This window comes from Gallinula chloropus (genome assembly GCF_964237585.1).
Source record: "Gallinula chloropus genome assembly, contig: HAP1_SCAFFOLD_94, whole genome shotgun sequence".
NCBI lineage: Eukaryota > Metazoa > Chordata > Aves > Gruiformes > Rallidae > Gallinula > Gallinula chloropus.
In genome coordinates, this window is record NW_028168154.1 from 362,428 (window position 1) to 506,606 (window position 144,179).

Sequence of the window (144,179 nt, forward strand, 5' to 3'; positions counted from 1 at the left end):
CAATAAAAATAAGTGATTTCTAAACTGACTGGAGAAAGATGCTCTACAAATTCCATTTATAACACGACTGTAGTTTGTAGCAGGTGGAGGCTGCCCTTTCAGCTTCATCACTGTTGTAGGCATCCTAATCCAAACACTGTCGTGCTTCCCAGTGGTTCCTTATTTACTGAATATACATCAAACTAGCCAGTCCCCTGATTTGCTCTAGGATGGTAATTTCAAGCAGCATATGAGTCAGAGGTCTCCAGAACTGTGAAGTGAAGTAGTTGTGTTTGCAGGGATGGCATCAGCTGAGCATACAAAATACCTCTATAAAAACTGTGGGAAAGAGGATTGCTGTGCAGGAGCGATTCATAATGTAACAATGTACTTGTCGCTTATTGATATAGTGACTTTGGCTTATTAAACATTTATCTGTAGCCCCGGTAACATCACATCTGAGGCTTCTAATTGGAATTTAGAAAGCCTAATAAATGTTGATTTCATCCTGAGTGCTCTCAATTCAGGGTGTTTACATTAGCAAGGAGAAGTGATGCTTGAGCTGCCCGGTGTGTGGTGGCTGTAGGCTCTGTGCTCTCCCGTTGACAGCGGGTTTTTGGGCAGATCAAATGGCCAAGCCCAAGTCAGCGCTGGTGTAAATGGTCGTGGCTCCAGAATTAATAGTGATGCACCAAGGCTTGGATACACCCTGCAGCAAATACGTGGTGTGGGAATGCTGCTAAATGAGTCCTGTCAAGGCAAGGTATGTCATGGTGACTTGATTCAGCAGGGCTTAGTTGTGCCCTTAGCAGGTACCTCGCCTTGTTAATGTGTGTTGTTCAGCCGGAGCAGCAGGCTGTCACTTGCATGCTATAGAAATGCCATCGCTTGCCTCATTAAGTGGCCATTATGCTTCGTTATAGGTCTGCCATAGCATCCTCTGCAGCTGCTGTGAAAGGTCAGCACTTCCCTCAGCTGCCATGGAAATGGTGCCAGGCCTGGAGATGCCTTTGGTATTTTCAATGTGAGCAGTAATGACACGATCTGCTTGTCCGGTTCCCCCCAAAAGTTGGGATGAAGTATGGAGCTTGCCAGGCTGAGCTGCCAGGGCATCAGTGCGGGGCCATGCGTGTGTGCAACGCGTGGTAGCTCAGCCTGACTGGTGTCCAAGTAACTGCACTCTGTTTTCTTCCACATTAATTAAAAAACCCCATGTGAGACAAGAACTTCTGCTCCAGGTGGTTGCTCTTGTGGTAGCAGGTCCTCACTGGCATCTTGCTGGTCTCCTGCAGCATTGTCCTCTGAACCTGAGGAGAATGATGATATTTCTGCCACGCTGCAGAAACTGGGCTGGCCTGAAGGTCTGAGGGTATGGGTGTGTGTCCTGGACCGTGAGTGACGTGGTGCTGGTGGGTTGTCCAGAGATGGGACCAAGTCACTTGCTGGGTTCTGCAGTACCATCGTGTTGTGCTTGATGTGGTTTGGTTTTGCCTGTGGTAGTGTGACTGGAAGAGTTGGTCAAGAACCTATCTGAGTTTTGGAGTTTTAGAAAGCAGGCATTTGTTATCGCAGCACTGGGTGTGCAGGGTATCACTCTAACCTAATGTGTGTACCTTCACTTGGGAGAGAAAAAGCTTGTATCATCCCAGTACATGCATTTTAATTTCATTTCCTGGAACTAATAATATTTACATATTCATTACATGAGTGCCTTCGGGTCTCTGAGGGCCTCCTGTGAGGGTCTGTGGTGGTCTCTGTTCTTTGACTGTCCTTTTCCATAAACCTTGCTTTCCTTTAAGCATGCATGGGGTGGGTTAATCCCAGTGGCTTTTTTTCTTCATTACCTAGTTTGGCCTCATTTCTTGCTAGTGTATCTGCATCCTTCTGCCCGGGCTGTGAAATCCTGTCCATGGTTGTGTTCTCACTGAAGGCTCCTTGCATTCTTCCTTAGTTCCCAATTCATGATGTTTCTCCTCCAGTGTCTGGTCACCACACGAGCTGTTTCACAGCAATAGCTCATAAATACACAGATGGGTGTGAAAAGGGAACATAGGGGTTTTGCTGGGTGTTTGTGGGGGCTGCAGTGTCCCATCAGCACTGACCTGGTGTGGAGAGGCACCGTCAGCCGAAGCTTCTGCCATGCTGTTGTATCTGAGCTGGGTTTTGGTGTGAGATGATTGCTTTACGACTGTTCTCTTGTTTTCAACAGGTGTGAAATGATGAAATCAAGAAGCTTTTGGTTGTCTTTAGTATTGCTTGGGGTTTTCCCGTCGGTCACCAGGGGATGGATGGACGCAGACAGGAGCAGGAGGCTGTATTCGGATGCGGGGAGGCTGCATCAAGAGGTACTGTACACCGGCTGCTGCAGCAGCTGCGACTCCTGTGTGTGTGTGTGCGTGCTCTGTTGGGGTCTCCACACCACAGAAAACAAGTGAGGGCTTATCCATGTGTGCTTGTTTTAAACACTTGGTGGGGTGGTCAGTGAAGAAACAGTGAGGCAGAAGCTCTCGCGCTTTGTGTGCTGACATCCTTCTGGGAGTGAGGTGGGGGAGCTGGCTGCTGGGGAGATGCTGTCTCTGCCCTGAAGGACCTAGTGGTATGCTCTGTCCTGGGGCTGCTGGGGCCAGTGAAACTGTTTAATGAGCAAACTTTGCCCTGGCTTTTAGTTTGGGTTGCTGGACTTTGCTGGACTTCTGGTTGGAATGGGGGGGGGGGCGGGGTGGGGGGGGTGGGGAAGAAAAAAGTATTCCTTAAAGGAAGAGTGAGTTCTGAGGGAACCATCAAAGTTACTGCTCAGAGTGTTTCCCTCCTGATATTCTGACATCAAATCCCTGTGAAGGACAAAGCAATTGGAAAGGGACCAAGGGAGAAGGGTGGCTGCAGTAAGGGATGAAGATCTTGAGGTGCCCTCTCCAGTGGGATCATGCCAGGTTCAACAGGAAGGTGGGACTCCTGTGTTTGTGTGGGGCAGCGATGGGCTCTGCAGTGCTTGGTCCCTGGGCTTGTAGGAGTGGAGAAGCAGCTCAGGTTGTTGGTGCTGGAGGTGACAGTGTTGGCTTTTGTTGTGGTGATGAGGATGGCACAGGTCCCAGCATGGTGGGTGCCTTCCTGCCCCAGCGCTGGCAGCACAGTGTGGGTAAGCTCAGACCTTCACGTGTCCAAGCCATGCGGATAAGGCCATAAAGATCTAGAAAAGTGATTCTTCATGGGAAGAAAATGATGAATGCTGAAACAATTTTAGTTATTTAATTAGCTCCTGATTAGTATGGGCTTGCTAAACAATTGCTTCAATGCCTGGAAGTGGGAGGTGGTGGGGGAGGCAAGGAGACTTCGGTTATTGTTTTAACTGCCACTGCTTGGAACACTTGGTTACCAGCAGAGACATCAGTCAGTGCCAGGCTAACGATGAGCCTTGATGGATTCATGCTGCAATTGGATCTGTTTAAGCCTCAGGACTTCTGTTCTGGTTAGAGAATCCCGTTTCTCCCAGTCACATCCCATCTACAAATACTGCTGTTGTGTGTGTCATTTCAATAAAGCCATTTAAGCCAATTAAAAAGCTGCTTTTTCCTGCTTAGCAGGACTTGAAACATCATTTTGGTGGAATTGGAGATTCTGAGGTCTGTCTTGGGTGTATTTTTTCCTTGAGGTATCCATCTTCTGTTCTGTCAAAGTGAAGAGAACCAGTTCCCTTCCACACTGCCACTGCTTTGTTGCTGTCTGTACTTGGGTAGCACGTGGCTGTTAAACATGCTTTGGGATTGTCTCAGCTCACTTTTGCTTTTCTATTAAAAATACTCAAATATTTTGCAGACTTCTGCAGTGAAAATTTCTTTCATTCTTCATTAAAATGTGTTAGTTTTGATTTTTCTGGAAAGTTACTCTGAGGAATTAAATTCATTACTCAGATGATTTACTTTAACATAAACTGTAGAGCTATTACGCTGCTTGAAAGATGTTAATTCCCTTGATTTTCCTCTAAAAACCCATGAAGTTCTTGTACCAATTACTTGATCTTGCTTGAGGTGAAAGGATCTGAGCAAGGAATATATTTGTTCTGATTTGCCCAGAATTTAACATTTTTAATGTGCAGAGAGCACAGTTGAAGTCACTTGAAGGGATGTAAGTTATAATGCAGGGCTTTTCTTGAAAAAAAAAAAAAACCTGTACAGAAAGCTTTTTCCACAAGGTGTTTGTACAGTGTGGGACTGAGCACTAAGATGAATCGGGGAGCCCTGAACTTAGCTCTCGGGTAGGTCAGTGACATTGAGAGAAAGGTGGTTTTCTCTCAAAAGGTGTTTATTTTCTCTTTCAGACCATAATTTAACCCTGATACCTTCTGAATAATAAAAATTGCCTGAAATCCTTTTCTAGTGATCACAGAATCACAGAACTGTAGGGGTTGGAAGGTTCCTCCAGAGCCCGTGGGGTCCAACCCCCTGCCAAAGCAGGGTCCCTAGGACAGGGCACACAGGTCGGTGTCCAGACAGGGCTAGAATCTCTCCAGAGAAGGAGATTCCACACCCCCTGGGCAGCCTGTCCCAGGGCTCCCTCGCCCTCACTGGGAAGAAGTTCTTCCCCAGATTGGGGTGGAACTCCCTGTGCTGCAACTTGAGGCCATTGCCCCTTGTCCTGTCCCCACAGACACTGAGAAGGGGCTGCCCATGTCCCCCTGTGTCCCACCCTTCAGCTATTGATACCCATTGATCAGATCCCCTCTCAGGCTTCTTTTCTCCAGGCTGAACAGCCTCAGCTCACTCAGCCTTTCCTCACAGGGGAGATGCTCCAGGCCCTTCATCTCTGTAGCCTCCTCTGGACTCTCTCCAGGAGATCCCTGTCTTTTTTTATCCCAGGGAGCTCAGAACTGGACACAACACTCCAGGTGGGGCCTGACCAGGGCAGAGTAGAGGGGGAGGATCCCCTCCTTTGACCTACTGGCCACACTCCTTTTGATGCCCCCCAGGATCCCATTGGCCCTGTTAGCCACCAGGACACACTGTTGGCTCATGGGCAGCTTGTCATCCACCAGGACCCCCAGTGATGTTGGACTTTGCTCAGTTTGGAGATCCTTATTCAGGAGAAGTATTTGTAAGTTACTGAATTGGTGCTTTGATTAATAAGTAATTTCATTAATATGCTGTTAAACCATTGAATCACAAACAGAAAAGCTCCTAGCAATTTGTTAAAATCACTTAAAAATATGTAAAGGGTTAATTTCCAGGTCAAATAATTTGAAGTGTGCTCTGATCTAAAATTCCTATGAGTTTCATCAAAGCAAATCTTGGGGATGGGTCACTGACCTTCACTAATACTTGCTCTGATCTACGGAGGAACAAGTTTACTGAATCAAAAACATTGCTTAATTTATGTTTGGATTGCTAAATTGATTTCTTCATGGTCTGTGGTAGAATGATTGCAGTTGTGCTCTGCATTTGTAAAGGAAAAGTAAGTCTTGGGGCCAAAGACTGGGATATAGAGCCCTGCTGCATGAGGAATTGACTCTAACACAGCAGGGATGTGTGTTTTTGGATACTCAGCCTTCTGTGTCTCAAACTGTTTGGGGGGGGGGGGGGCTGTTCCTGGGAAGAGGTAATAAGCAGTCTGAGACTCCATAGGAGTAGAATGGGCTAAACCAGGACACCTAGTTTAAAAAAGGGCTGATGTTAGTATTTATTGGAAAAGCCTTAATTTACCTGATCTGTATTAATTTTGGAGAACACTGCTGTCACCTGTGTTGTGAAATTTCTCTTCCCCTCTTCGGAGGTGCTGGAAAGCTCTTGAAGCCCTTGGTTGCTGCATGTGGACCTCTGTGGAGTGAAGTGGTGCAGCTTCCCAGGGTTGATCCATCATGGGACTAAATCTGGTGGAGTTGGAGGAGTATGGGCCAAAATATCTAAGAGGGAGCTCACTGCTGTAGGGAGGTATTTTTGGAGGGGCTTTGCATCTGCTTTCAAGGCTGCTTCCATGCTCAGGGTGGATGCTGTAGGGGTGACCACTTCTCGTGGACAGCTCTGTGCTGGCTTGGAAGGGCTCTGAGTTACCTGTGCAGCACCAGGTGATGTAACCTGGAGTCACAGCTCCTTTCATGAAAGGAGCTTTCAAATGTGGCTCTGTGAGCTGCTGCCATTGTTGGTGGCTGATAGGACCTTCTGGTGCGAGCATGGCAGCAGAGATATGGATAGCCTGGGTCTGAAGTAACCCTGGAGCTACACCTCCAGGAGAACTTGGCCAGGCAATCCTGATGGAAAGCCAGAGGTACTGCTCCCCTCAGTCCCTGTGAGGTAGCTCAGACTGATTCTTCAACCCGTTGGGGCATTTTACAAAGAGCATCTTCTTAAATCCTGAAATTGGACAGCAAGCCTTTCTGCTCTTCCCTGCTTTCTGCAAGTGCAGGAGCCAAGCTGGTTTTGCTGTGATGCTTGGGGCAAGTCCCTCATCTCTTCCCAACCCTTGGTGCAGCAGAGCAGTGCTGTAAGTCTTTGTCAGCCCTTCCAGCAGCAGGGCTCCCATCTGCTGCAGGGAGCTCCACCAGCACGTCAGCACAGCTCTGTGTCTCAGAAATGAAGTTCTGTAGTCTTTTTTCCAGGGCACTGCTGGCAGGTAGCCTGGATATCCTAGCTGGATAGTGTGAGAGCAGAGAATCACCCTGTGTTGGTATGTGTATAGTTGGTTTGTGCTGAATTGCTAATGGAGATGTTGGGATGTCACTGATGGCTCCTGAGCAGTGGTGGTACAGGCTGGCAGGCTGCACAACCAGAACTGCTCTGTGCTTCTGCAGAAATCCTTAATTGCTCTCATTTGGCTTTCAGGCCACACCCAGGGCTTGCTACCCACATTCCTGATGAAGTCTTAGGAGACCCAGGTGCACAGCACCCCACGCTCCTGGGGGCTCCTCAGTGCAGAGCTCAGAGGGGTGCTCTGGGTGCTCTCACAATACCGGTGGCTCTTGCACCTCCAAGTGCTGCCAAGCTTCCTTCTTCCCCTTTGCTTTCTCCCCTCTCTGTGCTGTGAGATGTTCAAACTTCACTAATGCACCTTAAATGGCCCCTGTAAGGAGTCAGGCACAGTTGGTGTGCTGTGGGATGCCAAATTTGGACACTGACAGCACAGTCCAAGGGCAGACTAGACCAGCTGTGCCAGTATTTCAGTTCCTTGGCCATTTTTACCCATTATGTTTGTTACCTTATCTGGCTTATGTCTTAAATTATATCTGCAACCCCAGAGCATCACGTGTAGTTACACCCACGCTTGGGTTTGTGCTCATGAATGCAGCAAATGTGCATTTAAGTACTGTAACGCTCTTACTGGCATTTGGAAGGTACTGGCTGTGTAGGGTATCTGTTGTTTTTGGTTTAGTCACTGCTTGTGTGGCACCTGATGGCTTAAAACCTCCCAAGTAATAAATGTCACCTTAACCTTTGCTGTGACCGTGCTCACTGGGTCCTACCAGCCTGTCTGTGCCATCCTGCACAGGCCAAAGCAGCCTTCTGGAGTCCACTCAGCCTCAGCTCTGCTTGTCCAAGAGTCTCAATTACTGATGAAATTTCTAATTACCTTCAGATTGGCAAATGGTGCTTCACTTAATGGTGATCTTCAGCTGCAGTGGTGGTTATTCCAGGTGGCTGGGGAGTGACGGGGATGATTTTGGGCTCCTTCTCCCACTGATGTTGTATTTCCCAGTCTGACACACTACAAAGTTGTGCAAAACTGCAGAGGGTTTTGATAAAAGCTTTCCCTTATAATTCAGATCAGTGTAATTTCAAAGCATGAGCTTGGAATAAGGCAGACACAGTGTATCACTTTTATATGCAGTTGAAGATCTAATATCCTGGCATTATTTTAAGAGTTGTTAGTAATATATTCTCTGCCATGTGTGTGCTCCTCCAGCTTGTGAGGCAGCTTGGAGAAAGGAAGGGAAGAATGAAATTTGAATTAAAATCAACTGGACTACAGCCTGCTCCTGTTTTAAACATTGAGGGTAAAGGGACAGAACACCTAGATTTATTCTGTATCACTTTGTGTACTGATAAATTCACTCCTTGTTATACCCCCATTTATGCGGTATATCTAACAGGCTGTAATTGCTGTCTGTAGACTGTTTGAAATCTTAACTAATGTATTATTTGTGTGGAGATGAGAAGCTTTTCATAGTCTTTGGATGCACGTGTTGGGGTCCTTCCTCTGCATCCCCAAACCCCTTCCCCCTGTACCTAGAGGGTTTAGTAAATGCTGTATCTTGTGGGACAGTCCCCCAGGGGTGGGGTGGTCAGTAAATGCTGCATCTTAGGAGATGCTCTTGCCTGAAGTACTAGGATATCTGGAGGTTGGGTACTTGGAAGCTGGCAGGTACCATGTGCTTGATTATCAGGGTAAAATTGGAACAGTTCTAGTTTGTATAGATGGTTCTGGTTTGATAGTGAGTGGCAGGGACTGTCGGGAGGCCTCTAGAGCACGGCTTCAAGATGAAGTTGATTCAGAGGAATCAACTATTTAAAGGGGCAGATGCTGGCAGGACAAGGGGATGGAGTGGAGCTGGAGGAGGGAAGGGTGAGATGAGATATTGGGGGAAGCTCTTTACAGAGAGCGTGGTGAGGGGCTGGACAAGCTGCCCAGAGAAGGGGTCGGTGCCCCATCCCTGGGGGTGTTCAAGGCCAGGTTGGATGGGGCCCTGGGCAATCTTGTGTAGCTCCAGGCCTGGAGGTTGGTGTCCCTGCCTGTGGCAGGGGGTTGGAGCTCTGTGACCCTTGGGGTCCCTTCCAAGCCAGACCAGTCTGGGATTCTATGAAACCCTCCTGTATGTGGTCTCTTAAAGGAGGTCAGACTGGTATTTTTTAAACCTCTGGTAAGATGCAGTGTGTTACCTCTTGGTGTCCTGCACTGCCCAGCCTGCTGTGGGTTATCCCCTCCTAGCTGAGCAGGACCACCAGCTGCTGCAGGGATGTCCTCCTCCAAAGCAGTGCCCTGGGTACTGATGACCCTGAATTTTTGTGCCAGAGCTGGTGTTGGATGCTGTCCCTAGGGAGCTGAGGGACTGTGGGTTTGGGATGCTCAGCTCTGCCTTGACCAATCTGACCCCAGGAATCCAATTTCTGTAAGTTTTTCTCCTGTCACAGTTGAGCAACTGTGAGTAAATGCTGGTGTGTTCCTGGAGGAGAGAATGAGACCAGAGTGAAACATCTTGCAAGTAAAGAAACTAAGGGAATTTTAACTTGGCTGTGAATGGCAGAGGATTATGCTGTCTGATATTCTGTACAGATGCTACTTAATGTTAGAAGACTAAATATTGACTTTTTTCACCAATATAGCATATTTTCCCTTCCAGAAAGGCTCAGGCAGTAGCTTATAAAGGAAGACAAGTCTACTTAAAGTCCTTTCTACCATCATGCAGAAGGATTCTCAGCTTCTTAGATCAGAAAGGGTACATCGGTAAATCTGGGGTTTCTGAAATGGGCATCCCCTGAGCTTCCCTGTGACAGCGCGGAAATTTATGGAGCTATACCTGGGTTTCTCATCTAAAGTCCAGAAATAGTAATGAGTAAAATCAGAGATGCAGCAATTATCTCAATTAGCTACCGTATGGGTGAGCAGATGATGCTGTGTGATGTGAGACATCAGAGCTGCTCTCAATGTTTATACCAGACAGGACAAATCTAAACTGCTTTCCTCTAAACAGTAGCACATGATTTGTATTTTTTCCTTGTGCCTGGCTCAAACAAAAAATAAAGTGGATGTTCTCTGCCTCATTAGCATCTTTTTTGAAAATAAACTGTGTTTGTGGTTGTAAACAGAAAATCCTGATTCCCCAACTAAGCTGCATATTAGTCATAGCCACTGCAGTGCTACTGCCTGTGTGTGGAGGCTCTCCTAGCCCTGCATGGGGTGTCAGTGAGATTTTCTTGACCCCTCACTTGAGATAAGGAAGAACACCCTTTGAAGGGGGGAAGGGAAATCCCTGTGATGCTAATCTATTAATAGGAACAGCCATTTCTTTATTAATTTGCTAAATGAGCCCAGGCTGTCTATTTGGAAGGTACAGAAGTTAGGCTGGTCCTGAGAGCAGGTCCCTGGGGACTTGGTGTGTGCAGAGGTAACATCTAATTTAAGTGATAGAGCTGGTGTGAGCCCAGCCACATGTTCTGAGTTTGATTTATCCCCTTGCAGTCTCCTCCCCAAAGTGCTGGCGAATGGCTGTGCTGTACTCTGGCAATACAGGGAACTTGTGGGTCTGGAATCTGTCACCAGTTCACCTGCATCTCTCCCATCTGCCACTTTGGTTGGGTTTTGGTGAAGCTCCCTGTGTTGGCCTTTGCTTCTGGGCATAGAGAAGGGCTCCTTTGGATTTAAACACCTTGGTGTTAAAGGGCTGGATACAGAACTGGATGTGATGTTATCTTACTGCTCGCTGTACGTGAGGCTGGTACCTGGTTGGTACCTGACTTGGTGGCATGTGTTAAGCATCATCCTCGTGGGCTCAGACTAAGAGGAGGATGAGTGTACAGCTGCAAATCCTTGTAAACATTGGGCTGCAAGTGGAGGAAGTTGGGGAGAGAAAGAGGGGCTACAAGGAGATGCTGTGAAGATTTGCTCCTTAAAATAGTACATTGAGCTGTTGCTCAGCGATTCCTGCTTGGGATGTGCCTCTGTCTGGAGTCCAAAACCTCATCCTCTGGCTGTAGTCAAAGGAGAACTAGGTAAAAACAGCAGGCAGGTTCTTGGCTTTCCAGATTTCAAGCCTAATTGTGACTGTTTAATTATTAACAATGCTCTTCTGGTTATAGTGCAGGAAATCACATGTGGGGACAAAAGGATAAGCAGCCCTTACAGAAAACCCAGGAAAGGGACCTTTTCCCCTCCCTATTGGTACATTGTCCATGTGCATTACAGAGTCACAGAATCATAGGGGTTGAAAGGGACCTCCAGAGCTCATGGGGTCCAACCCCCTGCCAAAGCAGGGTCCCTAGGACAGGTCACACAGGTTGGTGTCCAGATGGGGCTGGAATCTCTCCAGAGAAGGAGACTCCACACCCCCTGGGCAGCCTATATTGTGTGCCCATTGCAAGCCAAGTATAAAGTACCATGTAGTTACTGCATTGCCCAATCATGCTTGTCTCTGTGTGCCTTTCAGAGCAGTCTTTGAGGGCAGGGAGCCTTCCCCCACTCTCCACCCAATCTTGCTCTGCCTGGTCTGCAGCCCCCTGGGTCAGTGTGGGGCTGAGTGGGCACATATCTCCAACCAAGTGCCTGACAAACCATGTGTGGCTGTGACTGTCAAGTGACTGGGGTATTAGCACTAGGTTGGCATGTTTGTATACAAAAGGCTGTGTACTATGCTCTGCACCTTAGTGTCTGGTCCACAGTTGTAGGATCCAAGTTAACAGATTGCTCTTAATCATGCGTAACAGCTCCTGTTGAACGATGATGAACATCTACTGATGTAGTGTGTGCACCAAGCAATCATCAATTCTGGGCACCTAGGGATTGTTGTGAACAGGCTGTAGATGGTTAATGTTGCCTACCTAAAGGCTGGATTTTTTTTTCTGGAGTTGAGAGTTTCAAAAGCAGCTTGTTTGTGTATCTGCATCTCATTCCCAGTCGCATGGTTGTTTCAGAGAAACTCTGCCTTGTCCTGTGTTTTCCACAGACAGTCCTAGATTTGCTTTGTTCCTGAATGACCTCCCCTTGCTCATGCTGCAGTAATAATTTGGTGTAGCTGGAGCATCTGCGTGATGTTTTGCTCTGCTCATTCCTTGGCAGGAGAGGATGTGTGGATGCTATTAATAGAGATTGCCCTTGAGGTGTGGGAATAGGATTTCTACGTGACAAACAAGTCACCACAGCTTGGCACAGCAGTGTCTTGAGCTTCATAGGTTGTTATTTTCCAAATCAGAAATTAGGCCTTCAGTGCATTGCTCTTGCTGTAGTTACAAATCTAAGAGGAACAAGCATGGAGACATTCCTTGCCCACTCTATTGACTCGAGTGCAGCTTGAAAAGATCAACTGCTGACTAGCATTGGTGGGGTAAAGCTCATCTGAAGTGATGACACCAGAGAATTTAGTGTTCTTAGTGTAGTGGTGGCTCTTCTGAGTTCCCTTGGGCTTCACTTGCTAAAGGTATTAAAGAGCAGCACCCCAAAGGCTGTGCACAATGGTGCTGAATGTGACTGTCTGGTGAACTTGAGTTTACTCAGCCACAGGAGGGTTAAAGCCAAATCTTCCCTTAGCCAAGAGCGTAGAAACACCCAGGAATTTGGTGGAAACTGAAGTAAAACAAAATGTGGGAGGAAGAAAATCTCTGACTGTAAGGTATCTTGGTGGAAATGGGAACCTGAGCTTGGAAGTTCCCTTCCAGCCAGGTCAGGAGACAAGGAGTCTCTTCCAGAAGCAGATGTGCCCATGCTGTCTCTTTTCCCTGCCCTGTACAGCACACAGTCTCTTTGTGGGTGTAGAGGGCACATGTAGATGTGTGTTTATATGGATGTGTTTAAAGGCTTTATTTACACTGATGACAGACAACCTGAAAGCAGTTTTGCTGCTTGTATCCATCACCAGTGACTCTCAGAAACTCCATTTGCAGCACCATGGCTCCCAAGCACTGCACTGTATGTACTGTATAGCTCATTCCCTCCATGTAGCTGTGTTAGCTCTGCACAATGGGGTGTCCCCCCACACCCCACCGTTGGTCCTGAACAAGATCTCACTCCAGAAGTGCTCTGCTCATCAATGGGGCCGTGGTTTGGCAGGAGTCAGGAGCCTGGAACACAGAGAGGCTGTTAGGGATGTGTAGGTGCTGTCTTCTGGAAGGCTGGCGTTCCCTCTTTGTAGGAGCAGAGAAGGGTTTTGATCAGAAGTGATGTTAAATGGCACAAGGTTCAGTTAGACATGCCACACGTGGCAGTGATGGGGGAGTGGGCTTTTATTTTTGGCCCTCCTAATCCAGGTAGGGTTGTTATAAATTTGAGACATACTCCAGTTGATAAAGCCAAACAACAATTTATTAATTAAGCAAGCCCGCAAGATATAGGCAAATATCAGCGCTGGGCGTCCGGAGGAGACCCTTGCTCCTGCAAACGGCACGCACCTCACCCTTCTGGAGTCCCCTTTTTATAGTCCTGTAGTTCCAGGTACATGTGGCATATTCCAGTGTTTTTCTGTAGCTGTGTAAGCTGGTAGTGGGGGTCGTCCTGGTCCCCCGTAGTCCTCCTCTACGTTGTGTTCAGTATCTTATTTGGTTAACTCATTTAATCCTATCAGGATGTTGCTAGTGATAAAACAATGGTTCCCCTTTTGACCTGGTTACCTATTCACAGCCATAGTCTACCACAGGCACCAACTCAGCAAGATCTGAAGTTCTTTCAGGGTGTTACTAGTGATGGAACAATGGTTCCCCTTTGCCCTAGTTGCTTATTTACAGTCATAGAAGGTTTGAGAACAATTACTTATTACAATCCCCCCTTTCAATTTTGACCAATTTGTTTCTCAAACCGGCTAACAGCTTTTTGAGATAATAGCATCGATGCCTCTTCTTTTTCTAAATCGGTTTTAGGTCATCATTCAAGAAACATTAACGTGATCACCTTCGTTACATGGGTACTTGGCAGCATCTATGTATATACAATAGCTGGTATTCAAAGAATCCATTAATTCCAGTTCCTGTGGTTCTGGACCAATGGGGACTCTATCATCCCAAGAATCATACCTTGTCATGCCCTCACTGGCATTATAAATACAAGGACATCTTGCTATTTTACTCATTGCAACCTCAAAAACTTTCCAGGTGGAACTATTCAGTGGCACTCCTACCAAACACGTGATAAATGGAGTACTTGGTGTGGCAAGACTAGCACAAAAAGTAGTAGCATTCAAAGCTTGAGATAATGTAACCCAATACGTTTTGCCTTGGATCTAATGCGGTCCCAGTCCCCAAATAACAAAATACAAAATTTAAATAAATCTATAAAAATACAATTATTAGCCCCCCTTTATTTAAGGCAATTGGTGGGTTCATAATAACTATTCCAGAGTGGTGACGCTTGGACTCAATCGTTTTTGTTTGGTATTTTCTGGTTCTTGGGTATCTGGTGCCTTTTTCAGCCTTGGTGTATGGAGCCACCTTGTGATAGGACTGGAGGGCTTAATACCCCACGATTTCCTTATGCCTCTGCCTCCTTTGCCTACTCCGTTGCTTGGAGCAGCAAGGTGTTCCATCTTCTCGGCAGCAGTCATAGTCTTCAGGGGTTCTTCCTGTCCTCAGCTTACAAGTGTTATAGGCTTCCCAATTTTTATGTTTCACTTCCAGGGCTGAACAATCCAAATGTTTCACCTGGGACCGGCACACTACCCGAATTATTTTTGGGCTACCTTGTTTATATTCATTAAGATATGTACAACCTAATTTGGGATTTATCCCTTTTGTATATATTCTCCACCACTCTTCAGACCCTTGGATAATCTCTCCGATTTTTACTGCTAATTTAAGGGTTAATTCGGTTAGTTTTCTTTCTGCCCAATAACATTTTTCACAAATGTCTGGGGTATATTCTCCTTCTCTATAATGTACCCACCAATTGTCTTTACACACTCGACACTCAAAACAAAAGAAAGTATAACATACATCCAACATTTGAACAAAATAAATTGTCATTCATAGACAGTTTTACTCGCTGGTTCTTCGAAAGGTGGCGTTTAAGTTGTCAGGATTGTTTGTAGTTTCCCACGGAGATTCTGGAACCGGTCTTCATTCTGCTCGTGTGTGTCCAACCTCTTTCAGCCGTTCAAACCGCAGTATCTGTGGTAAGCAACGCAAGAAAGGGTCCCTCCCCCCCGGTATCTTTTTTTCTGAGTTGTTGTTTATTGACCTTCTGGCATGTCAGGCACTTTCCCACCATCCTTTTGGCGATTTTATGAATTCCAATACACATATACTTGGTTCCAAAGTGGTCCACTAGTGCCTGTACTACCCAGTGGATAAATAAACAGCGACCTGTTGGCAAGGGTATGTCCCTCAAGTCAGGTCACACTTTAGTATGATATTCTATTATGTCTAAGCAGTTATGCTCAAGTTTTTGGTTATTAGTCTCCCCTTTTGATAAAAAGGTGGCAGGATTGAGGCATGATTCAGCAGTTATAACTAAATAATCTTTTTCCATTAAAATTGCATCATACTTCAAAATCCTAGAATCAGTGAGACCTCTTCCTGCCTTCTGAGTCAGAATTGTCCTTACTTGATGTGGAGTGCTTACTATAAGTGCTCTTCCAAAAGTTAGCCTTCTGCTTTCTACCACCAAGAGGGCTGTGGCTGCTACTGCCTGTACACATTCAGGCCACCCTCGGGATATTGGGTCCAGCAGTTTAGATAAATAGGCAATTAGCTGTTGTTTGCCTCCCCACTTTTGAGTAACTCCCCCCCCAGGGCTGTTTCCTTATCTATGGTAGCAAACAAGTGGAGTGGTTTGTTAAGGGAGGGCAGTGCCAACACAGGAGTAGTGATCAAGTTTTGTTTTAATCCTTGTATTAATTCTTTTTCTTCATTACTCCATACCAAGTCATTAGGCTCTTCTAACAATTTAAAATATAATCCCTTTGGTTTTAGTACAAATGATTCAATCCATAGGCGACAATAGTCTGTCAATCCCAAAAATTTTCACAGCTCTTTCTTAGTTTTCGGGAGAAGTAACTCAACTACTCATCTTCTCAGGGTTTATTTTCTGTCTCCCTTCACTGATTAGATGTCCTAAATATTTAACTTTCTTTTCCATGTACTGCAGTTTGGTTTTTTTGATACTTTTAGTCCCTGTTTCCCTAGGAAATTTAGCAAAGCATTTGTTGTTTCCTTTACGATTCTCTTATTTTTCCCTGAGATTAAAAGATCATCTACATATTGTAGAAGGGTGACTTCAGTTGGGACTTTAAACTTTTCTAATACTTGTTTCAATGCTTGTCCAAATAAATTTGGTGATTCAGTGAATCCCTGAGGTAAAACTGTCCATCTAAATAAATTGTTGCTTTTGTCCTGTGAAAGGATCTTCCCATTCAAAAGCAAACATGTCTCTACTATCAGGGTCCAGTGGACAGGTCCAGAAAGCATCCTTTAAATCATACTAAACCATCTGTGGTCATCTGGTGTTTTACTCAATAGAGTGTAAGGTTTAGGAACTACTGGGTGACGCACTTGAACTATTTGGTTTAACTGTCTTAAATCCTGTACCAAAGGATATGACCCATCGGGGTTTTTGTTTGTTTGTTTGGTTTTGGGTGGGTTTTTTTTTTTTACTGATAAGATTGGGGTATTAAAAGGAGACATACATGGTTTCAGAAGCTTATCCTTAATTAAACTCTCTATAAATGGTTGGAGACTTTTACAGCCTTCCAATGAAATAGCATACTGTTTTTGGCAAATAATGTCATTGTCCCTTTTAAGTTTAATCTTTAAAGTGGTAATGTTTAATCCACCTCGATTACCCTCTCGCACCCACGCTATTGGATCAATTTGGTTTTCATCTTCCTCTGTTAGTAAAGCCATGGATACCACAATTTGGTCATCCTGGGTTTTCAATTCCAATCCTAATTGTATTATCGAATCTCTTCCCAATAAATTAGTTCCGGAATCAGGGATATATAAATTGCCCACAAATTTTCTCATCACCTAATCTTAAAGTGGTATTTTCAAACATGGGGACTGGGAATCCTTTCCCTTTTACCCCGATACAGTTATACTTTGGTCTGTATAAAATTTAAGGAAGTCCTAGAAGCTCAACCAGGGAGACAACGTCCTCCTCCTGGGGTCCCACCTTCAATTTTATCAAGGGTTCTTGGTAGGACCTTAAATTAATAAACCCCTGACTTCCCTATTCATGTTCAAAGGACATGAAGGGAATGACCCTTTCTTCTTTTCTTAGCTCAGGACATTCTCACTTAAGATGTCCCTGTTTGCTACACCCCTAACATCCTGCTGAGAGAAAACCAGCCCATAGGGATTGCCAAAGTTTTCCCCTACCTCGGCCAATTCCTCCTTCATTCATGTTTCTCACACCCCTCCCACTTCCTTTTGTCCAGCTTTTCCCTCTATCTCTAGGTGAGACTGGCTCTGTTCTTTTCTTTACTACCTCATCAACAGCAGATACCATCATTTTTGCTTTCTGCTTCCTCTTTTCTTACTCTTTCACAAACACTTTCTGAGCCTCTCTTAGTAAATCTTCCAAAGATCTTTCACTCCAACCATCTATCTTCTGTACCTTTCGCCTAATATCAGGTCATGCTTTAGTCACAAAATAAACTTTCAGAAGACCTTGTGCTACAGGATCTTCAGGATTCATACCCGAATATTTTCTCATTTGATCTCTCAGTCGCTGTAAAAACACTGAGGGTATCTCATCTTTTTCCTGCTCAATCTCAAAGGCTTTAGTAAAGTTTTGAGACTTAGGAGCAGCCTCCTTTATACCTTCTATGATTAGGTTTCTTAAATCTCCCATGTTAAAACAGGCTGTTTCTGCTAGTTGGGGTAGCAAGTATTGTGATCAATTGCTCGCAGAATCTTTTCCTTTAGGCTTTGCACATAGATTTTCAAGCTATCAGGAAGACCCCTAATCAGTGGTTTAAGGTGTGGCAAGGGGAATGCCTTGCCTCCATGGCTCATACATGCTTGAATACACACAGCCTTTTTGCACTGATTCTGCCAGCCCAGATAATTTAATGGAGCCAGCAGTTTTTCACCCAATCCTGTCCCTGGGGTAAGGGACAAGATCAGTGCATCTCAAGATTGCAAAACTTATCTATCCCCCAGGCCAGGGAAGAAGCATCATTAGAGATACTGACTGCCTTAGAGGCGGCCATCCTATAATTACCTACAAACTTCACAGGGGCAATACATCCTGAGAGGGCCACACTGTAGTATCCAAATTTCCCCTGTTCACTCTCAGGAGGTCACACTGTAGTTACACAGTTTACGTTACCCATATCATACACTCTTTATTCTTTCATCGCCTAGACAGCTAGTCCCCTCAGTGGGCAATCATTAACCCCAAAGGACTGTCTGGCGGCTTACCGTGTAGCGCTACCCATGGGATCAGACAGCTTGCTCTTCTTCTGTCCCATCGTCTGGAGCGCACTCAGTCAACAATATATTCACTCGCTTCCCCTGGTTCGTGGCTCACGCCCTCGCGGGCAATGAGAACCGCACTACTGAGGGTCCGCACTCGCTTGGGGAATGCGAGCTGCCGGTCCCCCTCTCATGCACACACACACTCGCCGCGCTTCCAGGATCCCCGACCCAGACCGAACGGATTTCCCCCCCAGATACTCACGCGTCCTGCGTCTTCGTCCGGACCTTTGTGCACAAAGTTTATAGGGTCTGCCGGCCTCCTTTGCCTAATATCTTGGAATTTGGGTTCGTCGGTGCAATCGAGATGGGAAATGGGCTACCAAGGCCGCCAAACAACAGGCGGGGCGCCTCCCTGATAAGACCAAGAGTCCCATCTCGTGAGTTGCATCCGAGTCACGGCACCAAATTGTTATAAATTTGAGACATAGTCCAGTTGATAAAGCCAAACAACAATTTATTAATTAAGCAAGCCCGCAAGATATAGGCAAATATCAGCGCTGGGCGTCCGGAGGAGACCCTTGCTCCTGCAAACGGCACGCACCTCACCCTTCTGGAGTCCCCTTTTTATAGTCCTGTAGTTCCGGGTACACGTGGCATATCCTGGTGTTTTTCTGTAGCTGTGTAAGCTGGTAGTGGGGGTCGTCCTGGTCCCCCGTAGTCCTCCTCTACGTTGTGTTCAGTATCTTATTTGGTTAACTCATTTAATCCTATCAGGATGTTGCTAGTGATAAAACAATGGTTCCCCTTTTGACCTGGTTACCTATTCACAGCCATAGTCTACCACAGGCACCAACTCAGCAAGATCTGAAGTTCTTTCAGGGTGTTACTAGTGATGGAACAATGGTTCCCCTTTGCCCTAGTTGCTTATTTACGGTCATAGAAGGTTTGAGAACAATTACTTATTACAATGTGATGTCCATGTTTAGCTTGTGAGCCTTATCAGAAGTTATAAACTTAAATGGTTTTAAAGGGTGAGACTGTTACATATGATATCCTATATAGTAAATGTATGCATATAAATATATTGAAAGTTACATATATTTATGTATATCTCATGTGCCACATATATTCTATACATGTTATATTCGGTATAGCTATATGTACACTGTGGATTATATAGTATAATTGCACACTTGATATTCTATATTATTTATTATACATTCTAAATTTTATACATTATATCATAAAGTACATCTGTGAAGTTTTCTAGATTCCTCAGTCTATGCAATAAAGCACAAAATTGTTGGAAAAGGTGAACAGTGGCCTTAGTCAGGACATGATGTGAGGCAGAGCTGATTTATTGGAGCATTCAGGGTCCAGGATTTTAATTCTGGACTAGGTGTTTCCTTTGGAAGCATAGCTTCTTTCCTCTACTGTTTTTTTCTGTAGCAGGTAACACAAAGCAGTCTTCTAATTGTCATGAACATTGATAATGAGTGGTATTTACATTCATATATCAAAGGATGAGTTACTGGAAATCCCAAATACTAGTTTAATGACAATTCTGATTTCAGTCAATATGTTACTAGAAAACTGAATGGACATTTTATTTTTAAATATCTGAAAATGTTTTTCCTAAATTGCTAATAAATGCAGTATTTAAATATTTTGGTTAAACTCAATTAATACTGCAGAAGAGAGAATGGTAAAATACACAAAACTTTTATAGGACTTTGGAGTTGAAGTTCTGGTTTTAAAAGTGTTTTTAAAATGTAGAAGCTTGAATTCTGTTTACTTTCAACATTTAGACTCATAAACTTCATGTCTACTCTTGAAATGTCTAAGAATTGAATAATAAAAAAGACAAACAATAAAAAAAACCCTACTTTGCCAGATGAAATATACTTCTTGGTTTTACCCCTGTTCTCCCACAGTTAAAAAAAAAAATCCCAAAGTTAAAAAGTAATCCCAGAATTACTGACTATGAAAACAAATAAATTGTCATCATATTTGTCTTGTTATATGAATAGAAAAGGCAAGACATAAGAGAAAGGCAAGATAAAAAGCCACTATGGAAATAAAATAGTTTATGTTGCTTATGTTATGCATCTGTTCTTTTTTCCTTGTAATCCTGTCTTCTTTTCTTAAAAAAAAAAAAGAGTATATACTATTTTTCATGCAAATTATGGTGAAGTGAGACCTTGTGATTTGAAGAAACATAGGTCATTGCACTTATTTTGAGCTGGGTAGTTATATTATGGTGCCAAAAAAAGCTAAAAATAAGTGACATACAGATTGACCTCAAACACTGTTTCTGCTGGTTTGTAGTTAATGATGTATAACTTACAGACATGGGATCAAACAGCTGGAACAGAGTCAGAAGGAAGAAGAAACAGCTTTCAAGTACTTCACTTCCATCGGAATCATAGAATGTGTGAGGTTGGAAGGGTCATTTAAAGGTCATCTAGTCCAATCCCCCTGCAGTAGGCAGGGACACCTTTAACTGGATTGGATTGCTCAGAGCTTCATCAAGCCTGACCTTGAAGTCTCCAGGGATGAGGCCTCCACTAACTCTCTGGGAAACCTGTTTTAGTGTCTCATCACCCTCCTAATAAAGAACTTATAATGAACAACCTAAACCTACCCTGCTCTAGTTTAAAACCATTGCCCCTGTTGCTACATGCCCTTATAAACAGTTCATCCCCAGCTTTCCTGCAGGTCCCCTTCAGGTACTGGACGGCTGCTATAAGGTCTTCCCAGAGCTTTCTTTTCTCCATTGTAGAAACCCACTAGGTTGGTCAAGCAGGGCTTGTCCTTGGTGAAGCCACCCTGGCTGTCTTGAATTGCCTCCCTGTCCTCCATGTGCCTTAGCATAGCTTCTAGAAGAACCTATTCCATAATCTTCCCAGGCACAGAGGTGAGGCTGACAGGGCAATAGTTCCCAGGATTGTCCTTTGTACCCTTTTAAAAAAACTGGCTGTAATTATTCCCTTCTTCCAGTCATGAGGGACTTCAGCTGACTGCCATGACTTTTCAAGTATCATAGAGAGTGGCTTGGCAACTACATCAGCCAATTCCTTTGGGATTCTTGGGTGCATCTCATCATGTCCTATGCACTTGGGGATACTCAAGTTTCAAGGTCACGAACCTTGTCTTCACTTACAGTGTGACGGACTTTGTCCCCCAAGTTCCCATCTTGCATTCAAGAAAAGGCACTATACTTTTTTTTTTTTTTCTGAAAATACAGTGTGTGTGAGCCTTGGCAGAGGAAATCTTAATGACAGAAATATTCAGTGGTGACTCCTGCTTACAGTCTGTGCCAAAGTTAGAGGGCTGGTCTCTAAGAGATTATCAACAATTACAGGAGAATTACAGATAAGGTAATCATAGATACAGAGACACAGTAATGAAGAAAGGCCATATTCAGAAAGCTGTCTCTAGTGTCTGTAGCAATGAATATTCTTGGTTATTAGTCATAAGCACTCTATTTAGAATCTCAGAATCACAGAATGGTTTGCGTTTGAAGGGACCTCAAAGATCATCTAGTTCCAGCCCCCACTGCCATGGACAGGGACACCCTCCACTAGATCAGGTTGTCCAAAGGCCTATCCACCCTGGCCTTGAACACTGCCATGGACATCCACAACATCCATTTGAAGAGGAACATTTATCTCATTCTGAAATAATGTCCTGGCTTTCATTAATTTTGCAAGCTATCTTAGGCCAAAATTAATCTCTAAGAGTTGCAAATTTATTCCTCAGAAGTCCAGAAGTTAATTCAGGGTCCAGTCGTAAGGACTAAGCTCAACCTCTATCTGGCTAAAACAGCGCTTCAGCTATTCCAAAGACCTCTGAGTTAACCTTTGAGTATGAGAAAGCAAACGAAGAAGATTTGAGCACTGTGTATATCATGGGAGGGATGGGGAGAAGCATATTTTTCTGATAAAAACATACTTGCCATGAAGAGGTTCCACAGAATGACAAGAATCCTTTTGTATTAAAACCATCACAAAAATAATGGTTATACTAAAGGCATCATTGACTTTTTATTCCTTGACATGTTAAAAAAAGCTCTGTAAAGAAAAACCTAGCAATATTTGACTGGTAGAGTTTGATGTTCTCTGCTCAGTTCTGTTGGTTCCTGGTTTTCTGGGACCAAAACTAATGTATGCAGTGAAACACAGATGTTTGGCTCTGCTCCACTAGTAAATCCATCTTCTAATGTACCAACACTACACCTCCTTCATGAAAGCACAGATCCTAATATTACTAATGGATTCTCTGTCCCTTGTAAATTACAAACAATGATTTTATGTGTATGTAATGTATCTAAAGTACTTTTTAACATGGTGAAACCTGAGATTTAGGCTTAACAAAGTCATTCTGCTTTGTGAGGACTGGGTGCAACTTGTTCAGAATATTTGAAATTAAAAAGAAATAATTAAAATTATGTGTCAGACTCAAGCCATGTTAAAAAAAAAAAACAAACTAATTCTTTACTTAATTTGATTTGCTCACTATTTTGACAAGGTTTCTGCTTCGAAATTTTTCAGAGTATCAAACTTTCCCAGAGTTCTCCAAAGTCTGATGAGCTTGCCTCTCTCATAGGAAGAGCTCAGTGATCAGGCTTAAATTTGAAAGAAAGTTATTCCACATACTGCTTCTATCTTCTGGAGATATGGTCTTGTGCCACAGATGTACATTTTTCATTAGCTTTAATAGAATTTCTTTCTGCCCACCCAGAGAACAATTTGCTGCAACACATCAGTTAATTTCAGAGAGGATATTTTAAGCTACATGATGACATAGTTATATAGGACTAACATGAAAATGGTTTCAGACTTTTTCCTTTAAGTATAACATTTTAACTTTACATTTACACTATATAGATAAAGCCCAGAATGGGGAATTTCAGAAGGAGAGAGCTAATGTAAGATGCTGCAATACAGATCTCAAAAGATGTGTGTAAATTATTATGAATCCACAATTCAAAACAAAAAGGAGAAAAACCATTAGGTTAACCGAGATAACACAGTGGTAAGCATTTATGTATGAGTTAACTACTTGACTCATCTATAGGAATCCTACAATATTCAGTAGGTCTAATTTCACAAAGTGATTTTTCCATCTGACTCAAGCCTTGCTGCAAATTCCTTCTTTCTCATGCCCATGAATATGAAACTGGCTACCTTCACAGGGATTGGGATACTGAATCAGGCCAAAGATGAAAAGATTTTTGTGTTCCACCATGCTTGTCTTTTCCAAAACTCTGGTGAATGCTTTCCTGAACTGCAACATCAAGTCTCTGAACAAATCAGAAATCAAAAGCTAATAATTATTTCTGAAAGAAATATTAGGCTTATTCTGACTCCTTGCATCATCACATTGGCCATTCTTGTCCCCAGCAGACAGAATCTCCTATTTGAAGTAGTGTTACTGTTGAAAGTGGTGTGGCTAGTGTAGTCAGAACATGGAATTAGATTTGGCTTTTGTTTTTTTAAATCCCATACTGTATTTCTATGATATTTTTGTAAAACTGTCATTTGTTGACCCCACGTTCCCTTGTAAGTTTCTAACATATTATTCCATTCAAAGATGGATAGAGTGGTAAAAGAACTGAAACCTTATTTTGGAAGACATACTAACATATAATCTCTGGAAAGCAGGTACTATATGACTTCTATAGCAATCTCCAGCAGTTTAATATTGCTTCAATATTGTTAGGCAATATAGGATTGGTCACGGACAGAATTGAACTTTAACATATTTAGAAACAAAAATATTTTAACTCTTCTTTCAGTGAGTCCTTCCATATTATCTTGATGAATAAACTAATTTTGTATATCGTTTCAGGATTTTACCTGTGAAAGCCTGGACAAATCTTGTGTACTTCTTTCCTACAATACAGGAAATAATACACAGATTGTCCCTAAAACTACATAAACTTCACAGAATCACAGAATCACAGGGGTTGGAAGGGATCTCGAGAGATCATCGAGTCCAACCCCCCATACCAAAGCAGGTTCTTTAGGACAGGTTGCACAGGGAGGCATCCAGATGGGTCTTGAATATCACCAGACATGGAGATTCCACAACCCCTCTGGGCAGCCTGTCCCAGGGCTCTGTCACCCTCAACGGGAAGAAGTTCTTCTGCATATTGGTGCAGAACTTCCCATGTTCCTACTTGAGGCCATTGCCCTTGGTTCTGTCTCCACAGACAACTGAAAAGGGGCTGTCCATTTCCCCCTGTGTCCCATATTTCAGATACTTACTTAGAATTTCTAATTGACCTAATGGAAACACTCTAAAAAGAAAAAAAAAAAAAGAAAAAATCTTTTCTGAGAATATTACTGATTTCTTTTGGTTTTCATATAAGAAACAAAAAAATGCTGTCTTTTGGAATTATAATGCAGTAGGGATAATAAAAGAAAACTGTAGCTTAGTCTACTAATACTCAAAGTGTTACCCTCCTTATTTTATTTGGTTTGTTAGTTCAATGTGACATTAATTTAGAAGATTATGCAACTTTAATATTTTTACACATCTCTTTTTTTCAGTCACTGTTAAAGACATTGAGTCAGCATTTCTGTTTTCAGTTCTGTTATTCAAGGATCAAAATGGCAAAAAAAGTGAAATAAAATACCCCAAAGTCCACAATTTTAAACAATAAATAGTGGGAAAAAAACCCAAACCCAACAGTACCAATATCTCAATAATGGATTGAGGAAGATATTGGTACAGTAGACATTTTTCCTGTCTGACAGACAAAAAATTTCATCATGATCATTTGGTGGTGGGAGGACGTATGTTCTCAAAAGTCCTAAATTAGTTAATTGCCAAATGTTTCTGACTTCCCAAGATCATAATTTTCCCATGTTTTCCCATTTCAATTCTTATTCAGCTGTTAATATTTGTCAATGGGAAGTGATGTTATGTGGTTTGAAAGAGACTTGCAGGTGCCATGAATAAAATTTGGATCATCCAGATGATTGACATTTCCCCTTTCAATGGTTTTGATCTCTGGTAAAAGCATCCTGAGTTTAGCAACACAAGTCAGCTTTTATCCTGGAAACTAACAGCCACTGCAGTTCTTAGTAAGACATCTTGAGTACAGGGCATTACTATATGCACGTGGCTTCCAAAAGGGATCTTGCATACATCTGGCTGAGTAGAGGCTTGGTGTTTGTGACTAGGCATTCTAGACTCCAGTAGAGTTAGATCATGGTACCTTGGTACAACAAGGTGCTTTGAGTAAAAGGATAAGATCACTTTATCTGACAAATAGGAAAATATTTTCATTAGGCTTTGAAATTGCTGATGTTGAATCTTATCATGGTTCTCTTTCAATTCTCTCTTTCTGAAGTTACTCTGCTCTTACACAAGTTCTTCATGTTTCCGAATGGTTTATCAAGATGAGAACCATCCCCCAGAACCATATTATGACCTTTAACATATACAGAAATTTACCATTTATCACAGGTTTTGTTTTCCCTCCCTTAGTCAATTTTTTCATGAGATTGTGTCGTGAAATTCTCACAAAGGTCTCAATTAGTTTAAATGGAAAAAAAAAGAAATTGTTTCCATGAAATAGATTTTGAGCACAGAAACAGTCACAGTCCTCCTGTTAGAGATCCTCCTACTATATTGTCAGATGTTTACAGGCAGAGGGAAGCTTCAGAAATAACCCCCCTGAAAAACAAGTTGCACAGGTATGACTAAGGAGCACCCAGTAATTGTATAAAGAAGGCTTTTGTTTTTTAAAATACAGTAATTGCCCATTCACGGGTGATGATTAGTCAGGAGAGACAGGTGCTGGGGAATTAGAGGAGATGCATGACTTTTGAGGCATGACAACTGTATGGAGGGACTAAGATCTCTAATATCTTAAAAAACCACTAAGTACTAGTCAGTGTTGTTGACTTATAGAAAATACATTTTAGGACCTTTACCAAAAAAACCCCATATATCTTTTCTTTACAATCCTGCAAAAACAAAAAATCTGTAACTGTGGGTGCATGGTGATTTTATCTTGAAGTCTTTCAACTGATGAAGAAAGAATTACAAGTACAATTAAAATAAACATTACTATCCGAAAAACTATGATATTTTAGGAAAAACTAAAATTTCCTAGAACCTCTTACAATTACAATATGGTTAGCTGATACAATCCACAAAACATTTAATTTTCATCTACACTCAAATATTTTCGATAATGCCCTGTGATTAAAATGATAAAAAACACCCCCAGACAGTCTGAAGACTGTCTGAGTGACAGCAGGTCAAGTCGGTGGCCACAGTCAGAAGCAACATGGCAAAGACAGATTATGAAACAGTAAAGAAATCTTGACTCCAATATAATTTAAGTTAACTTTTTGGAGGTCTCATGGTTGTTTGTATATTTTATCTTATAAATTTGAGGCATGAAGTTCAAAGTCATTTATATAATATTGAGGCCTGAGTTGAATATTGGATATTAGCGGAATTATATGGTTAATAAAACCCTAAATACTATGTGGTCTTCTAACCAAAACATCAAATAAGGTCTTGCTCATTATTTTATTTTCAAATTAGTGAAAACATTTCCTTCATTGCTGCCTACTGCAAGCAACACTGGGGTTTGTGTAATTTTTGTCCTTGCCATTGCTAGATTCAGGGACAAAGAAATACATTTTTTTATCTGGGGATAAAAAAATGGATAAAACCCAAAAAATATTTCAAAGTAATTACTCTGAGCTAATCAGATTTGATCTGTAATCTGGAATACTGTCTACTTGTTACAGATATTCTCCTCTCATTGAGCTAACTCTACCACAGTGAAAAAATTATGAAAACTAGGTTAACACTAAGGACAAAATGGCTTCAACCCTGAATAGCAGCTAAACTTTCAGCCATACATCAGATTGGATACTATCAGCAAAATAATTATTTAATTAAAAGAATTTGTGTAGCTTTTAACAGCAACTCAAAACCCCAAGTTTCACACTGCCTGAAATAAAGGCAACAAAATAAAGTGCCTAGTTTCTAGTAACGAGAGTATTCTCTCACTGACACAATGCATTTCAGTAACTTTTAGGGCTTAACCTTCACCCTATACTGTACCACAGCGTAGTGAAACACAGAGATATACAGAAATGTGGCTAGCTGAGAAAAGACAAACCCTTTTCCAGAAAAGTAAGCTTTAAATAGCTTCTTACCCTAGAAGCTACAGAAATGCATGAATCAGACTAATATATGCATAATGGACTAAAATTCATGTGAATTCATTCTGCAGAGTTACATTGTGTGTACCTAAACAGTCTTTGAGACAGAAGTATCAATGTAATTTAAGGAAGTTTTCCATTTACTGTTTTGTTTTGCATTGTGAAGACTTCCTAGAAAGTTTAAACTGGATTTTTGTAACAGGGGTTTTTTATATTAAACTGAAGTAGAAGATGGAATCACGTAATGCACTCCAGCTGCAAACAGGCATTGGGTCTTTGGAACCAGGCTACAGGGAGTCTGAATTTAAACAAAATAAAATTTTATGTGTATTGTGTGAAGACCATACGTATAAGTATGAATTTTAGGAACATCTTGAGAAACCTAAAAAAAGTTAGCGATACTGTCATATTAAGGTCTAATATTTGAACTAGTCTGAAGCCAAGTGTAACTACTGCATTCCCAATGTCATAAAACAATTTTTGAAGTTGATAGTTCACAAAATGTCAGATCTTGAGGTTTTTTATTAACCTATGAGTAAATGTTCTCTCTTGTATCCCTGCCCTATGTCATTGAGAGCAGAGGATTCCAGTTAGGGAAGGAATATGCCAAGGTGATGGCTTAATCAAATTATAATTATTTAAAAACTGCTCAGAAGCTTGAAATTGTAGGAAACATTTCTATGGAATTACTGAACATAATTCATATAAGACAAAATGAGTGATAAATACTTCTCAATTAACTAAAAGAACAAGTCCTTATCATTTGTGCAACAAATATATATGTAAATATATTTACATTTAAAGATACCAAACTGGATACATTAAAATGGTTAAAAGATTTGATTCCGTCTCAGTTCTTACCTATGTGGGTATTTGTTTTTCTTAATGGCTATGAAAGAAAATATTGGAACAGAGTTCATATATGATAAATTAGATTCTAAATAAACAAGAACTGGGTTTAAACTTCTATCTGATTTCCTGAATTCTTGAGGAACATGAAACATTAATTGTGCATTATTGATTCAACAAGGAAGTGCAATCATTCAAAATCTATAGACCTGCATATATCCAGTGAAGTATCTTGCTCACTACCTTCAAAAGGAAATGAATGAATATCAGCACTCAGGAGAGTAGTTTCTAAACCTCAGACTAATTCTATGAATGAATGTCCAGAAGTTAAGCCAGTCTTCACCAGAGAGTCTAAACATCTTCCTACAAACACACAAGAGGGCATGAATGTTCATGAAGCAAACACTCAAATAAGAAAGGGATATTTAACAGTGCTTGAGATTCTTCTGAGATTCATGCATTCACTTCCAGATCTCCCTGTGTTTTCTCTGGAAGTCTCTTTATGTTGGAGAAACATGTAGTTGATAGCTAAGGGAAGGTCTTACTGCAGGCATGTCTTTCATGTCTGAGAATGAAATGAGTACAGAGACTGGAAAATATGTAATCTCTCTAGATAGTGCAAAAGAAGGGGGGGAAAAAAAGTCCTTGACTTCAAGAGCCTTAGTAAATGATCACTTGCAAAGCAAGATATGCGTACAAGATAGCTCAAAAGAAATTGGTTATTGGTAAGTAACTTTCCCTTTCTTTGTTATCAGTGCACTTTTCAACTGGGAATAACCACGACGAGATGCTGACTCTAGCTATATTGCTTTAGCATTCTTTTAGTACTGATGTAGTGTCACTTTTTAAATCATTCCAGGCTAAAATAAGCACCCAACTTCTCTGGCTTGGAAAAACTGGCTCCACCATCTTCATCTTGTACCTGAGCTGGGATTTATGTAGCTTTTGGCAAGCACAAACGAGGCTTCTCACCCAAATACCTGAACATATATTTAAGCCAATCACATGCACACATACACACATATTTGCCAAATACCATTGATTTTACTGGCTCATTGTACAACAAGATATATAAAATCTGGTTTCATACCATTTTACTTCTTTTCATGCTGTGTGTATAAAAATCCACTATTTAAAAATATTTCTCACTTCAGAATATATTCTTCATGACATTTATGCTTGTCCACCTCTCCTCAGATATAATATAAACATGATAAATTTCCCATATCCATTATTTGCAAACCTGTATAACTTGTACTAATCTTATACACTTAGCTAAAAAGTTCTGATTTAGAAAGTTGAGGTTTCTTGGGAATTGTTTTACTGCTGACCTATTGCCTAGTGAGAATCTATGCTAAGGGGTACCAGAGTGACCATCCATTTTTTGTTCATGCTGATTCAAACACTTTAATGTGCATTATTTTACTTCTGGAGCTCACTGGGGTTCAACTACCACTGTTGAACATCTAATCTGCACACTTGATGATTTCATTATCACTAATTTGTACACAACTATGACCTTCAGTTTTACATCAGTATTCTCTAATGATTTATTTTTAAAATACATTTTGTAGTTTCTAGGAGATTCTGGGAAGCAGTGATCAAAAAGGGAGTGTAAATGCTCCCATAGGAAGGCTCATCTGCTACAGCCTTTCAAAACAGTATCTCCTCCAAGTCCACAGTGTACCTACAACAGGTGCTACACTTTGAAACTGGGAAAACATAGGTAAAATTCAGTGTATAATACATGATATTTTAAAATATGAAGCAAATCTATACTTCTTTAAGATTAAGATTTGAACATAAATGATGTCTGCAATACATTACGCATATTTGTGAGTTCTAAATGACATGTTAACAAGGCCTGAAGAACATATATATACTTATATGTGTTGGTGTAAACTACTGTGAGCAAGCAGAAATCTCTACATTGTTGACGATAACCAATCAAAACTGATCAATTCAGAGCAGAAACTGTGGTTCTGATGAAGGGATTGTCGTGGTTTCACCCCGGCTGAGAGCTGAGATCCACGCAGCTGCCTGCTCTTTAAAGGAAAAGAGGAGGGGGAGAGGTGTGTGGCGGGGGTGAGGAAAGGGAAGGGAGAAGGAAGGGGCAAATAACAACCCAAAACCAAGAAACCAAAAGCCCGTGGGTTGGGATAAGGAGAGTTTACTAGAATAGCAGAAAGGTACAATATTAGAAAGCTAACAGGACTTTAGAGCAAAATTATATGAAGCTGTTGATACCCAATGCAGTGTCTCACTGAACCCACAGCTCAGGCCGTGCCACCCAGAGCCGTCCCGGAACCTGATCATCCCCCCAAAACCGCGCATCCTGGAGCCGCCCCGCTCCTCCTCCCATCAGCCCCCCTTTATACTGAGCAGGACGTAATTGTCATGGAATACTCTCTTTGGCCAATTTGGGGCACCTGTCCTGGCTTTGTCCCCTCCTTCCTCATTAATAGAGAAATATGAAGAGCTGAGAAAGTCCTTGACTGCTTGACCACAACTAAAAACATCAGGGTGTTATCAGCACTGTTTTCATTTTAACTCTCAAACACAGCATTCCATCCGCTGCTACAAATGAAGTGAACTCCATCCTGACTGAAACCAGGACAGGGATTTGAAAAATGGGAAATTTAACTACAGAACTGTAGAATTTTTATATCACAGATTGTACCAGGAAAATGAAGGTTATCAACTGCTGTTCCAATTAATACTGTACTCCCTATGGGATGAACATGTGCAGAGGACCCAAAAGTTCTCTGTGGTACAGCATTAATCTTCTACATGCAGTACAGCTAATGTTGACAGAGCTGTGGCTGTTGTCAGGCCTACTGATGACTTTTGAGTTTTTGACTTCATCTGCCTTCTAGTGATTTGCTCTCTGAAGATAAGTTTGATGAGGAAAAGATAAAAAGTCATCAGCACCTTTAGTTTACAGAGACAGAAACAATGCTGAGTAATTACAGATTATTTTTCTCTAAGAATGTTTTGAGAAATCATATTCCTAAATAATTTCAGAAAATTAGGTAGAAATTTAAAGTTTCTTCAATAATTAGGAATTAGGAGAAGAAAACACTACAAAAGCTGATAGAAAGAAATCCAAAGTAGGATCACAACTGATGAATCATAGAATAGTTCGGGTTGGAAGTGACCTCTGAATATCATCTGGTCTAATCCCTCTGCAATGAGCAGGGACATCTCAAGTCAATCAGGTTGATTAGAGCCCTGTTCAATTATTCAGCCGTGGTTTGTTTCAGATTTAAGGAGAGGAGAATAAACCAGAAGAGATTCACACTGTTAGGCCAAAAACATTGAATAGTGCAGGTCATGAGTTCATTCAAAATGTGTTTTTTAGGAAGACACATATCAGACCACAATAAATACAGAAAATCTTCTATGCCATAAAAAGAACTGCTCAATCATTTTGATATTCTGGACAACTTCTTTTTCCATGGTTCTAATGAACCATGGAATTCTGATTCTATTATTAGCAAGAAATTGGTAACAATCGTTTGTACCCTTACATCTGAAATTTTATTTTGTGGATAAAAGCTGAACTACTTTTTTCTACATAGCTAAAAAAGGAAGGAATGAATAAACAAGCAACTAAAACAAGAAAGAGCAAAGAGAGAGATAAAAGAAGGGAAGCATTGGGACAATCCAAAGGACCTGAATTTCCCTGCATGGAAATCATAAATGTCTTAAAGAATTGGATAAAACTTGGATAGAAAAAAGGTAAAGATAAATTAATGAAGTTTAGGTGATGTCCATGTGGACATTTAGGATGGGTGACAGGTTTCTCAGACCAAACACCTCGCTTAGTATACATGAAAGCATTCCCCAAAATCTATTCTGCATTTATTCTCATTATTCCTTTATTCAAATGCCTGAGTTGGAAACAGACACTCCACAGCTCTGTGCAGTAATCACTTGAAACCACCATCGTCAGAATTGCAAGAAAATGCATTTCTCCTCCAGTAACAGCTGTGGGAGAGATCAAGGATTATCCTCCTAGATTTAGACCACGTCCACACCAGCACTAGTGTGTTACTAGTTACACAGCCCCAGCTAGGCAAGCGTTTGTGCATCTGGAGATGGCAGACTAACGCAGAGCTCAGAGTGTCAATTTATCCTGTGTGAAATGACCGGGGGAGGGAGACATAATGAACAGCTGCATTGAGCTGAGAAGCGTAGGAGAAGGTGAATGAGAAATAGGAAGATAAGGAATAAAGTGAGAAATAAGAAAGGATAGAAAATGAAAGGACTGTATTCATATGTAGAAAATGTGTGCAAAGTCACTTTCCATTAAACACAGTAAAAATGAGAAGGGACGTCATTGTCCATCTGACTCCATTTATCTGATAATCAACACTTTTTATACTCGTAATCCTGAACTCTCGTTTTAAACCCACATTAATGAGATGATCAGGCATTTTTACAACTGCCTTATGAACCTTGCCAAAGAGAACTCATTTTCTCAGATCATTTGCTGCAGTATCAGTCCATCGTCTCATCCTGGCCAGACTGTCTCACCTGTTAGTATAAAATTATGCAGACAAATAAATTAAAGTGCTTTGACATTCCACTACTCTTTTTCTTTTTTTTTTTTTTTTTTTGGCTGAGGAATCTTTGGTCAGTAACCAAATCAGCAGTTTCAAAATATTAGCATTTACCCATTTTAACACACCTAAATTTTCTTTAACCAATCACATAGTTTCATATGTACCCAGGTGTGACTTGTTATGCTCTTCAACATCTTCTCATTCTGAAAATTTTTATTTGTATCTGCAAATCAATACATTTCCTGTTACCATCTACTTTTTAAACAAGCACAATGAGGTTCATTTTGACCTTTTAACTCAATGAGAGTTATGCCAGGAGCAGCAGTCTTGCATGACATTTTTGGGGAGGCTTGTGTTTCAGGCATACAGGGTTTGCTACTGTTAAGCCTCAGACTTCTGGTCTCCATCTCAAGTTTTAAAGCACATTACAGTAGGCTACGTGTGCCGACCCTAGCTAAAACTATGCCAGCATTTCCATAATAAAAGCTCTTATTTCCAGAGGTCCCAGCTGTACATTCAGCTGTAAAAATGTGCTAGGCTAAAATTGGATGTACAGGATTCAATGTGGAATTAATACAAATTAAAAGAAGATTCCACTTGACTATTTCTGAGCTATAGCTTCTGAAAAAGTAACGGTTTGTGAGATTCCTTTTTGCCCTCTCATCTTGTAAATCAAAAAGTAATTTAACTTTTTCAAAATATTGATGTTACTACGTGATGAGACCAGTTCTGCTTCCACAGGAAGGATTCCTCTATACCTTAGACACGGGGATTTATTTTCATGTATACAAGAGGGCAGCATCTGTAGTTGTTTACCAAGAATTCAAAAATGACACACTGTCATCCTGCCTACACAGTTCACTGCTACTGATGTTTTATGCTCATCAGAATCCTACTCCTGCAAAAGCAAGGATGTGTACATCAATATATAATTTTGGTTTCTTGGCAGGGGGCAGAACTCATAACGCACTCTGTCTTAAACTAGCTGTGGAAACCTTGTTGCTTTTACTTTATTCCTTGTGCTTTGTGCTGTTCTTTTACTTCATTTAGAATAAAGGTAGAAATAATACTAAATAATAGATTAAATTCTGACAGGTCTTCCTATTTCTCCCTAGTTTTATCTCTTTAATTCCATGAAGCTCTCCTAGGCCCATCCTTAACGATCCCATGTAACATGCCTTGCCTGTGTCTTCTACAACCTTGAAGCATACAGTTCTCTTCCACTCAAGCATATTGTAAGGGCTCAGAGGACGTGTCTGTGTGCTCTTTTGCAGACTGGCATGATTGATCTGTCTCAAACACAAGCTGTGTGACAGCACCCCAGTAGTACTGACCAGCTTGAGCCTACTGATTTGTGGCTGATTCAGGGAGCCTCTCACCTCTATCTACCAAGTATCTCATCATCATAACCGGATTGGCATGGAGATGGATGTTCCTTTTGCATCTTGAAAGCCTCCAGTTATGAGGACTCTGACACGTCCCTGGGAAGGTTGGTCAAGTAAATCACTGTAAAAAAACGTATTTCTTGCATTGAACTAAAACATCTCTTGGTGTAACTTCCACCCCCATGTGACTGCTTGTGAAGAGAGAGCCTGCATCCTATTTTCAGTCACCTGTTAAGTACTTTCCTGAGAATGAAAGGTCCATCAAGCTAAAGTATGATATCTAAGCTCTGGATCAGCGCAGCACTGACAGGAAGGAACCTCAACTTTCACCCATGGATGAGTGATTTTCACTAGCAGATTGTCAGAGTTTTCAAGTCTCAGAAATCTTAAAAACTTATTTACGTGAACATGCAAATCATGTTAAAGAAAAAGCAGTTTGGGGTGTTCTCATGTACTAATACCCTTATGTAAGATCTATACCAATATGATTGTAGAAGGAATCTGATGTGTAGCTTCTGAAATCACTTTTAGGGCAGGGCTGACACTGACATTAAAAAATTGCCTTTCAGCATAGTATTATGCATAAACAGTAGGCATGTCCTTGTGTGCACTTAGATAGAACTCTCTTTGTAATGCCAAAAAAATTAATTGCTGCATAGTACTGAGTTCAACTCTAATTTGCATTAATTAGGAACATGAATCCTGTGTGTGAGAAAGGAAGATCCTGTTAAATTAGAGTTCTGTCTTAATACTTTCTTGTTAAGCTCTTCTTCAACTTTAAAAGCTGCTCCTCTGCCACCGTGAGAATCAGCAAATTACAACCGGTCTTGCTCTGCATCCTTGGAGAAGGCTATGAAGACATCAGTCCTTTTGAATCTGTCGTCCTTTGTGATTCCTCCTCTTGTCTAATGTGTTATTCATCTTCACAATTATCTTTCATTCCCTTAAATTAGGTTTTTCCATATGATGTTTTCTTTAAATATGAACTATAATCATTGACTGGACATTGTGCTTTTGGGAGATTTCTTTTTTCCCAACTTGTTCCTTTCCACATTTTTTAATATAGAGAAAACATGGATTTGCCTCTCTCTGAAAAGAAATCAACAGGACCTTAGGAAACATTAAAGCCAAAACCAGAGTACTAATTGCCAAAAATGAACTGCTATAAAATTGCAGTGTTGCCACATTTAGGTAAAGGATATTTGTTGCTAAAACCAAGAACATTACTGTAGTGCAGGGGGCCAAATGCTTGGGATGATTTATCCAAGTCTACTTCATTATATTACATTTTAAGTTCATGTCTATGTGTAATCCTGGTTTTAGTTCTGGAAAAGCAAAGCGTCCCTGAAGCTTAATATAGAGGCTTCCTTCATAGCATATGCTAATGCCATTTGTGCATCTCTACTCTGAACAATGGTATAAGCTTGTGTATTAGGTAACTGTTACTATTTTAGTAAAGTGGCATTTATTATTATAGGTTAACCACATTAAAGAACAATGGTAAATTTATTTCATATATCCCAATTTTAATGTCATATACTCAATGAGTTCTATTATTTCTATTTTGAGGTGCAATGTGTTGCTTTTGCTTCCTTTCATCTTTGTTGTATTGATATCATTAAGTATAGTCTTACTTGTTTATAGAAAACTGATATAGCTCAATGTCAGAGAAGGTGGAGTATCTGTACTTTGGATCTTAAAATGTTGTGAAATTTAATACATGTATAGATGAACTTGATTGTGAATACATAAGAAGGCAACTGAACTTTGGTTCCCATCTGTAGCCTACAAGGAGGCATCATCACATAAAGGAGATGCATGACTTGGCAGAGTGATGCTGTACCAGATCTCACATAAACCTGGTACCACATGTCAAGGCATTATCATACCATCCTGCTTACCTTGGTAGAGTTCTCAATCCAGTGCAAAATAAAATCAGATGATTTGCATGTTCCATTACAAATTCAGTTCTCACACTTGCACTCGCTCCAGTCCTCCTATATACAATTTTACTGAAATGTTCAGGACAGTTGAGTTCAGACAAATCCATATCCATAGAGAGGCTTCCTTTGTCCTGAACTACCATAGTCCCATGAACCTCAACAGGCTTGAAATATTTAAAGCCACTACAGTTTCCATCAATGGAAAAAAAAAGTCAAAGAAGGTCTTAAGGTGTGCTGAACCAGTCCTGTAAAATAGTGTTCCAATAGACTGGATTAGAGTCCAGTTTGGACTGTACTCTTGGAGAGAGATGGAGACAAAGAATCCTTCATTTGCAGTTATTTCAAGAAGTGAACCAGAGAGTAGACCAGTTTCATTCCTCTTTAATTGCCCAGGTATTAGGATTGACTAGCCCATCAGATAAAGAGCATTTCAAAAATGTATATTGGGGTACATTACTGCTGCACTCCCAAATCCTCTGGAAGCTGCCTTGAGCTTTCAAGCAGAATAACTCAGACCACCAAAATCAGCTCTCTGTTACTCACAGTCTATAACAGACTTCACTTCCCTCATAAGCCACCTCTATTCATCTCATTGTAATACTCAAAAGCATATTAATCTATTGCCATTTTCCAAATTAATAGCATATTTTTAGTGTAAAACAATCCTAGATTGTTTCCTTTCTCTCTTTTGTGGAAAAACAAGCACAACAAAAATATCCCAGCAAACGAACAGCCCAAAACAAAACTGAACCCAAAACAAACAGACCCCTTCCCTGCTCACCTCCCCCCCAAAATAAACACTCCAAAACCTCCAGGGGTTTTCAAAATACTTTTTAAAATCTATTCTGACTCTTCAGACAGAAGTTCTTAGTTAAATTCTGAAGACCAAAACCAGCAAGAAATCTCCTAACATTATAAATCAGCCCTCTGACCTTTGTCAGCTTTGCTGTGACTTTAATTTCACTGCCTTATATCTGACTAAACTTTAGATCAGAGGGATATGCTACAGAGCCCTACACAGTATATACCTATAAAATAAAAATATGGTTTATTTCTATATCTAAAATATTTAATTACCTGGTAGCATCTGATTGTTGGAGAGTTGGGACCTGTCATTTTATAGCTATTGGATTGTTTCCTATAGGTTTTTCTCCTGGTTTTGGTATCTTCTTGTTAACATTTAAATGTTGAGGCCCTTTCAAGCACAAACTTTTCCTCCTCCCTTACATTTTAGTCATTCCTTCCTCTCTACAGTCAGCTCTTTTTAGAGACAGATTGAGTTTTATGTTTCTGATTTGACCAGGCACCAAATTAAGATCAGCACATGGCTTGGGGTTCAGGGAGAGGCATCACTTATTGAATCATCTGTATGACTGGCAGGTAAAGTCACTCACCCAAAAGGCAACCTGTCTTCCCCAGAGGGTGGGTCAAAGCTTTCATTACAAAATATTGGCCATTTTCTTCTGTTACTTAAATGATCATCTCCCCTCCCACATACACTCTGAAAGATAATTTCCAGAGGTCTAGTTATTTCAAATCTGTTTAAAATTCACAGGAGAAAACAATGCCTGCCATATTTAAAGCAAATACACATCCTGAAAAGCTGCTGCAACCAGTCCAGTGGGTTTTTTCATAATTTTATTTATTTGAAATATGTTGATACATACATAAATATGCATGAATTAATATTAATCCATATATTTTGAGTAGATATTTCATTACAGAATATTAAAAAAAAATCATATTCTTAGTACCACACTAGTCTCATTTCCCAGTTAAGAGAACAACAACAAACTTGCCAAAGCTAGGAAAAGTTTCTAAATGAGCTAGGAATCAAATTTTGCAGTTTTACTTCTGGTAGCTGAAGCATGTCACAATTTTCTCCAAAACCAGCACTTACCAGGGCTGTTCCACAGGTCAGATATGCTATATGGTACAGTTCAATCTGACCCCTATTAATATGGGAGTGATGGCAAAGGGGCAGGGGGGTGTTAGCCACCTCCTCCTGTCCATCACTTTAGGCAGTAGATACCTGTAGCTAATGAGAGATTGCCAAGGGCTAAGAATAGCTTTGTTGCCTTTACAGCCATAGGAATTCCCACTCTTCCCAGAAAGAGAATTATCATTACAGGAATCTGCTAATACACCAATCCCACGAGCATCCCTGAACCATGATGTTTCCCTCACAGATATTTCAGGGAAGTATAATTCAGCTTTTACCCCACTCAGGATGACTAATGGGCCGACTGCAGCTTCACTGTTACAAGGCAGGCATAGGGATTTCAAGAGGCTGCTCAGATTTATTGCAAAGATTTCAAACCATGGGGGAAAAAACCAAAGGAGCATCATCACACAAAACTATTGCTAGTGATTGGTTCATACTTAATTTTCAAGATTGTTCAAGCATTATTTTTTTAATGTATGAAAAAAAATACTATTAAAGACTTTTTAAAAATATCCATATCATTGGTATCACCATCTTCAAACTACCATGACCAGTCACATAAGCATGCTTCTGTTTCTTTAGGTGCAAAATTCTGCTGCAAAGTTGGGCTAAAAGGTTAATTTCTCCAATGCCTTAGTATTTGATTCTACATGGGATTAAGCAGGAGCAAAAAAAAAAGGAGAATAAAATTGTTTCCCTTTTTTTTTTTTCCACTATGTAAGCAGGTTTTGCAAGTAATTTAGAGAAATGTTATTATCAAGAGAACAGGGGATCCCTGAGATAGTTCTTTGAGAACTATTATGCTAAACTGGCTCACAGACATGGTTGTGAAAATTTTGAAAGGCATGTGCTGCATGAATGTGTCCACTCTCAGTCAATCCATGCCAGCATTCAGAAATTAATAGATCAAACACAAAAGATACAGGAAAATGGATTCTTTGGATTGGACAATTGGTTTCAGGAGTGGGGAATTTCAGGATGGATATTGTCAATGGTCAAATCTGGATTACATAGTCCCTGACAATATCCTTGATTTTCCTATGAAACAGCAAAGTTATTCACACTGAGAAGTATTTGGTGATCACATCTTCAAAACACTACGGCCTTGAAGGCAGAGGTAGGGACTGCCTTACACCAAGGAGGAGTTGTAGGAAGGTATTTGGAAGTAACTGAACATGTCGTTATTATCCATAATAAATGGTCAACACAGAAGGTGTGCAGATAACTTTTAGACATAAAAGATAAATTAACAATGCAAACAGTGTGTGTAGCCAATTAGTAGTTTTTAGCTTGCTCCATTTTACAGTGTGGTTTTCCGTTTATGGGATGTTTTTTAGATTTAGTTAAATAAGGACATAGGGGTTTTTTGTAGTTATTTTCGCCTTAGTGTTATTTTTGACAAGTCTTGCAAAAGAAAATATCACGCTCAGTGAAGGAGGTTCTTTTTGCTTCACAGGAAGGGGGAGATGTGTCCTGCAGCTTGAGAAACAAAGGCTCAAGCACTGCCAGGTGAACAGATAACGGGATGGAGCCTTCAGGCCATGAACCTCGGGGAAACTAAACAAGGTGGCAGCATCCTTGCCGGCCCCCTGCTGGGACAGGCTCCAGGAAAAAGTGTCCTCTATTGTTAAGGTGTAGCTGCTGTCTGAGGAGGGTTTAGAAGTTCTATTGGCATGATAAGATAGAGATGCTGCTGTGACAGCAAAACGTTGACCAATCAGATGTAGCCCAGGAACAGGGTGTGTTTGACAGAAAGCAGCCGTCTGCAGAGCATATAAACAGGAATGGTTCTTTGCAATAAATCGACTCTTGCTGGCATCAAGCTGTGTCCCATCGCAGCATTGCTTTAGATAACTGCAGTGATTCCTTGGGCATGATTGTAACCCTCAGGAAGCTGAGGAATAAAAACTTAACATCCAAGCAGCCAAAGGGCTTGTCCAGATTTCTGAAAGGTTCCATTTCTGCGTAGCTGTGACATGACAGCAGGATGCTCGCCAAGTTCCTCCACCTCTTGTGGAAATTGGGAGGCTGAAGAAAGGATGCTGCTGTTCCAGGCTTGTTGTGAGTAGCTATGCACACCAGCTTAACCTAGCAGAGATCTTTAGAAAACGTTGTGGCTTAGATGCTAACCTTTGGGTATCAAAAATAAAAGCAATTGCTTTATGTGCTTTGTGAATGAGATTAGGGATCCTACATCAGCAGAGTCACCTTAGAGTTCAGATTGGCTTTCAGGTAACTACAATACTTCCAGAAGGTAGAACCACAGAATTTCTCAGCTTCTCTTTAGGACATGCTTTGCTTGCATTGTCCCTTACTTTAATTTCTTCCTTTCAGGTGTACATTATTCAGGTCAGTGTTGGCAATCATCAGTGGACAGTCAAGCATCGTTACAGTGATTTCCATGACCTGCATGAGAAGGTAAGGTGGTTAAAGCTCTGGCCTCAGTCTCTTCCAAAATATTGTACAGTTTTTGTAGTGGTTATATGGGACAAACTTATTTTCCTCAAAGAGCAAGAATGCTCTGCCAGATGCCATCTGAAGTGCAGACTGAATCCTTTGTAGGAGCAGTGCTACTTGCCCCTCTTACACTCCCCTCTTGAACTAGGGGAAGTTGGCCTGAACAACTTTAGCCTTGGGCAGAAGCTTCCATCAGGGAGAGTGGAGTTTTACCTAGAGTTATTAAACTTTTTGCCAAGAGATGTTTAGGTGTTTATGATGAGCTGATCTGGTAATCTGAAGCTGGATTCACGCAAAGACTCTCTCTTAGGAAGGGTGGCTGATAAAACTGACCTTAGGCAGTAGCATGGGTTAGTTACCAACCAGTGCTGAATAAACTGGGCAGCTTTTTCAGAAATGTACTAGTAATTCTGTTGCTTTATCAACTTCATTACATTCTGCCTTGTGGTAACTGTGAGCAATTATCTCACAAAACACTATTATTCAGCTTCTCACAATTTTATAAAACGGTCTTTCTGAAAAATACCGAAGTCAGTAGGTAAAGTTACCAAAGTAACTGTATTGGTTTTGTTCTACCAGGATTGAGCAACATGCTCTTCATGTGTTCTGTCACATCTTATGTGTGAGTTCAGGTTGTGAGTTGGGTCATAACTCTGGTCTTTGTCTTTCAGCTTGTTTCAGAAAATAAAATAAAATAAAATAAAAATCTCCTACCTCCCAAGAAGATTATTGGGAAAAATTCCAAAAGCCTGGTGGAGAAAAGACAAAAGGAGTTGGAGGTCTACCTGCAAACTCTGCTAGTCAAGTTCCCTGTCACTGCTCTGAAAAGTTTTGTCACACTTCCTACACTTTCATTTCTATGTAAGTTATGTTTTTAGCATATAAAAACGGAGGCCTGAGGGTCTTGCTTGGAGAGACCTGTGTGGAATCTTCACAAAGTAGCTGGAGCTGCTCTTTTTCTGCCTTTTGCACGATGCAACAAAGCATATTTTTCAGATTTTTGACAGCACTTTTTGTTGCAGTAGGTGCTGTGCTGACAAGTAGTGTGGGTAGGGACTCAAAGAGGAGGAAATAAATGCTGGCAGGGTAGCTGGAAGCTGTGAATAAATCTGCAGCTGAATTGGTTGTTAGGCTGAAGTCAGTAGTGCTGGCTCTCTGAAGGAGCATTGCAGAAGCGATCCACATGCACCCCTACTTAGTGGTTACTGCTTAGATCTGTGGTTCATTCTTGGACCAGTTTCCAGTAGCCTGAATGAAGAAAAATGGTGCTTCTCCATGAGAAGCTCACTGATGGAGTGGCCTCTAGAGAAACAGCTCCAGCCAGCAGACAGAATGTTAGGGTAAAGGAAAATAAGCAGTGGCTTGCTTTTGTGTTCAGATTGTGATTTGTTCATTCATCTCTTGTGGATAATTGGGCTTTTTTACAGTATGGCATCGTGTTGTAAGGGGGAGATTGAACTTCATGAAGAGGAAAATGCACTGGAGAACTCTGTGGAAAGGAGGACCAGTAATTGCTTCAGGGTGGGATGTGCTGAGATGGCTCTTCATGGTTTCATATAAAGGCTTCAGAAGTAGTGGGTCATTAGATGCGTTGATACAGCTTTAGCAACAAAGAAGAACCTGCTTTTGTTGTATTCCATGAATGTAATTCCCCTGCTGAGGCCTGAGTTTGACTTGCATAAACTGTTCATGGTGCTGCTATTGCCCTGCAGATGTGAGCAAGGAGGACTAGTTTGTCATGAGGGAGCTTTTGTAAGTTGATTGGTGGTTTTAAATCTGTTAAATGTGTGTGATAACATAGGGAGAATTCTGTTAAGATGGAGCAAACTTCCGGATCACCAGGAAGTTTCTCTCTTAAATGGTGTCTGTTTCATTAATGTTTTGGTCCAGTAACTTCAACAAAGATTTTTATGCAGGCAGAAATTCTTCCAGTCATTCTCACTTTTCAGTTAGATGATTTCTTCCTTGCTGTAATGTTCATCCCTTTTCACTTCTTCAAAGCACTGCTGTTACTTGCATATGAATGCTTCCATGCTTGTGTATTGTGTTTGTGTATTATCATAGAATGATAGAATCCAAGACTGGTCTGGGTTGGGAGGGACCCCAAGGATCACAGACCTCCAACCCCCTGCCACAGGCAGGGACACCAACCTCCAGGCCTGGAGCTACACAAGGTTGCCCAGAGCCCCATTCAACCTGGCCTTGAACACCCCCAGGGATGGGGCACCCACCCCCTCTCTGGGCAGGCTGTTCCAGCCCCTCACCACTCTCTCTGTAAAAAGCTTCCCTCTAATATCTAATCTAAACCTTCCTTCCTTTAGTTTTAATCCATAAATGAGTGAAGCTGTTGTTTAATCTGCATTTCTTTGTTTAGGGGAGTCTGGCTTGAGGTAGAAATGCAATTGTTTGGGACTTGAGAGTACTTTTTAAATATTTACCAAAAGTAGTTAGCTATTCAGCAGAAAAGCTAAATATTTGCCACAGGAATTCAACTGGGGAATAATCTTCCTGCAGAACTTTGGTCTTCTAAAATATCTTTACAATATTAGCCCATGTGCATGCTTGAGGCTTTATAATGCCTGATACTGCCTCATTAGTTTATATAGGAAGGCTGGTGATGGCACCAAGCTGTGTGACACGCTGGAGGGAAGGGATGCTGTCCAGAGGGACCTTGACAGGCTTGAGAGTTGGGCCTGTCCTGAAGGTCAACAAGGCCAAGTGCAAGGTCCTACCCGTGGGTCATGGCAATGCCGAGCACAGCTCCAGGCTGGGTGGAGAACAGATGGAGAGCAGTCCTGAGGAGGAGGACTTGGGGATGTTGGGGGATGAGGAGCTCATAGTGAGCTGGCAGTGTGCACTTAGAGCCCAGAAAGCCAACTGTCCCCTGGGCTGCTTCACAAGAAGTGTGACCAGCAGGTCAAGGGAGGGGATTCTGCCCCTCTGATCTGGAGTGACGCCCCCTGCAATGCTGCATCCAGCTCAGTGGTCCCCAGCACAAGACAGGCGTGGAGCCCTTGGAGCAAGGCCAGAGAAGGCTGGAGCACCTCTGCTATGGAGGCAGGCTGAGAGAGTTGGGCTGGTTCAGCCTGCAGAAGAGAAGGCTCTGGGGAGACCTTATAGCGGCCTTCCAGTCCCTGAAGGGGCTACAGGGAAGCTGGAGAGGGACTGGTGACAAGGGCAGGGAGGGACAGGACAAGGGAGAATGTTCTTAAGCTGGAGGAGGGGAGAGTTAAATTGGGTATTAGGGAAAAAAAATCATCTTCCCAGGGACAGTGATGAGGCCCTGGCACAGGGTGCCCAGAGAAGCTGGGGCTGCCCCTGGATCCCTGGCAGGGTTCAAGGCCGGGTTGGATGGGGCTTTGGGCACCCTGGGCTGGTGGGGGGTGTCCCTGCCCATGGCAAGGGGTTAGAACCAGATGGGCTTTAAGGTCCTTTCCAGCCCAAAGCTGCCTGGGATTCTGTGATTATTTTTTTTCTTGTCTATTCTTATTTGTAGCATTTCCAGTAGGGATTATTTAATCTTATTCCCTAGGTTAATGGAACTAAACTGGTGTAGAAATAACCACAGTAAATACACTACAAGTGCTTTGCAGCCTTTGTGTTCCAGGGGAAAGCTGTGTCTGGCTTGGCAAAGAGCAGCAGTTGGATGTGACAGCAGTGTACAACCTTATTGTTGCTTTGGTGTTGAACAGGGGTGTGCAGTGATATGGGGGTGCTTACTTCCTTGCAGTGTCTTATACTTTGTCATCTTAGATTTGGTTTCTTAACTTCCAGATAGAAGCTTTTAAAAGAAAATAATTGAGTACCCAGAAGCTGCTGTTCAGAGACACCTGCAAACAATGGATTTCTGTGGGATTGGTGCATATAAGAGAGCGAAGACAGAGGCCTCTTGTAGGTCTGACAGAGGACTAGAGCTCCTTTTCTGTGGGCTACAATACTCCACGTCATGACCTTGTTTCGATTATAAATGTAGGAAAATTCTGCTGTGTCCCCCAGATGATGAAGGGAACACAGAGCCTGGGTTTCAGTCAGATCTCTGCATGCCAGGTGAGTGTAACTGGCTTTATCCAATAACAGAACTGTTGGATTTTGTTCGGAATGCAGCTTCGAGCTGCTTCTCCAAACTGTTCCTCCTCAGTGAGTGGGGTTTCAGTTATACTAAGAATGTGCTTGTCTGAAATGTTTGCCTCATCAGATGAGCTGAACTGTGCTGCAGATGGCCCATGGATTTATTTCCTTGTCATGAATCATGAGGGGTTTGTCAGTGAAGTAAACTCCTCAAATACTCATTTCATGATGATCTGTAATGCCTGTTTGTCCTTTGCAGCTACCTTAAAATGAGATGTGTGTGCCTAAACTATCACAGATAGTTTTTTGTTCTTCTTGTGAGCCTTAGAGAGAGCTCTTGGAAGAGCTCAGAACTATTTCTGGACTTCTACAGAGCATTTGCTTTTTGTGAAGTATGGGAAATACCTGTACCGACCTTTGTGCTCCTTTAGATTTTAAAAGAACAAATTCCCACAGGGAGAATTTTCCAGGCTTTTTCTTTTCCTCCTGGAGCTGTCAGTGTGTAGAAAGGGGGTTGAGCACTGTGTAGGTCCAGAAGGGCAGAGAAGATAGAGGATGGTGAACAGGGACTTTGAATTCTTCTTCAGCAAGGAGGTTAAGTCCAGAAGACTAATTTTTACAGATCTCTTCTTCCCTGTAGACTTGTTAATCTAAAGTTATCAGTGTATTAGTGATGCTCCAAGGAAATGTTGAGTGCTTAATTGTCCTGGTTTTGGCCAGGACATTCATGCATTAGGTTAGTCTAATGTTAAAATTTGAAGAAAACTGTACTGGTAATAGTTTCTTTAAAACCAGGCTTTGTTTGGCATTGGGCTGATGATGGTCAGTAGGAATTGCTCTAGTTGCTGTTGCCCTTTTTGAAAACATGCAGTGTGTGATTATTTAAATGTAGTTCAGTATTTTCCATCTTGGAAATGAAAAACCTATGAAATTAAATAATTTGATGAAGTATTTTCAAGTTACAAAGAGAATCTATAAGATGTGATGACAGTTGATTTCTATTTTTAAAAGTCCTGTACCACAGCAAAAAAGGGAGACTTATTTTGGCCAAGGATACACTTTGAACTGTAAGTGTGTAACACTTCATTGCAATGGTTTAATCTTTGCAGGAGATCAATGGGATCACTGCTGCACTGGCTGAAGAGCTCTTCCACAAAGGTAAAGAACCTGCAAGAATTTAACTGGGGATGGTTCCCTCCATGTGCATGGGTGTGTATACCTGTGAGATTTAATCTCCAGACCATGAGATCTGAGTCTTTCACATCAGACCGAGACTTGTTCTTCCTCTTCACCTGTTTCTTGCTGTTTGTGCTTTGATCCAAGCTGTATTTGAGGAGGAACTGTCACAGAAGCACAGCTGCTTTTGGAAATAAATCAGAAATTGATGAATTCCTTGGTATGTTTTAGTGCAACCAGTCAGGAAGTTTGTGTCATTTCAGTGAGCCTTGATAGAGTGTGTTGAATGCATCACTTCACCTGTCTTAATGTTGTTCTTCCAGAATTCAGGAAACATGAGACCTTCTGGTCAGTTAATGAAAGGATGTGCTTTTCTGAGGTTGACAGCTGACAATGAAATGCACTACTGCAACATCTCTAAGTGGCTCACCAGGAGCAGGAGGCGTGTGAAATGATTAACCCATGCTGGCTTTGTTTTGAGGGACAGGCTGAATGCTGTGCTGTGATTCTGGCTGGCTGAGGTGATAGGTGAAGCGTGGTCCAGATTGTTCTGGCACAAAATCTACTTTAGGTGAAGCCACTTCAGAGGGTGCACTCAGCAAATTGTGGAACACTTTAAGGAAGGTCCTGAAGAACTGTTCCCTGACTCTGTAGTGCCTGTAGCCTCACTAGTGCCAAAATCATTGATGTCTGAACTCTGTGTGTGAGTGGAACCTTGTGGTGATGTGCAGCTGGACTCTGGGACTTGCTCCCACTGAAGCCAAAGGGAGAGAACTCTGCTTATCAGGAAAGCCGATGCTCTCCTGTCTGTCAGGTCAAACTGGTGTCCTTAAAAGGAAGAGGAGGAAGATGTTAATTCCACGTGTGCATGTATTCTGACTGCTGTAATCCACATTTGCTCTTGGGATGCTGTCAGAGAAGCTTTTGGATGCTGTTTCCTAGTGTTCCTGGAAAGAAATGGGATTGTAAAAATGTTGCCAGATAATGCATTTCCTGCCCTGGGAGCTTGCTCTGGTGGTAGTGTGGTGAAAGTCCTCAGACTGTCCAAGAAAATGCTGCAGCTTTGCACATCAGCAGCTTAGCAAAGGATGTCAGGTTTGTCTGTTAGATGGTAGGTGCTGCTTTTTCTGGTTAGAGTAAGTCTGAGCTGCTATTGAACTTAGGGATATCTCAAAGTTTAGCAATTTCTATGTTGTATAAATGAACTTTGGTTCCAGCCCTGTTAAGAGGGAAATTTGCCATTAGTTGTGTTGGGAGCTTAAGGCTTGAATGCAGAGAGTGCCTGTTTGAACACTTGGGTTATTCTGGTGTTAAAGAAAATTTATCTGAATTCAGTGCTTCTACTTTAGAAGCAAAAAGGACATTGTTTTGGTGCCTTAATCATGAGCTTAGAATATAAATGACAGAGATGAAATCGCTGACATTAGGTTTTGCAGGTACCATTTGCTCTTTGGTAACTGGGGCAGCGTTGTGTTCGATACCATCATCCTGTGTTTTTCAGGAGAGCAGCTCTGAATGGCTGGAGAAGTCTTCAACATCAGACCCTTGCAGCCATATGCTGTCACTCTACAGTTGCTGCAGGGGAAGCCTACGTGTGCTAATGGAGATGCCAAAACTGATCTAGGTCATATTCTAGATTTTACCTGTCGACTCCAGTATTTCAAGGTGAGCCATGTTTGCACAAGTACTGGCGGTGTTTCTGCCAGAGTGATGGGATTCTTGGCATGCTTCTGGAGCCTAGTTAGAATGCACAAGATCTTTACTGGCAGTAAACACCTGTAAGCATTTAGAGCTGGGTGTTAAACAGGTGCTTATTCTACCAACCTTCAACATAGTTCTCTAAGGAAGACGTTGATTCTGCCATGTGATGACATCTCTTCAGCGGTGCCCTCTAGGGTTTCTGTGACAGAGCCTTACTGGGTGCTGATAGGCAGGAAGGAGGCAGGAAATATTCATTTCAGCCTTGCATTCTTTGACAACACTATGGCTAGGCCAGTGCATACAGATGCATACATGCATGTGTGTGTAAGTCCTGTCCCCTTTCTCACCTTTAACTGTATTGGAAAGTTTAAAAAACCCCAAACCAAACTAACAAAACCATCAGTTTTAGAGATGAGTGGCCCAGAATTTCTAGGAAAAATGCCATTACAGAACAAATGTAAAATGGCCTCAGATAATTTTTGTCTGGAACCAGTTTGATATTTTGTTCTTCTACCAAATCAGTGAATTACAAAGACTTTTGCTGAGTAGCTTTTTTAACACTGCTTGCTACAGGTCAGTGTCTTTTCAGCCCTTTTATTACATGAAGAATTTCCTTGTAACTGTGTGGTATGTTCAAAGATGAAACGAAGTAGTGGTTTGGGTAAGGTGCACTGGAGGGCTTGGAAAGTTTAGAAAGCAAAACCGCAGCTCTACTGTTATTCCTGTGGATCTTCAGTTGCCTTTGCCATCCTCTGTGTGTAGAACCTGTTGTTCAGAGGATTCTCTGGGTGGAGAAGAACATATGATTTAGAAAAATATTATATACAGCATATTATTTAGAAAAATACTTGAGAGTTTCTGGCCCTTCTGAAAGCTTGTGAGTGGGAGCCTTCAGAGTTTATAAGATATACGTAAGACCAAAAAAAAACCCCAAACCTTAAGAGATTTCTCCCAAAATTTTATTCACAGCAACCAGAACTGCAACCGCCTGCCTTTTGCACTGGTGCCATGTGCTCTGGCCAGAATGCTATGGGCACATGGGAAAACTAGATGCCTTTTTATGAGATGGTCTAATGCTTTCTTCAAATCCATCTTGTCAGTGCCTTGGACTTCATCCCCTGGGCTGGAATTGAAGACAGTTCTGTCCTGGAGGATCCAGGTGTTTCAGGGAAGCTGGTTTTAGTGAGTGCCACTCTGGCTTGATCAGCTGTGGATGAAGCCTTGCTCAGTCTTGTCTGTGGGATTTGAGTGCCCCATGTGCTACAAAATACAAGCACCAGGTGGCACCTTAAGTTCAGTGCCTCAAGTTCAGAGCACTTAGCTGGAGTAACTGATGGTTTGGGTTTTTTCTGCTGAAGAGTTAATCTGCGAGTTTCCTGTATCATCCCGTGTTTGACAAAGGGGTTGGAGCTGTGGCTGTCCCAGCTGCTGTACTTGTGCTCTTGCCCGTGCACAGCTGTCTGAAGTGAGCACAGGTTGGGTTGTGTACACTGACTGTTCTTCCTTGTTGATGACCAGGTCACTGGAACAGGGGGACCTTTTGGAACCAGTAAGATTCAGGAGCATCTGTTGCCGTTTGACCTGTCAATTTTCAAATCTCTTCATCAAACAGAGGTACAACTAAGCTACTGCCTGTAATTTGAGGGGCTCTGTAAATGCCAGGTCTGGTGCATGTCTCTCAGGCTTGGTAATTGCTTTGCTTTGGTGCTGGGGTTGGGGCATGCAGTGTTCAGGAGGAGTGTTTTATTTGGGAAACAGTGTGGGGTTTTTCTCAGGACTTGGCAATACGGATGCCAGATGTAAATATTCAGAAGAGCTTGTGCATGTCTTCCCAAAGGATGTGTGTCATTTCCAGTGTATGCAGAAGCTACCCCAGGGTGGCTTTCTGTCCCTGTGAAGCTCCAACAGATGGGTGCTAATGGGAGCTCTTATTACAAAGTACTTCTTGTTTGGGAAGCAGCAGGGATTTCTGAATTGATGTGAATTTGCTTGAGAAGGTTCACTTGAGCGCAGCGCTTCTGGCTTGAGAATTTGCAGCATTTTTTCGTTGCTCTGCTCTCAGTGTGGATCACAGGGCTTCCACTGGGAGTGTTCAAAACCTCTTTCATCCCTTTCAGATCTTTCCAGACTGGGAATGCCTGGTTGTGTCACACAGCCCTTACCCTGTGCTCCCTTCTGTTGGGTTCAGGACCTTTTGTTGGACATGCCTGCTGTCTCACTGATAGGAGAGGCTGTGCTGGTTAAGAGCTGCAGTGCAGTCCCCAAGTCAGGGACTTCCTGACATCTTAGTGTGGGAAGGAAACTTCAGTGGGCTGGTGTTGGGAGTGTGTCTAGCATGGATAATTTCAGGAGTAGCTTTGTTTAGTGTGGGGAGAATAAAAAAGGGTTTTGTTTTGAAGACTTTTGTGCCTGTGGGTTCCTGAAAAGTGCTGGATGGGCTGGCAGCAGACCTGCATTTTCATCTCGTCGTAACTGCTGCCCAAAACCAAACAGTGGTGATCTGGAGAGGTGCTTCCAGGGGCAGAAGGAGTTCTCTGGGAACTGGTTGTTGTTGCACAGTGTGCCCAGGGAAGGACCCATTTGCTAGACAGAGGTTGAGTCACATTGAACTGCAGAAAAGACTTTTATAATGTCAAACTTAGTCTGTGTAATGAGCTCATTGGTGTATGAACTGCTGAGCTGGGCATCTCCCCTCCCCCGGACAGTTGTTTATTCTTTGCAGTAAAGAAGGTGGGATACAGCAGTAACTGTGTTTGCAGGTCGATCTGCACAGCTTGAGGTACCCACCTCTGCGGTTGGTGACAGTCAAACACTGCGCCCTGTTCAACTGCCTGGGCGGTTGAACCTGGGGGAATGCCCAGGGAAGGTAGAAAGTGCCTAGAGAAGATGTTTTGTGCAAAGAAATATTTGGGAATTAGTTTTTCTGTAGTTGTGCCCCTAATTTCTTGCTGTAGCTTTACCAAATGTTGGGCTGTCTGACCTGATAGTCCCAGGTTTGAAGGCAGTGCTGTAACTACTTTCCGGACCGGGAGGGAATCCGTCCTTGAAGCTTTCAGTTGCCTCTGCTGTGTCCCGTGTTTGTTCTGCCATTTCTGACTGTCATGTTTTTCCAATAGATCAGTCATTGTGGGGGGAAGCTTCTCAAAGGGCTGACCTCATCCAAACATGCTCTGGCCACAATGAGTGTTCGGTTTTCGGCAACATGGATGAAGGTGAGAGGGAGTTTCTGATGGGCGTTCGAAGCGCGTGCGAGAATCGCGCCTGTGGTGGGGGAATCCCCATTTGGAGCCCTGGTCCTTTTCTGTCCTGCCTGTTGCAGGTTCTGCTCTTAAAGCTGGGAAGCAGAAAGGGTTTGCTGGCCTCTCAGAACAGACTTGAAGTGATGAGATGTGTCCCTTCACAGGGATGTTTCTGATGCTTTGATTGGAATGTGCTTCTGTTACTCCTCGAGAGCTGAATGCGTGTGGCTTCTTCTCTGGGCTGTGATTTGGCAAGGGTGTGAGGAGCGTACCTTTCACAGTCGCTCTCTTCCTTCCCATTCTCCAGCCTGGGTTGGCTGCCAGTGTTTGGGACTCCCTCCCTGTGGATCTAAAATAATTCTGACACACTCAGCTCCTGCTTTAAGACCATAACATTATTATTAACATATTAACATATTTTTAGGGTGCTTGTCTTTAACAGGAAATCCTGGTGCCAGAGGCCTCTGAGTTTGATCAGTGGGAGCCAGAGGATGCAACTTCAAGCTGTCCAGTGACAGCAGTTATCCCAACTTGGAGAACTTTAACAACCTTGGATATGAGTCACAACAGCATCTCTCAAATTGATGATTCAGTGGTAAGAAATCTTTCTTCATTTGTGGGGGGAAAAAGGGTGGCTGGTCTTCTGTGGCACGTGACTCAGCAGGGATTTTGCAATTTCTTCATGTATCTCTCTTCTGAAAGATTTCCCCTTGCACTGTCCGTGCTTGAGCTCCACAAGGTAATGATGTGGAGATCAATGCACTGCTGAGCTTACTCTGGTTTTTGCTTCTGTAATCTTTATCCAGGGTTCTGTGTAATACAGACAGGCCTGTTTGATGAGCTGGAAAGGCCTCTTAAGGAGTTTGATCTGTAATTAGTGGGGCTAAACTGGGGGCAACTTGCTTGTCTTCAGTGAGAACCCAGGTTTCAAATGCAAATGTGACCGTGCTCATCAGAGTAATCTGGTTCTCTCACGAGCAGGAGTCTGCACTCTGGCTGCACTAGAATGGGTGCAGAACGCTTTTTACTGCTGAAAGCTGAGAAGAGGGTCTGTGCCTTGGAGAGTTCCTGCCCTTTGCCTGTTAGTTGGTTGATGAAGGAAGTACAGCCAGGTTTCTAAGCTAAAACACATTTAACATGTGCACCTTTTCCCTTCTAGAAATTAATTCCCAAGATCGAGTCACAATGGGGTGTCTCTGGTAGAAAACTTACAGGTAAGGGATGCTTTTGAAGGTGATGTTTGCCAGGCTGCCCAGGACCTTCCAACACAGGTTGTTTTGCTAAAGGATTTTGCCACTCATCTAGCGGAGAAGAGTTTAAGCCCAAATAGCTTCCTAGCATCAAGCCCTCGTAAGGGTGCATTTCTTACTTGCCAACACCGACATGCAACATGTAGTTCTTCACTAAATCCAGTCGTTGCTGGCTGTGTCAATGGCTTGGGAAAAATAGAGTGGAGGAAGTTCCCTTTCCTGCAGGCTTAATCCTGTGTAATGAGCAAGTTCGTGTTGTGTTTGTCAGCTGGGCAGCATCCAGCATGAGCAAATGGACAAGCCTTTGATATGGTTTAATTTTAGCAAATTGGTGTGTGACCTGGATTTTCTGTGCTCTCGTAGCATCTTTACAACCTTGTTCACCTGGACTTATCCTACAACAAGCTGACATCGCTGGAAGGTGTTCACACAAGACTGGGAAACATCAAAACTCTGAATCTAGCAGGAAATCAGCTGGAAAGGCTGTGTGGTCTTAACAAGCTGTACTCTTTAGTCAACTTGGATCTGAGCAACAACAAAATCAAACAGGTGACTACTGATTTTAGTGTCAGATTGCTTTAGAACACAAGTGATTCCTGTTAGAGGGCGAAAGTGCAAATAAAGTGGCTGGAGAGAATTTTTTTTCCTGGTTACTGTTTGTATGTAATTTAGTCAAGAAATGCTTAGACTGTGGTGGTGTTCTCATTTAGCCAATCTGTGTATTCATCCTTTTACTGAAAAACTTTCAGATTGATGAAGTAAAAAATATAGGAAACCTCCCGTGCTTAGAAAAGGTGGTGTTATCCAGCAACCCACTGAGCATCATCCCTGACTATGGGACCAAAGTACTGGCTCAGTTTGGGGACAGGGCTTCAGAGGTACGTTAGAACAGCTTTTTCTTTCTAAAGCCTGGTGAGGAAAGTTGTGTGAATGCTCTACAAGCCTGGGGAGTTTTTGTGGGGGTTGGAGTACGTCTCTAGAGAATGGAACCATGTATACGCTGCTGGGCGTGCTCCTCAGAGCTAAGGGAGAGCTTGCCCTGCTTTCACTGGGTAACAGGGTGTTCCTGTTGGAAGGTGCCTGTGTCAGTGGGGTGTGGAGCTTCTCAAGCCCTTCTGAGTTTGCATTCAAGTCATGAGGTCTGACGTGGTCATTACCTTGTTTACAGGGTTACAGACATGCACAGCATCTGCATCAAACTATTTATTTATGACATAAGTAAAAATAAGTTACAGAGCTGCCTTGTTTTCTGTATTTCTGGATGTTTTTAACATTTTTAGGTCTGTCTGGATAACACTATCACCACAGAAAAGGAACTAGACACAGTGGAAGTGCTGAAAGCCATTCAGAAAGCCAAGGAGGTGAAACACAAACTGAGCAGCTCTGATCAAAAGGTGAGTTGGGTGCTGTGAGAGCAGAACGTGCTGGGTACAAAAGAAGCCTGTGAGCCCTCTCCAGATTGGCTTTGAGCAGAATTCCTTAAACTCACTTCTCATGGAAGTGTGTGCAGTGTTTGTGCTTTACTGCAGTGTGAGGTTTGAACATCACCTCTTTCTCTTATTTAGATTTCAATGCAGTTTCAGGATGTTCCTTTTTCTGCTGGCTTGGGCTAGAGGAAGTGGGAGGAAAAGAGAAAATGGCCTAATGGTACACACAATAAATATGCAGCTGACCTCAACAGCTGTATTTTCCATCTTATACAGAGAGTGCTGAGGTGTGAGATCAGTGCTTGTGTTGCAGAGGACTGAAATGATTTTCCCAGACTTTCTTCTTGCGAGTATTGAGCAATGGGAAAGGATCAGAAGTCTGAATTGTCCTGTTCTCCTGTCTGCTGTGCAGTGGCTTAATCTTGTTCTGGAAATAAGTTGTATTATCAGGAGCTGTGATGCCCCTGCAGCCTAAGAATCCTGTTGTCGTTGTGGTTTGTGAAACTTGCTGCTGGTTTTGTCAGTGCAGGGATCAGTGATCGGAATGACTTCTCTAACCGAATTCTTAGTGGAATTCTGCTTAGTGGGAAATGGGAACTTGAGAGGATGTGAGCACCACCGTGTGGCACCCCTCAGAAACCCAACACATTTAGTACTAACGTTCTTTTTACTCCAACTGGGAAATCTTTGTAGACTTGGTGCAGTTCAGGTTCTGACGTGTCCCGTGTGTTTAGGATTTCTCTTTAATTATTGCCTACTTTCTTTATTAGATCAGTGAGGACTCCAGGCTCACCGCTGCCAGCTCCAAACCAAACTGTTCTTCTGTTCCTGTTCGTCCTTCCTCTCCCTCTCTGCCTCGTCCTGTCAGCTCCAGCCAAGGTAATCATGTATGTATCGTGCTGCTGGGCTGAGCCTCTGGGTTCTGCGTCTCTGGGCTGCACTGATGTACCTGGATGTTCTGTGTAGGGATATGGGGCTTATCAAGACAGAGCAGACAGACCCGGCAGCTTTGGCGTAGTGCAAGTGACATGTGACCTGGCAAAGCTGCCCTGATGTTCACTGTGGTGTTAATTAACTGGAACAGAAGTTGGGGCACGGGGCTGCTTTTACTGCAGAAAGCAGCAGCAGAGGACTGTATCTCTCTTGCTAGTCTAGATACATGCCTTCATGGGAACTGTGGCATCTGTAGACACGTTCTAAAACTGCTTCTCTGCTTGTTGGTCTGCACAAGGGGAGCTGGAGCATCTGTTCCATTACTGCTGTTGGCAAGGGCTGTGTTTCTGTCAGGCCAGAATGGAGGTCGGAAAAGGAGATGAGTAAGAGGCAGTTCTGGAGTTTGGGTTCAGACTGAGCCTGTGATTTCAGCACACTGTTGTGTTCCACAGCACCTGCTGACCTTACCTGAAAATCCATTTCACTGGATGCTTCAACCAAGGGTACCCACTGCATTAGAACGTAGAACAGTGGCGTGTCCTGCATCTTCTGCAGGGGCCTGTGGGACTGACTGACTGGGAAATTCATGTGTGTCTGAGAAGAGATAAAGATGCTTTTGCTTTTGCCTGAATGAAAGCTTAAAATGCAGTAGGGTGTATCTGGTTGGGGACGACTTTGTAACCATTTAGAAAAGTGATGACAGTCTCCATAATTTGGGGCGAAACAGCTTACTCTTACCAGTGAATTGGTGGGTGGGGGAAGAGGTCTTTGGAAAGAGTCTGTTCCTGGCATTTCTGCAGAATCAGTAGAGGTCTCAGATCACTCAGTAAAAATGAAGTGACAGCGTTTAAGTTAAAGGAGAAGCAATTTAGATGCAGGTTTAGTTGCTATTTATGTGCTTGATTTGCCTTTGGAGCCCTTCTGGATAACTTTTCACCCGCAGGTGAAATGCCAGGTTCTCCCAAATTAAGCCAACGGTTGCTTTAAAGCATCAAGCATTAAAGTTGCAGGAGTGAGACAGCCTGGCTATAGGGCAGCCTGGGGTTTTATGCAGGGCTAGCTGTAAAGATGCATGCTAGCAGTGGCTGTGACTGTTTAGGTGTTACTTATTGGTCAAACATCTTTTTCCATTATTGCAAATGTTTAAGGAGCACATGAATCTTGGAAAAAATACCAAGATCTTTCTGAACTACTTGGGAATTTTATAGGAAAACTGGTGTAAGACTGGGGTTACTGACTGTGGTCCTTTTCCATAAGATTCCTGTAGTAGAGTCTTGAGGAAGGGCTTTTATATTTATAAAAATAAATATAAAAGTGGGATATAAATATATAGTGGGATATTTATAAATATATTAATATATAGTGGGATAGCAAGGAGTAGGACAGGATTAGGACATTCCTCAGCTTTAACAACAGAAATGAATTCTTTGCTACATACCTAGCTATCAAGGGTTGTTTTCAAAATACTGATTGTGAGAAGTCTATTTTTTAAAAAAAGGAACTATGCTGGGCAATTTATTTCATTGTTAGACCTGAAATCAGGAATAATGGAATTCATTTTCTGATGCACTATTTCTGTGAATTGTTTTCTCTGCAGTTTCTCTAGACACCATCTGTTTCACTAGCATTTTATTCAACTTAAACATCACTTCCAAATGGCTTATGGCAAAGATTAAACATATATAGAGAAGAGAAAACCAGCAATAATGCTGCCCTGTTCTGGTTTTCTTGTCAATTTGAGTTTCCTTCTGGCTAACACGGTTGCTTTGTTCAAGCAGTAAATCTCTCTTGTGCTTCCTCTGCCTGAGAGATGGTTTGGTGTCATCTACTAAACTTTGCCATCAATCCAGAACGATACAGGCAGGAGTTCTTATGCCTGAGGAAGCAGCTCACATGCATTGTCAGCATGAGCCAGCTGTGTGCTCCTGCAGCTTGGAAGGCCAATGGTATCCTGGTCTCCCATCAGAAAAGGGTTGGCAGCAGGGACAGGGAGGGGATTGTCCCTCTCTGCTCTGCCCTGGGGAGGCCCCAGCTGGAGTCCTGTGTCCAGAGCTGGGGCCCCAGGACAAGAAAGATGTGGGACTGGTGGAGAGGGGTCAGAGGAGCCACGGAGATGATCAGAGGGCTGGAGCAGCTCCCCTACGGAGAGAGGCTGAGGGAGCTGGGCTGGTTCAGCCTGGAGAAGAGAAGGCTGTGGGGGGACCTCATTGCAGCCTCCCAGTCCCTGAAGGGAGCAGAGGAACAGGAGGGAATCAGCTTTTTGAAAGGGCAGGCAATGGCAGGACAAGGGGGATGGATTGAAGCTAAAGGAAGGAAGGTTTAGGACAGATATTGGGGGGAAGTTCTTTCCAGAGAGAGTGGTGAGGGGCTGGCAGGGGCTGCCCAGAGAGGGGGTGGGTGCCCCATCCCTGGGGGTGTTCAAGGCCAGGTTGGCTGGGGCCCTGGGCAACCTTGTGTAGCTCCAGGCCTGGAGGTTGGTGTCCCTGCCTGTGGCAGGGGGGTTGGAGCTCTGTGATCCTTGGGGTCCCTTCCAGCCCAGCCCAGGCTGGGATTCTGTGATTGGGATTCTGTTGTTTATTTGCACGTACGTTGTACACGCGTGAGCGGGCCGGCTCTGTGCTGATGCTGAGAACTGGAGTGCTGGGTTGCATTCCTGCCAGGCTGTGAATATCAAACAGGCAAAAAGCCCAATGTCCCTGAGAATATTTCAGTATACTGCATTCCTGATCAGTTTGTAATGACGAGTCAGGCTGGGATCCTTCAGAAAGGTTCTGATCAAGGGAAGATCATTTCCTTGAGTGGCATTTGAGGGACAGGACCTCCTGAGCCAGGTTAAAGGTTTTACAGATCTGCTTGTTTGCTTGACAATGGGAGTGAATGCTGTGAAGCTCACAAACTGCTCTGCTGTGGCTTTGCCAGCCTGGCAATGCTGTGGTAACACTCAGGGCAAGTTTCAAGGAAATGGACCGGTTCTGTTAAAACTAAATCACATGGAGAATTCTCACACAAGATGTTGAGATTTAAATTGGTGGTTAGCTTAAAAAATGAGCTTTAGCAGTCTTCAGTGCACCTCTCAGTTCACTTAAGGATATTAAAATTGTGCCTGGTTTTGTTCTGTCCTGCCCCTTTTCAGTGGTCTGTGGGGACAGGACTAGGGGCAATGGCTGTAAGCTGGAGCATAGGAAGTTCCGCACCAACATGCGGAAGAACTTTTTCACAGTGAGGGTGACGGAGCAGTGGAATAGGCTGCCCAGGGAGGTGGTTGAGTCTCCTTCTCTGGAGATATTCAAGTCTCGTCTGGATGCCTGTCTGTGTAATGTGAGATAGGGAGCTGCTTTGGCAGGGGGGTTGGACCCGATGATCTCTTGAGGTCCCTTCCAACCCCTAAGATTCTGTGATTCTGTGATTCTGTGAAGAGACCCTGCAGCTTTAATGACTGATGGTCACATTTTGATGATACAATCTTAATTCTAGTTGTTTGACAGACACTGTTAGACGTTCATTTTGGTTTTACTTCAGCATTTTAAAAGGTCTTTGTATTTCTTCTAGAAATAATTTGTGAAGAAACAGTCCTAGCCCAGCAGTCTTTTGCAATCCGGTAGTTTGACTCCTACAGACTATACAGTTCCCCAGAGATGTTTTGAAATACCAGACTCTGGATATAGAAATCAGGTAATTGCTACACTTGTGTTTATTTTATGGCATTTTTAATGTGGTAGGGTTGGGGTTTTTTTTGCAAGCTAATTTCTGATATTAAACTTGTGTTGTTATAGTAATCCACAGCAAAGTTACTTTCATTCTCTGAGCTGTTATAATTGAGAAAGGAGGTAGCCCCAAATTTGAGTGGTGGGTTTGGTCCACCTTGTAAAGTGAGTGCATGATCTGAATTCACCAGAGTTGCAGAGAATTGTCGCTGTCAGGACTGAGATGTTTACCTGGCATTAGTGTCTCATTCAGTGTGCTCTGAGATGCTGAACTGCTCTCTGAACTGAGCAGTTCAGCACTTTTTGGAAGACAGTTCTCTTCCTCAGAGAGTGGAAGAACCTTCTCTCTAGCAATAGGTGTTGGCCTAATTGGTCTCCTTCAAACTCCAGCTGTTTAACTTCTGCGTTGTGGTGTCATTTTTTAGATAGGAAATGCCCTTCATATGCCTGGCTTCAGGGCATGAGACAGCCAGCCCTGAGGGACTCTGCCTCTGCTGCCAGCGTGGCTGGGCTTTCTCCAGGGCCTTTGCCTTTTCGCCTGGCTGTGCGCTGCTGCTGAAGTCTGTAGTGTGCTGAAAGGCCTACAGGTCACATCTGTTCTCACTGCGTTCCTGGCTGCCTCAGAGTGCCCAGCCTGAACTAAAAACCTGGTGTGTCAGCATCCTCACAGGTCAGCTGCTCAGCTGCCCACGGGTACAGCAGTCAGGACTCAGCAGGGAGCTGCTGGCCTTAAAAAGCAGGAGCCAACGTTGACTTTGCTTTTCACTTCTGCTGAAATCTGGCAGCAGCTGCCACTGCCTGATGGTTCTTTGTTCCGTAGGCACCTGCCTCTCTGTTGGATTCCTGTAAAGCACATGGAAGTGACCCCAGATGTGGTAAGTGAGACTCCTGAGCTCTGGCTTAAACCCCCATCAGCTTTTTGAGTCCCAATAGTGGATGGTGCATTTCAAACCCGGCTTTAAGGCAAACCAGTGTGTCTGGTTGCACGCTGCCTCTAGTTGTTTTCAAGCGAAATCAGTGGTAAGAGTATAAAGTCTTTGTAACCTTTGAACCCTGGAATAAAGTCAGTGGCTTCAAGCCAGTGATTTGCAAAGTGCCTGTTGGGTTTGGGAAATGGAAGATGAGCTGAACACTTTATTTTTAACTTCTGATAAATTGCACACTCCCAGCCTCTCAACCAGTGGCTGTGCACAGTATGAAGATCACAGAATCACAAGGTTGCAAAAGCTCTTTAAGATCATTAAGTCCAACTGTTCCTGTCCCAAGCTAAACCAGATCCCTGAGCACCTCATCTACCCTTTTTTATAAACCCATCCAGGGAAGGTGACTCAGCCTCTCCCTGGGCAGCCTGTGCACAGCCCCACAACTCTGCCAGGGAAGAACTTTGCCCTCCCATCTGCTCTGACCCTGCCCTGGCACAGCTTGAGCCCATTGCCTCTTGTCCCATCTCCTGTCCCCTGGCTGAAGAGACCATCTCCCACCTCTCTGCACCCTCCTGGCTGGGCAGTGGAGGTGGGGAGAAGGTCTCCCCTCAGCCTCCTCTTCTCCAAGCTGAACACCCCCAGCTCCCTCAGCTGCTTCTCAGAGGATTTGCCCTCCAGCCCCTTCCCCAGCCTGGTTGCCCTTCTCTGGACTTGCTCCAGGACCTCCATGTCCTGTGAGGAGCCCAGAACTGGACCCAGCACTCGAGCTGCAGCCTCACCAGCGCCCAGTACAGGGGCACAATCACCTCCCCAGACCTACTGGCCATGCTATTTTTGATCTAACAAATTAAATAGTTACTATGTACAGACAAAACAATGTATAGACACAAGATGATCTGAAAGCATCTTGAAAATTCAGTGGCAGGACAAAGGAATAATATGAATTAGGAATATTTCTATCAACTAAATGCTGTAAATGTATAAAAGAAATACAGAAATGAATACAACTGCAACCTATGCATTCTTGACTGTTTAAGATGTTTTATGAAATTAGGCTGATGTAACTGCAGTAACAAGATTATACCTCAAAGTTCAGAGCAGCAGCAGCAGCACCATGAGCTGTAGGTAGCTGTGACTGTTTTGAAACTCAGGCTCGTACTTTGCCTTGTTATCTCTTTTGCAGTTTGGATCCTTCAGAGGAAGAACAGCGTGCAGTGCCTGACCCCTGTAACACTGTCATCTTGCCTTTTCATTGTATGTCACACACTGCCACAAACCAAGATTTTACCCAGCACCTTTCTGCCTTGATAGTGCAGACTGTGCAGAGATCCCCCCCCTCCTGCTTTACAGAGGAGAAAGGGAGCCCTCTGGGTGACACCAAGACCACAGACAAAGAAGATGGCTCTTTTGAAATGGGGCTTCACGAAGGAGATGAGACTCCTGAGTTCAGCACTACTTCAGATCCTCGGCCCTCTGACCAGGGAGCAGTGGAGAGTGTTGCAATAGTCAAAATTCTCTGGAGTTTCTCTATTCGCATTCGTAAAGGCCTCAAGCAGTTTGCTTCCTGTTTGGTTTTGACTGAAGATCTGCCAGCTGTGTTTGAGATTCCTTGTCAGGAATTGAGAGGAAATTGCCAGCACATCCCTTCTGCCTTGAAGCTGGTGCTGTCTTTTCCATATACTGATCTTCTGGAACTTGGCTTTCTCCTGCCAGAAATCTGTTTAACCCTGAAGCTGACAAATGGTGACAACTGCTTGTTTGTTGTTTCAGACCCCCAGAACCTGCAAGACTTTTATTCCTGTTTACACATGCGTTGCTCTCAACAGTACCCGTCAGTGTTAGCAAGCTCCGTGTTGTACTGTGGACCAGCAAACCTCCCAGAGTTTCTCTGCCAGCTTAGGGAATTGAATTGCATTTCAGCAGATGATGTTGAAATAAAAGGTTGTTTCCCAACATACCTTGTTTATGGGAAGAAAACCTGTGTCCAGGAACTCCTGCACCAAGTCCTGTTTCTCTGCTCCCTTCAGGGACTGGAAGGCTGCAGTGAGGTCCCCCCACAGCTTTCTCTTCTCTAGGCTGAACAAACCCAGTTCCTTCAGCCTCTCTTTGTAGGGGAGGTGCTCCAGGACCATTTGTCACATCTTAAAGGGAGGGTGATGAGGTTGGAGAAGTTCAAGTTGGAGCTCCACGTCAGCTTTTCAGAGCAGCCCCTCGGTGTGCCAGTACTGTGCCCTGAGAGCAGCGTTAAATATGTGTGTGTTTGTATCAAGATGACCACATTAAATTTAAGCAGAAAGAAATGGCAATTTAACTGGCACAGATACACAAGGCTGAGATAATCTCTAAAGGTTTGAGGCTGCTATTAAATTTGTTCCTCCTTATTAATTTGTGGCCAAGAGGATAATGAAAAACCAGCGACTCTAAAGTTGACATAAAGAGTAAGAGATATACAGTTGGCGTGGGTAATTTTATGCGCTGTCAAAGTGAAAAGGCTTTGCTAAATGTATGTAGGCAAAGATACACACTGTCATCTTAATGAGCAATTAAAAGATGGACTCCTAATAATTGAATCACGACTCTTGTCACATCTGTATTTGTTTAATATCTCCAGTTTTGGTTGAATCTGGGTTTGAGTTCCTATTTTAATCAGGTCTGATTTAGGTTCTCGGTTCAAATAACTAAAAGTGATGAGCATGAATCTTGTTGTCCTATTACCTCCTCAGCTCCTTGCTTGCAGTGAATACAATGTTCTTTTAAAAACTCGTGTTTAATTACTGCATTTAGAGAGCAGGACTGGACAAGGGGTGGGTGGGTGATCCGCTGTCATTCAAAGTTTGAATTTTTGAAGATGAACCCTTCTCCTCCCCTTCTGAGGAAGATTTTGGAAGTACTTCAGGAGGCTCAGAGGGTTGCCAGTTAATTCCTTTACTGGTAGAAATCAGGGAGTCTTAGTGCATCGCTCTGTTGTGTTGTGAGTTTGTTTGGAGGGGTTTTTTAATTAAAAACAAAAAAAAAGCCCAATAAGAGAAGACCATCTGTTCTTCAAAACTCTTTCCCTTAAACTAACCGCCGTGGTCACCCTCGAATGCTATCGTATCTTCAGTGACACGGAGTTCTGCCTTGCCAATCTGTTGTTTAAAATTTCTCATCAACTTCCTGAAGTCGCATCAGTCAAAGCTGACAACAAGTTGCACATTTCCAGCTCCTCTCACCCAAGAACGCGAGACCGCGGCTGGCCCAGGAGGTCTCTCTCCTTCTTCACAGACCTTGGGTTTGCTTCTGTTACATGAAACATACTTCAGCAGCTTCCATCCCTCTAAACTTCCAGGGTGGGGTTTTTTTTTTTTTTACTTTCTTGCTTGTTTTCTGGTTTTAATATCTATTTTTAAACTGAGAGGAGCAGAGGATGCTTAATTCCCCTTTCAGCAAACTGGTTATCCTGTATTTTGAGAGAAAAAAACTTGAAAACTTGATTTCCCCCTTTTTCTGCATAGGAATCTTCTCCTCAAATCTGTCTTTAAAATCGTTCATTTATCTTTTCCTTCTGCCTCCAGTCACTGTTTTTTGGGCCCCTCCAATTCCCAGTTCAAAGGAAAGCAACAATTATTTTGCTTCAAGCTCACCCAGGCTTTTAGATGAGGAATTTATCAGTTTTTCATTGCCAGCCTGCTCTGGAGCAAGCAGTTTATTTCCCCAGTTCTATAACAGAGCTGTTGGCTTCTCCCAGCCTTTGCAGGTGGGTGAACCAGCACGGTGGGGGGACAGCAGACATCATCCCTCAGCAAAGCTCCCACAGCTCCCTTTCAGAAACTGCCCTTGGGATGCATCCAGGCTTCCACAGGGCTTTTAGAAGGTCTCAGGACCTTTAAAAAGGTGTTTGAAGAGGAGGGGGGTGGAGTTGGATGGAGGGTGAGGGGGTGAGGAGGGGATGCTTGCTGATTGATTTTTATAAATGGTATTCTCAGGAGGTTGGAACACATCACAACCAAAAGACCAGGGGATCACATAGGACCCAAGCGTGCGAGAGAAGATGCTAAAATGACTGTTGGTACCTGACTGTGCTCACGGTGGGAAAAGGAGGTGTGTGCATCCAGGAGACCTGGCTTAGGAACATGGTCGCCTTTGGCATCTGATAACTGATGGGGGAGCAGACGGGCGCTTTACGTGAGCCCAACCGCCCCACGCACCCTCTGTGCAGGGTAAGTGCTCTCCTCGTTTAGCCATCCCTCTCCCTGCGATCCCAGCTGCAGGTAGGTGAGCCCGGGGACTCAACGCCGGGACCAGGGACCCCTCAGCTGATGACATGAAGAGGTCGCAGCAGCCTTCCAGCACTGCCATGCCGAGCTTTGTCTTGGCAGAAGCACAGCAAGTCCAGCCTGGGCACTTCAGCCTGCATCAGACGGTGTAAAGCGAGGAAAATATGCCGACTGCTACAAATGCAGTCGCGAGCATCACCTCTGCAAGCTGGCGGTGGCGGCGGAACACGGTCGCCTCCCGACTCTGCATCCCCAAGCAGGCGTGGGTATAAATAAATAGGGGCTGTGCGGGTACCTCAGATGTCTGCTAATGCACACGTCGTGCTTGTGTCTGCCTTCAAGAGAGACAGAGAAATGGCTAAATTGACAGCACAAACATCTTCTCATAGCGTAAGTGATGTTGGTAAGCGGGCAGACTTTTCTTCCTTCACCTCAGGAAATGGGGAAGAGTTGTCTCCGCCGATACCATCTCCAATTTTTTTCTCTCAGGAGAAAGATCTCACTGAAAATAACCTATTTGTCTCTGATTAGATTTCAGCTTTATTTTATTTCATTTTTTTAAAGCCTCAGACCTCTTAAACCTACAGGCCAGCTGTGAAATATGCACTCATTTCTTCTGTCAAGACACTGCAGAGCCCTCCCTTATATTACCCACCCACAATTCACCCTGGATACTCCCCGGTTTATTACATTTGTGATTTCTTTTTAATCCAAACCTTAAATCAGCAATTTCAAGATCGTTGCCTTCCTAAAACAGTCTCTACAAGCCGTTTGGCTAGAATAAGCTAATTTTTTTTTTACATTTTCTTAATACACTGAAAGTATTTTGGAGGTGCTGCATTTAACAGGCTGGACCCAAAGGTGTGAAAAATCATGGAAAAAACCACCTGTCTGATCACTTGGTGCTCCTGGCAAAGAAAAATCTCGATTGTAACTTCATGGCATGGCTTTTCTTCTGGACTGGACGTAGTTTCTGTGTCTTTCTAAGCCCTCATCTGATGGGTCCCATCCTTTTCACGCCGAAGCCAATGTCAAATCCCATTTAATTCATCGGGATCCAGCTGTTAAGAGTCTTTATAGGGAAGAAACACAAAACCCAGTGTGTTTTATAAGGGCTTTTAGACTGCTCACCTCCTGCCTCTGCAATCAAGGACCCCCCCAAAAATCCTCTTCGCTTCTGCAGTCCCCTTGTGCCCTCCCTTCCTGGAAACATCCCTTTTTAAAAAAAAAAATGGGGAAATGGTATTTTACTTTATTTTGATTGTGTTTTTGGATGCAGACGTGATGCTGCACAGGAGAATGGATGGGCAGCGGTGTGTTTGCCTTCCTGTGGAGCCAGGGGTCCGTGGGGAAAGAAGGAGCGCTTTGCAAGCTGCGTGTTCTGCGCTGCGCGGTTGCCGTGCACGGTCGTGGGGGGGTTACAGGGTCCCACCGGGCGAAATTCGGTGCCCCACAAGGACACCCCAGTTTTAGAGACACATCGCGAGGGGTCGGTGGTCGCCTCTCGCCCGGCCCCAGATGAGCCTGGGTCCCGCACTGCTCTGAGCGGCTCTCCCGGGGACGGACGCTGGGGTTGCCGGGAAGGGGGGGGGGGATCGGCAGCAGCACCCCGAGGTACTGCGCACCCCAAGGGGGTACCCCCGGGTCTTTAGCCCACCGACGGCCTCAGGCTCCCGGCGGGGTAGGGTGTCCAAGCAGTCCCCCCAGCCCCTCTCGCAACCCCGCACCCGGCAGTCGGTGCCGCCAGGGGAGGGGAGCGGAAGGGAAAGGAGCTGGTGCCCCGCTGCCCGCTCCCCCCGCCGCTCCCCGCGCTGCCCCCGCCCCGCGGCGCCCCGACGGCCCCCTCCCGCCGCGTGCCCCGAGGGGGCGGTCCCGCGTGCCCGCACAGGTGCCGGCGATTGGGTGGAATATGCAAATGCGGCGCTGACGTCAGGCGGCTCCGGCCCAGAGAGCAGAAATAGGGCCGGCCCGGCCCGCGCCGCGTCCTCGGCCGCCGCCGCTCCCGTCCCGGGCAGCCGCGCCCCGCCGCCCCGCTTCCCTCCCAGGTGAGTGCCGCGGGGGAGCGCCCCGCAGCGGCTTTGCGCACCGCCCTGCCCCGCGAGGTTCCCGCGCCCTGCGGAGCGACGCCGTCCCCGCCCGGGCTGAGGGGGAGAGAGCCCGCGGGCGCCGCGCCTCTCGCCGCTGCTGCCGTCCGCTCCGCGGGGCGCGCTCGCTCGGGGCTAGGCAGCCCTCCGGATGCTGCCGCCGCCCTCCGCGGACCCCCCGCCTGGGCGCGGTAACAGGTGGGAGCCGCCGGCGGGGTGGGACGGGCTCGGAGGGTTGTTACCCCCTCCCCAGCCCCGCGTTCCGGAGCGCGGAGAGCGAGCGGTGGAAGTGCCGCCCGCGGGGCAGACGCGGCTCCTTCCCCCCTGGTTCCTCCCGGCTCCGGGTTCCTCCCGTGCCGCGGCTTCGGGGCCGTCGGCGGGGGCCGGGGGCGCGTCCCGCCGCGGTTGCGAAGGGAGCCGGCGCTTCCCCCCGCGGCCCCCGGGTGGCGCCGTGGTGCCGGCGGCCATCCCCGCGGAGCGCCCCGACGGGCCCCGCCGCCTCCGGCCCCGCTGCCCGCGGCCGGGCGCTTCCCGGGGCGGGCGCCGGTAACGAGCGAGGTAGGAGCCCCCCCGCTTCCCCACCCGAGCCCCGGGCGACCTTTCTAGCCTCCGCCCGCAGCCCGCGGGGTTGAGCTTGCGGCAGGAGCGATGGTTTTCTAGGAGCTCCTGGGCTTCCTCCCCAACTTCTCCGAAACGCTCCTGGGTGGTGGGGATAACCGGCTGTGCGCTGGGCTGGCGGTGGGACGGGTGGTCCGGGGCTCCCCCGAGCGTAACCTCGGAGTAAGCCCGTGGCTGGGCGTTGCTCCAGTGTCGCGGAGGCAGCCTCGGAAGCAAAGGTTGGAGCCTCTTGTGTGTGAGGTCCAGGAGTTCCTTGGCAGTGCTACATCCCCGCTGGGGTGATGATGCTCCCCGGATTTTTTCTGGGAAGCACGGAAACGCCTTGGGGGATTTACAGACTAAATATTGGTACCTGTGTGTTTGCCCAAATGAGATGCCTGGTCTGTACCTAAACATCGGAGCTCGTTCCAGTGAGTTCTCAATGCATGAAAACTTGAAGTATTTATCTGAGATGCTGTAGGAACGGTTATTTGCCTTTGTTAAGCATTGCTAAAAGGTTATCTTAGAACGGATTTCCCCCTTAATTTTGTAGCTTAATTTTGTAGCACTCAACAAGGGATTATGGACCTAGAAATTATTTTTCAGGCAATAGAAATGCTGTTTAGATAAGGCTGAAGCAACTGGGATAGTTGATGGCAGAGGAACTGAGGACAGGATTCTTATCTGGTGATAACAGAGCCAGTTTATATGGAGGTAATGCTTTGGTCCTTTTGCTGTAGCAACACTATAACTTCAGGTGATTAAGTTCAACCTCCTCCTTCCTAATGTGAAGCCCGTTGGAAATTATTAGAAGTGATTGCGAACTATTAATTTCTCAATGCTAAAGAAATAAGCTGCAGTTTAAATAGCCCTGAAACCAAAACTGGTAACTGTTGGGGTTTTTTGGGCAAATGCTTTAATCTTATTACAGTCACAGTAATTGAATTCTTAAAGCATCCGTGTTGTGGAGGAGAAAGTTGTGGGATCTCTGCGGCAGTCTGGCTGTTCAGCTGCTTCCCCTGCATGGCACATAGTACTTCAAACAATCTGTGTTGTCCTCCATGGAAAGGGCTGGTGTCATTAGTTGGCTTTGTTTCTCAAGGTGACCCTTTTTGCTTGAGCAGCTCTAAAACCTGTGCCCTACAACCTGTGCTTGTGTCTTTGGCTCGCTGCTTGTCCTCTTCATTGCGAGGTGCTGCACCAGTTTCCCTGCTTGCTGAGACTCCCTGGCTGTGTGTCGGTGCCTGGGCTCAGGATGGGGTTGTGTTCTGTGGCTGCTGTTGTCACAGCAGCACTTGTGTGTTCAAGTGAGCTGTTGTCTGAGCTTCTTCCAGTGGCATCGCAGTGCTTGTGGCAGTGCCCCTTTGGCAAGGCAGTGCCAGCTGCAAGGGAGCTGTGATGCTGGAGGAAGAAACTGCATCCTTTAAGGTAAACTTTTTCAGGCTTTGTTTAGTACCTGCCTTAATATCGGGGCCGTCTTAGCTTGGAAATAGGCTGTTTTGCTTCTAGTGTCTGCATTGCAATTGCTGATTTCTGCCTTACAGGGTAGATCAGACTGTCTCTGCTCACAGGTGCTGCTGAGCCCAGGTGTGAGATAGATGCCCCCCCTCCACCCTCAGCTCTTGGGAATCTTCTAGTGTTTAGCCACAAATGCTGCTCACCTTTTCTCTATTTGAGTAAATTGCTTGTTCCATGCAGCCATTTCTCTGTGTGAGCTGTGGTTTATCTAGCTGGTGGTGTCTGTACAGGCTCATGTCGTATGAATCTGCCCCTTGCTCAAGTGAGGGAAGGAGGCCGGTAGTGACACTTGTCTGAGTTTACGCTGGTAGTGCAGATCTGTTCAGTGACTTCGAATTGTATTTGTTGACTTTGGGGAACTTTGGACCCCAATCCAGTTGCCTTGTTGCGTGGTGCAGCTGTAGACTGGATTCTGCAAGGAGCCTTCCGCTTACCTCAGGGTAAAGCGATGCTGAGCTGTGATGTAGGGTGCCAAGTAATGTGAAAATGCTGTATGGCTTCAGAGTCAACCCTCACTCGATATTTATGGTGCATATTTGTTGCTTGCTTTAGGCTATTTGGATATATGATGTGTATTAGTGTGTCCTCCTCTTATTATGAGTGAGAGCAATTAGTGTACTGTCAGTCAGTATGCAATAAAAATAAGTGATTTCTAAACTGACTGGAGAAAGATGCTCTACAAATTCCATTTATAACACGACTGTAGTTTGTAGCAGGTGGAGGCTGCCCTTTCAGCTTCATCACTGTTGTAGGCATCCTAATCCAAACACTGTCGTGCTTCCCAGTGGTTCCTTATTTACTGAATATACATCAAACTAGCCAGTCCCCTGATTTGCTCTAGGATGGTAATTTCAAGCAGCATATGAGTCAGAGGTCTCCAGAACTGTGAAGTGAAGTAGTTGTGTTTGCAGGGATGGCATCAGCTGAGCATACAAAATACCTCTATAAAAACTGTGGGAAAGAGGATTGCTGTGCAGGAGCGATTCATAATGTAACAATGTACTTGTCGCTTATTGATATAGTGACTTTGGCTTATTAAACATTTATCTGTAGCCCCGGTAACATCACATCTGAGGCTTCTAATTGGAATTTAGAAAGCCTAATAAATGTTGATTTCATCCTGAGTGCTCTCAATTCAGGGTGTTTACATTAGCAAGGAGAAGTGATGCTTGAGCTGCCCGGTGTGTGGTGGCTGTAGGCTCTGTGCTCTCCCGTTGACAGCGGGTTTTTGGGCAGATCAAATGGCCAAGCCCAAGTCAGCGCTGGTGTAAATGGTCGTGGCTCCAGAATTAATAGTGATGCACCAAGGCTTGGATACACCCTGCAGCAAATACGTGGTGTGGGAATGCTGCTAAATGAGTCCTGTCAAGGCAAGGTATGTCATGGTGACTTGATTCAGCAGGGCTTAGTTGTGCCCTTAGCAGGTACCTCGCCTTGTTAATGTGTGTTGTTCAGCCGGAGCAGCAGGCTGTCACTTGCATGCTATAGAAATGCCATCGCTTGCCTCATTAAGTGGCCATTATGCTTCGTTATAGGTCTGCCATAGCATCCTCTGCAGCTGCTGTGAAAGGTCAGCACTTCCCTCAGCTGCCATGGAAATGGTGCCAGGCCTGGAGATGCCTTTGGTATTTTCAATGTGAGCAGTAATGACACGATCTGCTTGTCCGGTTCCCCCCAAAAGTTGGGATGAAGTATGGAGCTTGCCAGGCTGAGCTGCCAGGGCATCAGTGCGGGGCCATGCGTGTGTGCAACGCGTGGTAGCTCAGCCTGACTGGTGTCCAAGTAACTGCACTCTGTTTTCTTCCACATTAATTAAAAAACCCCATGTGAGACAAGAACTTCTGCTCCAGGTGGTTGCTCTTGTGGTAGCAGGTCCTCACTGGCATCTTGCTGGTCTCCTGCAGCATTGTCCTCTGAACCTGAGGAGAATGATGATATTTCTGCCACGCTGCAGAAACTGGGCTGGCCTGAAGGTCTGAGGGTATGGGTGTGTGTCCTGGACCGTGAGTGACGTGGTGCTGGTGGGTTGTCCAGAGATGGGACCAAGTCACTTGCTGGGTTCTGCAGTACCATCGTGTTGTGCTTGATGTGGTTTGGTTTTGCCTGTGGTAGTGTGACTGGAAGAGTTGGTCAAGAACCTATCTGAGTTTTGGAGTTTTAGAAAGCAGGCATTTGTTATCGCAGCACTGGGTGTGCAGGGTATCACTCTAACCTAATGTGTGTACCTTCACTTGGGAGAGAAAAAGCTTGTATCATCCCAGTACATGCATTTTAATTTCATTTCCTGGAACTAATAATATTTACATATTCATTACATGAGTGCCTTCGGGTCTCTGAGGGCCTCCTGTGAGGGTCTGTGGTGGTCTCTGTTCTTTGACTGTCCTTTTCCATAAACCTTGCTTTCCTTTAAGCATGCATGGGGTGGGTTAATCCCAGTGGCTTTTTTTCTTCATTACCTAGTTTGGCCTCATTTCTTGCTAGTGTATCTGCATCCTTCTGCCCGGGCTGTGAAATCCTGTCCATGGTTGTGTTCTCACTGAAGGCTCCTTGCATTCTTCCTTAGTTCCCAATTCATGATGTTTCTCCTCCAGTGTCTGGTCACCACACGAGCTGTTTCACAGCAATAGCTCATAAATACACAGATGGGTGTGAAAAGGGAACATAGGGGTTTTGCTGGGTGTTTGTGGGGGCTGCAGTGTCCCATCAGCACTGACCTGGTGTGGAGAGGCACCGTCAGCCGAAGCTTCTGCCATGCTGTTGTATCTGAGCTGGGTTTTGGTGTGAGATGATTGCTTTACGACTGTTCTCTTGTTTTCAACAGGTGTGAAATGATGAAATCAAGAAGCTTTTGGTTGTCTTTAGTATTGCTTGGGGTTTTCCCGTCGGTCACCAGGGGATGGATGGACGCAGACAGGAGCAGGAGGCTGTATTCGGATGCGGGGAGGCTGCATCAAGAGGTACTGTACACCGGCTGCTGCAGCAGCTGCGACTCCTGTGTGTGTGTGTGCGTGCTCTGTTGGGGTCTCCACACCACAGAAAACAAGTGAGGGCTTATCCATGTGTGCTTGTTTTAAACACTTGGTGGGGTGGTCAGTGAAGAAACAGTGAGGCAGAAGCTCTCACGCTTTGTGTGCTGACATCCTTCTGGGAGTGAGGTGGGGGAGCTGGCTGCTGGGGAGATGCTGTCTCTGCCCTGAAGGACCTAGTGGTATGCTCTGTCCTGGGGCTGCTGGGGCCAGTGAAACTGTTTAATGAGCAAACTTTGCCCTGGCTTTTAGTTTGGGTTGCTGGACTTTGCTGGACTTCTGGTTGGAATGGGGGGGGGGGGTGGGGTGGGGGGGGTGGGGAAGAAAAAAGTATTCCTTAAAGGAAGAGTGAGTTCTGAGGGAACCATCAAAGTTACTGCTCAGAGTGTTTCCCTCCTGATATTCTGACATCAAATCCCTGTGAAGGACAAAGCAATTGGAAAGGGACCAAGGGAGAAGGGTGGCTGCAGTAAGGGATGAAGATCTTGAGGTGCCCTCTCCAGTGGGATCATGCCAGGTTCAACAGGAAGGTGGGACTCCTGTGTTTGTGTGGGGCAGCGATGGGCTCTGCAGTGCTTGGTCCCTGGGCTTGTAGGAGTGGAGAAGCAGCTCAGGTTGTTGGTGCTGGAGGTGACAGTGTTGGCTTTTGTTGTGGTGATGAGGATGGCACAGGTCCCAGCATGGTGGGTGCCTTCCTGCCCCAGCGCTGGCAGCACAGTGTGGGTAAGCTCAGACCTTCACGTGTCCAAGCCATGCGGATAAGGCCATAAAGATCTAGAAAAGTGATTCTTCATGGGAAGAAAATGATGAATGCTGAAACAATTTTAGTTATTTAATTAGCTCCTGATTAGTATGGGCTTGCTAAACAATTGCTTCAATGCCTGGAAGTGGGAGGTGGTGGGGGAGGCAAGGAGACTTCGGTTATTGTTTTAACTGCCACTGCTTGGAACACTTGGTTACCAGCAGAGACATCAGTCAGTGCCGGGCTAACGATGAGCCTTGATGGATTCATGCTGCAATTGGATCTGTTTAAGCCTCAGGACTTCTGTTCTGGTTAGAGAATCCCGTTTCTCCCAGTCACATCCCATCTGCAAATACTGCTGTTGTGTGTGTCATTTCAATAAAGCCATTTAAGCCAATTAAAAAGCTGCTTTTTCCTGCTTAGCAGGACTTGAAACATCATTTTGGTGGAATTGGAGATTCTGAGGTCTGTCTTGGGTGTATTTTTTCCTTGAGGTATCCATCTTCTGTTCTGTCAAAGTGAAGAGAACCAGTTCCCTTCCACACTGCCACTGCTTTGTTGCTGTCTGTACTTGGGTAGCACGTGGCTGTTAAACATGCTTTGGGATTGTCTCAGCTCACTTTTGCTTTTCTATTAAAAATACTCAAATATTTTGCAGACTTCTGCAGTGAAAAATTCTTTCATTCTTCATTAAAATGTGTTAGTTTTGATTTTTCTGGAAAGTTACTCTGAGGAATTAAATTCATTACTCAGATGATTTACTTTAACATAAACTGTAGAGCTATTACGCTGCTTGAAAGATGTTAATTCCCTTGATTTTCCTCTAAAAACCCATGAAGTTCTTGTACCAATTACTTGATCTTGCTTGAGGTGAAAGGATCTGAGCAAGGAATATATTTGTTCTGATTTGCCCAGAATTTAACATTTTTAATGTGCAGAGAGCACAGTTGAAGTCACTTGAAGGGATGTAAGTTATAATGCAGGGCTTTTCTTGAAAAAAAAAAAAAACCTGTACAGAAAGCTTTTTCCACAAGGTGTTTGTACAGTGTGGGACTGAGCACTAAGATGAGTCGGGGAGCCCTGAACTTAGCTCTCGGGTAGGTCAGTGACATTGAGAGAAAGGTGGTTTTCTCTCAAAAGGTGTTTATTTTCTCTTTCAGACCATAATTTAACCCTGATACCTTCTGAATAATAAAAATTGCCTGAAATCCTTTTCTAGTGATCACAGAATCACAGAACTGTAGGGGTTGGAAGGTTCCTCCAGAGCCCGTGGGGTCCAACCCCCTGCCAAAGCAGGGTCCCTAGGACAGGGCACACAGGTCGGTGTCCAGACAGGGCTGGAATCTCTCCAGAGAAGGAGATTCCACACCCCCTGGGCAGCCTGTCCCAGGGCTCCCTCGTCCTCACTGGGAAGAAGTTCTTCCCCAGATTGGGGTGGAACTCCCTGTGCTGCAACTTGAGGCCATTGCCCCTTGTCCTGTCCCCACAGACACTGAGAAGGGGCTGCCCATGTCCCCCTGTGTCCCACCCTTCAGCTATTGATACCCATTGATCAGATCCCCTCTCAGGCTTCTTTTCTCCAGGCTGAACAGCCTCAGCTCACTCAGCCTTTCCTCACAGGGGAGATGCTCCAGGCCCTTCATCTCTGTAGCCTCCTCTGGACTCTCTCCAGGAGATCCCTGTCTTTTTTTATCCCAGGGAGCTCAGAACTGGACACAACACTCCAGGTGGGGCCTGACCAGGGCAGAGTAGAGGGGGAGGATCCCCTCCTTTGACCTACTGGCCACACTCCTTTTGATGCCCCCCAGGATCCCATTGGCCCTGTTAGCCACCAGGACACACTGCTGGCTCATGGGCAGCTTGTCATCCACCAGGACCCCCAGTGATGTTGGACTTTGCTCAGTTTGGAGATCCTTATTCAGGAGAAGTATTTGTAAGTTACTGAATTGGTGCTTTGATTAATAAGTAATTTCATTAATATGCTGTTAAACCATTGAATCACAAACAGAAAAGCTCCTAGCAATTTGTTAAAATCACTTAAAAATATGTAAAGGGTTAATTTCCAGGTCAAATAATTTGAAGTGTGCTCTGATCTAAAATTCCTATGAGTTTCATCAAAGCAAATCTTGGGGATGGGTCACTGACCTTCACTAATACTTGCTCTGATCTACGGAGGAACAAGTTTACTGAATCAAAAACATTGCTTAATTTATGTTTGGATTGCTAAATTGATTTCTTCATGGTCTGTGGTAGAATTATTGCAGTTGTGCTCTGCATTTGTAAAGGAAAAGTAAGTCTTGGGGCCAAAGACTGGGATATAGAGCCCTGCTGCATGAGGAATTGACTCTAACACAGCAGGGATGTGTGTTTTTGGATACTCAGCCTTCTGTGTCTCAAACTGTTTGGGGGGGGGGGGGGGCTGTTCCTGGGAAGAGGTAATAAGCAGTCTGAGACTCCATAGGAGTAGAATGGGCTAAACCAGGGCACCTAGTTTAAAAAAGGGCTGATGTTAGTATTTATTGGAAAAGCCTTAATTTACCTGATCTGTATTAATTTTGGAGAACACTGCTGTCACCTGTGTTGTGAAATTTCTCTTCCCCTCTTCGGAGGTGCTGGAAAGCTCTTGAAGCCCTTGGTTGCTGCATGTGGACCTCTGTGGAGTGAAGTGGTGCAGCTTCCCAGGGTTGATCCATCATGGGACTAAATCTGGTGGAGTTGGAGGAGTATGGGCCAAAATATCTAAGAGGGAGCTCACTGCTGTAGGGAGGTATTTTTGGAGGGGCTTTGCATCTGCTTTCAAGGCTGCTTCCATGCTCAGGGTGGATGCTGTAGGGATGACCACTTCTTGTGGACAGCTCTGTGCTGGCTTGGAAGGGCTCTGAGTTACCTGTGCAGCACCAGGTGATGTAACCTGGAGTCACAGCTCCTTTCATGAAAGGAGCTTTCAAATGTGGCTCTGTGAGCTGCTGCCATTGTTGGTGGCTGATAGGACCTTCTGGTGCGAGCATGGCAGCAGAGATATGGATAGCCTGGGTCTGAAGTAACCCTGGAGCTACACCTCCAGGAGAACTTGGCCAGGCAATCCTGATGGAAAGCCAGAGGTACTGCTCCCCTCAGTCCCTGTGAGGTAGCTCAGACTGATTCTTCAACCCGTTGGGGCATTTTACAAAGAGCATCTTCTTAAATCCTGAAATTGGACAGCAAGCCTTTCTGCTCTTCCCTGCTTTCTGCAAGTGCAGGAGCCAAGCTGGTTTTGCTGTGATGCTTGGGGCAAGTCCCTCATCTCTTCCCAACCCTTGGTGCAGCAGAGCAGTGCTGTAAGTCTTTGTCAGCCCTTCCAGCAGCAGGGCTCCCATCTGCTGCAGGGAGCTCCACCAGCACGTCAGCACAGCTCTGTGTCTCAGAAATGAAGTTCTGTAGTCTTTTTTCCAGGGCACTGCTGGCAGGTAGCCTGGATATCCTAGCTGGATAGTGTGAGAGCAGAGAATCACCCTGTGTTGGTATGTGTATAGTTGGTTTGTGCTGAATTGCTAATGGAGATGTTGGGATGTCACTGATGGCTCCTGAGCAGTGGTGGTACAGGCTGGCAGGCTGCACAACCAGAACTGCTCTGTGCTTCTGCAGAAATCCTTAATTGCTCTCATTTGGCTTTCAGGCCACACCCAGGGCTTGCTACCCACATTCCTGATGAAGTCTTAGGAGACCCAGGTGCACAGCACCCCACGCTCCTGGGGGCTCCTCAGTGCAGAGCTCAGAGGGATGCTCTGGGTGCTCTCACAATACCGGTGGCTCTTGCACCTCCAAGTGCTGCCAAGCTTCCTTCTTCCCCTTTGCTTTCTCCCCTCTCTGTGCTGTGAGATGTTCAAACTTCACTAATGCACCTTAAATGGCCCCTGTAAGGAGTCAGGCACAGTTGGTGTGCTGTGGGATGCCAAATTTGGACACTGACAGCACAGTCCAAGGGCAGACTAGACCAGCTGTGCCAGTATTTCAGTTCCTTGGCCATTTTTACCCATTATGTTTGTTACCTTATCTGGCTTATGTCTTAAATTATATCTGCAACCCCAGAGCATCACGTGTAGTTACACCCACGCTTGGGTTTGTGCTCATGAATGCAGCAAATGTGCATTTAAGTACTGTAACGCTCTTACTGGCATTTGGAAGGTACTGGCTGTGTAGGGTATCTGTTGTTTTTGGTTTAGTCACTGCTTGTGTGGCACCTGATGGCTTAAAACCTCCCAAGTAATAAATGTCACCTTAACCTTTGCTGTGACCGTGCTCACTGGGTCCTACCAGCCTGTCTGTGCCATCCTGCACAGGCCAAAGCAGCCTTCTGGAGTCCACTCAGCCTCAGCTCTGCTTGTCCAAGAGTCTCAATTACTGATGAAATTTCTAATTACCTTCAGATTGGCAAATGGTGCTTCACTTAATGGTGATCTTCAGCTGCAGTGGTGGTTATTCCAGGTGGCTGGGGAGTGACGGGGATGATTTTGGGCTCCTTCTCCCACTGATGTTGTATTTCCCAGTCTGACACACTACAAAGTTGTGCAAAACTGCAGAGGGTTTTGATAAAAGCTTTCCCTTATAATTCAGATCAGTGTAATTTCAAAGCATGAGCTTGGAATAAGGCAGACACAGTGTATCACTTTTATATGCAGTTGAAGATCTAATATCCTGGCATTATTTTAAGAGTTGTTAGTAATATATTCTCTGCCATGTGTGTGCTCCTCCAGCTTGTGAGGCAGCTTGGAGAAAGGAAGGGAAGAATGAAATTTGAATTAAAATCAACTGGACTACAGCCTGCTCCTGTTTTAAACATTGAGGGTAAAGGGACAGAACACCTAGATTTATTCTGTATCACTTTGTGTACTGATAAATTCACTCCTTGTTACACCCCCATTTATGCGGTATATCTAACAGGCTGTAATTGCTGTCTGTAGACTGTTTTAAATCTTAACTAATGTATTATTTGTGTGGAGATGAGAAGCTTTTCATAGTCTTTGGATGCACGTGTTGGGGTCCTTCCTCTGCATCCCCAAACCCCTTCCCCCTGTACCTAGAGGGTTTAGTAAATGCTGTATCTTGTGGGACAGTCCCCCAGGGGTGGGGTGGTCAGTAAATGCTGCATCTTAGGAGATGCTCTTGCCTGAAGTACTAGGATATCTGGAGGTTGGGTACTTGGAAGCTGGCAGGTACCATGTGCTTGATTATCAGGGTAAAAGTGGAACAGTTCTAGTTTGTATAGATGGTTCTGGTTTGATAGTGAGTGGCAGGGACTGTCGGGAGGCCTCTAGAGCACGGCTTCAAGATGAAGTTGATTCAGAGGAATCAACTATTTAAAGGGGCAGATGCTGGCAGGACAAGGGGATGGAGTGGAGCTGGAGGAGGGAAGGGTGAGATGAGATATTGGGCGAAGCTCTTTACAGAGAGTGTGGTGAGGGGCTGGACAAGCTGCCCAGAGAAGGGGTCGGTGCCCCATCCCTGGGGGTGTTCAAGGCCAGGTTGGATGGGGCCCTGGGCAACCTTGTGTAGCTCCAGGCCTGGAGGTTGGTGTCCCTGCCTGTGGCAGGGGGTTGGAGCTCTGTGACCCTTGGGGTCCCTTCCAAGCCAGACCAGTCTGGGATTCTATGAAACCCTCCTGTATGTGGTCTCTTAAAGGAGGTCAGACTGGTATTTTTTAAACCTCTGGTAAGATGCAGTGTGTTACCTCTTGGTGTCCTGCACTGCCCAGCCTGCTGTGGGTTATCCCCTCCTAGCTGAGCAGGACCACCAGCTGCTGCAGGGATGTCCTCCTCCAAAGCAGTGCCCTGGGTACTGATGACCCTGAATTTTTGTGCCAGAGCTGGTGTTGGATGCTGTCCCTAGGGAGCTGAGGGACTGTGGGTTTGGGATGCTCAGCTCTGCCTTGACCAATCTGACCCCAGGAATCAAATTTCTGTAAGTTTTTCTCCTGTCACAGTTGAGCAACTGTGAGTAAATGCTGGTGTGTTCCTGGAGGAGAGAATGAGACCAGAGTGAAACATCTTGCAAGTAAAGAAACTAAGGGAATTTTAACTTGGCTGTGAATGGCAGAGGATTATGCTGTCTGATATTCTGTACAGATGCTACTTAATGTTAGAAGACTAAATATTGACTTTTTTCCCCAATATAGCATATTTTCCCTTCCAGAAAGGCTCAGGCAGTAGCTTATAAAGGAAGACAAGTCTGCTTAAAGTCCTTTCTACCATCATGCAGAAGGATTCTCAGCTTCTTAGATCAGAAAGGGTACATCGGTAAATCTGGGGTTTCTGAAATGGGCATCCCCTGAGCTTCCCTGTGACAGCGCGGAAATTTATGGAGCTATACCTGGGTTTCTCATCTAAAGTCCAGAAATAGTAATGAGTAAAATCAGAGATGCAGCAATTATCTCAATTAGCTACCGTATGGGTGAGCAGATGATGCTGTGTGATGTGAGACATCAGAGCTGCTCTCAATGTTTATACCAGACAGGACAAATCTAAACTGCTTTCCTCTAAACAGTAGCACATGATTTGTATTTTTTCCTTGTGCCTGGCTCAAACAAAAAATAAAGTGGATGTTCTCTGCCTCATTAGCATCTTTTTTGAAAATAAACTGTGTTTGTGGTTGTAAACAGAAAATCCTGATTCCCCAACTAAGCTGCATATTAGTCATAGCCACTGCAGTGCTACTGCCTGTGTGTGGAGGCTCTCCTAGCCCTGCATGGGGTGTCAGTGAGATTTTCTTGACCCCTCACTTGAGATAAGGAAGAACACCCTTTGAAGGGGGGAAGGGAAATCCCTGTGATGCTAATCTATTAATAGGAACAGCCATTTCTTTATTAATTTGCTAAATGAGCCCAGGCTGTCTATTTGGAAGGTACAGAAGTTAGGCTGGTCCTGAGAGCAGGTCCCTGGGGACTTGGTGTGTGCAGAGGTAACATCTAATTTAAGTGATAGAGCTGGTGTGAGCCCAGCCACATGTTCTGAGTTTGATTTATCCCCTTGCAGTCTCCTCCCCAAAGTGCTGGCGAATGGCTGTGCTGTACTCTGGCAATACAGGGAACTTGTGGGTCTGGAATCTGTCACCAGTTCACCTGCATCTCTCCCATCTGCCACTTTGGTTGGGTTTTGGTGAAGCTCCCTGTGTTGGCCTTTGCTTCTGGGCATAGAGAAGGGCTCCTTTGGATTTAAACACCTTGGTGTTAAAGGGCTGGATACAGAACTGGATGTGATGTTATCTTACTGCTCGCTGTACGTGAGGCTGGTACCTGGTTGGTACCTGACTTGGTGGCATGTGTTAAGCATCATCCTCGTGGGCTCAGACTAAGAGGAGGATGAGTGTACAGCTGCAAATCCTTGTAAACATTGGGCTGCAAGTGGAGGAAGTTGGGGAGAGAAAGAGGGGCTACAAGGAGATGCTGTGAAGATTTGCTCCTTAAAATAGTACATTGAGCTGTTGCTCAGCGATTCCTGCTTGGGATGTGCCTCTGTCTGGAGTCCAAAACCTCATCCTCTGGCTGTAGTCAAAGGAGAACTAGGTAAAAACAGCAGGCAGGTTCTTGGCTTTCCAGATTTCAAGCCTAATTGTGACTGTTTAATTATTAACAATGCTCTTCTGGTTATAGTGCAGGAAATCACATGTGGGGACAAAAGGATAAGCAGCCCTTACAGAAAACCCAGGAAAGGGACCTTTTCCCCTCCCTATTGGTACATTGTCCATGTGCATTACAGAGTCACAGAATCATAGGGGTTGAAAGGGACCTCCAGAGCTCATGGGGTCCAACCCCCTGCCAAAGCAGGGTCCCTAGGACAGGTCACACAGGTTGGTGTCCAGATGGGGCTGGAATCTCTCCAGAGAAGGAGACTCCACACCCCCTGGGCAGCCTATATTGTGTGCCCATTGCAAGCCAAGTATAAAGTACCATGTAGTTACTGCATTGCCCAATCATGCTTGTCTCTGTGTGCCTTTCAGAGCAGTCTTTGAGGGCAGGGAGCCTTCCCCCACTCTCCACCCAATCTTGCTCTGCCTGGTCTGCAGCCCCCTGGGTCAGTGTGGGGCTGAGTGGGCACATATCTCCAACCAAGTGCCTGACAAACCATGTGTGGCTGTGACTGTCAAGTGACTGGGGTATTAGCACTAGGTTGGCATGTTTGTATACAAAAGGCTGTGTACTATGCTCTGCACCTTAGTGTCTGGTCCACAGTTGTAGGATCCAAGTTAACAGATTGCTCTTAATCATGCGTAACAGCTCCTGTTGAACGATGATGAACATCTACTGATGTAGTGTGTGCACCAAGCAATCATCAATTCTGGGCACCTAGGGATTGTTGTGAACAGGCTGTAGATGGTTAATGTTGCCTACCTAAAGGCTGGATTTTTTTTTCTGGAGTTGAGAGTTTCAAAAGCAGCTTGTTTGTGTATCTGCATCTCATTCCCAGTCGCATGGTTGTTTCAGAGAAACTCTGCCTTGTCCTGTGTTTTCCACAGACAGTCCTAGATTTGCTTTGTTCCTGAATGACCTCCCCTTGCTCATGCTGCAGTAATAATTTGGTGTAGCTGGAGCATCTGCGTGATGTTTTGCTCTGCTCATTCCTTGGCAGGAGAGGATGTGTGGATGCTATTAATAGAGATTGCCCTTGAGGTGTGGGAATAGGATTTCTACGTGACAAACAAGTCACCACAGCTTGGCACAGCAGTGTCTTGAGCTTCATAGGTTGTTATTTTCCAAATCAGAAATTAGGCCTTCAGTGCATTGCTCTTGCTGTAGTTACAAATCTAAGAGGAACAAGCATGGAGACATTCCTTGCCCACTCTATTGACTCGAGTGCAGCTTGAAAAGATCAACTGCTGACTAGCATTGGTGGGGTAAAGCTCATCTGAAGTGATGACACCAGAGAATTTAGTGTTCTTAGTGTAGTGGTGGCTCTTCTGAGTTCCCTTGGGCTTCACTTGCTAAAGGTATTAAAGAGCAGCACCCCAAAGGCTGTGCACAATGGTGCTGAATGTGACTGTCTGGTGAACTTGAGTTTACTCAGCCACAGGAGGGTTAAAGCCAAATCTTCCCTTAGCCAAGAGCGTAGAAACACCCAGGAATTTGGTGGAAACTGAAGTAAAACAAAATGTGGGAGGAAGAAAATCTCTGACTGTAAGGTATCTTGGTGGAAATGGGAACCTGAGCTTGGAAGTTCCCTTCCAGCCAGGTCAGGAGACAAGGAGTCTCTTCCAGCAGCAGATGTGCCCATGCTGTCTCTTTTCCCTGCCCTGTACAGCACACAGTCTCTTTGTGGGTGTAGAGGGCACATGTAGATGTGTGTTTATATGGATGTGTTTAAAGGCTTTATTTACACTGATGACAGACAACCTGAAAGCAGTTTTGCTGCTTGTATCCATCACCAGTGACTCTCAGAAACTCCATTTGCAGCACCATGGCTCCCAAGCACTGCACTGTATGTACTGTATAGCTCATTCCCTCCATGTAGCTGTGTTAGCTCTGCACAATGGGGTGTCCCCCCACACCCCACCGTTGGTCCTGAACAAGATCTCACTCCAGAAGTGCTCTGCTCATCAATGGGGCCGTGGTTTGGCAGGAGTCAGGAGCCTGGAACACAGAGAGGCTGTTAGGGATGTGTAGGTGCTGTCTTCTGGAAGGCTGGCGTTCCCTCTTTGTAGGAGCAGAGAAGGGTTTTGATCAGAAGTGATGTTAAATGGCACAAGGTTCAGTTAGACATGCCACACGTGGCAGTGATGGGGGAGTGGGCTTTTATTTTTGGCCCTCCTAATCCAGGTAGGGTTAGTAATGGTACCTGATGACACTGTCTGCTCCTGTGCCTTACCACTGGGCTGATCTGGAGATGTGTTGTTTTTCTTTGATAGTGACACCTCTGAAGCGATGCTGGAGCAAACATACTACATTGATTTCCATGTTACAATGATGAGGCACTTCAGGCAGAGAACAGAGGGCCCTTTTGTTCTGTGTTCAATTAACTAACATTAAAAAGGAGGAAAATAGGTGCTAGAAGCCAGCCTTGACAAATAAAACCCTTGTATGGCGTTAATGATGTGCTATTTGAAGTGGTATTCATAGAGAAGCCTTAGAGAAGGAGGAATGAGGAATCTGAAACAAATTTTTTCCCTTCAAAGCCTATGATTTATGCTCTGATAAAATGAGATTTTTAGTTAAAGGAATTTGCAGTCATTAAATGGTGTCCATGAAATAAGTCTCATTTATAACCATCTGCTCTATGGCTTCTGCAGGGAAGTACTCCTCCTCGGGCAACGCGTCGGGAACTTGAGTGTCAGTTTTATCAAAATAGTTTAGTTCTCTACCAGTAACACTATTAAAACCCCTCTGTGATTTTTTTTTTTCTTTTACTAGAGAGCAGTTTCTTACGCTTCAAAGATGATGACTGCTCCTTTTTGGTGGAGAGATGGCCTGACTCACCATGAGCAGCACGGTGCTGTGCCTCTGGCCGGCTGTAATGTCTCTTAGGGATGTATTAGGTCATGAATGGAAAGGTCTGATGCTCGACATGCCCTCGAGAAGAAAAATTAGCATCATTCCCTCCTTTTCTGTGAGGAGAGAAATGATTTAGCTGAGGCAAACTAAGAAAAATGAGTCCTTGCTGTAGCTTTGCTTTAGAGAGGGATGGAAACCAGAGTTGTGTGTCTACCTGGAGCCTTTGTGGCTCCTCTTTAAGCTACTCTTGAGGCTACTCTAAGCCCTGCTGTGGTTGCCAGGTATTTTTCCCATTTTTATGAAACTTTTGTAGCTCTCAATGCCTTTGGTGTTTTCCCCATGGGAGGGGATGTTCTGGGGGACACACCAAGGTGATAAGTGCTGTCTTGCAGCCTGACCTCTTTTCTCCCATTGCATTTCTAACAAGCTTTTCCTCTGAATCCTGCACCTATTGTTTGGGGTCGTTTACACTCATCAGAGCTTATAATTATAAGGGGAACAGAGTAAAAGAAGGGGAAACTTTGAAGCCCAGCCTTTGTTTGTCCTGATGTCTGTGTAGCTCTTTTCATGGAAAACCAGGAGGGTGTTTAATACAACAGAGCTGACACTTGAATTTTTTTTTTTAATAGACTGTGATTGTCTTATTTTCTTTTGATCAATGTAATAGTTGTAATTAGTTTTAGTGTTTCTAAGCTTTTGAACTGCAGAGAATTCAAACAGCTTGTTAAAGTGAGGGGACTCCAGGGGAACTTTTAAAAGGACTCTTCCCTCTTGCATAAATTACATGTACACAGGCTTAACAATAGCAGGCTGCATCTGAATTTTTTTTTATCCAGTGCCCCACCTCTCAAACTAATATTTGGAAAAGCTCTGAGAGGTCCCTGGAGTATAACTGCCTGAGCAGCTCAGAGCTTTACTGCCTAAAGAGGATAAATGCTTTGAAGTCTGTGCTAATCCTGAATGCCATTTTACATATTTCTCAAGATCTCTGAGGTAGCAGCATCCTACAGGGAATAACAACTTAGTGTTTTTATAAGCAAATACCCATTTTTGCTTTGTTTATCCCCCTCAGTTGGCTTGGAGGGTGCCAAGGAAACGGTTTCTGCTGTTCTGATCCTTCTTGGCTTTGGCAAAACATTTGGCTTTTAAGGAATAAAACCAGCTTGCTGGTCACTTGTGGGAGTGAGAAGCAGCATCTCCTGCTTACACAGCTGGTGGCTGTGGGCAAAGAAAACTGTGGCTGGAATTGAGCAGAGGTGGTCCAGGAAATGCGTGATGTGCTCTGGTCCCCTGGGCTGGAGGATTCAGTGTCTGGAGCTGGGCATCCACACAGCTGCCTGCTCCTTAAAGGAAAATAGCAGGTTAAAGGGAAGGGGGGGGCGGGGGGGGGCTGACGGGAGGAAGGCCTAGGGCAGCTCCGGGACACGCGGTTCTTGGGGGACGGTCGGGTGCCAGGACGGCTCTGGGTGGCACGGCCTGAGCTGTGGGTTCAGTGAGAAACTGCATTGTGTAGCAACAGCTTCATGTATTTTTGCTCTAAAGTCCTGTTAGCATTGTTATATTGTATCTTTCTGTTATCTTAGTAAACTATCCTTATCCCAACCCACGGGCCTCTTAGTTTCTTGGTTTTGGGGTTATTTGCACCTTCCTTTTCCCTTCCCTTACCTCTCACACACACACACACCCCGCCCCCCCACTTCCCTTTTCCCCGCTCTTTTCCTTTAAGGAGCAGGCAGCTGCGTGGATCTCGGCTCTCAGCCGGGGTGAAACCACGACAGCCTGTCATCATAAGAGAGGTGCCCCAGCTCTATCATCTTCATGGCCTTCCTCTGGACTCCCTCAAACAGCTCAGTATCTTTCCTGTACTGGGGACCCCAGAGCTGGACGAGGCCCCATCTGGAGTACTGAGGCCCTATCTGGAGTACTCTGTCCAGATCTGGGGCCCGCAATACAAGAAGGATGTGGAACTGTTGGAGAGGGTTCAGAGGAGCCACAAGGATGATTAGAGGGCTGGAGCACCTGCCCTACAAAGAGAGGCTGAGGGAGCTGGGCTTGTTCAGCCTGGAGAAGAGAAGGCTGCGGGGGGACCTCATTGCAGCCTTCCAGTCCCTGAAGGGAGCTTATAGGCAGGAGGAGATTCGACTTTTTAAAAGAGCAGATAATGGCAGGACAAGGGGGAATGGACTAAAGCTAAAGGAGGGAAGGTTTAGATTAGATATTAGGGGGAAGTTTTTTACAGAAAGAGTGGTGAGGGGCTGGAACAGGCTGCCCAGAGAGGTAGTGGATTCCCCGTCCCTGGAGGTGTTCAAGGCCAGGTTGGATGGGGCCCTGGGCAGCCTTGTGTAGCTCCAGGCCTGGAGGTTGGTGTCCCTGCCTGTGGCAGGGGGGTTGGAGCTCTATGATCCTTGGGGTCCCTTCCAACCCAGACCATTCTATGATTCTATGGACGCAGTATTCCAGGTGGGGTCTCATGAGCGCAGAGTAGAGGGGGAGAGTAGGAGGGTTCAGTAGCCTTTGGAAGCCATCTTAGAGCATCATCTGTGGATCTCAGAGGGAATCTAACCTGTTCCACATACTTTTACATTTTCCATGGGAGGTCACCAGGGATGCTTTGAATTGTGACTCCCAGGATGGACAGCAAGAGTTTCCCATGATTGTTGTGTGTTCTGGCAGGGAATTTGTTCAGAGCCTGTTTTTCAGAGGGGGGTTACCACAGCCTTTCCTTCCTGATAATGAAGGAGCAGACTGTGCCTGGGAAGGGGGCCTGGGGGAGCCAAGAACTGGTGCAGGGATAAGTGGGTGTTGGTGATTTGTGAGCTGGTTTGCACTGGGAAGTTGGTGCAGGGAGACATGGTGGGTCGGTCTTCTTGGGCAGCATGCTGGAGGCATCCGGGTGGACCTCACCAGAGAAGCTGCATGATTGAAACCTTCTGAGAGCAAGGCTTAGATTCAGCTGGCCCCGAAGGTCCCCTCCCAGCTCTCCTCACTTGGGATGCTCCCAGCCTCCCCAGGTTGAGAGAAATCCATGGAGATGATCTAAGGGTTCTACTTGGCCTCAGGGTCAATGAGCAAAGTGCAGGACCGCGTGGGATTGCAGTGAGCCCGGGTTGCTGGTGGTGACTCCTGGGGATGTTCTCTGTTTCCTGAAGGAAAATGGAGCAGCTGGCTCGAGAGCTGGAGGAGAAGCACCGGCAGGAGCTGGAACGCTTGAGGGAGGAAGAGCTGAAGAAGAAAACGCGTGGGAGGAGAGAGCTTGGAAAAGAAAGCATTTCAGGGCAGAAAGGCCAGCCTGGAGTGAGGCAGGTGGGTGGTTGTGTTTATACAGAGGGATGATAAAACCCCGAGGACCTGCCCATGGAGCTGCACTGTTTCCTGAGAAGCCAGGAGCTGCACGTGGGGGCGAGAACCTGGCTGCGGGCAACACGCGGGGCCGCGCTGGGAGACGGCAGCCTGTGTTTGAGCAGGCTGCTGCTTCACCGGGGAGGGTTTCCCATGGGCTTGTTGGGTGGAGCTGCTCTGCTGGGACGGCAGCTTCACGTAACTCCATACGGTCACTGGGCAGTGCTGGGAAGTTGTAATCCAGCGTTTCTCCCCCTCTGCACGTGACTTACAGCCCTGAGCTGTGATCCGTCAGGGATACGGCGTCTGGCAGGAGGTACTGCTGGGCCTTAGGCGTTCATTAGCAACCAGGCTTCCCAAAGAGTCAGCCAGCCCTGGGGATTCCCAGCATGCTGGAAGCAAGCCCGGAGGACAGCACAGGAGTACGGAGGTGCCTGAAGTTCCCCGTTTGGGTTGGGAAGCTGTTCCCATTCTTGGCTTGTTTTCTGGGCTCCTCAAACACTGGAGAATTTGGTTTCAGTTGAGCTAAAGTGGGAACCAGCGCCATTGGGAAGTGGGATTTGTGGAGCACCCAGCACGGGGCTCGTATGAGGCTGTTTTAAAGGCGATCACATTCCTCCAGCCTTTGAGTCAGCCCTTTGAACCGCTCGCTGCTTTGTTTCTGCTCCTCCTGCCCAGAACACGAACAAGTCCACTAGCAACGTGTCAGATGGCAACGAGGGGTCCATCGTGAAGGGATCTACAAAGGAGCAGCCAGACTCTGTTGCAAGTGGCAAGAGAGAAGAAACAGCAGAGCAAGTGTTCCTTGAGGGACGAGGGCCAAGCAGTGGTCGTGCAGTCCTCGGACACGGAACAGGGGCAGTCCGAAAGTGAGACCCTCAGTGACAGTGAGAAGAACTTGGCCCTGAGGTTTAAGATCTATGAGGCGCTGCGGAAAGATCTTGCACATACTTTGGCATTCTGGGACAGGGTTCAGGGTACCCTGCAGTCCCCTCCAACCCAAGAGGAGGCAGAGCTCTCCGGAGACCAGCGCCACCGTTTATCCAGCTGCAGGGTCCAGAAGGAGAGAGAGAAGGAGCGGCTGGGAACGCTGAAGTCTCTCGAGAATGCCAAGTTATCTCAGCCAGAAGAGGAAAGCGCAGAAGGATCTGCCAGAAGCCAGGGTGTTGGGGTGCCCTGCTTGGACATCCAGGTGCTGAGCCCAGAAGATGTCACTAAGAAGATCCTGGAGAGTGGCAAGCTGCCAGTGGCAGAGCAGGTAAAGCCTTATGAGGCTCCCATGCTGAGCCTGCCGTGGTCCGAGCCATGGTGCGTTGTGTCCCATCCGGTGACAACAGCACAGAGCCTTGTCCAGGCCAGTGATGATGCTCCACAGTGGTCACGTGGCTGGGGAAGATCCTCAGCATCCCTCAGATGGGTGGAAAGAGTGTGTTGAGGCATCCTGTCAGTTCAGAGAGGTTCCCAGCTTGGGAATCACTAGAAACGGTCCCAGGGTAGGACAGTTCATGGCCATTGTTCCCTTCATCTGAGTCACTTGGAGGAGAGGTTTCTCTCTAGGTCCCAGCACTGCTCTGGAGCCTACCCACCTCGCTGGGCATAAACCCCCCCCACTGTTGGCAACGCTGTAGGGAAGTAGCGTGAGGATGAAGGTGACAGGACTACAAACAGGGTTTTCTCTTACACTTTAGATCCTGGATGAACTGGGGGTGGGTCCCTCATTGGGCCTCCCATTCCTCCCACCGTATTTTATTCTGTGATCCATTACCTGGGAAAGTGACTGGTCCCTGCAGCAGAAGACGACCTCGAGCACTTCACCTTTGTTGTGCCAGAAGACAACACTGTGGAAGAAGGAAAGACCAAAACTCCCGTGGATGTCCTCGCCTTGCCCACAGTGAAGGTGCTGGGGAGGGGACCGAGCTGGGTGGCACGTGGTGGGGCAGGCGGGATGGAGAATGGTCACTGTGGAAGGGCGGTGAAGACAGGTCGGGGCACTGCGTCTGTCCCTTCTGTCTGTCCAAGAGAGACGGCTCTACTGGAGAAATAGGGTGGGGAGAACTAGGCAAGAGGGGAAAGAAAGCACCTAAAGCCCTCAACTTCGCTTGAGGAGAGGGTCCTGGGCGAGGAGAGCAGAACAAAGCCCAGGAAGGGAGACCCAAGTGCCCAGCACACATGAATCTAGTAGATGCTGGTTGCTCCTGTCTCTCCTGGTTGTTAACAAGCCTGTGGCTTATCTCCAGGGTGGAGATGTCTTGGGGGCTCACATCTCTCTCTCTCACCCTGTTTTCTCTCTCCCCTTGGTGGGAAGACACCAGAGGAGCAGCTCACCCCCACCAGAGCCCAGTCAAGAAAGGAGAAAGGCTCAGGCAACCGGGAGAAGCGGAGCCTTGGGCGCAGCAGGAAACATCTCCAGGGATCGGCCACGACAACGCCTGCACATACCCCCGAGGTGCGCCAGAGCAGCGTGGACATCGTCCCGACCCCAGACAGACCAGCCAGGTGAGCTGTGAGGGACGAGGTGATCCCTGTGCTTCGTTGCCATCTTGCCAAGTTGCCGGTCCCTCCACGGGATGGCAGGTCCACGACCACCCCCGTCCTTGTCATTAGCAAGCTCTAATTGCCTCTCTAATTGCCAGGCTGAGCAGCTGCCGGTGGATAGTGCCTGCCCATGGCGAGGTGAAACTGAAGATCCTCTTCACCTCCATGGAGCTGGGCCAGTTTGATCGGACGCTGCATTTTGGGGTGCTGGGGACCAACCATCTGTTCCAGCTGCACTGCAGGGGCACCTGCCTGTATCCTACCATCAGCCAGGACCCACGGTAAGGCTGGCCCCTGGGAGCCTCCCACACTGCCTCCCCCTAAACGTGGAGTCGTGGCTGTCCCTTGTACCCCTGGGACCTTCTGGCTTGAGCAGAACGTGGTGGCTGAGCAGCCCAGCGTCAATTCCCATGCTTGGCACTGGGAACCAGTACTGGTACCTCAGCCACCAGTAAGGGTTATGGCTTCCTGACCAGGTTTTCTGCTCAGAGCATCTCTCAGCTCCTCGTTGCCCATTTTTCTCTCCCCAGGGTGGTGTTTCCTCATTGGAGGAATAGTAAGGCGGATGACGAAATCATCTTCAAGCAGTATGTCATGGATACGGGTGTATTCCACTTTGGACCGCTGTTGTGTGGGAAGTCAAGAGACTGGTACGTGCTCCTCACCCCGGGATGGGATGGGATGGGATTTCCAGGGCCTTGTGTTCCTCAGCCAGTGGCATGGTTCAGGATAGACCCAGGTGGAGACCTGGGAGATACGCAGGGCTTGAGGGCCCCACACTTGTGAACTTGAGCAGATAACGGGTATGTGAGTCTTGGAGAGATGGAGATGATCTTCCAACCCCCACATGCTGCATCCAGTTTGATAGTGACTTGCCCCCCCTTCCACTCTCCACATCTCATCTTCAGCATGTTAAAAAAGTGCCAACTTTTATCTCAGTGGGTCAACCGCATGGGTGGTCCTTCTGCCGGTGGCTTTGTGACCCACTGGTTAATCTGCTTTCAGGGAGGGTTTGATTTGACCTGCCCAGTGTGTGCGCTGGGGGGATCCCGTAGAGCAAGAAAAATGGGAATGACGTTTTCCTGATCCTCACCCTGGATCAAGTCAGCCAAACAAAGCTGTTGGTGACGCTGCTGGCATGTTTCTGGCTCTAACGTGGTGGCCACCCTTAGGTTGCCTCTGGGCTGGAGGCTGGAGGCATCGGGTATGGTGCAGACATGAAAGTAACGCAAGGATGGAGGACATAGCGTGCCCCTGAAAGTGATCCTTAGCCCCCTCTCAGCTTGGACATGGTGCTTTCCTCCATGTCTGGGGCAGGTGATGGTTCCGGCATCTCCTCTGCAGCCTCTTCCTCTTTTGTGCACCCAGGTACAAGACGTTGCACCGTCCAGGCAACTGCGAGAAGTTAACCATCCTCAATGTCACCGCCCTGGAAGCAGAGGTGCATTTCTCCTTTGAGCACGACATCATAGGCAACACGTTCCTCTTGGAGCCCAGCAGCATGAAGCTGAAACCCAACGAGAAGCAGGTAGGAGACAGGCAGGCAGGGCGAGTGCTGGTGGAGGAGCCCCAGAGCCGTTCCTTCTGCTCACCCAACTCTCTCCTGTGTTTCTCTTTGTGGGGATGGGGTTAGGAGCTGAGCATTTGGGCGTACCCCACTTCATCTGGCCTCATGGAAGACAACCTCATCTGCTGCATCCAAGAGAACCCAGAGCCTGTGGTTTTCCACCTCTGCTGCCAGGGGGTGCAGGTGGAGCTGGGGGTCAGCCCCAAGCAGGTCAACTTCAGCAAGATTCTTCTGCACAGGTCAGTCATGGCTCTTTTTCCCAGCAGCTCCCAGTCACCAGCTCAGCATTCCTTGCTGTGATTGGTATCCTGTAACACCACAAGTGCTGTAGCCCCCCAGCAACACCATGCCATAGGCACGTTGATCTTTAAGGCCCTTTGCAATCTAAACCATGCTGATTTCCTGCTTGTCTGCTGGTTCTGAGTAGTCCAACAGCTCCACCTCATGGAGACACTTGTAGCGCCCAGGTTCACGCCCCCAGGACCTCACTTCTCAGGCTTCTGCCACTGAAGCCACAGCTAAATGGTACGTGGTTAGCACAACCACTGAGCTGAGTGTCTTCCTGTCTCTGCAGAAGGGAACACAGGACCCTGGTGCTGCGGAACAGCACCCCGCTTCCCATGAACTGGCAGCTCAGTGGGCTGGAAAACCTCGGCACAGACTTCTCCGTGTCCCAAGACAAGGGCACTGTCGAGCCCCGTGCAAAGTCAGAAGTCCATCTGTATTTAAAGGCCACGACGACACTCAACATTAAGAAGACGATCCGACTGGAGGTGAAGGCGTAGAGCCGGGCAGAGGGACCAGCCCAGGGATGGGGAATGCTCGTGGGGTACCCTGCAGAGAGGGCAGAAGGGTTGAGGCGTCGCGAGGTGCCGTGCTGGCTGCCCCTGGAAGGGGGCGATAGTAGCTGAGCTTTCTCGGGCGAGTATGTTGTGGAGGCAGGAGGAGATGTGCCTGATGGACACAGGGGTGCTACCAGCCCGACTTCTGCTGCCTCCAGCTGGGGTTCCCCGGAACCCGGGGTGCATGCCTGAGCATCCATGTCACCCCAGATGATCAGCTGGTGCAGGGCTTACGCCTGGGTGCTGAGGCCATATCCTGAGCCCGTGTGACAACCGCTGTGCAGCTGCACGTGGTTGAATGCTCCATTGTCCGGGTGTCCGTGTGCTCCCTGCACCCATCTTGGAGTCTGGCCGGGGCTCTTCACATAGAGCACTGAACTCTTGCCCTGGGGTTGTGTTCTCCATGGTTTAGGGGCTGCATTTCAGTGAGGGTGCTGGGTGGTTCAGGAGGAGCGGGTTGGTTGTTGATTCCACCCGCCCTGGGACACCTCCACGCCTCTTGTGCCTCCCCGGGTGCTGGAGCAGCTTCTGCCAGAGCGTGGAGCTGGGCTGACGGACAGGGTTTCGTACCGCAGCAGAATCCCGCTGGGTCAGCCCGGTTGGTGAACGCGTTAGGAGAGCTTGAGGACCTGCAGAGACTTGTCAAGCAGGGCAGGCTGTGGTGGCAGCAGCTGTCAGAGACCGGGATTCGTATATCATTTCCCCAAAGAGTTTAGGAGCACGTTTGAAGCAGTGTTTGTTCCCTCTTGGCTCAGGTCTCAGATGCAGAAAACATCCTGGGAATTGTTCAGATTGAGAACATCCAGATCTGCGCGGAGGCCCAAGACGTTGCTCTGACCATCAACATCTCTAAAGGTGAGTGGATGCCCCCAAACCCAAGTGCCTCTCCTCAGAGACAGGCAACCCAAGAAGACAAGATGGGATAGTGTGCAAGTGTGGCACGGGTCATTAAAGCACATACCCTGCATGGGCTGAGGCTGAGACAGCCTCGAGTCTCTCGCCTCCAAACTTCAGCTTTGGAGGAACTTTGGCCAGGAAGGCCAACGGCATCCTGGCTTGTGTCAGACCCAGCGTGGCCAGCAGGTCCAGGGCAGGGATTGTGCCCTTGTGCTCGGTGTCAGTGAGGCTGCACCTCGAGGGCTGGGTTCAGGTTTGGGTCCCTCACTCCAAGAAGGACATGGAGGTCCTGGAGCTTGTCCAGAGAAGGGCAACAGGGCTGGGGAAGGGGCTGGAGAGTAAACCTGAGGAGCAGATGAGGGAGCTGGGAGCTGAGGTTCAACCTGGAGAAGAGGAGGCTGAGGGGAGACCTTATTGCTGCCTACACTGACCTGACAGGAGGGTGCAGAGATGTGGGGGTTGGTCTCTTCACCCAAGCGATGGGTGAAAGGATGAGGAGAAATGGCCTTGAGCTGCGCCAGGGCAGGGTCAGCTCAGATGTTAGGAAAAAGTTCTTCACTGAAAGAGTTGTCAGGGCCTGGAACAGGCTGCCCAGGGAGGGGGTGAAGTCACCGCTCCTGGGTGTGTTTAACAAACGGTTAGATGAGATGCTCAGAGATATGTGTTAGCACAGGACAGGAAGGGTTGGACTCAATGATCTTAAAGGTCTCTTCCAACCCTGTGATTCTGTGATTCGAAGCATGTAACACCATGGGCAGGGTTGGTTTGAAACACCAATGATGTGGACAGAGGTTGGCAATGCCTCAAGGCTCAGCACAGCACACGAGCTCTTTGATCCGTGCTTGGAAGCACAGAAGCTGAGCTCCTCAGCTGCTAAACACTGCAGATACTCTCCGAGTAAGGAACGGGGCAGCAAAAGGAGCTGGAGAAAGCTGCTGGGAAGGGAGCCATGCTGAGCAGGGTTTTGTGCCACCTCCGAGCTGAAGTGTGGGTCAGCTCGCTGATAGTTTCTTACCCCGCTCCGCAGGTGTAAACGGCAGCGTGGTTTTCGAGACCCTCAGAGTCATGGATGAGGAGAAGCGAGTGCTGACCCTGAAGAACAAGGGGAAGTACGACATTGGGTACAGGTGGGTCCCTCTGTCAGTAGGTGGTGGCACCATCCTTCCAGCCTGGGTCCCTCTGTCAGTGCCTCCCACCCGGGGCTAGAACCTCTTCCCACGCTTGGCTATCTTGTGTTTTGGGTAAATACAACGTCTGGCCTCCTCAGTCTGAGATGGAGAGTCCAGCCATCCCCAGCAGTCCTTCACGCCCCAGCAGAAGGAGACACCCTCACTCACATTTCAGCCGCTCGCTGCCCAGCTTCGTTTTCCTTCTTTGAGGGTCAGCTCATTTCTCTTTAGGAGCCTCTCCAGAGGAGGGAGTGAAAGCATTTGGAGCCCTCCTGGCTGCACTCAGGGTCTGGCGCTCCCCAAGCAGAGCTGGGTTCTGTCTGGTTTATTGGTCTCTTCTTTGTTCTTGCTGGTTTATTCTTACCCTCTTATGTGAAGTCCTGTCTGTGCTGGTGGCACCGACAGTTGAACTGATGAGTTCTCCGTTCCTTCTCTTCCCATCCCAGTTTCAGCCTGGAAACCGCAGATACCAACACAGCCGACTTGGCATCCCACTTCACTGTCCAGCCACAGAAGGGCGTGCTGGCTGCCTCTGCGCACCCTGTGCAAGTCCAGTTGCTCTTCCACCCCAAGATGGAGCTGAATATTGAGGACAAGCCCATCCTGCTCTGCAAGGTGAGCCGCCTGGACCGGGCAGTGTCAACACATCGTGTCTAGGGAGCGCAAGTGGGACATGTGTCTTCTGTCAGGAAGGTCAGTCAGGGAATCTTCTCTCATATGTGTGCAAGAAGGTTTTTCAGAAACCATTTGTGATGCTTCCTAAGCGGAGCTGAAAACCTGTCTCAGGAGGAGGTGTTTGAACAGGGAGGGTGAGCTGATGGCTGGTGGCAGGACCTGGCGCAGAGGTAGAGCCTGGCTGCCACTGTGCTTACCAACTCCTCCTCCGGCTGCAGGTGTTTGAGCCTGAAGGCGGCAGGACCATCATCATCATCCCAGTGAGGGTGTTGGCGAGAGCGGTGTTCAGCCACTACAGCATCTACCCCGCCTCGCTCAACTTTGGTGCCGTGACAAGTGGCACCAGGAAAACCTGCACCTTCACGCTGGAGAACAAAGGTGACCTCGACTTCAAATTCCTCATCTGCAGACCAGAGCAGGATGCAGTGCAAAGGAAAAGGTGAAGAACCTGGGTTCTTGTCCATCTGCATCACCGGCGTGTGAAAAATGCCTCAGTATCCCCGTGTGTAGGGGGATAAAGTTGTACTAAAAAGCCAACTGGCCGCTCTCCCTGCTCTTCAGGGGGAGTCCTCCTGATGAAAGCCTGTGGCTGGAGATGGTCCAAGTACATCCCAACTCGTTCCTACCTGCCTGCACCAGGAGGCAGAGCTGCTGTGAGGGTTTTTTTCCTTGACAGATGTCCTGCTATATAACCCTTTCCTTATCACAGGGGATTTCCTCTCCTCCACTTCTGGTAGCTCTGTGAAGCTCCAGTCCAGCCATTCGAGCCAGCTGGACCACAGTGTGGAGCAGGTCTCTTCTTCCGCAAGCTGGTCTTTGAACACCGCCCGTGCCCCCTCCCTGCCATTCTCCATCGAGCCCAACAGTGGCACCATCCTTGCTGGCCAGGAGCAGCGTTTCCAGATGAAGTTCTCTCCGACATACGTGGGGGACTTTGAGAGCCGCATGCTCTGCAGGTAGGAGACGTCCAGGCTTCGCTCGCTTCTGCAGTCGTTATACCTCGGATCGGGGTGGGTAGGAGTGCAGATCTGGCAGCAGCCAGCCCCAGAGAGGCAGAGAAACTGCACATGTACAGGAGAAAAGCAAGATGAGCATCCAGCCTTGGTAGAAGCACGGGTGGGTCAGGATACTGTCGAGCTGGAAGCAAGGGGCAGTGGGGAGAGAACAACATGGAAGTGCCACACGTGCTTCCCCTGGCCTTGGCACTCTTCCTCGGTGGCTGCTCATGCCTGTTCTGTGGAGCTTGAGGGGCTCTCTCTGGGCTGGCTTAGCCCATCTGGTGTGGGTTTTCTGTGCAGATTGACCACACTTCTACTTCCTCTGATTCAGGTGACCTTCCTTAACGAGGTGACCAAGGAGTACTTGTTTTACACGGTGGCTTTCAAGGCCACCACTTCGGGACCCATCAGCGCTGTGGAAATGACCACCCCCGTTTGGCAGAGGCTCTCTTCCACCGTCAAGGTGGACAACCCCCTGCCTGTCCCGGTGACGTTTGCTGTAGACTGCAAAGTGCCCAATGTCAGCGTCCCCTCGCACGTCACCGTTCCTGCGCAGACACAGGTAGGCACAACGCTCATCCGACACGCGCTCCTGGCCCCCCCGCAGCCTTTCTTGATGGCACGAACCATGCAGGGCTTCCTTCCAAGGCTGACAGCTCCTCCTGCCGATTATCTGAAGGAGAAGCAGGGAGGGAGACTATCCCTGGTGGGAATCGCCCTGTGCTGCTGGAGTCTGCTGTGTCACCCCTTGCAATGTGCTCCCCTCACCGGCAGCAGGGTGTTTGCAGCCTGGGCGGAGGGGGGATCTGGGAGCAGGGATAGTGTTGGAGGGCTGCAGGCAGCTGGGCTCTGAGCCGGAGGGGGAGTTGGAGGGCGAGAGGGTGCCGGGCTGCCTTCCAGCACTGCATGAGCACAGCAGGGATCGATCTCCCCATCTCTGCCTGCCCCAGTGGCTTCTTCCTTTCATTCTTCCCAGGCTGAGCTTGCCTTTGAGTACCTACCCCTGAAAATGGGGGAGACCACCGGGGAGCTGGTGCTCCAGAGCAGTGAACTAGGCTCTTCCTACTACAACCTGCACCTGAAAGCGACTGTGAGCAAGCCGGAGAAGCCTCTCTACTTTTGCACCACACTGGGCTCTAGTCACACCATCACCACCAAAATCATGAATTATGCCCAGCAGAAGACAGACTACTTTCTCCAGGTGAGCAGGGCCCACTTCCTCTAGCCAGCATCACCCCTCTCCGGCGAGGGATCCTGCCCCTCGAGCTTGGGGTGGCCGTGTGAGCCTGTGGAGTGAGGGGTGGGTCTTCCCACCAGTGCTGAGACATAGGCCCCTCTCTGCTGCCCCTGTCAGAGGCACTCGAGGACGTCCCGTGGTGCCTGTGCGTCCATGTCCCTGCCAGCACTGGGGTTTCAGGTCTCCCAGGGTTGCTCATTGTGGGCGCTCCCTGAGGGTGTGGGGGGCCGGGGGTGCAGCAGCTGGTGAAGGAAAGGGCCCCTGTTGCAGTGGAGGCCGTCGCTTTCTTCCCAAGGTGCTGGCTGTGACACCTCACCCCGCTGTTCTCTCTTCTCTCCCTGTACAGACCAACTCCCCAGACTTCCAAACAAAGCAAACGATCACCGCGGCCGCCGCCGGCCCCAGGGGCACAGAGGTCAGCGTGGATGTGACCTTTGAGCCCTGCCAGCTGGGTGAAACCAGGACCGTGCTGCAGCTCTCCTCACCCCTGGGCGGCGAGTACAGCATCCCCCTGCTTGGCCTGGCCCTGCCGCCCAAGGCCCAGGGCCCTTTTTTCATCAAGGCCGGCTCTTCCATCTCCATCCCCTTCAAGAACATCTTCCTCCAGGCCACAGCCTTCCAGTATGCTGTGGAGCACCCGGCCTTCACTGTGAGGGGCCCCGAGAGCTTGCGGCCGAAGAAGAGCTCTGCCCTGGTTGTGTCCTTCGAGGGGGGGCTGGCTCCCGCAGCCAGCCGGCTGGTGGTCTCTTGCCCCCCGGCGGCGGGCGGGCAGGGGGCAGCTGTTTCCTGGGAGTTCTACCTGCGGGGCATCCCCGCTCAGAAGTGACCGGGTGTTGCAGTTTTGCATAGCTGGGTGCTAGGACAGAATGGGGGCTGTAGGAAATGGTTGTTGTGAGGAGCTGCTGAAATTCTCTGTGGCCCCAAAGCGTAAACATTGGGCAATTCAAGGCCAGAGGGGCGGCTGACCATTGTCAAAGCGCCTCTGTGAATCACGTATAGGAGAAAAATGGAAGCAGCTGCATTTTGCCACCGGAAACGGGAGTGAGAAGATGTAACGAGCTGTGCAGACACCAAGGCTGGGGAGGGCCGGGGAGGAGGGGCCTTGGGTGTTGGAGGGAAAGATGTCCCTGCAGCTTGTGGAGAAACCCATGGTAGAGTGAGTGTCGTCCCTCCTGCAGTCCATGGAGAAGGCCAAGACCTCTGTAATCAAACCACAAGAGTTTCAGTAATAGTATCCTTTCAGTCAAGTTCTTGCCTTCTTAAAATGTTAATCCCACCTTTCCAGGAGACTTGTGCACTCAAGGCACGTGGGTACATGGGATCACATATTAAGCTTATAAACCTTGTTTATGTAGTGTTTTCTGCACTGGTGTTGAATTCTGTGTACTGAGTAAACAAAAAAAATCCTTCTATTAAATAATGAGAGCTAACTTATCTGTGTCTAAAGATCTGACCTTTGTATATAAACAAACACCAATAATGAGTTATCTGCAGGAGAGCCTCAGATACCACTCAACTGCATCGTTCAGTGGGCTTTGGGTTCAGCCATCATATTCCTTGTTTTTTGTTATGAATCTGTTATTTTTTAACAGGTCACTGCAATGGTTAAGCTAAATAGCTCTGTGTGGCTAACATTACCAAACTCACCCTATTTGGGAATGAATTTATACTTGGCAGCAACCATACCTGTCTCTGAAATACCAGTAGAATTCAAGAATTTACAGAGTATGCCCTGTGAAGCTGTTATATTTGTCTGCACATGCATGCTATCAAGAAACACAACTCCATTTAAAAAAAAAAAAATTAGTATATTGGCTCATTCTTTAAGATTATTTTCCTAAAAAAACCCCCATTTTTTATGAAAGGACATAATCTAGTTTTTTCAGTTCCCCTGTAATTTAGTTATACCTGTTGAATACTAACTAATTATGCATGCTTTGCTAATTGGAATTTTCCATAAACCACAGGACTGACATATAATTTACCACCACCCTTAATTATGTTCAATTTTTGATGAAGACTACTGGCCAAATACAGAGATCGGGTCTTCTGATCGATATAAAACTTTATTTTATTAACTGCTCGTTTTGGGCTAACAACTCAAATAATACAAAGCATACCAGGATCTTCCTTAGATACCCAATTTCTGAGGAATTCTACTGATTTTCTGTAATTCTGGCATCAGAATGGAACCTCTGAACATCTGCTATTTCAACACACATACATAAATTACAAAGAAACTGCAGACCTGATTCTCTGTTCTGGCTCACGGTTATGGCACTAGGGAGACTGACAGATGCTGCCTTCATTGTTACTAATTTCTAATTGCTGTTCAGCAGGCCAACCTCTGTGAAAGTCATTCTATGCAAGCACATTTTTTGACATTAAGGATTAACTAATATGATTGCAGGTTCTCAGCAGGAAAAGTACCTATGAATAGGCACCCTATGCAGACGTTATGTTAAGTGTATGTTCAGAAAGGGTACTCTTCAAATAATCATATTAACATTTAATTCGGGATCACCTGCCTATCTTGTGTTAGGACATTTTAGCTACAAACCCCAAAAAACTAACATTACCCAGAACACAGAACCTTATTTTTTGTTTGCAGGAGGAGTGCTTGTGTCAGGAATGTGTTTTCTCGATCCATTTTAGTGGAATGCCAATTAATGAATTGCCATTGATCCACTACTGAAAAGAATGATTAATTCAAGCCAAAAATGCAACACCCCTCTCCTTGAAAACAGTTCATGTTAGTATGCAGTGAGATTACAGACCTTTTTAAGGAAGGTTTCGTTGGAATCTTCATTTCCCCTCCATTTTCAGTTAGATTTTGAACATAATATAACAAATATTCCCAGTAATTTAATTAGCAAAAAAAGAAAGGCAGTTAAAATTACCGGTGGCACACTGCACAGGTACCGAAGCACTTCCCCAATATACTGTATCACTGTTACGTTGTATTTTCTGCAATCATCCCAGAACTGGCTTGCTGAAAATCTGGCACGTACAACAACAGTTGCACCTGCGTAGAAAGAAGTAAAACAAACAACAGAAGGAACAATTCTTATTATATCATAAAACCATACAGCATTTCTTAGCACAGCATTGTAGAAAGCTTTTAGAATTAGGGATATATAGCTTTTGGAAAAAACCCTCTTCCTGAAACATATTGAAATACAATCTATGCTGAATAATTCTTTTAACCTCTATTTCTGTTCATCAGAAGTTAAAGGCTATTATCGTAGATAAGACTCAATACTAATTGACCCTAAAACTGTGCAAAGAGCTGTCATGTAAGAAAGGATATATCCTTTTCGTCAAAATTTGTACAGAGTTAAAAGCTGTGTAGGTCACGTGAAGATGACAGAGAAATGAGAATGCCTCTTCACTTGGTAACGGAGACACATACAACCAAGTATTTCAGCTCAAAGTTTAGTAGCTAGGGAAAAGCTTAGTGTATCTATGATCATACCTCTGCATGAATTCTGCAGAGAAACATCTTCATCCATACTGGTTAAATGCACAGCACCTTTCATGGTGCATCCATGGACTCCAACAAGGAGGGCAGAGCTATGATAGAGGGGTAGAGCAGTGTACACAATATCTTCTGAGGTAACCTTGCCAGCATCAAACAAACCGCAAGCTAGCATTATGCATTCATGGTTAATCACTGCAGCTTTAGGAAGACCTGTTGAAAGTCAAGCAAAAAGGTGTGTAACTTCACTGGAACAATAAACATAGTAAGACTATTTGGCTTCACAAGGGCTTAAGAAAAGTTTTTTCTCTCATTTACTGATGCAAGTGAAGTAATGTGAGATAACATTGTCTTTCCTTATTAAAAAAATCACAGTGTCTGAAGGGATGTCTGGCCTTCTATATAGCTCTTTGTGAATTTACATTACCTGTAGTACCAGAAGTATAAATGTACATTGCAGGACTTTTAATGGTTGTAGCTGATCTCCAAGACAATGGAGTAGGCTCATCTGAAGCAGCATCTACTTTATCAAGAAAGCTCTCAACTCCTTCTGTAGTGGATGTCTTGCTTAAATAATAAACCTTAACATTTTCTTTCTTCAAGAATGGCAGTATTTCTTCAACAGATTCCTTCAGTTCTGAAAGAGGAGAAAAAAAGTATTATAAGAAAACTCTGCATTATTCTGTGAACTATACTACATCAGCATTGGCTCAGCAGCTTTCATCTTTAGCTGCCACTGGAAAAACTCATGCTCAAGTTGCATCAGCATCCAGCAAAAAGGACTGAAGAGGTATCATGTCTCCCTACAGAACTGGGAGCGATTTGACCTGATTTACTGCAACGGGAACAGAACTGCAGAGGAGCAATCCAAGCACACTTCCTCTTGCCTGCAGACCGTGCAGGACTCCAAGGGAGCATCACCAGCCCCACATCGCTACCTTCCCTCTCCACTGTGGGGAAATGCTTCACTGTGGGTAAGTGCCCACACAGAGTTAAGTGCTTAAATCACCACTATGTTTTATGCAACTCATCTTTCTCAAGTCCCAACTCAAATGGAAGAAACACTGAAAAGCAGAATGGAGAGTGACTTAGCAAGTATTGGTTACTGCTGAAGCTTGGACTCCTAGAAAGTTGTGTTCTGCCTCTCCCTATGCCAGTCTTCTACATGTGTCCTGATTAATCCCAGTTCTCCTCACATCGCCTTGGTATCTCCAACCAACAAAAGCACGCGGTTGCAGGTGTGTGCCATGAGTAGACTAACTCCCTGTGTGATTGGGTCCTGTCTGCCTTTCTCATACTGAAGCAATAATGCAGGTCTCTCTCCTTGACCAGCAGCCAGTTTCAATCAAGATGGAAAGAATGTAGTTGTCCCCAAGACTTTTATTCCCTTAAGAAGATGGATAATTGAATAATGGATTCAAGTGGAGCTAATGAGCCAGGTGATGCAATTGTATATACCTTGTATTTTTAGAAATCCAGAACAAAAGCCGTCGAACTTGCAGGCACTTCTACTTGAACAGATAATCCACAGGATTTAAAATTAATCCCCAATCATAGAATCATAGAATCATAGAATGGTCTGGGTTGGAAGGGACCCCAAGGATCATAGAGCTCCAACCCCCCTGCCACAGGCAGGGCCACCAACCTCCAGGCCTGGAGCTACACAAGGTTGCCCAGGGCCCCATCCAACCTGGCCTTGAACACCTCCAGAGACAACACCACTTTCACTGAAATATCATAATATAAAACTTCCCATAACATGTAATTTATTTTTTACCACTTCTATTTTACTTCAAAGCAAAGAATAAATCATGTTACTAAATCAACAAATCTCTGAGGTGATTTAATACTAAAAACTAAATCACCTCTCCACACTAAATTGACTAGATAAAGCCAAGACCCACATCGAAAGTTTGTCTTAATTGCAGAAAAGCAGTAACACTAATAAAAGCGTTACCTTTTCAGGTCTGGCAGACTGGAATTCCTCATCAAACAATTCTCTACTCCTGCTGTACCTTTGGTCCAAAAACCATGCCAGGATTACCGTGGGTGCCCTGTAGCCACCAAGCTACTCAGGAAAATCTAACAAAGGCTTCTTCTAGTGAACAGGTAAGGGAAACTCAAAATATTAGCACAGCCTGGCCTGTCTCATGCCATTCCACCTGTGCTCTCCAACACTGCACAAATGCGGGACTGCACAGAGTATAAAGCTGGATAGGAGGAGAGTTCTGCTCCTGAGATGCTATCAGGCATGGAGGAGACAAAAGGCAGGCTTTAAGCAAGTATCTCATGAGCTGGCACTTTAAAGATAAACAACCCCCAATAAACTTGCTCTGAGATAAGTAACCCTCCAATAAACTTTAAAATCCTTATTTTATTGTAGGTATAAGTAACTTTAATGACATATAAACTGTACTAATGAATTCAGCATATTTATTTTCAGAAACTTATCTGTGCAAGCACACAGGGTCTCATATGATGGTAAGTTCTGATGAGACAATTTTTATCTTCTGCTCATAAAAGATGAAATGTAATAAAGACAGAGAGGCAGAAAAGACCTAGACTTCTTTCCACTCCCGGTGTCAAGCATGTGGTAATATTTTATGAATATGACTCATTTGTTTCTTTTTCCTCCAAGCTGAAGGCTTTTTTTGAAGATTTCAGGCAAGTAAGTTATAGAAAGAGGAAAAATACATTTCCACACCACAGCTTTTCCTACAGATGCTAATAATTCAAATATTGATTAATTTTGAAATTTCAGCAATTGCATAAAATTTATCCTAAGGCAGAAATCTGTCACAAGAGGTGAAATTTTTTTTTTTGAACTCCTGAAGTTTTGGGGCATATAAAATATTTCCGTTATGTATTATAGATGAACAAGTTCTCCAGCTCAGCTGAAATGTGGTGTATATATATATATATATATATTCGTGTAGAAGTTGTTAATTCTAGACAGGTAAAATTATCTTTGACTTCTTACATGGTCAGTCATTCATACTGTTTGTGCAGACATACAAACATACATGAAGAACTGGGCATGAAATAAGGTCTCTGCTCTATACGGAACAGGGCGCAGCTCTCCATTTAAAACATACAAATACGTCAAAGTCTCATCTACGGAAAATTATTATGGTTTGTCTTCTTGGGTTCACGTGTTTTTCTTTGAACTGAAACTTGAGGAAAGCTTTTCTACAGGCTGCAACAGCCTGCATGTGGCTAAGTCGCTGTCCAGCTGCAGCAGGAGGATTCTTCCGTGCTGCCTTGCTTATCTCTGGACATTTGCGTGAACAAAACCGTCAATTAATTATCTTGTTTATGGCCGAGGGCTCTTTTATTTCCAGGTCTTTACTATGAAACAGCTAACAAGGTATCAGAGCTCAACGCCCACGTCTTGTACACGCGTTGAAAACGAAATCACGGTGCTAACTGTGATGGTAACTGCCTGGCCACCTTCGCATCTGCTCTGCGGCACTTCCCGAGCTCACCCTCAGAACAGCGCGATGGGCACACAGGGCGTCCCTCCGGCCCAGCCGCCCCCGGGCGAGGCACAAGGAGCGACGCCGGCGCTGCCGCCCCGCCGCCTGCGCGCACCAAGCCCGGTAAGGAGCCCCGTCGCCGCGGGGCAAGGGGGCGGCGCGTTAACCGAGCAGCTGCTCGCGGCTGCGCTCCCCGCCGCCCGGGGCCGGTGTTCTCCTCACCTGGGGCCGCCAGCAGCACAGTGGCCGTGCTGCTCTGGAAACAGCACAGCAAGGACGCAGCCCTGATGTTGGAGTTGAGGCAAGCCATGGCGCAGCCCAGCTTGGCGCAGCCCAGCCAGACCCAGACGTAGGCGGGCCGGTTGCCCATGAGGAGGGCCAGGCAGCCGCCCGTCCGCAGCCCCGCGGCGTCGCGCAGCGTCCGCGCCGCCTGGCTGCTCCGCCGCTCCACCCGCTCGTAAGTGGAGACCCCGTCACCGAAGAGCAGCAGCGGCTTGTGCGGAGTCTGCCGCGCCCGTTGCGCGAAGACGTCCAGGAAGGGGCCGGCGGGCCCCGGCTCTGCGCGCCCTCCTCGCTACGCGCGCCATGGCGAGGGCGAAGCGTATGTCCTGGAAGAAGTAGGGCCAGGCGCAGCGCAGCAGCAGCGGCAGGAGCAGCAGCCCCGCCAGCGCCGTGCACAGGGCGGGCAGCATCCCACCGCCCGCTCGGGCACAACCGCTGCGCCTCGCCCCGAGGGCGGGCGGAACGGCCAACGGCCGCGCCTCGCGAGGGACGGGGAGAGCCGAGGCCCGCGCCCGCCTCCTCACAGCCCCAAGGGTCCCGCGGCAGCCCCGTGCCCGTCAGGTGCGGACGGCCGCCCGCAGTCGATCCTTCCCCCGGAGGCGTTGCCTCACCTGTGGGCGGTCGCTCCCCGCCGTAGCAAGGGGCACCCCATCCTACCCACCCCACCCCGACGATCTCCGTAGCGAATGGAAGAGCAGGTGGTGCGAGCCAAGGTGCAGCCGCAGCCTAGGTGCTTGCGGGCTCCCTGCCTGCGTGCCGTGTCGGAAGGTGGCCCCAGCGGTGCAGCAAGAAGAGACACGCAAATTCAGGGTGGCAGACTGGCATCTTTCGTTGCCATCAGGAGGCTTCTCTCGGAGGCTGAGTGCATCCTGCATGGGACACGGGCCATCTGCGCAATCCCTTGTGAAGCTGCAGACACCGGTGGCAGAGGCAGCCGTGCCTAGCCAAGGTTCACACCGGGAGAAGTGTGGGCTGAGGCTTTCTGGTGTATGAAGTGGTGAGCTGCCCCGGGAAACGTATTCCTATCCTCTTGTACCACCCTGGTGCTATTCCTCACCGGGTGGTTACATAGTCTAATAGGTAAGAAGTAGCTGAGACAACTGGAAATTTTAAAAATCCCCCCCCCTTTATTAGTATTCTAGATACACAAAAGGAATTTACAGTCTCAGCCTCTCTGTCTTGCTCTGTTCCAAGGCTAAGAGACACATTAGTTGCTCAGACAACCTTGGAGCAAACTCTAGGAATTTCACCCTTCTGACTGGACCTGGCGACCCAGGGCTTTTCTTGGTGAAGCAGCCATTGCTGTGAATAAAAGCTGCTTTTTCTGTCTTATTTTTCATTTTGTACTCTGCTAAGTGCCACTGGAGACAGTTTCCTGCTGTTTTGTTCCATTTTCAGCTCCCATTTTATTATAAAAGCGGATATTCTCACCACAAGGTGAGTTGATTCAGGTCCTTGATCTACGAGGCAACTTTTTTTCACTGCAGACTTTGTTTCCTCTGCCAGATCAATTCAATTTGCTGCTAGGTGAGCTGTGCAACGCAAGTGCTGGATGTTCAGGCAGGGTGGGAGGGGACAGAGCTGTCCAGTTTAGCTGTGGCCAGACCTCCCAGGCAGCTTTTGCAGTTGAAACCGGACCTGGTAGGTTACAAGTGGCCTACAGCCAGCACTGCCTTTCCTGCTTGCGTCCTCCTCCCTGTGAGCCAGTGTCAGAACTCATGGGATTGAGTAAGGAGCTGGTTCAGAGAGTTAGCACAGGTGGAAATTATCTGGTTTATGTCTAGGGTAAAGGATGACTCTCATTAGGCTTTCATATTTGGATGAACTTGGAATATTTTTTTACAGTTCTGTAACGGAGCTACTGTTTCAAACTGGTGTCTCAGGGTCTTTTTAAGAGTTATTCCACAGCTGTGAAAGCTACAGGATATTTTTTAATGCTTCTTTATCTGACGGTAGCTGCCTGGGACAAGTACGAGAAATCGGCACAACCTCTTTGCTATACTCACAACCAGTCTTTCCAAAGCATTGCTGAACTACCAGAACTAATTCCAGCCTCTTGCTCGGAAGACTGTGTAGCAATATTGTGCTGTGGTTCTGCAATGGGATTTCTGAAGAGTTTCCCTCTTCCCTTCTTCAGTTACATCTCTGACTTCCTGCATGGGCAGTGGCGTTAGTTCTGTAACTTTATAGGGGATGGTATTCAGCAGCCAGGAGAGCTAAAAGCCTCAGGGTAATTGATCATGAATGTTACCTAGTGACATTTTGAAGGACCTTTGGCTGTCTTACTATTTGGGACTATTTAAAAAAAAATGAACTTGTACATCTTCACACAAGTACTTGGTTTGCTGGCCAGGTTTTCCACAATATGTTGCTCTAAGCTGTTCTTTGAGATAAACATTTCCAACTGTCCCCCAGTTAGTCTTCTTGCAAAGGTTTTCAGCTCTGTAAAGACTTCAGTCATGAGCTAGCTAGCTTACCTAGACAGTTAAGTTTCAGAGGCAATATTTACTGATGCCCTACCTACCAATGGCAATGAGAATTCATCAGTTTAGTTAGCATTACTAGGCATTTGGATAGCCTCTAACATTTATGAAGCCCTAGCTACCTGTAGCTACAGTGTTCCTTTTGATACTTTTGAGTTATTGCTAAGTTTTGTTTTGTTCTCTAAAACCCACATGAGGCAAAGCCCTCTTAGGAATTAGTCTGTGCTGCACAGCGGGACAATTTGTTTTTCTTCAGTAATCCCAAGAGGTGAAGGTGTGTTACTCCACTGCTAGATATAGTTTTGTGTGTTCAAGTATTTCTCATTACTATAGCAGCTTTAATAGTTAATTAACTGGTAATTTATATATTCTCTGAAGTTATTATATCATAAAATGTGTCACATGTGACATGACTTTGAAGTGGCTGGTGCTTTTCTGTGTTATTTTGTGGGGGAATTACTAATCTAGGCAGGCTGTTTTGTGCTTGACTAGTGTTATGGACTGCTATAGCACGTGTTGATATTTTTGCTCAAACAGCTGTCACTTTGGCTATAAACTGCCATATGCTTCAGGGTTTTTTGCTGAACCAATTATCAAATTAAGTATTATTAGCCTAGAGACAATGAGTGCTTTTTTTATTGACTTAGCTGTTTGCTAGGTTTTTTAGTTCAGTAAATCCTATTTAATACCTTATCTTCTTTTTTACCCCTGTTTTCCTGTGGGGGTTTTTTTTTGGGATGTCTTGTTGGGGTTATTTTTCCCCAATTAGCTACTCTAAATACAGAATTTTTTTGTTTGTTTTAGAGAGCTAATGGGGTTTCCTATGATAAATTTATTGTCGCAACTTCTGAATCTAAGATGAGGTTTTATTTCCAGCTCTGGGGAATGATGCACAGACATACTGTGAGGATTAGTTGCTTAATATTTGCAGCGTACAACGAGCTATGATTATATGGTGCTGACTATTTTCTTGCTCCTGCCGCTGTGGCAAGTGGTGCATGAGTTCCCCTTGACTTCAGCTATGAAATCCTAATAGCTCAACAGTTGCTTTTCCTCAGCTTTAGACTAATCTGTTTTACTAGAATCTGTTTTACCAATAGAAAATATAGTTAATGAACTTTATTCACTACACTCTCTTCTTGGCTTCTGTGCTCTACTCGTTTGCTATTTTCCTGCTTACTTCTATTTTCAGTTCTTTGTAGGAGTCATGTTGCCACGGTGCTCATTTGCACTATTCACAGAGCAGGAAAGGAAGGAAAGAACGAAGAGAAAGTAAACCTTGTCGGATGCTATAGAGCTCCTTAGATGTGGGGAAGAGACTGCCACTCTGCAGGTTGACAGTCGAGGCTTTGCAGGGTTTGCCTCAGGCAGGGACATCTTGCTTTGATCCACGAGATGTCAGCAGAGGGTAACAAGTGACTGGAAGTTTGTATTAAACTGCCATTGAAGTTCGCCGTACTGTTTATGAGAAAGTACATGGGCAGGGAGCATGGGAAAGCCCAGCACTCCTTGTGTTGGCTGACTGCAGGATGCTCCAGGCTGCAGCATTTTCTGTGCAGCCAGCCTCCTCTTTTTCTTCCCGTTTTTTTTTCTTTTAAGGTTTGATGGGAGAACCTCATTGTAATGGTACGAGGCAGCATGCTCCAATCTGGCTGCCTCCAGTGACAATAATCACACCACTAAACACTTTCCTAATTACTGACAGGATTCAGACTAGATGACTTGTGGTTTCATTGAACCTGTGTGATGGGTCAGCTGGCTTGGTTCCTTTCTTACTTGTTTCTCCTGACCTTTCCCCGGGAAAGCCCCAAAGGCGTATTTTTTAGGACTGCTAAACTGAGGTCTTCAATCTTCAGTTTCCAGTTTCAAATGCCTTTCTGTCCCATTTATAAATACACAGCTGCTACAAAGGTTTGTTTGCAATTTTACCACAGTGTTTCTCTAAGGTCACAATCAGATGAGACAGTTGCAGCTGATCTAACTCATTTGTGCTGCCAGAAGGGGAGGTTCTGTTTCCCTTTCGTCCTTGTGTGGCCTCCAAGCTCCACTACCTCCCTTGCTCCAGTTCTACTGCTCTTTTGGCACTTCAGTGATGAATTTAGCTCGCTAAACCAATAGAAAACTATGTTTTGCTGGGTGAATCCTCTGCTGACTCACTGAGCAGAACTGGCTCATCAGGGATGAGGAGATAATAGGCAACACCTTGATCTCCTTTCCTACAGGCTACATCTTAAATTCGCCTTCTGTTCCCATTCCACTTGTGAAGGGCTGCAAGTTGTCTTTTAACAAAGCAAAATACTTTTTGTAAATGTAAGAACCAAGTTCAGAGTCTATGGAGAGATAAATCAGTGAATCTACTTGTGGCAGAGTTCAAGCCATTCCATTTTTGCCCTCCCTGTGAAGGTCAGTGAAATACACGCTCTGGCACAACTTACACTGTGCTAACATCAGCAGTTTATTGGTATTTTTCCAGATCTTTCCCCACTTCTAAGGGATGATGTTTAAAAATTTGCAATGCATCAGGATTTCTAGTAGGTCAGCTAGGTGAGCTGACTTGCTGGTCCAATCTGCAGCTGATTTGACGCGTCTGTTCACTGAAATACTATGCAATCACCAACCTTGAAAAGAGTCTCCTTCAAATTGTGTGATTTGCTCCTGCGACCCTGGAATTTCTAAGAAAGCTTTATTTAATGGAATACTCAGGTCCCTCCACACAGTAGATGTTACAGGGTGCCCTCATTTTGCTGCACTCTGTCACAGGCTCTTTTACATTTCTTTATGTTAATGGCATTGCTTTCAAAAGATAAAAAAGGTGTAAATGGGTTGTGAATAAATATGCCATGACTCATTATACAAAACCATATAGATTGTCTAAATTTAAATGCAGTTAATAACAATGAATCTTAGCTACTCCATTCTGCATATGTTTAGTAGTTTTACCCACTGGTTAGAAGCATATATGGGATCTTGAGAGAGGACCTGGTCTTCAAATTCTCTAGTAGATCTAGTTGGAGATCTAACCATTTTGCTGCAAAGGCAGAATGCTTGTATTGTATATGTAACACTTGCAACAGACTGTGTGTGTCTGTCTTCCCAGCAGTAATTGGTAACTAGATTTTTGTCACTGAGCCCATCCTTATCTTCCATGGATGGACATGTTTGGGATTCATCAGAACAGATGTGCTCTTCGAGATCAGCGAAGGGAGCTGTCAAAGCTCAGGAATTATCTCATCTCCTAATACAGAAACGCCAAAGGGAGCCTTGCTCAATTCTCATTCATGGAGTTGAGATAATGTTTCCATCCCATAAATAGATTTTGAATTCTGTTACTTCATTACAGACACACAGCCTAACTCGATCCAGAGCTATGTCAGTAGAAGTTAGTTCAGAGTTCAGACGGTTAGGTTAATACAGGTGCCCCAGTCGCTTGCAAGCAAGCTCCTTGCTCTCTCCTCTCTGCTGAGGGCTTGTTATCTGTCAGGAACTAAAGTGGCCAAAGGGAGATGAAAGGGTAAGAGTTAAGCAGAAAGCTTAGATGAGCTTTGACCTTGGGAGAATTTAAAATTACTCCTTTTTGCCTTTTTTTTTTCTTCATTTCTGATGGAAGAGTAAATGACATCCATTTGTCCAAATGCAGTGGGTTTTTTTTATCCACTAACTTTAGACATAAATCAGATTCAGCATAAAACTTGTAATGAATTTATGAAATCCTCCGAAGGAGCCTCTCAAATCAAACCCTACTTGTATAATTTGTTACAATCATAGCATCAAGGCAAGCTTAAACAAGCTTAAACTTTTCAGAGGTGTTGAAATATGAGCAACATTGATAGATGCTGTCAACAAAAACATCAAGTAGTGGAATGTAACTATGAAAGAACTGTATTTTCTCAGAAAAGGGAAGGGAGGGGAAAAGAGGCTTTATTCTCCTAGTCTTTACCACTGAGCAGCAGTAAAATGAACAGATAAAATCCGCCCCCTAGTTTAGTCTGACGGTACTCCAGCCGCTTTCACACAGTTAAACTGCATGCATATGCTAGAAAATAGTAACTTGTCTGCCTAAGGGAATATTCAAAAGCTTGAGAAACTGCACAGAGCGACTGTGGCTTATTCCTCTTGTCAGGGAGTCTCTTTGAGGCATTTCGTGTCTTGGTATAGAAAGGAGAGACAGAGGAAGTTTGGGGGTTTTTTTTAACATTCCACCTATAGTAAATGAAGGTCTAATAACTTTGGTGCATTGGGCTGTTCCCTCCAGGAAGCTTGGGATGGATAAGAGGTTGTTGGAGAGCCAAGGCTTCCTCTGTCTTCCAAGAAAGAAAACAAGTGGATCAAATGCTAAGTATTAGTGCAAAAATCATGCAAAACCCCCTTAACATTAGGAGGTCAGTAGCCTCCTTGCAATTGCCCCTCACACATTGGTTAAAGGAACCAGAATTTTTGAAACTTGGTTAGATGTACAATGTGATATGTCTGCGATTTCAACTCCAGTGGGAGTGAGAAGGAAAGCGTATGCACTTGTTACTTCAGGGGCACAGCAAAGTTATATTAATAATTTCTATAAATACTCTGCAGAAAAGATGTGAAACAGTTTCAAATCGCAGATGCTGATGTACAACAGGCTGTGTTGCAACACCATATATTTGAGATTCGAGTGATTTCAAATGTCCTAGAGCCATGAAGTTCACTTGGCAGCCCTGACAAAAAGTATTGGCACAGCACTGACCCTAGAAAATGTTGGCAGATTGTGTTACTGTATACATGGAAATAGTGGTCTGAATGAAATCTATCCTACTGAGTGATGTGCCTTTTGCTGCATGAACCTCCTGCATTTTTCAGTAGTCAGCACTAAACTGCCTCTGGAAATGACAGAGTGTAAAATGTCATGGATTATGATCACCAAATCCTTTGCCTTCATAGAACTTTCTTCAGCGCTGTCACCTTTCTAGACTAGAAACATGACATCTAAAATTAAACCAGATATCCATATGTATGTTGGTACTCGTGTTTATATGCACATACAGTGTAGCTAGTCAGAATGTGGATTTCTGCAAACTCTATTAGGAAAAGAAATTAATTATTAAATCAGCCATTTCTATGATGTAACAGGATTTGTGAGTAGCAGCCAGGAGGACAGTAGAAAGTTCTGTCTTTGTGAAATCAGGTGGATTCAGCCAACAAGGACTATTTTATTTGTTCAAAGTTCCAAACACTTTTTTCACTCCTTTTAAGATGAAAGTTTTGTCTAACATTTATCTCACAAGCGCTCTGCTCTGTCACTGTGTTTACTATTTCAATTGCAACTTCTATCTCCTCACTGGCCACTGGCCAAATCCTCTCTACAGCAGCAGGTTAGTTAAATCTGGTTTACATACGTTAGAAATGCCAATGGTCCTAAAGAAAGGACTTGAGGCAGACACATTAGTGTAACAATAATTTATTATACATTCTTGCAAGAGCAGGTGACCTAACAAAGTAGGCACACCTTTGGTCAGAGTCTGTGGCACTTTTATACCATATCCTTAGTCAGAAATCATTAGGTTACCTCAGACACGTAAACACATTCATAACCTGTCCCGTTTCATATTAAAATGAGCTCCAAGAAGCGATTTCCATCACTCCTCCCCACTGTGCCTGCGCACTGCTGTTTGGTGATGGTGGTTGAGGGTCCTGGGGATGAAGTCAGATGGCTCCTCTTCCTCACCGCAAGTAACCTTCTGTCTTGCACAGACTCAGTTGCCCCTTGGCTCTGATCCAAACCACAAGTTGGGTTTCAGCAGGTTGTGTGTACCTTCAAACAAGGGGGAGCTTGAACTAGTTACAATGAAACGCTTTGCCTGCATTTGTGACCAATTAGAGACAGGCAAGGAATTCATTGAACAGGTAAGGAGGAGGGGGGTACTGGAACTTGTCAAAGAAGTCATTTTATATCCACAGAGCACATAGTCCTTGAGTGTGTAATTTACTTAAAATACGGTGTTAGACTCAAACTTATGCCCCAACTGGTGTTTCTTCTTTATCAGTGAGGCAGAGTCGCTCAAGCCAGGCATTGTTTATGGCAGGTCACCCTGTGGCACTTCAAGCCATCCTGCTGGCAAGCCTTCCTTAACCCTTTACAAGCATCTTAATGCAACATTTTAGCAATGTTGAGACATAAGGCCACAGCTTTCCCACCCCATCACCCATTACTTAGCAAATTAAGCTTGAGGTGGGTCTCCAGGCCTGGTCAAAACCGGCTGGAGTCATCTTTTTTGTCATGCGCCACCATCATGGCGGAAATACTGGGTTCACTGGATTCACACATGCGTGAGCGAATGGGATATTTTGAAGGAAAAGAACTGAAGTCCCTTGGGACATGACTACAGACACTGGGGCTGCGAATAAATGGGAATTTTTTGAGGGCAAGGAGCTGAAATCACTTGGGACATGACTACAGACACTGGGGCTATGAATAAAGGTTTTTTCTGGGGGCAAGGAGCTGAAATCACTTGGGACATGACTACAGACACTGGGGCTATGAATAAAGGTTTTTTCTGGGGGCAAGGAGCTGAAATCACTTGGGACATGACTACAGACACTGGGGCTATGAATAAAGGTTTTTTCTGGGGGCAAGGAGCTGAAATCACTTGGGACATGACTACAGACACTGGGGCTATGAATAAAGGTTTTTTCTGGGGGCAAGGAGCTGAAATCACTTGGGACATGACTGCAGACACTGGGCGTTTTGCTTCGGCCCCCCACCCCCTTTCCAACCTCCTTCCCCTTGCAGAGAGCACCCGCGCATGCTGCGCTCAGTTGGGGGCTGGGGTGAAAGGACCTCACTTTTGAAGCTCATGTGTCACCCTGCCACTCGAAGCACTGTACCTGACTCATCCTCCAGAGCCCCTAAACCCGTCTGCAGACTCTCAGCAGCAGCAGCAGGACTCGCTTTTCCGCTCAATGCATTTTCTGCACGGTCACCGACTTGACTCCAATCTTTCCCACGTCTGGCTGTGGAACAAGCACGCCCGGCTCCTGAGCGTTCCTCTGCCGCACCAGCTGCAGGTTTTCCTGTCGCTCTTTCCAAGAGACGTCTGCGGCGTGAAACTCTCTCAACGGGGCTTCAGTGGGGCCCTTCAACGGCTTCAGAAGGCGCTTGCGCACGGCCTTCTCCAGGACGGCATCTGCAAGGGCAAAGCACAAGTCCAGACCAGCTCCTCCTCTCCAGCAGAGCCCAGACCAACGTCACCGTTCCCAACAGAGACACCCGAGTGCAAGACCTACTTGCCAGGGCCCGTCTGGTGCAGTAGCTGAGGCTGCACATGTTTGCTGACAAGGAAACAAAAGGCAGAGCAGAACCTGTGCTCCATTTTCATTTACGGGAAAAGCTTTTAAAAACCCTGCGAGCCACAGAACCTCCAAAAACCCAATTAAAACCAGGAAAAAAAATCCCAGACCACAAAACCAACAAGAGAACAAAGCCAAATAACCACCAAGCCAAAGACACCAACAAACCCGGAAACCCCAGACACCACAACAACCCCCAATAACCACTGAACGCCACAGCAACCACAACAGGAGCCCTAAGCCCTCCTCTGCCAAAACAACCCCACGAGACAGAAAAGCCACAAGCCGCAACTAGAGAGAGACACAGACCCACACAAACCCCACAGACACCCCAAAATCCCCCCAAACCTGCCAGCCCCGACCAGCTTCCCCTACCCAGCTAAAACAACCCCACAAGCCCGCACCGACCCCACTAACCCCAGCCCCAACGCAAAGCCCCACAGAACCCCCGTACCCCCAAAACCCCGCGAAAACCACAACCCCGAAAAACAAACCCCGGCCGTGTACGGCCCGGACACGCTCAGACTGACCGGAAAGAGCCCAGTAGCGCCCCGCCCCGCCGGCCCCTTCGATGCCTCGTGTCTCCCGTGCCGGCTGCTCGGGGAAGGGGAGCTCTGGCCCGGCCGCACCCCGAGCCCCCGCCGCGACCCCCTCCGCGCACTGCCCGCCAAGCGCGGAGCCCCCCCTCCCGGCCCAGACCCCCCGCCGGAAGCCGCGGAGACACGTCCCGGCACGGACCGGCGCCGGGAGAACACCGGCCGCGGCTGGGGGGGGGGGGGAGGCTGGAACGCGCTGCGCCTCGCCGCCCGCGCGCCCCGCACCGGCCCCCGGCCCGCCGCGACCACTCGCGCCGCGACCCGCCGACCGCCCGGCCCCGGCCGACCCCGCGACGGGCGGCGGAACCGGCGCCTCCCCGGGAGGGAGCGCCCGGCACGCAGCGCGGCGTCACGCAGCCGGGACCGGCGGCGAGAACCGAGGCGAATTCCGCGCGCTCCGCGGCGGATGCCGGGACCTGGGCGAGCCTCACTGCGCGGGCGCACGGCGCACTTGCCGGCGTCCCGACGGGGCCCCTCATCGCCCCGGAAAGCGCGGGAGGCTCCTCGGGGCAGCTTCAGCGCAGGAACCCGGCGAGTGCGCGCGGAGGCAGAACGCAGCGGCCACCCGGGCGCAGCACCGAGCGGATAACGCGCGATCTACTGCGCATGCGCCGGTTCGTGCCCGCAGCTGCGGTCAACCCCTCGTCACTTGACCACGGTGCTCCAAGGCGCATGCGCAGGCTCCTCCGGGCAGCTTCACTGCGCCTTTCTGCGCATGCTCCTCGGTCCTCCGGCGACTCCGCGTCATGGTCGCTAGGCAACGGCCGGCCGCGCTCCAGGCACAGCGAGTCCCGCGCGGCAGCGGAAGCGGCGCGGGCCCGGCCAGGAAGTTTCCCGCCTCAGCTGCGCTGGCCCTTAAGGCGAGAGCAGCGCTGCTCACGCACCCCTGCTTTGACCTGTTGCCCAGCAGCCACACACTTGCCCGCTTCTCCTCCTGCCCGGCTCGCAACTGGGGCGCTGGGCAGAGAAGCTGCCAGCACTGACTCAGGTGCTGCCAGCCCCATTGATGGAAAGATGCCAAAATAACCGTGTCCTTGGCCGAGCTTTCCTGGAAACAATCGGTTCCCTCATCACCTCTGAATAATAAAAATTCTAATGCATTTTACAACAATGTCCAATGCAACATTAAACTGGTATCAAGTAAAACCCAGAAAATTGTTACCCTGATATGGGGGGGGGGGGGGCTATAGAAATAGAAAGAATATTTCACCAGATTTAAGTCAGGTAATTTTGTAGCTTAAAGAAACAGATAAGGAGGCCCACAGGAACTGGCTTGCAGGGAGGTAGATTTTGTAGGGAACAGCTGTAGGAATTTAGGATTCAGGAGACAGAATGGGAACAGGATAACATCCATCACAGAGATGTCAATTATCTCTTCGTTAATGAAGGAACAGATGGCTGGAATACATCCATAGGTCCCCCTATACGGACATAAATTAGTCCAAACGGATAAGAATACTGCAAGTTGGCAGGATTCTTGCGTTCCAGGCAAGGAAGTTGAAAAGTCCATCGTGAGGAAGACTCGGGGCCTTCATCCCATGGACCACCGGAGACCCAGGCAGGCCCACCATTTTTTTTAGGATCTGCGCAAGTGCGAAAGATGATAAACTAATTAGCATACGAGGCGAGGGTAGGCGGGCACAGGTAATTAATATGTATAGGTGTAAATGAATATTCATCATTAGATTGTATAAATACACGAACGGCTTGCTGTGTGGGGTGTGCACGTTTGTGGTGGAGAGATGCCCCGTGCAGCCAGTGCTGAATAAACATACCTGCTTTATAACTTTGGAGTTACAGAGTCTATTTTCCACACGTCATTTTGGCGGAATGATAGTGAGTGTGCGTCCAAAGCAAACAGTAAATCCAGATTCTCCTTCAGGAATGTATCATGTCAGCAGAAGCCTTTGATGAACGCAGCAGCTTCTGAAGTTGATGCTTGTGCAGGAGATTTATTAATCCGTTTATCTCCCATTCTAATTGTACCATGAATTGCTTGCTGGTTTATGCCTCAGTTTACAGTCGTAATGATCTTCCTAAAACCTTTTAGAAATCATACCCATAAATGAAGGTATCCTTGGAAAATTGCATTCTATCCTTACTTGGGTACTTCCATCCCTGTGTGTGTGTGAAGCCTCCCTCCCTGAGCCAGGTCTATCCAGCACCATAACAACTCAGCAATTGCAGCTCTGTGGCATTCCCATGGCGGTGACATCTGCCCTTTTAAAAACAGAGATTTTGGCATCCGTAACGGGAACCAGCTGATAATAAGATGTTGGTTTAACCCAGCTGGCAGCTAAATAAGCAGCAGCCATTTGCTCACACTTCTCCACCCCAGTGGGATGGGGGAGAGAATCAGAAAGGAAAAAGAGGTGAACTTGTGGGTTGAGAGAAAGACAGCGGTTTTTGAAGGAAAAGAGCTGAAATCCCTTGGGACACGGCTGCGGACACCGGGGGCTTTTTTTTTGTTTGGTTGGAAAAGAGCTGAAATCCCTTGGGACACGGCTGCGGACACCGGGGGCTTTTTTTTTTGTTTGTTTGGTGGGAAAAGAGCTGAAATCATTTGGGATAAGGCTGCTGACACAGGGTTTTTTTTTCTTTTGTCTGGTGGGAGAAGAGCTGAAATCATTTGGGATAAGGCTGCTGACACAGGGTTTTTTTTTCTTTTGTCTGGTGGGAGAAGAGCTGAAATCCCTTGGGATAAGGCTGCGGACCCCGGGGGCTTTTGTTTTTTTCTGTTGGGAAAAGAGCTGAAATCCCTTGGGAGAAGGCTGCGTGTTATAAACGGCAGTGACAAATTTGTAAATTTCCAAACATAATTTATTTAAGCAAGATGTGAGCAGGCAAAACAGCGCTGGGCCTCTGGAGGAGACCCTTGCTCCTGCAAACGGCACGCGCCTCACCCCTCTGGAGTCCCCTTTTTATAGTCCCGTAGTTCCGGGTACACGTGGCATATCCTGGTGTTTTTCTGTGGCCGTGTAAGCTGGTAGTGGGGGTCGTCCTGGTCTCTCGTAGTCCTCCTCTACCTTGTGTTCAGTGTCTTATTTGGTTAACTCATTTAATCCTATCAGGATGTTGCTAATGATAAAACAATGGTTCCCCTTTGCCTTGGTTGCCTATTCACAGCCATAGTCTGCCACAGGCACCAACTCAGCAAGCGCTGAAGTTCTTTCAGGTTGTTCCTAGTGATGAAACAATGGTTCCCCTTTGCCCTAGTTACTTATTTACAGTCATAGAAGGTTTGATAACAATCCCTAGTTAGTCTACTTATTACACACTGAAGCCACATTAAAAATAGACAACATACAGAAATGGTCCACAGTGCTCTTTGGGTCTTTACATCTAACCTTTCTTTCAAAGGCATCTGAAGTTACCTGATCAGGGATCAGGACAGAGATGCTGCAATGAGCAAAATTCATTTATTCTAATGAATTATCATAATTCTAATATTCTTGGCCTTTGTAACATTTCCTTTTGTTTACATCAAACAGTCTTGATACAAAAAAGAAAATGTTCCAAAGATTACACAAATTTCGGGGCTGTTATCAGTATATCAAAATATTGCAGAACAACCTAGGAACTCAAGCATTACATCATTAAAAATGCAATGGAATAAATTAAAAAGACATTCCCAAGAGACTGACAGTTAGAAAGGTGACAGTGTCCAATGTAAGCCAGGACAGTTTTAATTTTTTTGTTGGACTTTGATGCTACCTTCAGCACAGCTTCTCAGCTGTTGATCTTCACCTAGCAGGTGAAGGTCCACACATCTATATGAAGAACTAAGATATGAACAGTTCCAAACTATGGTGAAGAGCCAAAAGGTTCCAGTCCAGCCTATATGAAAAATTTTTGGTGTAATACTTTCTGTTTCAAAGGAAACAGTTATGTGGGGTGTGACTGATGAAGTAAGCATTGTAATTAAAAGTATCATATGAAATAATGACATCATTAGTAATTGTATTTCGTTAGCAACTGTTGCACAAACAAAACCTGCGATCAGCTCACAAAAGAGGTTAAGACTTACAGTATAATTCTTCTTGTACAGAATTTAAAAAATACATATGCTTTATTACTTTTTTAATCATACAGGAAACAACCTATACTTAACGCTTAATGAACTTATGTTGACAAAGGGAATATAGATTTGAAAATATCCGTTGATTGATCTTAATGTATATTACAATATGTACAGAAGCCTTTGAAAGCCGTATCTATTTATTGTGTTAAGTGTTACTATGAGAAATATCTAATCAGATATTTATGTGGCAAAATAAAAGTTCCACTACTAATTTGGTATGAAACTCAAGAAGAGAACTCATACATCAGGGCCCACTAAAAAGTCCCTAGATATCATCTCTCAATAAAGAAGAAATGCAGTAGCAAAGATGACAAATTACAGTGTTTGTGAACATCAAGAAAAATAATTCTATTCATACAATCTTTTCTATTTTTGTTTCACTTTTCATTGGCGCTATAGTCTTCCAGGTATGCTTTAATGTTTATTAAAGGCAACTTCTAGAATAAATTTAATTTATTTTTCATTACAATGTGAAAAAATATATTGTTCTTCTTGTTCTGATGTTTTTGAGTTTCCTCTAATTCACACTGACATACAATGAACTTGTGGTACCACTGAGACTTTCAGGATACTATTTACTTCAGGATACTGCATTACCAACTGCTTTTTCTTCCCAGAGGAATGCCTCTAAGTATACTGACTGTATTTTGTCATTATGGAATCTTCTTTTTCAGAAAATATCAGCATCAGCTTCCTAACTTTGAGTAAACAAATGTGAATAGAAAACACATATGATATTTCAAGTTTTAACAGTGCAGGTCATGAAAAACATTAGTGATTCCTGATCCATAGTTCATAAAGGCATGATAAATTGTTTATATTCAGTATGTATACCCGATGCTGCCATAACATTTACAAATTGTCAAGACTGGTGGCAGAAAGAAGTTTCAAGGGATTAGGAGGTAGGCAATCATGATTTTAGAAAAGGGACCTTTTGCTCTGTCAGTCACCCTTTACAATGAATTATTGGATGAAATTGGAAATGAGATTACCAGTGCAACAAAAATAGTCAGGCTAGGTTATCACAAACATTTCTGTTCTTGAAATTAATGAAGTCTAGACTTTGAAAACTTAGGCAAATAGTCACACACTGTCTCATCTAGCCTATGTGCTGGTGTAGAAAGAAGAAACCCACCATGAAATTTACTGTAATTGAATTGTTTTCTGTGAATGGAAGAAAATGGCTGAAAGGCTGCGTAGAAACAGAATGTTTGCTTTTCATACCTAAAGAGGGATGAGGAGTAGAAGTAAGGGCACATCAGCATGTCTGAGAGACTGAACAGCCCGAGGCATTGACATGTTTCAGGTTATTCTGTCATTACCAATGACTTCTTGACACATAGGAAATTTCCATTCTCCTTTCTAATTTTCATCAAAACCAGGACAATCAATTAACCTTTATTCTGTCACTAAGCACAAATAGCTTTGTGTCCTCTAAACAAAAGGATGTATGAAATCTTCTTTTGGAAAATGGTAAGAAATATTTACTAGTGCACAATCTTAAAATTTCTAAAACAATCTTCCAGTCAATATTTTTTTTCTAGACCTCTCCGGTCTTAAGTTCTGCACTGCTTGTCTGAACTATATGGCTATGTCAATATAAGCATTATCAGAATTTGTATTTGGCATACAAATGAGATGCCAAAAAAAATCTTAAAACACTTGAAAAAAAATGAATGGAGGGTTAGCCTTGGGAAGCACTGAAACTTCAAAGAAACAGGTGGGTTTTGTCAAAGGTATTTCACACATATTAAAACCTTGCAAAACGTGTGATTTCAGGGTATCTGCTTGAGGTGATTAGATTACTAAATTTAAACTTTCCCATCCACCTGAGAAACAGTGCTTAGAGCGCAAATATGTATGTCCCATAGTGCAGTTTGCACTCAGCCACCCATGAAATAACTGAGGGTGGGGGAGTGAGGGAGAGGTGTCCAAACAGACAATCCACCATTTGAAATGCTGGAACTGTTTTTATTTTGATTGGTACGCAGTAATGCTCGTGTTTCCAAAGGATAAGGAATATCTTTCTTAAAGATAAAATTTCAGCTTTATCTTATGCAGTGCATCATTGCCGTGAGAGACGCAGTGCAGACACATTTCATCTGTGTCTCCTTCTGTCTTGCACAGGCACGTTGAAAGGTATTTCAGATGGAGTTCACTGTAACATTAGTCAAACAACAGAAATGAGGAACTTTGCATTTTCCTATAAATGTGAATGGTATATTTTCTCCTTAATCCCCTCACTTGGATAACCAATCTGATATTTAATTATCTATTCAGAACCAGGGTCCTAATTAGAGCTGCAGGGAACTATTCACACATTGAACTTGAATGAACAAATCTCTCACTGTTTCCAAGTTTATTGCCATTAGCCCAGTAGGTTTGCTCTTCACTGCAAGACTTAGTTCAACCATTATGCTCCAGAGAAAGAAAAACCCTGAGAACACTAACACCGATATCACTACACTCTACTGAGAGCCCACTGTGCTTTTCTCTCCTTTTGAATAAGCTATTAAATAACAAAGTAAAAAAACCTGTAGCAGATCCAACCAGTGGTGAAATACTTAGGCAGTTGTACACAAAGGGTATTACTAAAAGAATGGAGGAGCTTTAGAAAAAAAAATAAAATAAAAATGTTGAAGCAATTTAAGATAATAGGATGCTAATTAAAGAGGAATTATATAGAGAGATTTTATAATACTTCTAACACTGGCATTAATGTTGACTGCATCCAGATTGAAGCAAGCACAAGGAGCTAAGGAATTGCTGGCAATTAGGAACCAGATACGGCCACACTCAGGGAGCAGCAGGTTTCTCTGTAAGCAGGTAATACTCAGGGCAATTAGAAGAGGCAAACCCTACCCTAGATACTGCTCAGTGTGATCCCTCTGCCACTGTCATTGCACAAGATAATTAGGAATAAATTATACAGTCAGCACTCTTGCAGGAGTCTTAAGTGTGTGACTGAAGTGTGAGGCCTCAGTCTGAATGGACATTTCCAGGGTCTAACTCTTGAGCATACTAACCTTAAACTGCTGAATACGCTTGCAGGCAGCTGTGACAACTTCTGAAATGCCCTAGAAAGGTGGCTTTCTGTATGGGTCAAATTAAATCATCAAAATTAGCATGAATAGCAGTACCAGTATATATTAAAAAGATCAATCTCAATGCAAACTTAGCCAAATTAGCAAGAGGTAATGCATGAGAAATATGGTACTAACGGCAAATGTTAAAATATCTGTTGATTTTCAAATTACTTATTTGAACCCTATTCTTGTTTCGCCTTTTTTTACTGACCTATGGAAAATTTAAAAAGCTTCACAAAAAGCAAGAATACTTCAGCTCTAGTTTGTCATGGTTAATATAAAACATTTAAAAACCTAAATGGATATTTTATTTTAATAAAAGAAATACTAATGGTTGATGGAGACTATAATCATGCAATCATGCAGTGGTTTGGGTTGGACGGAACCTCAATGTCCAGCTACTTCCTACCTTCCTGCCATGGGCAGGAACACCCTCCACTAGATCAGGTTGCCCAAAGCCCCATCTCTGGCCTTGAACACTGCCAGGGAGGGGGGCTTTCAAATTTATTTTCAAATCAAATCAAAGTGTTGTGATTGGTTTCCACACCCAAAACCCCCTGTAGCTTATGAAATTGAAAGTACTGATTTTGCTGACACAATTTTAACAGTGATGTAAACATTGCCAAATACAATACCTAATAAAATATGGCACCATGATTAGAAACAAGAGAACCTCATCCTTTACTCCTCAAAAGTACATTGATGTGGCATGTTCAGTGAAAAACCACAGGAAACTGGTCAAATTGTACAGCTGCACATTTATAAAATTTTAAAAATATGCTCTTCTTAGCCCATGTTTGTCTGTTGTTCTGCACCTAGGACATCACTATAGGAGACCAGTGGCCAAAAAACTGAGATAAGCTGAAATTGAATATAGACTGGAGCAGAAGGCATATTTCAAATCACATAATTACTCTGCCCCAGAGGTATTTGCTGTACTGAAGTTCTGCTTATTCCAGTGCTTCGAGGGTGGGAGTCAGCTGCCTGTCCCTGCAACAGCAAAGGCATAATCACTCTGCTTCCCAGAAAGGACTCAAAATAAAGGAACTTAGAAAACACTAGGCAGTCTGTACAATCAGCATGTGATTTCCTGAGGGGCTAAGAGGCAAGAAAGTCAAGGCTGTATTTTAATTCTGTTCTGACTCACTCTATTCTTAGTTTTCTATTATTACCTTTTCTTGAAAGAAAAAGCACTCACATGTGGAACCGTCTAAAACAGGAACAGTATCCCTAGACCACTTCTTGCCTGTGCTGGTACCTAAGATTATTTACAAAGAAAAGTCACTACCTAAAGGTCTTTTGGAAGGTCCTGACATTGGCTACCCTGAAGTGCAGACTGCACATCCTTTCAGGAAGGAGCCTGCCCGTGCTTGTACCCATAAGACAGACAAACAAGGTATTTCTCTGGTTTACTTCACCATGTTACTTATTTAGATGGGCCTAATGATACTGCTACATAGAATCCTACGCAGCATAACAGAGACTGCAAGCATCTGACAGCACAGTGGTGGAAGAACAGAAGATAGCACAGTGTGATAAAGATCCTAGAGGCCGATGGAGACAGGTGATTCAGAGATCAACATTTCAGAAGACCGAGGAGAGTAAACAGGTGTCATGATGTCTGGCATGGCATTATGCAAAATAGGCAGCAAAAAGATTTAATGTCCATGCAAAAAGGAGGAGGAAGGATATCTTTGAGTGCTCACAGGGAAGGAGACTTTTAAATAGAGATAAGATTAGTGATACAGTCTCAGAGGGGAAGGGCATGGGGGGAACACAAAAGCCTACTTTTCCATCTGATTTTAGGCAAAGGAGAATGAGTAGAGTCATGAGAGGGTCAAGTAGTAGACCAGCCTTTAGGACTTTACCACACAGCTACCCCGTAACGGGTGTGAGCAGAAAGAACTATAAAAGCACAATCAAAACCTAATGAAAATGGCATCCCAGAAAGTTGTTGAGCTAAACCACAGGGGTCCATTACTGTTAAAAAAGATGCAAAGATGTGAGAGCAAGAGAGGAACGTGTACCATCTATCAAAGGTGTACTTTTTCACACATTAATACTAGAAAAGGGGAAGATAGCTACGTATTTTTTGAGCAGTGACTCAATATTCCTAAAATCAAAGCCTTCGCAGGAAAATGAGATTGCAATTGTTCGGAGCTACCTAAGGAGCAAAGCAGGATAGTACAGTCAGTCCACAGAATCTTTTGGGAGCAGCTTTTGTTTTGGCGAGTAAAGGGAGCTCCTGTTTTAGATCTTGCTTCAACTATCAAAAATAACAGAACACGTAAACAAAGGGTAGATTCAGCAACAGAAATTGTGAAAGATTACAGAAAAGCTGTGGGAAGTAATATTAATATGAAGGTAAAAGAGCAGGAAAGCGATGGCTGAGAGGGAAGGCAAACTTCAACCTGTTCGAGGAGTACTGGGAATAGTCTACTGAGAAGAGAAAAAAAGTTTTAAGGGCAAGGGAGTGCAGAGCTGCTGGGAGTTAGTGAAAGAGAAGATATTTAATGCATAGTGGTGGGTTACACAGCAGTGAAGCACAGAATGGCAGAATAGTCAGAAACTATTGTGGAAGCATCAGAATTTCTCCAGTGACCTGAAAATTCAAAAAGAATGAAACAAAAAGTGAAAAGAAGATTACAGGTCTAAACGTGGATATAAAGGAACAGCTCAAGCCCCTCAGGGATAAGATCAGAAAAGCACAAGAACATAAAAGGAAACAAGATAAGATTCCCTAAATGCAGAAAGAGAAAATCAAAACATAGGTTTGGTGCACAACAGTAGGAGAGAAAATTAAGCAGGAGTCAAAGAATATTCAAACATTCAGTAGTATCTGTGCTCTAATCTTTCGGAAAACAAAGAACCAAAAAGGCATATGTAAAAGCTGTCTGGATTCAAATATTTAATAAATTAAATTTTAGGTGGAAAAAATGATGCATGCCAGAGGAGATAACATTTTAAAAATATTGAAATAAAATGACTGATATTTCACTGAAGAATAACTTTATAAGGCATAACCTTGACCTGTTCCTGATATCTGACTAGCCACAATTATCCCCTGAAACTTACCAAATGTCCAAAATTCATTTTTACTGTAATGTCCAAAGTATTCCCAGGACAGCAAACCTTACATTCCTTACATTGAAAAAAAACCCAAACCAAAAACTCCCAACAATGGGAAATTATAGAATAGTTTTCATTCCCATAGCTGTTCACATAAATGCACATATTTTTTATTCCCTCAAGTGATTTTTTTTGAATTTGAAAATATCAGAAAGTTTCAAGGGTAACAGCTTTTTGGATTTCCTAAGACCATATCATAGAATCATAGAATGGTCTGGGTTGGAAGGGACCCCAAAGATCACAGAGTTCCAAACCCCCTGCCACAGCCAGGGCCACCACCTTTCAGGCATGGTCTGGACAAGGTTGCCTAGGGCCCCATCCAACCTGGCCTTGAACACCTTTTAGAGTACCTGGCTTTGTGGACAAAAGAGGAATGGATTGACACTTCATCAGATACAATAGTGTGTAACCAAACTCAGGGAACATTAATGAATTATTTGGAAGATTTGATTTGCAAGTAAAGATGAAACAAAAAGTTTAAGTAGTATAGAAATGGGGAAAGGATCTATAGTTTGGTATATAACTGATAATTGTTTGGTGAACAGACAGCGCCAGAGAGTAAATTATTATTTTTTTCCAGTGTATAAAAATATCTTTAATTTGCATTCCATAAAAGAAAAAAACTTCTCCAGGACAGAAAACACTTTTCATGGACAGTGTCCAAAGATTTTAATATTTTGTTGCTGTAGTTCTTTGTTTTGGTAAAATATGGTTTGCAAACAGGTGGCCATGGTCTACTGATAGTATGCTTGATCCTGCTTAGTGTGTGAGGGTGGGTTAGATCTAGTACTGTGTCTTTGTTACTGTCAATAACACATATATCCTTTGTGAAATAAGGAATTGTATGCATTTCCTTTTGTAGCACCTGTCGTCTTTTTTGCGCTGCCTTATTTCACTTTCAGTGCCTGATGGGAACAATGGAATTGGGGAGCAGGAGCAAGAATCATGTAAACCTTCCTCTTCTTACATGCATAGTGAAGCTCAACAATGGTTACATGCAAAAAAAAGATTCCTGTTTTCTTTATGTAGCCATAAAAAGAAAGATATACCTGTCCATGTTTGGATAAACCCACAGCAGGTCAGGTGCTGCAGAGGAGTGGAGTGAGCAGACCTGGCTTCTCCTCATCACACAGCTGGGCAAGGTGAGTTTGCATTACTGACATCCATGGTATGTTCCCTACTCTTGTCTAGCACCAGCAGATATTGTGTTCCTGTCCATCACATTTCAGACCTATAAATACCTTGTTCTGATACCTTTGAATTAGCAGCTGTTAAGTACTTCACAGAGCTCTACTGTTTGTGCCATACTACCTGAAGCAGCAATTCTGACTGACTGACAGGCCTACGGTCACACTACATAAGCATAATTTATCTGGACCTTACAGTACATGTTGCAGTCAAAACCCACCCTTCGGGGCTTTCCTTTAAAAAACAAGAAGAAACAGAATGAAAGCATGTTTTAAATTTCTGCTCTTCTTGGTATTTAGTGTGAGACTGGGACTGTGGCCTGTTCTTGGCACAGCTTTCAAGGTGACCTCAAGAATAACTACCATAACATCTATCTGCCACTTTTATTCAGATAATTTACCCAGGCTGACGTTTCTCTGTGCAATCAGAGCATTATTTTACAAGGACACTCTTAAGCCCACCAGAAATCCCCCAAGATTTATAGCACATTATCGGACATTGATTTATTTTTCTCATCATTCTCTCTGCAACTGGATAAAAACAAAAATAATAATTTAAGGTTACAGTTTTGTATAGGATTACAACTTACTACCAATAGAAAAAAATACTTGAATGTGCAGAAACTAGAGAAAATTTATGCAAGGAAAATAACCAATAGTTTATGCAATGAAAATTTTGAGTCTGAAAGACATGCAACACAGAATTCCCTTTGCTGCATGGCAGTGTGTAGAAAAGCATCTTTACAATAGGGAAGTCTTCTGAAACACTGTATCTACACTTCTGCCTGCTAGGCAGCAACAAGACAAGCCCTGCTGGATGAGGATTACTGGATAATTATTAATTGCTCAGTAAAACTTTTTTGGTTTAATCTTTTTGCAGTTCAGCAATGTGAAACCAGTGCAATCACAGTGGATAAAGTCCTGTTCCCCAATCAGTTTTCCTCTACCTCTAAACAGCTCAGACTGTCTGGCCCAAGCTGAACACCAAGCTCTTTTTTTTTTTTGTCTCTCAAAAGGAGGCATTACACTGATCTTCAAAAATACACAGCAAGGTAAAGAAATAATTATGCCTTGCAGTTCCTCATATAAGCAGGTCTGCTGTCTCCAGCATGTTGCTACAGCAGTGCTCTATTTTCGAGAGCAAAGGACGGTTACATTTGATACACAGAGTGCACAGCATATAGCTGTAAATCTGTACTGCAGGAGACAGTGAAGTGAACAATTTAACACAGTGAAAATGGGAGAAGGATACCTGTCATCTGCTAATGGAAAACCTTAGGTCATAGTCAGAAGCAAATCAGTGCCTATGTGTTGCTTGCTTCAAAGTTGCTTGTGTGAGAAGTGCCTTTCTAAAGGATTTCCCTCTGAGGTTTCTGCATATACTTCTCTGTTGATGTCCTCATTCCAAAAAGAGGGTAAGATCCCATTCAGAAAGCCCAAAAGTTGTTTTTCAAATAATTCACTTTTTCTAGAACATTTTTCTGATGTTCTGTATAAACACATAGCTATTATGCCTTTTATTTTTAAGAACTGTTGTTAACATCTATGAGGCCTTCTTTTGGAAGACAGGTTGTCCTAGTCCAAATAAGAATAGGAAGAACTGGAAATTATTTAAAATTATTCATTTTAGACAGAACAAATTTCCTGTCTCAAATGTGAAATACATCACTTTTATGGAATCTTATTGATATAAATACATTGATACATTCTAAATTAACCCTTTAATTTTAATTTTCCCAGTGGCAATAAAAAACTATCGTCAAACTGAAATTTAGGAATTTTTATTTCATGTTATTTGATTTTCCCCCCATTGTTCAAGTTATTAGAAATCAGAGTAAAATAATATATTGTATAAACTGTGTCCCTTTTCAAGCCCTATAATTACTTCAGGAACAGGATTTTTACACCTACTATTTGATAGAAATTAAATTCTTAAGACCATGACAAATCTTCAGAATAATAATCTTTTGTCACACATCAAATTGCATGCTCTGGATCTGTAGGTTTTAAGTAGTGAGAGATCCAGCTTGCAAGGTAAAATCTGTGCCTCTAGCTCCTATAACCTGTGACTCTGGCTCAGCATGATCATCTCACAGGCATTAATACATTCTTGCTGATATATGCATGAGTAACAGAAATGGTATAATCTTGGCATCTCTCAAGTCAACTGCAACCCCTCAGAAAAATGCAGGTGTCCTCAGAGCTAGAGTTTCAGTAAGTGCTGCAATTACAGTTAAGGTCAATGTGGCTCAGCATCATACTTTTTAATTCCAGGATTTAGGTAAAAATGAAAAGGAACAAAAGACTCAATTTGTATTGAATATTCAAGTCTGGAAGAGCAAAAGCCATGTGAAGGTCAAAATTTGGACAAAACTCAAATTTGTGTTGATATGCCAACACTACAAAGAGGACTTAACAGAACCTAAGTATGGGTTTGCCTTGAATTGTTCAGAAAAACATTTTTCAGAAAAGTAAGTGCAACATTCCCACTGTTTGAGAGACTGTTCCCCTAGGGAAACATTTAAGAACAATACTCCAAGGTTTTATATGTCATATTCTGCAAGGTTACTGTGACCTTCAGTTGTCATCTGCCACAGATTTGCCTTGCAAATTTGAATTATCACTCATTTCCCTCCTTCCCTCCCCTCCTGAACTACTTAGGTTTCCCACTTTGTTTAATTTGCTTCTTGGACCAGATCCTCCCTTTTGCAAATTAATTATCCAGTTAAATGTGGGTAATTTTCATAGGAGTTATGTTTTGCTAGTTCTACAAAAGATCAATGAGAAAATTAGCTTTCTTGTATTAAAAAGAAAAAAAGACTCAATGGCTTTTGAAAATTCTAAAATGTTACAAAAGCATCAACATTGTTATACAATCTCATTTAGAAAAAATAGCACAGCCTATGATCATCCCATGTCGAGTCAACAAACATGTCTAATCAGTCACAAACGAGCTATAGTATTTTACCATCCCTGTACATACCTGTTATCATCAGTCATTATCTACAGTGATGGTAGTGTTCATAAGCAATTAATTTTTTTTCTTTCCAAATCTGAAGGGAAACAGGAACTAAAATTTGACATAGTAATAGGGGATTTATTGCATGGACACACACACACACAAAATAAATCAAAAGGGTTTTTTTAATTAATATGTTTAAGAAACTTGCAAAAAAACCAAATAAGCATTTTGATTGAAAGTTGTTTCAAAGTGGCTTTAGAAAACAGATTTTAACAATGTCATAGTTGTGCAAAAAAGTCTCACCAATCATAGTATAAAGTTTTGGGAAGTTTGCATTAGAACAACTAATCATTGAAATGGAAAGAAACTAGTGTATCTATTGGCACCCAGATAAATCACACATGATTTCTTTCCAATGTCCCACTAACAAGAGTAATAGAAAACACAGCTGCTAGGAATGTAAAGAGATTATCTACTCCCTTTCTTTCTTCAAGCCAAAAGCAAGTGCACCTTGTGCATACCTGACAGATAATGTCATGGTGCTTCCACAGTGTCCCACAGCAATATGTTCCTTAAAGGCAGAAAGTCTTCTGAGGTATTTCAGCCTTAATATACCTTGCTTTAACTTAGGTCTTGTCACACGTGTTCCAGATATGGAAAGCAATTTACCTCTTTCCTCTCTTCAGCAATCTTGTATATATTTGAAGACCACTGTCGTTTACCATGATGTGAGATTTTTTGGCACAGATAGCTTTTCAGTGGTCAGTATTGCAAGAAAAGTAAGCACAAGGCTCTTCCACATCTGTTGCAGTAGAAAAGGAAACCTTAAATGTAGTCAGGAATAGCTGTCATGCACAGAAAGCTGCATTATCCCCTTGTCACAATAAATACGGAGTGCCCAGGTAAAACACAGCAGTATAATATTTATGTTTAGCTCCAGTGTGGGTTTGCAAATTTTATGATGCAGTGAAGGATATAGTATGTGTTTTGGAATGTATGTCAAACCTGGACAGATTTCCTACAGTTATGTAACATCAGTCTCTAGCAGAACATCTATACACAAATGAAATTACTCAAAGATAATAGCTCTGCTGCTGCCTATGGGTGCTCCTCTTGTTTAAGTTAGGAAAGTAGGAGTTAGGGCCTGGCTTTCCACTGCACAACCCTCTTCACATAAGAGGACCTTCTAGAAACGGTATTTATTAAGAAGCAGAAGTCAGAAAGCAGTAATTTAACATCCATTGGCTTCTTTCACCATTTTTATTTTCTTTTGATGTTTTTATTTTACCCTTTTCACTGATTTTTCCTTTCTGATTTGGTTGGTTGGTCTGCTGTTTTACTTTAGAAAGATTTTCTGTATTCATCATGCAGTATTATTCATTCACATCAGTGTTCTGTGACAGGGTATGTGTCAGAATACGAAAGCATAACTTGAATAACAATTTGGATCTATATGCAAGGCTGGACCATCTTCTTCAGAAGCACAGAGGTCTAAAATACTACTCATAAGAATAACATTAAAACACCTGGGAACTTTGGTTGGCACAAATTATCATATTTGCAGGCTATGTATTTAAGGAACTCTAAAAATTAGTGAGCAAGGCATCCTTGTTTTGCTTTGAATTTCACTTTAACATTTTAGAAGAAAGAGTATCAAATAGGGAATCAAGGGAATATCTCAGAATAAAAACAACAGAGCTCTCCTGGATTTGGAGAGGCAAAATTACTCAAATAAATGAACAAATAAATAAACAGGCTCTTAAGGAAGGTCATGGTGCTGTCTTTTACAAGCCAAAGAAATAGAAAACTGGAGTGGAATTGGGGGCTTCTTTCTTCTTTTACTGGCATTGTCATTATTTTTCAGAAAGGTATTTTTTGTAGTGTTTGGGCACATCTATGTCAACACATAGATGGTCCTTCCTTGAGCTATTTCTCTGCTGATGGAAGGTAAAACCAATTTCTGCTGCTGAGAAGTTAAGTTCATAACAAGCTGTTCCAAAGCTTTTCCAATATGGAGTAGAACAATTATTTATTATTAGCTAGGTAAAATCTGCCACACTGCACATTTCAAGTTCTGAATTATTAGGCAGTAAAACCAGACTGTCACTCAGGCTCAGGACAGCTTATATTTAAACCTAATACTTATTATTCTAGGTGATCTAGTTTTGCCACAAATCTTTGCATTTGTTTTGGAATATATGTTCTACGAGTGATGGTTGTAAATGAGAAGAGAGTGACTTAAATGGAAGTTCTCCAATCTGTGGGTGGTATTCAGCATTATTTTTCATAGAAAACTCTGCTCAGGATTACATGAGTTTTGCATTTCTGTGTGAAAGGTATTCACAAAGAACAATGCTGGCAACATTAGCATCTCCAAATATACATGTTAATGGGTGTTCCTAATTTAGAGATGATTACAGAAATGTTTAATGACCATAAGTAACAAGAATACTTCATCTGATTGTCAGTGTAACCAAGCTGTCTTTTTACAAGTTTTACACTCAAATAAATGACAGGAAAGTGGCACTACTTTCCAACACAATCTCAGTGCATTTTCACTAAAAAGAGATATTTCAAAACAACTCAAATATTTTGCTTCTATCTGTTAGGATATGTATTTCAGAGGCCTACCCTTGTTACTGATGGCTCTTGGAATTATTTGGATTTTCAGTGCTGCCACTGAGTATTAAGGTCGGTATTGCAAGGCTAAGGTTTGTATTACAAGTTGAATTTATTTCTTAGTAGAAATATGGTTTGAAAGGAATATAAAATTTGGACATTTTCTTACCAGGCAATCTAGTAAGGCTCCTTTCTGCATATAAAAGTGTCGTTTTTACAGTGATTTTGTCCCAGGTATCTTGTTCTCAATCGTATCTTTTTCCACTGAGTATGTTATAATAGAATGTAGCATTCCCAAAACGTTACCAGGCTTCTGTTTGGTTATCATATGTAGCACTTTTTATGATCAGCTAGGACATTGCACAGACTAAAGAATGTAACACCACGCTTACGAATTGTTCCAATTTTGCATTATATATTGAAATCTGGCAGAAACATTTCCTAATTTAGAATCTGTTTTTGTTTGAGTCCATAATTTAAAGTTCTCTGAAGAACAACTGTGGTTTCAAAGTCTGTCAGATTTATGTACAGAAGTTACTTCTGCTAAGCAAGAAGGGTGGTCCAGTCTTACTTCTTTTATGGAAATCAAAACAACTTTAAACTAGAACTGCTTAAAGAGAATTGAGACTTTGTGGGCTTTCGTGTTTTAGGAGTAGCAATATGTAAACCCTTCAGTTTCTGGGAAGGAGGTAATTCTTCTGAGCACTCTATGGTTGCCTCAGAATTTCCTACACTTAAGTTCTTTCAACTCTCAAACGTCAGTACTTACAGTTCTAGTGCTAACTGAAAGAGGGGTGGAGACATTACACAGCATGGACCCTGCAGGGAAAGAAAACATTACAGGAAAGGAAAGAATGGAGGGGACAGCATGTGAAGAGGAGAAATGGATGAAGCAGGGAAACAGAGCAAGCGTCCACATGCTGATGAGATTCTCTAATTTATAATCAGCACTACTCAGGGTTGAAAGAAAAGGATTGCAACATTTGTTAACATTTGAAAAAGTTATAAAAGGAAATTGCTAATTTGCACAAGGCTATACCTCTCAGAGTCTGGTGAGCTCGGAGGTGCTTTTTGCCAACAAGCTTGATCACTGCAGTGGTTTAGTAGTTAATCTGTACTTGGCTAGTTTTTGCCTTGATAAAGGCACAAAATGTTTGCTTCTTCATGCCTCCATTCCCTTTTCTGCCTCATCTGTTGAAGGACAGAAGTGTTTTTTCCTAAAGATTTTAGCACGTTCAGAATCCAATCTCAATTTACATCTCTCTGAACCACTGTCATCTAAATAATAAACAAAAACAAAGTTGAAAGAGGTTAAAAGTTTTGTCAAACTTCCAAAGCGAAGAAAATCTTTACTTTACTGTGAATCAGATGTTTAAAACCAATGCATTGGCATTTATTACAGTATCATGTTTAATATAGTTAATTCTAAGGATGATACACTTAAAAATCTTTTCCAACGTGTTTAGGAATAACTGTAAAGTGTTAAAGCAGATGGAGAAAATTCACATCCTATAATTATATGCAAAATCATCAAAACAATATACTAAATCAACTCCCACTCCTCACATCATGGTGTAATTTATAGATACCATATGTTGCAAGAGTTGACTGTTTGCTTTAAGTACTCATCACAGGTTCTGGCAATTATAGAGACTATTAACCTCTGTATTCTTTAAATTGCTCAAACAGATACCTTGATCTGCATATTTCCATCCTCAGGAGGAATAGACCATTTTTGGAATCTGTCATTCATTATTAAACTGTCTTTGCAGATCAACAGTTAACTGCTGCTAAAAGCCAATGTCTCAAATACTAATAATTGGTCTATAACTGAGATTCATTAATACTACATTATACATTTTCTTACAGGACTACTTAGAATAATTTTTCTCTTATGGATTTTCTGTATTAATAATTTATGCCAGACCTTAACATTTATGATCTCAGTATGATTCTGTCTATCCAATATATGATCTTTATTTCACCATAAGCCTCCATTTTTATTGTTCATCGTTTACGAGCAAATGAATAGATCAGTAATTACATTTCCTCATAAGAAAATTATGCATCCCTCAAGTAGCAGTGACAGCTTTGCAGACCCTGTAGGTTTTGCTTATTTTAGGGAAAGAACAAAACATACATGGCACTAGTTACCTTCTAACTAATTCATCATTAACTCGTGCATTTTTTATGAATAAGATCCTTAAAATGAGTAAAGGTTTGAGTTCTGACTTCAGAATCCATAATTTAACATTCATGGAAATGTGAGGATTTTTTTTTAAAGCTTGGCTTATTTTCAATAGCAACATCTACAAAGAACCTAAAGTTTGAAAACTTTCAGTTTCAGATGCTTAAATTTATCTGAATAAAAACACCTTTTACTGACTATAAGAGTGAGAAAGAAAAGTTTATTCATATAAAAAAGGAAAAAAAGGAAAAAAGATAAAAATACAGTGGGGATAAAAAGTTGGGTTGAGATCAAGAAAAAAAGAAAATTGTGAAAATTATGAGCACTGGAAAATGCTCTCAGAGGCACAAACAACGAAGTAAGTTAGATATACATGAATGAGAAAATGTTTTCAAAACTGAACTCTTAAAGAGAAGGAAGTTAAGACAGAGGATGTCATGCTTTCCTCAAAATGATAACTCAGTGGTGGTGAAATTTTTCAACAAGTGTACTAATACTATGTCAAAAGATATCAAGGAGTCAATAAGTAAATAAGTAGCTTGACTACAAGATGGAGAAAATACAGCTGGAAAATATAATATAAAAACAGGTGATTTAATACATTATGAGTGTACTTTCAGTACTATACTTAACTGCATTTTATTTTTTCACAAAAAAGTCAGATAAATGAGATTAAGCAGACATCCTTTAGCTAGGCAGATTTATCCCATTGTAATGGAGAGAATGAAACAGACCACACAGCTTACAGTTCTACAGGTCTGACACTTTGCCAAGGAATATATCTTAGACTTTGGTTGCAGGGGGAATTGGCCAGCCCCTTTTCAGTGGTCTGTGGGGACAGGACTAGGGGCAATGGCTGTAAGCTGGAGCATAGGAAGTTCCGCACCAACATGCGGAAGAACTTTTTCACAGTGAGGGTGACGGAGCAGTGGAATAGGCTGCCCAGGGAGGTGGTTGAGTCTCCTTCTCTGGAGATATTCAAGTCTCGTCTGGATGCCTATCTGTGTAATGTGAGATAGGGAGCCTGCTTTGGCAGGGGGGTTGGACCCGATGATCTCTTGAGGTCCCTTCCAACCCCTAAGATTCTGTGATTCTGTGATTCTGTGAATCAAGTCTTAAAAGAAAACAGAAAATGGAAAACATAATCCTTTCTCCACGCAGCTATCCTGGAGTACTTTACAAGCTCGGCACCGTGAAGAAGATTTTCCTATTGGTATGGGAAGAGTTGTTATGCTTTCCATCCACTTTGATAAATAAGTTTATCAGACATATTTCTCTTTTCCAATATGACTGGGTTACTTGAGGCATTTTCCCCCTTATTAAAGGAATATTCTCTGGTATTTCATGAATACTGAAGCAAAATCCTCATATGGAATAGGGGAATCATTCCACACTTGTGTTTGTTAGGACTGGAAATGCCATTTCAAGTATGTGCTATAACGTTTACAGCACAACTAAGATTTATTAAAACTACTCCACATAGCACTATTGTAAAGAATTTATGAACTGTAAAACTGCTATAAAGGTCACTTGAGATGCAAAAGTTTAATTTGGAGTATCATGTTATGGTGTAGTGCTGCTAAACTTAATGCTTGTTTAAACAAATGGCTTGAGGATATTTGTCTCAGAATGTGGAGTTTATTAACTTCAGTAAAACAACTTTCTCTTTTTTTTTCTTCTTAGCTTTGAGTTTTAAAGGCTTGTTCACCTTTTTATGTCCACTAATCCATTACTTTGCTTCCATGAACATAAGCAGGAAGGAAGCACAAGAAAAAAAAAAAGGTTTAAATTTTTGTAGTTTAATAGCACTGTGCATAGTTTTATTTTTTATTATTATTTTGAGGTTTAATATTCTATGACACTTGTTTTCTTTATCAGCTGCAAAGATTTAGAAAACATTTAACTGCTATCTGGGAAAAAAAGAAAAAAAGGAAACATTTTCTGAAAATTAATAATATTTACTTAAATTTCAAAGGCAAAATTTCTCTTTCTTCCACGAAATGCTATACTGTTTCTATAACCTATGGCTGAGTCAGTCATGACTTCACACGGGTCAATCCTGGTGCACATGCAGAGCTCTATTTAAGTCCACAGTGAACAGTATAAGAACAGAACTCAGACTTAACTTCTTCATTTTTCCAAATCTCAAACACTTAGAAAAACCCTTTGCTTGTATACTTACTTAAAGACAGGCAGAGAGTGCCTTTAAACTTCCAGGAAGCTGCATGTGCCAAAAAACTGTAAATTTGTAAATGTGAAACATTTATTATTCACCAGCAATAATTGTTTCCTGTTAAAATTGGCAGGGGTGATTAACTGCTTTCTCTTACTGTTTTATGGGGGATTTAGGAAGTTAACAGAAGGAAGCTGTAATTGGTAATCCCACCTACCCTAACAAATAGCTAGAGCTAACCCTACACAAGCGGCGTTATGAAAAGAAGTGATTTCATGTAGCTGCATAAAAAGGCATAACTATATTTGCACGTCAATAGCATCAGGCAATGTTTTTAAAGGTTTTGAGACAGTTTGTCTTTCAGCATATGGCTGTACAACATAGAGGCCAATGTATGTTAGGATCGCATCCGTAACAAAAATCACAACAACCAGCAAGAAAATAAGAAACGAGATTTGTGTCTTCTAGAAAATTAAAGAAAACTTGATATTTTGAACTAATTTTTCACAGAATTCACAGTCTCTTTGCAGACATTCTACAAAGCCTTTATCCACTAGGTGACTGAAGGTTTGATTTCTGCTTTTCTTTGAGATGAAAATATTTTTGCTATGTTATGCCTCAGGCATACGCAAAAAAAAAATCTCCATAGTAAAGTGTTAAGGAGCAGATATTTCAAACAAATAATTATAACACTTGCTAACATTTTCTGATGTCAAAGAAAATGTGCAAAGATTCATTATCTGTTTCTTGGAATATTTCTTCAAGTATCAAGAGATCCTTTGCTGGGAGATTCTGGTACAGCTTATACAAAATTAGCTGCTTGGAACAGAAGAAAAAGCTCCACAGTTTGCTACTTGAACACAAAGCTAGGAGAGAAATTCTCTGAAATACTCAAAAAGAATTAAGACTGAATCAGAAAGGACATCCTAGAAGCAAGGGTTGGAGATGTGTACCCTTTCACATTACATCTGAGGGAGGTATAGCTCTCAATCCAGACAAATAAAATGATTCATGAACCAAGTAAAAACTTTGGTCAGAGAAACAAAACGAAGTACTGTATCATTAATTTTTATTTTACTCGAGGTTGTGGGAGTTCTGTGATGGGTGAAAAGGAAGAAAACAACATAAGCTTGTAAAGCAGGGTTAGAAAAAAATGTGGAAAAAAGGGATGCTGCCCATGATAGGTCACACAGTGACTGCTAGAATAGACTGTGGACAGTTTTGTTTGTCAACGTTTAATTACAGGAAATCTAGTAATCTAAAATGCTTGTGAGGGAGAGAAGCACAACAGCATCTATTCCAGAAAAAGGAAACATTTTAATCTTATGAAAATGTTATTACTTTTAAAAACAGAAAAAACAGCAGCTTGTGTTATCTAGCAGTGATTCTCTACTGATCCAAAGCTCTAAAGTTCAACGTGCTTCCCTGCTCTTTCAGCACGACAAATTGCCTGTGGTCTTTAATGTATTTCTTCAAGTGTTAAATTAAGAAACCAGCTCCAGAAGCTGTCAATAAGGAATGCTCCTGCATGTTCATTTTCAGTGTGGGACAACATTCACCCTGCAGACTCAGCAGTCTGCCTAGGTCATGCCTTCTGGTGTTGATGGGTATCATATCCAAAATAAGTGTATTTACTATAAAAAGAAGGTTTGGTTTGTTTGAGTTTTTTATCTTGACATAGCAAGTACAAATAAGAAAGCATGTGCTGCCATGAAATATTTAATCAGAGCCATAGGAAAAAGTAATTTCCTGAGGTCTCTGAGCAGATTTTTTAAAATATATTCTGCCAACCTTTAGATAAAGCTTCCTTTTAAATTCCAAGTTACCCAAGGAAGCTATTTAGGTTTTGAATATTATTTTGTATTTCAAGGGGAAAAAATTAGTTTGTGTTTGCTTATGAAATACATACTAAATTCAGCACAGCAGGATGATATTTTTATGACTAAGGGACCTCATGCATACATTTCTCTGTGTATCTGAAGTTCTCCTGAGAAAACATCTTACCCATCAGCACGCTGACAAACATGCCTTCACCCAACACATATGAATATTGTGCTGCTTTACTGTGATATTTTTTCTACATGACTAGCCATAAGTAACTGTTATACTCACCACAAAAGCGATCTAGAAGTAAATATTAACATCCAAGCTATTAACCTAAGGAAAATGTGCGCTTTTGCAAATAAGGAACCAGTACTTAAGATAAATCATCGCAACAAGTCATGCATTAAACATCTTTAATAGTACTGTGCATGTAGCATAGCCCTGGGTTTTATCACATAGTTTCAGAGAAATGTGCAGGGGTCACATTCTAAATAGTTTGCAGTGAGACTGCGATGTAGGCTGAGCATGGGACTATGAAGGGTTCTGAAGTGAAAATGGACAAGGCCAAATGTAGCAGATGAATGGATAGAATCAACGGACATAAGATTCTTTATGCAGGAGCCTTTTTCCTACAAGACTCATTAAGAAAGACCCCTCCTAAGGAAGACTCAGGATTTAGCAGTGCCCGTTGACAGGATTAGAATGCGTTTGAAGGCTGAGGGAGAAATTCACAGGATGCTGATACAGTAACCGAGACAATAATGCAGCACAGACTGAAGAGGTAGAACAGCATTAATTCACGACAACACATTGCCAGTAGGAGTCGATGATCAACTAAAGGCAGCAGATTGAGAAGGATGAGAATGTAGAAGAAGCTACAGAGCTCTGAGGAAACTGAGATTGTTAATGCCAGTAAGAGTATTTATAGGTACTGCAGGAAGCCAGCCCAAAGAGGCTGAAGGGGAATTAGTCGTAAATTAGCTAAGGCTACAGAATCGATTACATTCAGGTCATCATTGAGGACAGAAAAAAGAGAGGATGCAAGACAGAAATCTTGAATGGTTCCTTGAAAGTGTCTTCCCAGTACATTGTGATATGATGGTAAAGAAGAAATGGATGCCAATAAAGAAGGAAATTGAGCAAAAAAGCACTGGCACTCTTCTAAATCTACTGTATTTTTTTAATCTTCAGTAAGAATGGTCAGAAATCAACAAAATCAAGAACCACATGAAGAGCTTAAGAGGAATATTAATTATTCATACCACAGGAAGCAAAACATAACAAAGAAATTATTAGGCACTGGTTTTCAATCAAACAAGAGGTGCTTTTCATGTAGGAAATAATGTATTAGTACACTTTCTGGTCTCCCCAGGAAATTATGGAGGCCTGAAACATTTGTAGGTTCAGAAAACACTCACAGAAGAAAGGTCTTTGAAGGCCAGTTAAATATAACAATACAAATTACAACTCTGGAATCCATATTCAAAGGAACTACTGCAGTATTTGGGGGGCAGTTTTACCAAGTTTCTGTATTGTCATGTGTTCTCCAGTATCCACTCACGAACACTAGGACAAATTGGACCGTGGGTGAATGATTTATGCTTCCCTCTACCTCTCTTCTCTCTCATGTGCAAACACAAACACACACATACACACACAGACACAAGATTTTTGAACCCTTAAACGAATATTAGGCTACTATCATTCAAAAGAATATTTGATTATACAGCTCACAGAGTGACGTTTATCAAACATTATTTTCTCGTAGTTAACAAACAATACTTTCATTTCAAGAATACAATTGTGGCTAAAGATTTCCAAAATGCAGACTCTCAGATGCTAAGCCCTGCTGGATCCGTACTCTTGGGAAGACCCAGTCTAAGAATAGGAGAATGATGATAAGAAAATGATACTCTACTCCAGGAAAAGTATATATATGCTGCCTCACATCTGCAGGATGTCAAGTCAGGACAGGCAAAGATCAAAACTGCAGTTAGCTATGTACTTCGTTTAGTCGTTCACACTTAGTTATGGTATAAGTTACAATGAACTTCAGTGATTCTAAAATACTAATTTACGTGTAAGATTATACAGACTGTCAGGCAGACTTAAGAATCATAAGGCAATAATCATACTGTCAGGCAATCATAAGAATGTATCGGCAAGCATATTCGTGATAAAAATCTAGTGAAATAGCATAGAAATAGTATTTGAAGCATTACAGTTTCTATTGTAACTATTCTAGTTTAACTATTCCAAATGTGATTTACTTAAGAAGGAAGAGTGGAAATAATGAAAACTGGGGAGGAAAGATGATAACATGGGGACCAGTAGGTAAAATCAAATGAATGAAAGGGAGTCTCCAGCTACTTAAATCTGTAGAGAAAAGTCCTGTTGATATAGCATCTTTCACCAATGGAAATTAAGAACAATTCTAGTGCAAAAATAGTCATTTAAAATCATCATGGTTCCAAGTACACTTAAAATGAACTGAGCTCAAGGTGTGTATATATATGTGTGTGTATGTGTGCGCGCGTATCTGTGCGCACACATACACTTCCTTTTTCCTTCTTTTCATGAAACCCACCGGAACATAAAGTGAAAAAAACATCTCTAAACAGTCTCAGCTACTTGCTGATGAAAGAAAGCTTTGGGTCAAAAAATAGGATGGGAAAATAGAGGGAGTCCATAGTTCCTCTCAGAACTCAGTTATTAAATAGCTATGTGTAGACGAAAGGTAAACTTTTGTCAGCATTATTGCAGCTTTTTTATTTTTCAGCCCAGAAATATGTTGAGATTCTATGAATAGCAGGCCATTCATAGGCTTTTGTTTCAACTCCTCTTATCGCTGTGCCCAATAGGTGTGCAAAAGTATGTTATTCTGTCTTGAGTTTTATTTTTTGTGTCAAAACAATTTTTTATTACCATTAATTATTTCTGACCAGTTTTGTTTTAACAGTTGATGCACATTATTAATCAACACAGAAAGAACCCTGCTTTTCTTTAGGGAACATGAATCACTACAATAGATCCAGCTAACTGTCACTTACATAAGATCAGAGGATGTATACTGCTATTAATCAATGTTACAGCCCACTACTTTAAATCCATTCCATGTCTAGTGCCCTCCCAGAGCAAAGCCAAGAGTACGCCCAACAAATGCACAATTTAAGAGAGATACATGATTCACAATAGCAACAAAAGTAGAAGAACTAGGATAATAAATACCTTGCAGACACAGAGAGAAGCATTTTCATGTTAAATTCTGCATCAGTATCCTAGAATCCAACACCGACGAGACCTTTTCCCAGGAAAACACATAATCAGCCTCATGTTGGTCATTAAATCAATATATAACTTCTCCCATGTGTCTTTGGGTAAACTATATGGGGTTTTTTTGTCACATAATATTATTTGTTCCTTACACTTCCCCATAGGAGTGTTGTATATGTTGTTTATATGCATACATGTCACAATATTCAGTTGTATGTGTTCTATCATATTTTAAGTGTATTCACGTATTTTCCATCCTCTGTGGCCATAAAAAACTTAGTCACTGGAGAGAAAGTGGCAAGGTATAGGCACTAAAACAGCTTGCTCTGCTCCACCAGTATCCATGTGGATGAATATTATACTCCTGCAGCATATACTGTTGTGTTACACAACAGTAAAGTTCTAGAATATTTTATATTTGTGATTTAAGATAAAAAAGATGTAAGATCTGTGCAAATTCCAGAACTGATCTATTTAATTAATTTGCTTGTGAGTTAGGATCCATGAGAAAATACATTGCCCTTATATAATGATCTTCTCTAGTAGCCTTACAGTGTATTGTATGTTTTTGTTTCTCAAGGCGTTTCTCTTTCAGTGGACTGTACAGCTTATTATTCAAAAGCAATGAATTTAAAGACATAGTATTGGACAAGTCCAAAAAGAATCAAAAAACTTTGCACAACTTTTGTTCAGTATCACATGCTTTTAAATTGTGGCTTCGAAAAAGTAATTGAGAAATATGAATTAAAACCAAATAGAATTTTAATCATAGATACAGACATACGCTGTTTCAGAGCTCACACTCTGAAGACAGAAGCCTTGTTATTTGCAAATCACAGTAAATCTCTTTATGGAAAATGGCTGGAAGGTAAATTAGTATCCATGTCAAAACTACACGTTGGCAGGGCCTCTGGCTGTTCTAAAGTAGCTACATAAGCGCCTTAGCTACTAGGTTTTTTTAATCCATTTTGTCTTCAATATAAGAACAAAGTATAAGTTGATTTTTCTGTGTTTCTGTGTGTGCCACTGTGTGTGTGAGTACACTGACAGTAGGAGTAAAGAACTGAAGATGTGCCCTTTCGAGCGTCCTTCAGTTTGCCTCTTCCATAGATCTTTGTATGTACTTCCATTTCCAATAATTACTGAAAATCATGCTGTAATTACAGTAGATCTTATGAACTTCAGTGTGTTTTGGTGCTTTTGTCCATTTGGTAGTGACATGCTAATAAACTAAGTAGAGTTAACCAAGAAACACCCTACCTTCATGTATGAATAAGTTTATAGTTTTCAAATTCCTTGTTCTTGAAATTGTCTTTCTTTGACCAGACTGCTGGCTGAGGACTCAATCCACCACAGGTTTCTTACTACAATGCATCATTTTCTGACTGTTTTCTATTCATGATGTCCATTGTTTTAATGTAAAATTCTTTCTTCTTTCATAGTCCATTTATCTCCCTTTTCTACCTTATCATTTTCCTTCCTTCTTATTTGTGACAGGAAAAAGGAACTTGAGAAATAAATGTTTGTCTGAAGAAAGAAATCAATGTCAAATGTGTTTTCCCTTACCTTACCTTTGGTGTACTTTAAGGGGGTTTTACTGTTTCTTTAAGATGGAGTATTCAATAATAACAACAAAATCTACAGATGGTGTTTGTGTCTCTAACTGTCCCAGTACATGAAGTCACTCCCTCCTTGGCTGCCTTTAGTTTACTCAACAATTTAGCCTGGATGTCTCAAGATTTCCTTCCCTAAGTCATCCTCATAGAAGAGAGACAAACCAAACAGTTTTCACCCAAACATCTAAACATCCATTTACCTACTTGTTTTTGAAATTGGTTGGAAAAATATAATCGTGTCCAATCAAGAACTCAGACATACACAGGTAAATTACCTGAGTAAAGAATACAAACAAACAAGCCGGAAGTCACCATATTTACCCAGAAGCTCTTGAGACAAAAAATTAAATCAATCAATTTAAGAAGAATAGGGATCCCTATCCAAGGAATAGAATCCCACTGACTTCATTTTTTCTTTTTAAAATCAATTCAAATTTATCCTTGAGATGATCACTGTGGATATCAGGCATGCTTTCATGACCTAGCCATGCACAGAGAGAAATACAGATAACAGGGAGGGCTCTATTCTTTTTCCTCGAACTATGCAATGATTGTAGACTGAGATCACGTTACAACTATTTTATGTACAGTACAGTAAATAAGGAAAATTGGACAAAAAAAGTCAACATAAGCAGAACCAGATGGTAAGATTTCGTTCGTCATTGCATTCATTTGTTTTGCTCTCCTAGTGAGAGTTTTTCCCAAACTGAACACTGAACACCCCAACACTTCTATCATAATAAATTTGAACTATGGCAACTATAGTACATGTGTGAGAGCCAGGCCACGGGGACGTAAGGATGGGAGGCAAGAATCCTAAATTTTGTTCAACGCTGCTAAAATGAATAATGAAGAGAAAAATGCAGAAAGGTGGAGAATGTCAGTGCAGACATCCCCCATTGTCATCTGAACATGCCATGTCTCAGGCAACAAAGATGGAGGCAGCAATGCCTCAAGTATTGCATAAAGAAGATGACTGTTTATTTCATTTATTTATGTATTTTCCCCTTCCGTTTCCTGTTCCAGACTTTGTTTAGCTGAAGACCAAAAACCTGCTGTTTTCTTACAACTGCAAGAGCAAAAAGACTTATTTTCTGAAATGCCTTTTCTAGCAAATATAGGCACAGAGCTGCTCTGAAACGTACAAATCTTAGGTATTAGTAGTGATGGACCTAGACTGCCATATAATTTTGCCATATAGCTAAGAGTCAGATATTGCAGTTCTTAGAGAAATAAGACTCCCATTGACATCCATAGTGTTTTGCTTGAGGTCATAATGCAAGATCATGCTGTGAAGGAGAGAGACGGGACACAGCTTGATGCAGCAAGAGTCGATTTATTGCAAAGAACCATTCCTGTTTATATGCTCTGCAGACGGCTGCTTTCTGTCAAACACACGGTGTTCGTGGGCTACATCTGATTGGTCAACGTTTTGCTGTCACAGCAGCATCTCTATCTTATCACGCTAATAGAACTTCTAAACCCTCCTCAGACAGCAGCTACACCTTAACAATAGAGGACACTTTTTCCTGGAGCCTGTCCCAGCAGGGGGCCGGCAAGGATGCTGCCACCTTGTTTAGTTTCCCCGAGGTTCATGGCCATCCCGTTATCTGTTCACCTGGCAGTGCTTGAGCCTTTGTTTCTCAAGCTGCAGGCCACAAGATCGGACTTTAAATCACAGTACAGCTGTCAGACTAAGCCAGAAACACTTTCAGCACATCACTTCTTGCTCACCGTATTTAAAGAGCTGTGGGTCTCACCCACCTGCTGTTTAGCAGTTTTATTTAAATTAATGCAAATATAACTGACTGAGACACCTGTGTCCTCCCATCTCTGGAATTGAGTAACACAGTATATGAATGTGACATAACGTTTGAGTTTCCTTAATTATGTTATTTTCTTTTGTAGACAGTTTTTGTTGCATCTCTCAGTGAAATAGTGCAAGGAAATTATTACTGCAAAGTTAATCTTCTGATGATATTTTTATGTATCTTTTATTTCTGCTTTCTTCTCATCATATAGTATATATTATTTTACTCTGCTTTTTGTCTTGTAAGTATAATTGAAGAAGGAAGTGAAAATACAATTAAATTAGTTAATAGAAAGCCAAAACATTAGGATCAATATACAAATCAAAAAGAGATGACACTGCACACTATTCATGATGACATGTTTATTGATACAGCACAAGCACTTGCAGAGCGGCGTATTAGGCATATTACGCCAAATATTTTGCAGAGAAAGGGAGTTACAAGCTAGATAAGGAAACTTGTAAACAAAGGCTTCGAGAGCAGAAATATTTCTCAGAGAGGTGAAAAGACAGCAGTCTAGCAGAGTGGAAATACAGATGAAAAAGCAGTTCTGAGCCGGAGAGAGCTGGGAGGGAAGATTGAGGAGAGCTCAGCTCTGCCACATAGACAGTGAAAGGGCAGGAGGGAAAAAGTGTCGGTGAAAGACGTTAAACAGGAGCCAGTAAATTTGGGACATTATTGAAAGCCAAGCCTATAGGGTTGCTTTGCTTTTTTCCCATGTACACAGCAGTCCTGATGCTGCGATGAGAAGCCTCTTTCACGTGCACACTGAATATCCTGATGTGTAAGTAAATGTCTGATGATATGGAGGGAATTAGGCAGTTAGTAAAAAATTCTTAAAATTGTGGCTTTACCTGTGCAGAGTCATAAGAGCTTAAAAGACACCAAGAAACTGATACGCGGAAAACACACTTTATAACTTAGAAAGTTATAAAGAAGGTATGTTTAATCGCCGGCGGACGCACGGGGGATAGCTCCTCCAAAGACGTGCGCGCCCGGTACAGTAACGCACTCATATTTATACCGCAAATTGTTACAAAATTCATAAGGTCGCCCCACACGCCTATACATATGCATGGCCTGTCCCGCTTCCTATTAAGATCAGCATTTCCATAGTCTCCTCCTAGTGGCGCAGGCGCAGTGTCTTTTGGGGGTGGTCGTCGGGGGTCCCAAGATGAAGGCTCAAAGTCTTCCTCAGAAATAAACTTTTCACCTTCTTGACGCATGCGTACTAGGCAAGCTGGGCTTTTATCTGAGCAAGGGGTAACACCAGGCACCACCAGTCCTCGGGAGCTTCCCGTTATCTAGTCCATATCTCTCTGGTCGTTTACATATCTTAAGCAGGCCATCCATGGAATAAAGAGTGTGACACTCCTACTGGCCAGACCCTCAACCATTTAATCCTATAGCAAACATCCCTATGACATTTCTACTTGCCAGACCCTCAACCATTTACTCCTATAACAAACATTCCTATAACCTTCCTATAACAAACAAACATTCCTTTTCCAGTACTTTCTGTGGGGAGGTGGTGAGGGAAAACTGCGCATGCGCGTTTCCGAAAGCACACGGGTAGCTGAACACGCAGCTGAGCAGCAGAGCCGTACAAAATGGCCGGCGTTAGAGAAGACGAGACCCCAATTCCCCCGCCTGAATCGCAGGATTCGTATGCAACTCCACGAGTGGTAAATGTTCCTTTCTACAGCACTATAGCCAGGCAGTAGGGGCAATGTCCTTGCTATGGCTCTAGTGGTATATTGCTCCCCTGCCATTAGACTTTCAGGTTGTCGCCTTCGGAACGAGTGCGGCTTTACCCACCGGAGCAACCGGACAGGTGGGTGTTACTGAGACTAAAAGGTCTCTTCCAGCTCA

General features: G+C 44.2%; 1 protein-coding gene, 1 long non-coding RNA gene and 1 pseudogene across 4 annotated transcripts; 1 reads left to right on the forward strand and 2 right to left on the reverse strand.

The window, feature by feature from the left end:
• The first annotated feature begins 1,104 nt into the window (after positions 1-1,104).
• On the forward strand, positions 1,105-61,322 carry LOC311204752 (nischarin-like; annotated as a pseudogene). Its single transcript has 17 exons — positions 1,105-1,124; positions 2,189-2,324; positions 40,242-40,325; positions 41,036-41,225; positions 45,542-45,590; positions 47,110-47,273; positions 48,828-48,923; positions 50,426-50,521; positions 50,991-51,143; positions 51,708-51,762; positions 52,162-52,347; positions 52,548-52,676; positions 53,079-53,192; positions 53,996-54,104; positions 57,708-57,830; positions 58,683-58,741; positions 59,969-61,322. The product of its transcript is annotated as a nischarin-like (transcript).
• A 34,344-nt stretch (positions 61,323-95,666) lies between these two features.
• Positions 95,667-102,369, reverse strand: LOC311204753 (long-chain fatty acid transport protein 2-like; the record flags this gene model as incomplete). The annotated part of the gene is given in 6 exon segments (XM_084281119.1): positions 95,667-95,705; positions 97,624-97,748; positions 98,256-98,414; positions 98,629-98,838; positions 101,900-102,212; positions 102,214-102,369. Coding segments are annotated over 6 exon segments (1,002 nt in total).
• Positions 102,370-109,817: 7,448 nt separating this feature from the next.
• LOC311204745 lies at positions 109,818-112,919 on the reverse strand. 2 transcript variants are annotated; one of them, XR_014618108.1, is made up of 3 exons: positions 112,814-112,919; positions 111,301-111,599; positions 109,818-110,227 (listed from the first exon to the last, which is right to left on the reverse strand). It is a non-coding gene; the product is annotated as an uncharacterized lncRNA (long non-coding RNA). The 2 variants fall into 2 exon arrangements; XR_014618109.1 differs by lacking the exon at positions 112,814-112,919 and adding an exon at positions 111,700-111,980.
• Positions 112,920-144,179: the final 31,260 nt, after the last annotated feature.